Source organism: Podarcis filfolensis, assembly GCF_964270895.1.
Source record: "Podarcis filfolensis genome assembly, chromosome: 13".
NCBI classification, from domain to species: Eukaryota; Metazoa; Chordata; class Lepidosauria; order Squamata; family Lacertidae; genus Podarcis; species Podarcis filfolensis.
Window position 1 is genome coordinate 29,016,689 of NC_139615.1, and position 116,956 is coordinate 29,133,644.

Consider the following 116,956-nt stretch of genomic DNA (forward strand, 5'->3'; position numbering starts at 1 on the left):
CTATCTATTTCTTTTGAGAGACAATTCATATGTTCCAGGTCCTGGAAACACCTTAGTTCACAATCTTCATCAAAATGCTATTATATAGCCCCTCATCTAATCTTAATTAAGTAGTCCACGTGTGTGTGTGTGTGTGTGTGTGTGTGTGTGTGTGTGTATAATGGGATATTCTGTAGAAATGGTAAATCCAAATTAAATGGGAAGATGAGATGGGACGGCATTTTGATAAGGACAACTTTGTGTGGATTCTGCATGAAACATGCATTCATGAACAGCACCAAGGCGACAATGAACTCTGGAAGCATCCCTTGTTCAGCCAACCCAGGACTGACCCAAGACATTTTGCTGTCTGGAACAGGAAATGGTGCTTCCCCAGAGGCAGAAAATCCCACAAGCAACTCCCTTCCTCCCAGCAAATAAAAGAATTACAATAATTATTTCACAATCAGTGTGCTGCCTTTCATGACTCCTAATATTAATGGCCTGAGACAGCCACCTCATCCTATCTCAGAGTGGTCCTGTTAGGCCTTTTATCTGGCCCTCAGAACTCTCTCTAGGCCACCCACCCACCACAGGGTACACCCTTCATTGGCCCTCCTTCAAATCCAAGAGTTTTCGCTTTGCTGAAATGTGTCATTGAACTCTGACAATGCCTCGTGTTTGTCTGGATAGAGGACAGAGGGGTGTTAGAATGTGTGTACTAACTATCCTACTGAACAAAGGTAAAATGTACCTTTGTTGTTCCATCGGCTTTTGCCTCTGGTCCCTTCCATCCCTGAAAAGTGTCACCACTTCTGCCCCTGGAGAACCTAATCTCCTTCTGGAAACTCTTGGTCCTGTGTCATAAACAAACATCTGCTTAGAAAAACATACAGCGGTTGCCACATTTTTTGTATGCCAGAAAACAAACGTTTATTAAGAAGTCACCCGAGGATCTTCCGTGCATCCCGGAAAGCATGAAAGCAGCAGGGAAGGGAGGAACCATGCTACCAGAGCCACCTTGTAGGCAGAACGTGCCTAACTTTTAAAGCAAGGTTCCTAGAGGAGTTTTCTAAGCATAGGATAGGAGTACATAAATTCCCCTTCCCCTCTAGGTTCAGGTCCTCGTCTGTTCCATGTTGCCTTTGGATTTGGTCCCCAGGCACTGAGATTTCACATGCGGCAGATCTTAGTGTTGATCCGTGGGCCTGGTGGTCCTGGTGGGCATGGGCCACAAGGGGGTGGGCACATTGGACCACGTGGGCCACAGGGAGGAGGGCCACAGGGTGGAGGGCCACATGAGACAAACTTTGGCCCACAGGGGTTGACACATGAGGGAGCCAGGTTAGGCTCCACCACGGGCACACATGGCTTGCAGGTTGGTGGGCAGGCGGGGGCACAGACTGGCTCTGGCACACAAACTGGCCGGCAGACAGATGACCGAATGGCGGTCGTGCACTCTGGATCACAGGGGCGATTGGGCAGCCTGGAAAAGAAGAACACATCCATGGTTAGACAAGACGAGTGTTGTTTCCAAATAGCTGCTCTTAGGACCACAGCATAGATAAGTTGTTAAAACCGTGTTTATGGAAGACAATCTTACTCGGCTATGAGTGATCGCCAAAGAAGAAGTTTCAGGTACAAGTTCCAGGCTGTATGGTGCTTGTGGATCCACTCAACTTGTCTATCCTCTGCTGGGAGGGGGGGAATAGCTCAGTAGTGTTTACACTGATTAACAGAAGTCCTCTAGGATTTCTGACTGGGGTCTCTCTGAGGCCCACCTGGAAATGCCAGGTGTTGCAGCTGGGACTGCATTCATTGTTCCATCCACTTTTGTCTCTGGCATGTGGTCCTTGGAAGGTGGACCAGAAGGGAAGGTGGCCTTTGGGGTAAGAAGGCTCTCTCTCTCTCTCTCCCCCACCCCACTATTGGATCACAGCTGAGTTGAGGTTAACATGCCTAAAGCCAAATCAATCCAGAAGAGGCCATTCTGGCATCGACTACTGCCCTCATCTTACGTACTTGCAGTCTTCTCCTTCCAACATGTTGCGGTAGGTGGTGATCTCACAGTCCAGGCGGGCTTTCTCGTCCAGGAGGGTCTTGTACTCGCAGTTCTGGCGCTCAATGTCACAGCGGATTTCGGCCAGCTGGGCCTCCACGTTGCTGATCAGGCACTGGAGCTGGGAGAGCTGGGTGCAGTAGCGGGATTCTGTTTCTTGCAAAGTGCCCTCCAGAGCCCCTTTCTGAGAAACGGAGAAGAAGGCAAGAGAGAGAGAGTGAGAGAAATTCATCAGGGCATGTTCTGCGCACACAGCAAAACGAACTCAATGGTGCCATAATGCAAGGGTAGCCAACCCGATATCCTCCAAATATTGTTGGACTACAACTCCCATCATCCCTGGCCCTTGGCCTTGCTGGCTGGGGTAGATGGGAGTTGGAGTCCAATAACATCTGGAGGGCACTGGCAGGGACTGGCAAAATGCTGATGAGTGTGCACTGGGGGAAGGGAGTCTGGAGTCTGACTCGAGAGAGGGGGGCAGTGATTTGTGGGGACCTCTACCAGCCAGGATGCAAGAGTCAGAGGAAGGGGAAGCTTCAGAGCTGGAGGGTAGAGGAGAGTATGGGTTGGAAGAAGAGAGGGGAAAGGCATGACAGACAGGAGTACGATTCACAAGATAGTGTGAACATGCAAATAGTACTGCTGAACAATGTACCCGACATGGAGCATTCTGGATTCCTACTCACCATGCTCTGCTGAGCCTGTAAGTCAATCTCCAGGGCTTGAACACAACGTCTTGTCTCAATGATTTCTGTCTGGCAGCACTGCAGCTGTTCTCCACTGGAGAGCACTTCCCTGTTGAGCTCTTCCATCTGGTGAATATTTTAAAAAGTCCAGAAATTAGAAGGTCACGGGGGTTCTGTCATGAAAGATGGTCAGTGAGACACCTGATTGGGATGGAATTGGCCACTGAGGAGGAGGACCTACCTGTGTACAGTACCAGTCCTCAACTTCCCGGCGATTCTTTTCAAGATCAGCCTCATACTGGCACCGCATCTCATCCAGGACCTTGTTGAGGTTGCAAGATGGGGCAGCATCCACCTCCACATTGATGCGGTCACCGAGCTGGGAGCGAAGGGCACAGGACTCCTGCAGGAGAGAACAAAGAGGGGAATATATCTGGAGCCATTTATCATCATTTGCATATCACTTATTCAAAGGCACTGCTGAATATAATTTGGTTGGCTCTTTGATGGTAGACTGGTATTGCAAACTGGTTCCCTGTTTGGGACTTGGACCCTGATGGAATTTTGATTTGGGGAGATTCAGTGGAATGGGTGCACAGATGGCCATAGTTTGACTAGATAGAAATTTACTCTAGTGGTTGGTGACCCTTAGGGATTTTGCCCTTTACCCATTGTGTATTGGTTGGTTGCATAAGTTGTCCAAAACTCTGCATGTATTTATCCTGGAATGCCCTTATCTCTGTTGGTGGTCTAGATTGTGAAGACCAATCTCAAGGTGGACTAGGTGGATAGATGTCCCTGGTTTTTGATGTGAACTGGTCTAGACCAGGGGTAGCCAATGTGGTACCTTCTGGATGTTGCTGGACTACAACTCTCATTATCCCTGCCCACTGGCCATGCTTACTGGGTCTGATGGGAGTTGTAGTCCAACAACATCCAGAGGACCTCATGTTGACTACCCATGGACTAGAAGATGATCCCAGTGCACTTCCAGCTCCAAAGATCTATGCTCCTTCACCCGTGGTTCAGCACCTGTTCTGGTTTTGGTAGAAGAGATGTTTGGGACATACCTCCTCGTGGTTTTTCTTCAGGCACATCATCTCCTCAGTCAAGGACTCGAGCTGAGCTTCCAGGTCAGCCCTGCATAGGGTGAGGTCATCCAGCACTCTCCGAAGGCCATTGATGTCAGCCTCATCCCGCTGACGCAGACTTAGCTCATAATCATACCTTCAGGGGGAGGAAAGACAGATTATCACAGCATAGCTGAGAGGGCAGAATGTTAAACCTGGACCAAGGACTGCTGAGTACCAATCCAAGCTCCAGTGGGCAGCAGTTCTCACTCTCTTCTGCTACTCTAAGGTCATCCAGAGCACAGCAAGCCACTGGGATTGTTTCTGCTCAGCAGCGCCTGTGTGGCGACAATCCCCACTGGGAGTGGGACTTGCAGTAAACACCGAAAGCAAGTCCTACTTTCAGCAGGAATCTTTGCAGCCCCAGCTTGGGACCAAGCCCTAGCTTCAATGATTCTTCCTTTCCAGTCCCAACTTAAATTAAAGTCAATCTGTAAAGGAGAAAAAGAAGAATGATGAGCACACAAATGTGCTCTCGATTCCTCCTCTGAAGTTTGACACCTGGTGATTGATGGGTTGGCTGCCCTATCCAGCTGACAAAGGTGGCCCTTGGAGGGTGGGCCAGATCTGGATCCAGTTTCCCATCTCTGCTTTGAGTAGGTGCCATACACCTCAAGGAGACTTACCTCTAAGCAGACATGGATAACTGTCCTACGCTTTTGTATTCTCAGTGGCAGGGTGATCTACAAATGTGTGTCTGTGGGTCCATGCCTTTTCTGGTGCATGTTTATGGGGCTGCTAAAATGTGAGCGATTTTGTATGCGTCTTTTCTGAAATCAAGGAGTGTGATACTATGTGTGCATTCTGTGTGTTTTTGTGGGGGACAGGACAGTTGGACAATTACTCTTAGGGCCTTAAACCTGTTGTAAACCAATAGATGAGTTGGAGCTTACATTGTTGATTTCAGGCTTACGTTGATATGTTCCTGGTACAAAAATGTACAGCCAGTTGTCAGAGGACTTCCAAATGGAATTTTCATCTGAATTCCACTGAATTCCTTTAATGTGGAAGCTTGCCTTCTTAGCGCTGCTGGCTATTCCTTAGCAAAACAGTCCTCATTTTAGAACTGCCTGGGTCTTTGTAGAAGAGACATCAACACTTCCCAATAATAATTTAGCTTGAAAGTGGTGATCTGGCAGCCCTTAGTACTATCAGCAGTCACTGTTTTCAGCCTGGTTTCCCTACAAAACTGCTATCGGTGAGCCTCTGTTTTCTTTCTGGGAATCATAGTAACACAAGCTGGTTTGAATGATACCATGGGGTGGTGGTGGGGTGGGGAGTATGACAACATACAGGGTGAGAGTGGTTGGCTAGCTTTGACCCCCCCACACCAAAAAAAAATCTTACTTGGTGCAATAGTCATCAGAAGCCATTTTGAGATTGTCAATATCCAGGCAGAGTCTTGCATTGTCAGCCTTAGTACAGCAAATCTGGAAAGAAACCCCCCAGAGATATTTCATTTTAATCCAGCCAGATGGATTAGGTGGGAGCAGATGGAGAGCATCACAGAATGATAGCTCCTGCTGGATCAGGCCAAAGGCTCATTGAGCCCAGCATCCTGTAGCTGAAGTGACCAACCAGATATCTATAGAAAGCCCACAAGCAGAACCTGAATGCAACAATGCCCTCTCCACTTGTGGCTCCCAGCCACAGGCATTCAGAGGTCTCCTGCCTCCAACAACAGAGGGAGAACATGTTAGGCACTGAGAGCCTTCTTCTCCATGAATTTGTGCAATCCTGTTTTAAAGACACCCAGGTTGATGGGCATCACTACAGCATGAGAACAAATTCCATATTGCATTGCGTGACTTTCTTTTGCCTTAAGGCAGGTATAGGCAAACTCGGACCTCCAGATGTTTTGAGACTACAATTCCCATCATCCCTGACCACTGGTCCTGCTAGCTAGGGATGATGGGAGTTGTAGTCCCAAAACATCTGGAGGGCCGAGTTTGCCTATGCCTGCCTTAAGGGCATAGGAGCAGACACCTGAAGGGGGCAAGAAATGAGTCTTCATTTCGCTTCATTTCCTTCCTTTCCTTTCCTGGGAAATGATATATAATGAATTGAAAAGGGTGTTCAAAATAACGTTTGTAAAAAAACAACCCAGAAGCTTTTCTTTGGGGAATTATAGGGACAGAACTACCTAAACTGTACAGAAACTTATTTATCTATGCAACTACAGTGGCAAGAATGTTACTTGCCCCAAAATGGAAAGAAGCAGAAGTCCCAGCAAAGGAAGAATGCATAGAAAAACTTACGGAATATGCAGAAATGGCCAAACCTACCAGAAGAATAAGAAATCAAGATAACAAAGTATTTATAAAAGAATGGAAATGGTTTATTGAATTACAGCCAAATTGTAAACAGATAAGAACGTTGGCAGGATTATGGCAATAACCTGCAGTTTTATAAGAGTATATATTTAAAGTAGATGAGTAAATGAGCAAATTAAGTTAATTTGGATATGCAGAAGACATTGGGGGGAAATTAAGGAACTGCAGAAAGAGGCGGGAAGGAAGTCAAGTTTTGAAATGTTAAAATGATTGTAAAATTAGTGAAATGTATAAAACTGAAAATATAAATAAAATGTTAAAAAATGAGTCTTCAGCTACCCCTTTAAAGCTTGCATCAAAGGGCAGATCTGAAGCAAGGACAGAATGACTCTCACTCTTTCCTTGTAATGATGATGATGATGATGATGATGATGATGATAATAATAATAATAATAATAATAATAATAATAATAATAATAGATTTATAGCCCAGCCACTCTGGGCGGCTCCCAACAGAATATTAAAAACACGATAAAACATCAGTCATTAAAAACTTCCCTAAAGCCTTCAGATGTCTTCTAAAAGTCAGATAGCTGTTTATTTCTTTGACATCTGACGGGAGGGCGTTCCACAGGGCGGGCGCCACTACCGAGAAGGCCCTCTGCCTGGTTCCCTGTAGCTTCACTTTTTGCAGTGAGGGAGCTGCCAGAAGGCCCTCAGAGCTGGCTGAATTATGGGGGTGGAGATGCTCTTTCAGTTATACTGGGCTGAGGCCATTTAGGGCTTTAAAGGTCAGCGCCAACACTTTGAATTGCGCTGGGAGCCAATGGAGGTCTTTCAGGACTGATGTTATGTGATCTCGGCGGCCACTCCCAGTCACCAGTCTTATTGCCGCACTCTAAAACCACTCTAAAACCAAATAAATCCAGAAGACTCCATAAATAACCAAAGTTTCCATGGAACTGGACGACCGTGGAAGACACTCCCTCCACACACACACATGAGCCATTCCTTACCTGTTGCTGGAGCTCGTCAATGTTGCAGTAAAAAGGTTTGAAGTCGGTGCACACGTAAGCATTTTCGCACTCGTACCAGTCTCGGATCTTGCACTCCAGGTCAGCGTTCTCTTGTTCCAGGCAGCGCACCCTTTCCAGATAGTTCCCCAGGCGGCTGTTCAGGAACTCCATGGTTTCCTTCTCATTGCAGTTGAGGATCCCTTCGTTGTGGCCGACAGGGTAGCAGTTCAGAGGGCGGGCAGGAGGAGGGATGCAGGGTGGAGGGACACAAGAGGAGCCCATGCTAGGAGGTGGAAGGCGAGTAGATGACATGTGGCCCCCACTTCGGCAGCTGTTGTGGAGAGACGAGGCTGTATGGCCTGGAGGGGGCAGGCAGACGCTGGATCGCCGAGGAGGAAGGCAAGGCCCGGGCCGGCAGTTGACTGAGGCAGCGCTGTTTGGGTGGCAGTTTGCTGTGACCCGGCAAGGGCCTCTGAGAGACCCGCAAGTGCGAGTGGAAGTGGTGGCAGCCATGGTTGAAAGGAGCAGCTAGATGGAGGAAATGAGTGAAGAGACCCACGAAACCCAAGTCTGACAGATGATCTCCTTCCTAGAGCTTTTTTATACCATGAGCACTGGGGTGTTAGCTCCTTTACGAGGCTTTCTCCTCGTTAATATTTGTGGCGATTCCTGCCCGGCTTCTCATTAGCCTGCTCATTACTTGCTTGAAAAGCATTTCTTGGCTTATAAATTTGCCCTTCCGCCTCACACTTCACTTGCAGAGTCAGGACTCTGCTTGATGGCTGAGTCCCTGGAATGACAGTTTTTATGGGATGTCATCAAAGCGGTCTGTCAGCATCAAACACCAACCTTCAGTCCCTGGGCGTTGGTCATTTGAGCAGAATTATGGGCTTGGTGTTTCGCAGTGGGATTGCCCCTTTCCCTCCTTCTGCCCTACTTTGACCAACCGAAAAGCCAAGTCAGGATCTCTGGTAGACAGCAATCATGAACCTGAGACCTTCTGGAAATTCTACTCCAGATATCTCCTGCTCTGCCCTCATAACTGGTGAAAGGACACCCAGGTAGCTTCTTCTGCCAGATGTGCACAGTCTTTACAGCAGAAGAGATTTCTGGATCCTATACTGAGTCCGCTAGCCTTATCTGCTCTCCTAGTCTGCTTCCTGCCTTATTGAACAGGAAGTTCAGCTGTGGAACAGATCTGCCGGGAATGCAGTAATTGCATCCCACACTGCGGATCGTGCATTCAGCAAGGGGTTGACATGGAGGACCTCCAAGGTCTCTTTTGGCTCTCTGTATCTGTGAGTTGAGATGCCTGCTTCTTGGGAGAAAAGCAATAACAAACCTAGACAGCATCTTAAAAAGCAGAGTCATCACCTTGCCAACAAAGGTCCATATGGTTAAAGCTATGGTTTTCCCAGTAGTGATGTATGGAAGTGAGAGCTGGACCATCAAGAAGGCTGATCGCCGAAGAAGTGATGCTTTTGAATTATGGTGCTGGAGGAGACTCTTGAGAGTCCCATGGACTGCAAGAAGATCAAACGCATCCATTCTTAAGGAAATGAGCCCTGAGTGCTCACTGGAAGGACAGATCGTGAAGCTGAGGCTCCAATACTTTGGCCACCTCATGAGAAGAGAAGACTCCCTGGAAAAGACCCTGATGTTGGGAAAGATGGAGGGCACAAGGAGAAGGGGACAACAGAGGACGAGATGGTTGGACAGTGTTCTCGAAGCTACCAGCATGAGTTTTACTAAACTGCGGGAGGCAGTGGAAGACAGAAGTGCCTGGCATGCTCTGGTCCATGGGGTCATGAAGAGTTGGACACGACTAAATGACTAAACGACAACAACAGCACCTGTGATTTGACTTTTCTCTGGGTCAGAATGCATGGTTTGTAGACAACGGCAGGACTAGCTGTTGCGGTGAGAAGACTGCAATTGAAGCCAACATTTTACATGCAACTCTGGCCACTTTCCCCTGAATATTGGAAGTACTTTGCATTCCATTAAGTACATAATGCAAATGAATGAACTAATGAAATAAAAAAAGTCTTTTAAGTGCAGATTGCTATCCCAGTCTGTATATATACTGGGTACTGGATTTGAAAGTTAGGTTTTTAGGTTTTTCTCATATATATATGCATAATAGCATCTTTTGTGGGCTTTTACATATGGCATTGTTTGTTATTCTCGATGTTTTTGCTGTAAAATCACTTGTAGATATTTTATGGGCAGCAATTCATCAATAGAATCAAATGAACACTTAAATAAATATTCTTTTGCTTATTAATTTCTCTCCACTGTTATTCAGGAAGAAGAAAAACAGCAACAGGCTGTGGACCAGGTAGACTGTTTCCTCCAGTTTTGCTTCAGGGGAATTATTCTCTGCTTGTAAAAGTTGAGCTTTGGCCTTTTTTCACCTGCTCTTTCCTACTTTAAGGGGACACTAGTCTTGCTCATGATGTATTTATTGACCCTGCCAACGTCCCCCTCAAAACGTTTTAGTGCAAACTCAGTGAGAGTGCTTCCAGACTGTCACTATTTGGTGGGTGGGATTCAGCAGCCTAGGGGCAAATCCATATTGTGCGATTGAAGTGGTTTGGGCATTCTTATAAAAGAAATCAAACTTTTTACAGTAAGGAAAGTGATGGATTTATGTGGGATAACAATTGCATGTTGCAGCATCATACAACTTCAGAACAAACAAACAATTGATATTGTATAATCTCCCTGCAAACTTTGTGCCAACAAATCAGGGTGAATGCTCAGCATCTGGAAGTGACCCAAGTCTCTAATTAAAGATCTCTAGGTAGTTTGCAAGCAGAAGTGTGGAAAGGGGCAATTACAGTGTGACAGTAAAGTAAAATGTGGGGTGAGAAACATCAAAGTAAAATCTTGCTGAACATATTTTTTTTTTTACTATTGAGTCAAGATTCCAAGAGAGGACAGCAGATCAAGCAAGACGGAGTATCAGCAGAATGGAGACCAAGAGCTCTGTATGACAGTAGCCCTTAGTGCTCCAGTTTGCAGATATAATTCTATCCAACTATAACGAAAGAGAAATTCTGTGCATAAGGTGTGTGTTTTCACTCCCATTTCCTGCTAGAATAGCCAATGTATGACTTAGAACAACAGACGTTCTGCTGGAGAAGAAATTTGGCTGGATCTACACACAGGGAAAAACACACACTATAAATAAGTATATATAGATTTTATTGCATTAGCCGTGTGGCCATAGCACGATATACATAGAAATAACAGCATAACATAAAATGGGGGTGGGGAGGTAAAGGTAGATATCGTCCTGGGCAAATACTTAAAGGGGGGGGGAAGGAGATAACAGAAACAACAGGGGATTTAAAACATCGAATGACCGATAGTTCAAGAATAAAAAGACAAAAAACTGCTGAGGCTGGAGGAGGATCATTAAAGGGGTCCTTCAGCTCCTCAGATTTGTCCTAGCTCCATTGTCCTTGTACTATAAAGCTACTTGGAACTTCATCCGATTGTGCAGAGTATCGACTACAGCTGTGGTGTTGAAAAAGAAGTTAGTGCAGCTTTCCTCTTCATCACACTGAGCAGGAAGTTAGCTGTCATCTCGGTGATCCAACAATCAGAATCTTGCAAAAAGAGGGACACTATCCAGGGCTGGATTGGGAGATGAAGCTTGTTCATGAGAGGAGTTAAAAACCGAGATCTTTCATCTGTCCAGTTGGGACAGAAGAGCATTACATGTTCCATAGTCTCCAGGGCCGAGTCATTACAGTTGCATGTTCTGTTTGCGATGGGGACTCTGGAATAACGACCCGACAGAACTGCTGTAGGAAAACAGTTGAGACGGGCGCAGGTAAAGGCCCTTCGCTTAGCCTCCGAAGAAATTGTGAAGCAGTATAGAGGGATTCCTTCAGGGGGAGGAATAGCTAGGGCTAGGCCTGAACACGGCCCTCTTGCATCGGCAGCTGTGTTAGAGAAGTCAAGTAGCTGTAACTTCTTTTTAATTGAAGGTAGGGCCGCCGGACTGATACACTCTAATTTAAGAACAGTTTTGCAATTCAGATTAAAAAGAGAGCGGAGTTTGAGGTTGATTGTAGTTTTCCAAGGGGAATTATGAATATCTCTTAGGATCAGATTGGAAAAACCACCTCTAATTCGAGCATCCGATGCTAGTAGGTGGGAGCTATAGGAAATGGCTCGACACCATGCTCGTTTTACAATTGAGGGCTGGGCGAACTCAAGTCGTAGGGCTGCACCTGAGACGCATCTCGGGACACTGGAAAGAGATCTCAGAAACATATGAAGTGGGCGATCCAAGTTACCTGATATTGCTGTAGTCCATACTTCACAGCCATATAATAGTTTAGGAACAACTTTGGCATTAAATATTTGAATTGCTGCTGGAAGGTGTTTGCCGCCCTTCTGGTGGTAAAATCGGACAATGGCATTGGAGGTCGTGGTTGCGGCGAAAAAGGCAGATTGTAGATGGGTAGTCCAGGAGAGATTATAAGTGAATATTAAGCCTAGATATTTAAAGGCTTTTACCTTTTCTAAGTAGCCACCTGTGATCTTAAGCGGCTCCAGCTTGAGTTTGCGAGAACGAGTGAAGTGAAGGACTTTCGATTTTTTATAATTAATATTAAGAGCTTCCGCCTTACAATAGGCGATAAATGCATTAACTGCATTTGCCAAGTCCGCAGCTGTTCTGGATAAGATGACAGCATCATCTGCATAGAAAAGGGAAGCAACGGGGTGACCTGCTAAGTGAGGTGGATACTTAGTTGCTAGCTTCAAAGGGGAAATTGCATCATGAAGATAGAGATTAAACAGTAAAGGGGCCAAGAGACAACCTTGTCGGACGCCCTTGGCCGTTGGGAATGGGGTGGTAAGGGAGCCGTTGGGACCACTTCGGACGCAAGCTGTGGTGTTTGAATAAAGGGAAATAATTAGGGAGAGGAGGTGTGGATCAATTCCCAGACGGGCAAGTTTGGACCATAATCTCTGCCTAGGAATGGAATCAAAGGCGGCCTCCAGGTCCATGAAAGCGGCAAATAAGTGGCCTTGCCTTGGTGCAGTGTATTTACTGGCAAGGTGATAAAGAGTTAGACAGTGGTCCATGGTTGATGCTGACTTTCGGAAGCCAATCTGTTCTAGCGGTAGAATGTTCCTCTCCTGGACCCATGAAAGAAGTTCTTCCAGTAAAACAGCGGCAAATATTTTTCCCGGAATAGATAATAAACTAATGGGGCGATAGTTCCTAGGGATGTTTGGCTGGCCGCCTTTGAAGATCGGAACTATTATAGCTTCTCTCCAGGAGTCGGGGATGTCTAGGGCGGAGGAGATAGCGGTGAATACAGGAGTCAGCTGTTCGCTCCACCAAATAGGATCAGTCAGGAAAAGGTCCAACGGGACCATGTCTGGGCCGGGGGCCTTATTCCTTCGCATGGTCATTATGATGTTGAAGATGCGAGTTGAGGTAAAGTTTATTGAAGAAGTGGGACTAAGAGAACTGGAACAGAAGTCCGACGGGGGGTGAAGGAGATCTACGAGATGATTTGGAGAGGCGAAACTGGTTGAATAATAGGCAATCCATTCGTCAGCGGAAATCTGGGTAGCTGAATTGAGTGGTGCCGAAGGTCTAACTAAGCGCCAAAAGGAGCGGGAGTCATGCCTCTCTACAGCCGAACGAAGAGTGGACCAAGCCTCTAGGATGTGCTGCTGTTTCTTGCAATGAATCATGTTTCTGTATGTCCTTTTAATATCTATGAGCTTTACACGGGTTTGGGGGTCGTTGGAAAATTTGATGATTCTGACCATTTTCCTAATTCGCCTTCTGAGGGCTTTACATTCCTTGTCAAACCAAGGTGATTCAGAGAAGAGGCGTTGGTGGATAGGCGAGGTGGTGGTTGTGAAAGTTGTTGAGAAAGCATCAATTAATTTCCGATATTGGTCAGCGGGCAGAATTGGGTCAGAAAGAACAGCAGACATATCAAATGATTTTTGTATGTCCAGGGCTAGAGAGGAACTGAGGCTTGTCCATTTCTTTGTTTTGTATACTGGGTGACTTTGTGCCGTAGAACTATAGTTTGAGGGGGCTGAAAATGGCTCTATTAGGTTTAACAATAGAGTCAATGGGAGGTGGTCACCACCAAAATATTCAGCCACTTCCATTTTTGTAGAAATTGAGAATAGCTCCGGCGACAATAAAATATAGTCGACCACACTGGTTCCCCGGGAAGTGATGCACGTTAACTGCTGCGAGGACAAGGGAGTGATGTTACCATTCGCAATGCAAAGATCATTTTCCATGGCCAATTGGGCCATCAGCCTCCCCGACGCATTTGTCACAGGATCAAGAGAGCATCTGTTTCCCCAGGGGGGCTGCAGGGGATTGTCCAAGAGTGCTGCGGGAGATAATATATCATCGTCGTTAGGACCTATTCTTGCATTAAAGTCACCTAAGAGGATTTGGGGAAGTCCTGGGTTAGTTATTTGGAGGTCATGGAGCCAAGACGAAAGTTCAGACCACCTTTCATTGCGGTCGAAATCATTGATTACTGGGGGCAGATATACTGTAGTTATCAACCATGGGCTTTTGGTCTTTGGAAGATGGATCTTTATAGTGAGAAAGTAAGGGGAAGATTTAATTTCCTCGCAAATAGTGAGGGATAAGTTGGTTGAAATAAGACAGGCGAGGCCAACTTGGGGGCGACCCCTGTTGGTTAGTTTACGAGCACAGGAGCTAAAGGAGCAATAATTAGGGAAAGCGATACTTTGTTGGGACCAGGTCTCTTGAAGGCACACAATATCAAAAGAAGAGATGAAGTTTATTGCCTCAGGATCCATTCGCTTTGTCGCCCAGCCGTTAACATTCCAGGAGACAATTTTGAGGCTCTGGGAAGGATTGGATGCGTCTTTAAAGGAAGGAACTGCTTTTTCTTGATTTGTGGGTGAGGATTGAGTCTGTTTATACCTAATGATGTCGAATTTCCGCGGAGATAGAGAGCCGGCTGGTGTTTGCCTCTGGTCTGATCTTTGTCAATTATTTCCCAAGGTGCTTTTAGGGATTACTCTTATATGAACCGGCCCATTACTCTCCATACATGGCAAACTAGCCAAGTGTTCTATAGTTTCGGCTGTTAAGTGTTGAATACTGACATTAGAGGTCACCGGGCCTTTGAAGTGTGTTATCTCTTTCCGTAAGTATTCTTCCGGTACCTGATTATGGCCTAATTCTGCCTCGTCTAGGTACCTCAGCTTGTCCCAAGAGCCTGGTGAGTTCACCTTGGGGATGGTTCTCCTTGTTGGAGGTGGTGTAGTGTTCTCTTCAGTGTGCTGGGCTTCCTTGATTGGAGGTAGGTTAATCTCAGCCATTGTCTGAAGGTAACGTGGCCGACAGGCCGCTGGGTTTTGTTCTTGTATAGGGTTCAAATTATAGGAAGTCTGGTCCTTATTGTGGGCGTCCACATTAATTTCCTTATTTATATCTCTCCCAGCCAGCTTAACTCTTAGCAAATCTAGTCTTTCTAATATTTCAGTTTGTATTGGAGATGGAAAATGGCAAAATTGCCTAATTAAGGTATTTTCTTCCACGGAGAAAAGGTCCTCATCTTCATTCTCTTGAAATCGCAGATCTTGCAGGTGAGCATCTTTCCTTTTTAGTTTTTGAGGCTCTTGTTTCTGGAGACCAGGCCAGGTTCTGGGAGGTTGTTTCTCCTTACTATGGTTTGCAAGTTTAGTTTCCAGAAGGGGATTCGGTGGAGCCTTGTTTTCAAAAAATCTGAGAATTTTTATCTGGGCCTTTAAGAATATATATCTTGATCTGTAGATAAACCTGGCCAGGTTCTGATCTCTAAATGTAATCATTGCTCTCATTGAGCAACCATCATGATGCAAATAATCTACAGAAGTAATGTCATAAGGCTTTACTGCTCCTGGCAATATATCATTCAGAATGTTCAAGGAGCTCATTCTTCGATCTTTCCCTGAAAGGAAGCCCTTTGATTTTGGGAAGTTTGTAAATACCAATTTTTGGGGATTTAAAGTCAAGTTCCAACATCTAGCCTGGGTAAAGGCTTGCCCATCTTGTATAATGTTGTCATTGCGATTGGGCATTGCATCGTCCCCATTTCTCTGTTTGCTAAGCGGTTTGCTGCCTTCATTGTTAGGGACCACTTCTCTCCCAGATTCTAGCTCACTGAGTGAACTGTTACCAGAGCTGTGGGACGTTGCTTCCATCCTCCCATTTAGTTCTGAACTATGGCTCGGAGATGCCATCTTGGCCATTAGCTGTGGCGATGACTTCTTTTTCCCCTTCCTGCCTTTCTCTTTTTTATCTCGTGCAGCAGATTTGTTTGAGTCCGATGGGAGTAGATTAAATAATTTCTGCCATTGTTTATGTCGGCTTATCTTTACTTTCCTTGTTGCTTTAATATTCTTAGTTTTCTTTTCCCTGGCTTTTGGTCTATTTTTTTGCAATTTCTTGGTTGTTACTGCTTGTCTCATCTTCACAGGTTCATCTGGGTTGTGCACAAGCTCATCTGGTTTATGCACTTGGGGTGCATCAGTTGCTGTTGTCTCTTTTGGTTGGGGAATAAAATTTTCCACAAGGGTCAGCAATAACCCATTTGTTATTGACAAGTAATTTTTTATGTTGAAAAGGTCTATATTTATATCTTGGAGGTGGGCCTGAAAATGGCCATCACTCGGTTCAGTTTGAGTATATTTAGAAGTGGGCGCCTGGTCTTGGTGGCGTGTTGTTAATTCTGCCAGGGGCCGCTGATTACAGGTGACAGAAATATTTTCCTCAAGTTTCTCCGCTAGAGCTAGCTCTTGCGCCAAGCTTCTTGGGGAATTTGTATTTCCAGAGTTTTGTTGAAGCTCTTTGAGGTAATGCGACCGTTCGAGATAAGTAGGGGGGGGAGGAGTGACTTCGTCAATAATTAGTTCAATTTGTTCGCTCAAGCATTCCTCTCTCTTAGGGAAATAGTTTATAATTTTACTTTGTCTCTTTCCGGGTCCCGGGGGGCTAAGTGGCATATCTGGCAAGATACCCAACTCCTTACATATCTTTCTGGTGAGAACCATGTTGGGTAGTTGTCTTCCAATTAGAAAGCCAGTTGTCCCCAAGTGTTTCTACCTAATTTGTAGGACCGATGGATGAATGTGGGAATATCTGCAGCTTTCTCCTGCTTGCCTCATCAGCAAGCACTGATTCTCAATATGTTTCTTTGGTGGAGCAGGAAAAGGGAGGAAGGGAGGAAGGTTTGAGAGGTCTTCCGTCAGCTTCCAGTGTCCTTTTGCTGATAGAAGCTGATAGAAGCTGGGGGTTAATTGATATAAGGTGAAGGATGGTAATTATTTTCCAAGCCGAGCCTCTTTATCAGCCTGCTTTGCTGAAGACGGTCTTACTCGCACAGGCGGGACTCGAAGGGGACTTGCTTCAACCCTTTTTCGGAGTTTCAGATCACCCACCTTGAGTTTTCCTTTCCAGTGACGGGGGATCCCTTCACGGCAGGGGAGTCAGGCCAGACCTCTTCCCTTCCCCACTCATTCGTTTCAGGAGATTACTCAGCTCCACAGCACCAGATGCACAGCGGGGGGTGCGGCAAGGCAGCAAGGCTAAAGCTCGAGTCAGGAGGTAAAACAATAAAGCAATAAAAGCCCAGAGGGGTTTTAAAAACTACTTAAAACTGCTTGAAACCTATTCTAAAACAATAAAACAATAAAAGCCAGAGGGGGTTAAAGAAAAAACTACTTAAAAACTACTTAAAACTACTTAAAACTTAATCTAAAAGCGGACGAAGTTAACTAAGCTACTACCTTCGTCGCCATCTTGGCAATCTCCAATCTGCTATAAATTAAATCATTTTGTGCCCAGAAATTGCAGCACATAATTTTTAAATGCAGGGGGCTGTCAGAGCTTCGTTCTCATCAAAAGCCACATGCACTGAACTGATATTCCCCATGCCTACTCCACACATCTGTACAGGCTAGTTAAATTTATTTAATGGTAAGGAAAAGAAACGCGAGCACATGTTGCGATGCATTCCCCCATTCATTAATGCTTCACATACCACAGATCTGGAAGTAGGGGGTGCAGAAGACAAAAGCCAGAGCGGGGATGATACACGGAAACGTTATAAATAGCAATTGTTCAGTACAGCACGGGTGAAAACAGCAGGGGACTGAGGTTGGTGTGTGCACTGGCTTCCTGTATCGGTTGTCATCTGTGAGTCAGGAAGACGGGCTCTTCTCAAACAGGGATCCTTCCTGGCATCTCTACCACCAGCTGCTGCAGAAAACTGCCTTGGTGTGTTAAGACTTGATCCAGGCTAAGTTAGACCACATTCACACCATACATTCTTTGACAATACCACTTTAAAGAGCCATGGCTTTCCTCAAAGAACTCTGGGAGATGTAGTTTGTTAAGGGCATTCAGAGTTGTTAGGAGGTCCCTGTTCCCCTCACAGAATCCTTACAATTTGCAGAGTTTCCTGGGATGAGGGACTGATTGTTAAACCATTCTTGGAACTGTAGCTCCTCCTAACCACTCTTAGCATCCTTAACAGACTACATATCCCAGAATTCTTTGGGGGAAGCCATGACTGTTCAAAGTGGTATAATGATGTTTTAAAAGTACAGTGTTAATGTGGCCTTAGTTGCATTTATGAATCAACAGGAATGAAGTTGTGACTATCTGGTCCCATTGACTTACAGCGCAAGTCTGTTCAGGTCTACTCAAAAGTAAATCCCATTACGTTTAAATCGAGATAGTACCAATCTGTCAATTTTGGTTTCTCTCAGTTTCCAAGGTTTCACCAGTCTTAAATTTCTACCTCAGTTTGCAATTTAAAAGCAAAACAAAAACTCCACGACACATTTTCTCAGAATGGATACATTTGTACACATTTCTGCAAAGTGATTTCCCTTAAAATAACACATTTTGCATGCCATTTTCAACAATATATGCAGTTTTATGGACACTACCCCAGTATATATACATTTTCTGTATATGCTACCTGACTGAAAAACTGCATTGCAAAATTCAAAGAAGTGCAACTTTGAAGGGTGGCTGTGTTTTTGGTCCTTGTACTGTTTCAGAAAGCGCAAATTAGGTCAGTTGTCTCTAAATGAGAATCAAATTTAATTTCTCCCCTACCTGTACTGTTGATGAGGCTTCCTCCCTGATAAGTTAGGACTGCCGCATTAGTTTGGACACAGCCCATTATGAGTAGGCTGTCTTCTCCACATGTTAAGCTTGGCTCCACCCCCAATTTCTTATTGGACCCTGGGTCAATTATAAGAAGTTCTTTGTCATGCCTTGGTCTACAAAAGAGCAAGAGGCCGCTTGAAACTCACACTAATTTCTCTGTGTTACAGCTCCCCCCAGAGCCTCTCTTTCTTTCTGGTGACTGGGAGCGGCTGCCGAGACCACATAACACCGGTCTTGAAAGACCTACATTGGCTCCCAGTATGTTTCTGAGCACAATTCAAAGTGTTGGTGCTGACCTTTAAAGCCCTAAATGGCCTCAGCCCAGTATACCTGAAGGAGCGTCTCCACCCCCATCGTTCAACCTGGACACTGAGGTCCAACTCTGAGGGTCTTCTGGCAGTTCCCTCACTGCGAAAAGCAAAGTTACAAGGAACCAGGCAGAGGGCCTTCTCAGTAGTGGCACCCGCCCTGTGGAACACCCTCCCATCAGATGTCAAAGAAATAAACAACTATATGACATTTAGAAGACATCTGAAGGCAGCCCTGTTTAGGGAAGTTTTTAATGACTGATGTTTTAATGTATTTTTAATCTTTTGTTGGAAGCTGCCCAGAGTGGCTGGGGAAACCCAGCTAGATGGGAGAGGTATAAATAATAAATTATTATTATGTCTCACTGTCACTGTTTTGCTCAGCCCTTCTCATTCCCGAACCTTGAATTATCTTTTGTGGGCAGATTCTTAGGAAAGGATCTCTGCTCATTTGGTCTCAGATGAACCATTCAGCAGTCTTCTGTACTAGGTGGCTTTCTCAGCAAGGCTTGGTGCACTCAAGCCACCCAAATGCCTGTCCTCGGTCTTGCTACATCTCAATACATCCCACTGCCAGATCTAGACAAGACTGTCTGCAATCAGTTGTGGAGTAACTAGGAATGGCTTTCATAAGGCAGAGCAGGTGTGACCTGGGAGTGTGTCTCTGTCATGGATGAGATCTGTCCCTGGCTTGATTCTCCATAATTTGGACAATTGGTATTAATCAAGAGACGCCCTGGGCATATCCATGGGCTGCAATCAATCAGCTGCTGAAAGGACTCAGATTGGATCTTTGAAGGTATCTGAATGTGGGGGTTTTTGAAACTTGAGAATCCTTACAACAGTTGGGAAAGAGGGGGGAGGCTTTTGATTTATGCTCAACAAGGAATTTAACAAGGTTTTACTACGCCCTCCCCCCTTGACCGAGGCTGAATGGACTTTATTTAAAATTATCCCTGGACTGGACCAGGAGTGCTGTTGGTGCAGTGAAAAAAGAATGAATGGCTGCCGGACAGATCTAGTAAAGAGGCTGAAATTGAGAAAAGATCTTGTTTTTAACTGTGTGCTGAGGAAAAACTCCAGAGCAGAATTTTAATGGCAGAGACTGGATATGCACTCTGTGAGTTGTTTATGGCCGCAGCTCGTACACTAGTTCGTAAACAGCGGAAGGAATGGAATGCAACCTTGTACCATCCAGATAAACACTGCAAATAACTGAACAATGGAAGATAGTAATTAACTCTAACAGCACACCAGGTCTGGAACATCAATGTATATGAAGGACTACACACGTGAAACAGATTACTTATTTTTAAGATGTAACGGAGGTGCTGTTTGTAAGCTGAAAAACGTGGCCAGTTGGAAGAATGTTTAACGGCTAGTGAAGGTTGTCAGCTGAACTCTAAATAAGAAATGATGCGGCAATGTGAGGAAATGAAGATGATCATATGTTCGGAACAGGAGTGGGAAACTTGATTTTGCATTAAATTAAATTAATTTGGTTTGGTTTGTAATGATTTGGAAAATTAATAAAAAATAATTTGGGAAAGGAATGTCTTTCACAGCCTTCCCTTTGGTTTCATCCGTACATTTATAGACTGGGAAATTGCTGGACAGCATTTTGCATATAGACAATGTGTTCTTGCATTAGTACTTAGAATTTCATGGATACAAATGTTAACAGAAGTAGTTCATCGTTTGGGGGCTGCAGAAAACCAGGCAGAGGGCCATCTCGGTAGTGGCCCCTGCCCTGTGGAACGCCCTCCCATCAGATGTCAAAGAAATAAACAACTATCTGACATTTAGAAGACATCTGAAGGCAGCCCTGTTTGGGGAAGTTTTTAATGTCTGACATTTTAATGTATTTTTAATCTTTTGTTGGAAGCCTCCCAGAGTGGCTGGGGAAACCCAGCCAGATGGGCGGGGTATAAATATTATTATTGTTATTTTGTTTGGTGCTTGAATGTCCCTAGTTAGTGGAAGTATATCAGTGAGCATCACATTCCAATGGATGAGAGCAACTCAGGATTGTTAAATTCATTTATTTTAGTGTTGTGGAAGATGTAGGACTGTGCCTGAGCAAGTTTTTCTTTTAGGGGAAGAGCCTGAAGAACTGCTTCAGATGGAGGTGGCAAGAGGTGAAGTACTGGGGCTTCTTGGCAGATTAAAAGTAACAAGTCATCAGGCATCCACCTGAGAATTTCCAGCCATGGTACTATGATAGTCTCAGATAGGCATTTCATTTCTCTTCTAGCCTATACAGTGGTACCTCGGGTTACATACGCTTCAGGTTACAGACTCCGCTAACCCAGGAATAGTACCTCGGGTTAAGAATTTTGCTTCAGGATGAGAACAGAAATCGCGCAGCAGCAGCGCGGCGGCAGCGGGAGACCCCATTAGCTAAAGTGGTACCTCAGGTTAAGAACAGTTTCAGGTTAAGAACGGACCTCCAGAACAAATTAAATTCTTAACCCGAGGTACCACTGTAGCTACAAGGCCAGAAGGATAATGTCATGCCCCTTGCCTCAGGGGCCCAGTATTGGCTTTGGGAAGACTCTGGTTCAGATGATAGATAGGCATGGTCAAGATCACACTATTAAGTTTTTGTCCTTGATGCTATAACTGGCACACATCCTTTTGTCAGATAAAGTAAAATAACCAACACGTGTAGCTTCTAAGCAAGAAATGATAGAGGCTAGCACAAATGAAAGACAATGTAAGCCAACATTTCTCCATGCGATAGGAGGAAGACAAACAAAGGTTTATTGAAAATGCTGATATTTCATCCCAGTGGCTGAATCACTGTTGAAGTGAAGCGACTCTTTGATTTGAAAAGTTAACATAGGCACCAAAGTACTGAGGCACAATCAAGAAAGCAGAATATTAGGCCTGATAATATGTGCAGTGGCATAACAGAATGAAGATTTCTCCCTTCTGCCTGGACGGATTGGCTTTGTTTTTTGATGTATTGTTGTCTTAGAGGGTGAGGTGCTGGACTTGTTCCCGAGATGATATGATCTTCCCATCTTTAATCTCCTCTGTGATGGTGCGAATCTTTTTGGTGATCTGGGGGACCGGAGCACAGACTGGAGGGGGACATTCTGGCACACACGGAGCCCTAGGGAGCCTGAGGTTGCCAAGAGATTAGGGGTGAAAATGGGAAGGTGAAATTTGGCACAACATGCTTAATCCCATCAAGCTGCCCTTTGTCCTCCCACCCCTTAAAATTTTCCCCATCTTTTCCCAAATAGGAGCAACGGTGGTGCCCCTTAATTTCTGAGTCCACACACAGAATAAACAGGAAGACACTGCTTCCTGTTGCTGCTGAGTTAACTAAGGTCACAACTTTATTGAGTAGAGGAGATCTACATGTAGTCTGTCAGACTACAATTTGCATTCCGGGTCTTCTTGGACTACAGCTCCCATGAACCCTGGTCCCTGACCATCTTGCCTGGGTCTTGGAATCCAACCACATTTCTAGGGCTCGCATAATGCTTTAAGTCCCAGGTGTTGATGAAGGCAAAATGGCAGCCAGGATGCCAGCACCATTGCTGTCACCGCCACTTGCAACAATGGCAATAACAACCACAAAAAGTTGCCAAATTTCTCCAGCAGATTCTCCACCTGGTCAGCATTTTTTATCTTCCGCAATGCATTAGCCTTGTGGCATTCTGGGGCATTGGGTGGGTAGGTGTGTGGAAGGTAGCCACCATGAAAATGGTGGACAATAGATGGAGAAAATTCTGGAAAGTGGTCTTCTTTTTCTGAGGTTCTAAGAAAAAAACCAACTCCTCAAGAAGTCCTGAGAAATTAGAATGCCTCAGATCTTTTTCCCAAGTGGGAACCCCACATTCAGTTTGAAATGACACTTTAGTTGACATCTTCAGGTGGCAATTTTGATTGATGATCCAGCGTCGAGGGCCTTCTGGAGGTTCCCTCACTGTGAGGAGCCAAGATACAGGGAACCAGGCAAAGGGTCTTCTCGGTAGTGGCACCCACCCTGTGGAACACCCTCCCACCAGATGTCAAAGAGAACAACAACTACCAGACTTTTAGAAGACATCTGAAGGCAGCCCTGTTTAGGGAAGCTTTTAATATTTGATGCATTACTGTATTTTAATCTTTTGTTGGAAGCCGCCCAGAGTGGCTGGGGAAGCCCAGCCAGATGGGCGTAGTATAAATAAATTATTATTATTATTAGTAGTAGTAGCAGTAGTAGTAGTAGTAGTTTTCTATTTGTGGGAAACTTGTTATTTGTTTGTTGGAACAGTCCATCCTGCCACCTGAAATTGTACAGTCCACACACAGATTTACCACCTCAGAGAGAACTTCATAACTTTTAGACCTCACTTTGTCTAATGCTTGATAATAACTAACTAGCTAACAAACCAATTAACTAGCTAGCTAACTAATTTATTTATTTATACATACATACATCACCCATCTGGCTGAATTGCCCCAGCTGCTCTGGGCGGCTTCCAAGACACATAAAAACATAATAAAACATCAAACATTAATAATAACAATGCAAAAAAGCCACAATAACTTTAAAATAAACTACTTATATCAAAATAAAGTGATACTCAATAATTCATTAGAATCTAATAGTAAACAGTAGAAAGAACAACAAGCCTAAAATGGAGTTGTACAAACGCAATGCCCGTTTGAGTTATACATACTTGCAATCTTCTCCTTCCAGCAGACGTCGGTATGTTGTGATCTCTGCTTCTAGGCGTGTCTTGACATCCAGGAGAATCTTGTACTCGTGGCTTTGGCGCTCCATGTCGCACCGGAGGTCTCCTAGCTGACCTTCTATGTTGCTGATCAGGCACTGGAGCTGGGCCAGCTGGGTGCTATAGCGGGCCTCCGTTTCTTGCAGGGTGCACTCCAGAGCATTTTTCTGAGAGGGGAATAAGAGAGATAATTTTGAATGGAGAGCAGGGGGATTTCTCTTCTTTATGCACAGTCAACTGATCTCATGTTTCTAGGCCTCCCCAGGTAATAAGTTTCAAAGAATCATAGGCCTTGAAGAGGCTACGATCCAGTGATGGAAGAAATAAACAAAATGAATATATCCTCTCTGACCTTCCTCAACATTCCCACAAAATTCATGTCAGGTTATTTTTCAAGAAAACTATTTATGCAGACAAGGTATGGAAAGTTCCTCCTGGAGGTAGCAGATGGTCATCTGGACCACACAAGGCAAGATCCTCTCACAGCCCCCCCCAAAAAAATTATCCTCTTGACACACCATGTTATGTTGGGCATCCAGGTCAATCTCAAGGGCTTGGACAGTGTGCCTCAGCTCAATGATCTCTGACTGGCAGGTCTGCAGCTCTTCACCACTGGAGATCACCTGCTGGTTCAGCTCCTCCATCTAAAACAAGCAGGAAGGTAAAAAGAAGAAGTCAGAGAGGGCAGGCACCTCCATTTTAAGGTCAACCACTGGTCCTACATTACCACTTAGAGACGACTTCTCAGGATACCCACCTTAGAAGTGAACCACGTCTCAACGTCTCTGCGGTTTTTTTCAGCCAAGCTCTCATACTGACTCCGTATCTCATCCAGGATTTTGTTCAGGTCGCATGATGGGGCAGCATCCACCTCCACATTAACTCTGGCCCCGAGCTTTGAGCGCAGTCCATTTGCTTCCTGGAGGATGATAAGGCCCATGTTGCATAATGCACATTTCTGGGTGGTCATTGTTTGATATGGACCTCTATAGCAAAGAGTGAGTGAGGGTCATTGTACCTCCGCAGAGGGTTTGATTTAAAGCAGCACATGAGAGAGGCTGACTCCTCTTTATGCATGCTGTTTTCCTCCTTCTACAGCACCTGCCACACTACTTTTCTCTATCCATTCTAACTAACATGCAGCTGGGAATCCTGATTTGCGTTGGGTGGAAGGAGAAGCTGTAAACACCTGGAAGTGTTCAGTTCCCCCGGCCAACTGCCTCTCCTCCTCCTCCCATTGCCTACTAGAGGAATTGTGATCAGAGTACCCAGACCCATGTTTGCCACAAGTAGGGTGGCCCGGTGAAAAAGAGGATCTCCTGCCCCATTAATGATGGGGTAGAAGAGGGAATTTCAGCAGGTGTAGCTTGTTGGACTCTGGAAAATCAGAAGAGGAAAAACTCAGGGATTCCATAAACATGGAGCAGGTGAGGGCAGCTTAATCTCTCAATGTGCCCTCAGTGCTTCATTTTTGGTCATCTGCTGTTATTATAGAGATATTATCAGTTGATCCTCAGCAACAGGGGTAGCCAGTTTGTTGCCTTCCAGATATTTTGGGTCGTTGCTCCCATGATCCCTGACTATTGGCTAAACGGGATGGGTAATGTAGTACAAGAACACCCAGATAGTGCCATGTTGGCCACCCTTCTCAATACCATGATGGCACGCCTATGAAAGGAGACCCTCTTTTGCATGTGGAATGCGACTGTGTCTACAACAACACAAGGTGGCATTTTGTCACTTTTTCCCCAGCGAAAGTTTGCTACTACCTCCTCATGGTTCTTCCTGAGACAAATGAGTTCCTCCTTAAGGGATTCAAGCTGAGCTTCCAGGTCAGACCGGCATAAAGTCAATTCATCCAGGATTCGGCGCAGCCCATTGATGTCAGCCTCAACACTTTGGCGAAGAGCCAGCTCTGTCTCGTACCTTTGGAACAGTAAATGTCAAAAACAACAAGCACAAGGTTCTTTTCTATTTCAGCATGGAATGAGGAAGCAAGGGGTCACCATTTGTGGGGAAGGTATGAGGGGCCTTTCCCAGGTTTATCATTTATTTATTTTATTTGACTCGAGCATAGACCACATTTTAAAAAATGAAATTACAGGAGAAGATGTGGGCTTTCTATTATTTTCAATCATAAGAGTCTTCTATAGTTCCAATATTTAATATTTATACATTTACCTATTTATATTTTGGTGGAATCGCTGCAAATGAGTTATGATTACTTAGTATGCTTTTACTTTATTGGGATGCTTTTCTCCAGCTTTTAAACATTTATATTAACTTTGTAAATGCATAAGTTATATTCTTATTAGGAAGTAGTATAATAGGGTGATATTTCATTAAACCGTAACATCTACAATACAGTAAGACTGGTATCAAAACACCAGAGGCCCAAGAAAATTTGAAGTCACCTCTCTGCCACAAGTTCTTGCTCTGAATAAGATGAACTTACTTGGTCCTGAAGTCGTCAGCAGCTAGGCGAGCATTGTCAATTTCCAAGACCAGCCTGGCATTGTCCGTCTTGGCGCACAAGATCTGGAGAACAAATTGCGGAGCTGTGAATTGTTTTTAAAGTTGCGAAGAAAGCAGGGGGCTACAAAGTTAGGGAGAGAAAATCAGAGTGTCTTCTCCAAAAGGGCTGGGACTGGAACATTATTAAAACTAGCAATAGACAAGTGGAGTTCTTACAAATGCTGTTTTTTAAAAAAACTACCAACCCCTCCCCACACCCCAGATTTGGCCAACCAAAAGGAACAGGTGGCTGGGGCAGGTTATAATGTTTGAGGCTTTTTAGCTTAGATAAACAGTAAGGTGGGAGCATGACAGAGGTGCATAACATGGCATAAAGGACGTGGATAGGATGATGCTTTTCTCAGCATCTTATAATCCTAGAGCTCCAGGCCATTAAATGGATGGTGTAAGAAATAGAACAGACGAAACAAAGGACCTTTTCCTGCACAGACAGGGCATAGCTGAACCAAGCAACTTGCTACCACAAGATGTAAGAATGGGGGTGCCAATTTGGATGGCTTTAAAAGGGGGATTAGGGACGCAGGTGGCGCTGTGGGTTAGGCCACAGAGCCTGGGACTTGCCGATCAGAAGGTCGGCGGGTCAAATCCCCGCGATGGGGTGAGCTCCCGTTGCTCGGTCCCTGCTCCTCCCACCTAGTAGTTCGAAAGCACGTCAAAGTGCAAGTAGATAATAGGTACCGCTCCGGCAGGAAGGTAAACGGCATTTCCATGTGCTGCTCTGGTTTGTCAGAAGCGGCTTAGTCATGCTGGCCGCATGACCCGGAAGCTGTATGCTGGCTCCCTCAGCCAATAAAGCGAGATGAGCGCCGCAACCCCAGAGTCGGTCATGACTGGACCTAATGCTCAGGGGTCCTTTACCTAAAAGGGGATTAGACAACATTGTGGAGAATAAGGCTGTCCCTAGTTAATACAGGTGGTGCAATGGGTCAGTGCATCTGGCTGCTAACCAAAAGGTTAGTGGTTCGAGCCCACCCAGGGATGGCTGTGGGGAGGATTTCAGCACTGCATGCAAAATATTCACGACGACCGTTACCTGGTGCTGGAGTTCCTCAATGATCTTGTAATAAGATTGAAAGTCGATGCAGACGTAGGGGACTTGGCATTCATACCACTCCCGGATCTTGCATTCCAGGTTGGCGTTTTCCTGCTCCAGGCAGCGCACTCTCTCCAGGTAACTGGCCAGGCGGTCGTTCAAGCACTGCATCAGCTCCTTTTCATTGCAACTCAGGATCCCTTCATCATGCCAGCCGTAGCTTCCAAGAAACCCCGGCCCAGGTGAGCAAATGCTCCCAGCTCCCAGCTTCATGGAAGAGGTGGAGATGCTCCTGCTGCCAAAAGCCAGGCTTGGTGCTCTGCATGAGCCGGTGGAATGGACGGAAGACATCCGAGTGAGACCCCCGCCCTTGACGGACCCAGAAGAGATGGTCTGAGCATAGTACTTGGAAGCCATAGCACCAGCTGGGAAGCCAAAACCAGGGTCACTTGAGCAGATCTGCGCAGCTTAGATAGCCTCAAATTTTCAAGGAAGTGAAGCTGTCCTTCCCCACTAGTGGGCTTTTATACTCCACATCTTGGGTGTTGCCAAGCCAGTTTCTCTTGGGAAAGTTTGTGCCAGCTTTCCTCTCTGCATCTCACAGCCTGTGGTTTAACTGCCCATCAGGAGGCATCTTCCCCATAAAAAACCCCAAACAGCTTAGATAAGTCAGGACTCATCATTAGCAATTCCTCACCATTTACAATGTTCATTTTATAGCATCATCAAAGAGATCTTTCATCACCATTAAGCAGCAGTCGTCGTTAATGGAGCGTGGGGATCCCAGGTAGCAACTGCTGCGAGAGAAGTTACACTTTTGGGTGTCTTTCTGGATTCTTACAACAGCTCAGTTGTAAGCATGTCTACTAAAAATAATAATAAAATGTCCCATTCAACTCAGTGACTTACTTCCTAATGAATGCAGCCTGAAAAATTAGAGACTCTCCCAACAGCTGCTCCCCGCAATAAGACCACAACGGGTACCTTTCCATCAACCCCGCCCTCCCCTGTTCATAGAATGATGAGGACTGGTATTGTGGAGGTATGGCAACATGGAAACACTCATCATTGAGAAGTGATCCACAATGCACCATCACAATGATCCACAATAGATCACAACAGGAACATCTACTTGTGTTGTAAGACATTCAGAGATTCGACAATTAAATGGTGTACAACGTTTAAAAATAAATGAAATAAACTGATAGTCTGAAGACTTGTGGACTTGAACAGTTGCTGCCTTGAAAACCAGGCATAGGCAAACTCAGGCCCTCCAGATGTTTGGGACTACAATTCCCATCATCCCTGACCACTGGTCCTGTTAGCTAGGGATGATGGGAATTGTAGTCCCAAACATCTGGAGGGCCGAAGTTTGTCTATGCTCGTTTAAGACCATAAGAAAACAAGAAGAATCCCGTTGGATCAGCCAAAGGACCATCTTGTCCACATCCTGTTCTTATAATAGTCAACCAGATGCTTATGCAAGACCTAGGTGCAGCAACGCTCTCCCCACCTGTGAATCACATCAACCAGCATTCAGAGGCACACACCCTCCAACAGTGGTGGGAGAACATAGCCGCCATGACTAGTAGCCATTGCTAACTTTGTCCTCCATGAGATGGTCTAATCCAAGTTGGTGGCCATCACTCCATTTTGCAGGAGCAAATCCCACAGTTTAACTGCGCTGGGTGGAGAAGCATTTTCTTTGGGTCTGCCCTGAATCTTCCAACATTCAGCTTCACTGTATGTCTCCAAGTTCTGGGAGAAAAAAGGCTGTCTATCCAATTTCTCCACACTACACACAATCTTATACACTACTCTCCTGCCTTCACTCACTTGGCTTTATCTACACTAAAAAAGCCCTGAATCTTGTAACCTTTCATTCAATTTGTCTCACATTTAAGGGTGAATATGCCTAATCCAGGGGTCAGCAACCTTTTCCAGCCATGGGCCGGTCCACTGTCCCTCAGACCACGTGGTGGGCTGGACTATAATTTGAAGGGGGGCAAATTAATGAATTCCTATGCCCCACAAATAACCCAGAGATAAATTTTAAATAAAAGCACACATTCTACTCATGTAAAAACACGCTGATTCCCGGACCGTCCATGGGCCAGATTGAGAAGGTGATTGGGCTGCACCCGGGCCTTAGGTTGCCTACCCCTGGCCTAATCCATGCCTTCCAGAACAAGATGCAAACCAAAATGCAAGCATCCTTTGATATCTGCACTTCACCGAATTTTGCAATGCCACATACCGGTAATGTGTACAAAAATGCACACACTACTGCACAAGTGTGCACATACGAAGATGCAAAGATACATTATTTTAGGGGAAACTGCTTTGCAACAAGGTGCATGTTGAGGAAAGGTGCATACAAAAATGTGTATATGATGAGAAATTCACACTATAACGTGGATGAATTTTCATTAAGATTCTTTTTATAAAATTTCAAACTGATGCAGAAATGTGGCGAAAAGAGCTTAAGATTGGAAAAATCAGCAATGAAGAGAAACCAAACTGGACATCTTTACCCATCCCTACTTGCAAGTCTAATAAATACACCAAGGGTGTGGGAAAAGGCAGACAATTGATGCTGGCAAAACTGGCCTTTGTAGAAACGTTTTATATGCTTCTCCTGTTAAAGATTTCAGAAGTGTCTTAAATCTTTATAAGCTTCTCTCTTGAACTGCAGAGGTGCACCTGTCTGACAGGTGGGGTGTTTATACACCTTTTAATAGCTTAACAGTATAAGTCTATCACTGTCTACTCGGGAGTAAGTCTCATTGGTTTCCGTGTGGGGCTTACTCCCAGATAAGTGAGCTTAGAATGGTGTCCTAAAGCATAATATATCACTTTATTTTACAACATTACTCATCAAAAATTTACAATAAGAAGATAAAAAGGTTGAATGTTAAAATTAAAGTTTTATTTAATTTTGTTTTGTTTTTGAAAATCAATAAAAAGGTTTTTTTTAAAAAAAAAATTACATTAGCCAAGCAAGCAATCTTTATATAAGAGAATGAAGGGGTGCAGGTCTATATTCACCTAACTTCTATTCAGAGTAAACTAATTGAAATTAGTGACTCTGAGTTAGTAATGATAATTAATTTCAGTGGGTCTTTTCTGAGTAGGGCTAGCATTGGATGCAACCCGCAAATCTCACATTTTAAAAAAGGGGTGTACAAAAATTAATGGAAGAACGGAAATTAATGCTCTAGCAAATGAACATGTTTAGATTCCTGTCTCCCAGCCAGCTGTCAGATTATGTTCTTTACAAACAGATCAGTCTATTTATCAGCCACCATAAATCTTTTCAGTCCCATTTTCACATTAATTTTTTAAAAAAGAAAATGCTTTAAAATTGTACTTAAATTTTGCTTATATACTTATTTGCACCCCCCCCGAAATACATTTATGTGTATTTCATCCAATGATACACAATCTTGTGGAATTTTATGCCTTTTTGAGCTGAAAACAGCACCAGAAAATATGGAGAATTGCAAAAAACCAAATGAAAACTACCTTCCAGTCTGCACATTGGTCCAAGGCCTACAGATCATGTCACTTCGAATCTGAATCCACAAAGAGAGAATTCCTCAAGCAGCTCTTGTTCTTTGTCTCCTTCATGTTCATAGTTCTCACTTTGTCCACTGGCTTTATTCCCTTCTGTGCCTCAAGCTGTAATTGATCTTCTGAACTATATACCTTATTGATGCACTTCGCTTTACAAACCAGGAGAGCTCAACACCATATTCAACATGAGATCTTTTTAATGCACCTTTGTTGCTCAGCAGTTCGGCCGCCTTTTGTGACTGCATCATATTGAGCAGCTTGGAGCATTTTAATCAACATTCAATCCAAATGCAAGCCCAAATTTGTGAAGTTTTTTCTTTCACAAAAAAGGAAAAAAAGATCTGTTCTTAGTGAAGAATCTGGACACATCACCTAGTCCCCAAACTAGGGACCCACTGAGCATTTCTATGGGTTGATTACGAAAAGGTCAAACAGCAGTCTTAAGAAATAGAAACCCATGTTTTCCTCTAATTGCATCCATAGAATGGTTTATCACCAGTTTGGCTGTATTCCAAATATCCACGTCATCTGCATCTGTAAGAACAGCATCATCCAGCAATAATTTTGTTGTTGCCTTGATTATTGCAACCATTCACAACACAACATCTTCGAGTGACAACCCACTAGTTTACTTGAGAAATAGGGTACCACATTTTCATACAAAGAAAGGGAACTATATCCTGGTTCAGGGAAGCAACAGGAATTCACCCATAATTTGCCATCCATTGTGTTTAGGTTCTGCCAGCACACTTTGCTCTTCAACTCCATTGTTGTTGTTCCCCAAAAGAGGTCTCAATTTTCCTCTACCGACATCAGCTCTGTGTTTTCATTGCCAGTCGTCTTCCTCTTAAGACACCTTGAGAGAATATGCTCCTTTCCCCCTCGACTCTCTTGCCCTCGACTTTCATTTGTTGTCCCTCCTGCTATTAAGTGTCATTTGAATTGGTGGCTGTATAATTTAGATCAGTAAAGTGATTTTTTATGACATTCCCTATAAAGGGCGATATGCATTGGGTCGTGTGTGCTGACTCAGGAGTAGCAGCTGAGCTGATGTGGATAATTTTTACAAGTGATAATGATGAGCCTCTGAAAGCCCCTTGTTTTGTCTTACCTGTCTGCTGGAATGCAGACTGGATAACATACTATTATTTTTTATTAGCTTGCCAACACTCATATTTAATACCTTAGAATGCGCCGAGCTTCCATGAACAGGCGCTAACATACCTGAATCATTAAGATTTTGTAATAATGTCCTTATAAAAGATTGGATGCAACCCCTTCTTTCAGTTCATATCTGGAGCTTGTCATTTTCATTTGTTTTATCTGAGCAGTCAGCTGCTGTTAACTCCTTGAATTGGGACTTACCTGGGTTGTGTCTAAAAGTGAAGCATTGCCATCATCGCTCCACACTCAAAACCTAGTTTTGCATATTTGTTATCCTTTGCTTATTTGTTATACGGTTGGTTTCATGGTGACTCTTCCATCAGCAATGATTCCAAGGCAGCATAAATCAGCCAGCGAAACAAATATTATGCATGCCCACATTTGAGAGACAGTGCGCTGTAGTGGTTAGTGTCAGACTAGGACCAGGGTTTGGAATGATGTTGTCCTTCAGCTTCAGCGTCCAACACTGCCACCTAAGGGCTGCTGTAGAATTGCACCAATCGTTTATTATAATAAGGAGCAGGTACAGTGGTACCTTGGAAGCCGAACGGAATGTTCGGAAACCAAGGCGCGGCTTCCGATTGGCTGCAGGAAGCTCCTGCAGCCAATCGGAAGCTGCAGAAGCTGCGGCGGATGTTTGGGTTCCAAAAGAACGTTTGCAAACCGGAACACTCAATTCCAGGTTTGTGGCATTTGGTAGCCGAAACGTTCAAGTGCCAAGGCATTCGGCTTCCAAGGTACGACTGTATTTCGTAGACAGCTTTTATGTTGCTCTGGCTTTTCAACTAGTCTGGATAATAATAATAATAATAATAATAATAATAATAATAATAATAATAATATCATCAGCCATGTGGCACAGCCATTGCTGTGATTCAGAATTACACAGAGGCATGGCAATGAAAAAGCTGCTGACCTGTGCAAAGTTCTCTGACACACCCCATTGTTCAAACTGACTTTCCCATTTTACAGACCTTGTTTTCCTCCAATATTTTTATGCGCTGTTTTCTTTGCTTTTAATAAAACAAATAAGAGCACCCCTCACCTGCTTTACAGGGGGAGTTGTCTTTTATAAACTGGATTCTAGGATCTCAGCCAAGAAGTAGAGTTGGCTTACTTCCACCGCCCCCTCTTTGAGACAGCGGTGGGGAATGTGCACCCCTAAGCCGCATTTCACGCCATGGTACGAGCCCCATAGAGACAGGAGGAGAGTTGGGCAGGGGACCCAACATGGATAGAGCAATTGAAAGGGGTTGAGGCACTTAAAGTTTTAATTTCAGACCATTGGCAATGGTGAAAACATGGAGTGGATAGAGCAATGGATGGGAAGAACCCTCTGGAAATGATCAATTCATGCCTCTGGGGCAAGATGAATCTGTCCCTTCCCCCAGCATCTCATGGGGCAAGGAGGAAATGGCAGAGGGAAGAGAGAAGGGATTGGCAGAAAGAGGGGGAGAAGAGATGGCAGGCCACTCACTTTTGGCTCCACCCATCTCTAGAAATTTTTCCCTGGAGGGAATGTGGCCTTTACAGTATAAAACATCCCCCTGCTTCAATAAACCATCTATTAAATCTGATTTAATCAGGGGGTTATAATCACTATATTAAAAAACCTCAAATGGTTATTACAAGAGATCATAGGTTGATGAAGGGGACATCAAAGTCAGTTCAGCTGTAGGAAATATGCAGTTTGTGTTCCATGAATGCAAGGTGTTGAATTTCTCGGGGTTCAAATTTCAGTATGAAAGGGGGAGTTGGGTGGGACCCAGTGTGCTGTAGTAGCTAGAGTGCTGGACTTGGATCTAGGAGGCTGAGAGTTCAAATCCCCACTGGCCCTTGAAGCTCACTGGGCGATCTTGGGTCAATTTCACTGCCTCTTAGCCTAACCTGCCTCACAGTGTTGTTGTAAGGTTTAATTGAGGGAGAACCATGTACACCACCATGATCTCCTTGGAGGAAAAGGTGGGATATAAATGCAATAAAATAATAAGTAACTTCCCCTCCATCCTTTTTTGGGTGTGTGTTTGTGGACGGTGTCAACAGAGGCGGCTGGCCCAAATTGCAAAACCCAGTTGCTTCATGGAGCTACCAGTAAACAACCCGACACGTGATTATTTGCAAAAAGAGCTTGAGGCGACCTCTTTATTGAGAGCGTTACAAAAACGTGCATCTGTCGTGATGATGACGAGGAAGGCAAAGCTGGTGAGGGGATGCCGTTAAGAAAGTGGCCAAGCCGAGGCACACTTGAGTAAAGCAAGGAGGGGTGCATGCATTTCTCGCAGTGAGCTGTGGGCGTCTTGCGGGCAGGTTTCTCCCCATAGGTGAGCACAGCTTTCGGAACCGGAGCGTCGTTCCTCAGGAGATTCAGAAGTTGCTGGTGGAGTGCTTTTTGCTGGTTGTGATGGTGGTGCTGCTGCCATAGCCGCCGCTGCCACCACCGCTGCCGCTGCCGCCACCGCTGCTGCTACTGTGGTAGCTGATGCTGGTGCTACCTCCACCGTGGGATCCTGAGAGAAAGAGTGGAAGAACGTATTAATGAAGGACATCGTGAGACCCCTGTGTTTCATACAACCTCAAATCCTCACTGGTTTCTAATTCCATAAACAGCGTGCCATGGTGACCATTTTAAGTCAGACAGTAATCTTCCTTCTCTGGTTGTCTACCCTATGCATGTCTACTTGGAAGTAAAGCCCACTACGTTCAATAGAACTAACTCCCAGGTAAGTATGTACAGGATTGCAGGTTTTTCTTATATCCCCCACAACCCCAAAATCTTCAAACCAAGAGGAAATGTCTGGATCCCTGTGAGGAGGGACTGGCTGTGAAACTACTCTGCAAATGGGGAATAGGGCGTCTCCTAACCACTCTCAGGACAAACTACAGCTCCCAGAATTCTTGGGATCGGGAGCCATGATGCGTTAAAGTGGTGTCATAGTGCTTTAAATGTATAGTGTGAATGTGGTTTAGATGACCTCCTAGATCTTCTTCAGTTTTTTGCTTCCAAGATTGTGTATACCAGCATTCCTCAACCTTGTGCCTTCTAGATGCTGTTGGACTCCAACTCCCACCAGTCCAAGCCAGCATGACCAATGATTGGGAATGATGGGAGTTGGAGTCTAGTGATGCCCAGAGGGCCACAGATTCCCCATCCCTGTTAGAATAACTCGAATGACTCTGACAGTGTAGTTAGGGGCCGAGAGAATGGGTGGGTGAAGGAGTACGGACTGCTGGTTTTTTGCTTGTGTAACCTAGAACTCTCAGTCTCAAGAAATGAGAGTTTTACCCAGTTGCAAGTGCCTAACAAAGTTTTAAGGGGAAATGATGTGCATCTGTGTGCTTGAAAGGTCTCTAGGTACTGTATAGAGAAGCTTTTTGGAGAAACAAGCCTTACAACTTTGAGACAAACTGCATAGCATGCCAATGCAAGATTTCCTTCTAAGGCAAAATGCAGCTTGGGTGGAAGGCAATTTTTGCTGTGACTGCAGAACTGGGGTGGAAAATTCATTCCCCATTCCTCTGTCAGTGTCCTGACATACATATTTGATAGCAGCGCCCATGCTTAACATGTTGTGCAGTTTTGCTCCAGGACTGGGGTGGGGAAATTGTGGCTCTCCAAAGGTTGTTGGACTTCAGCACACATCAGCCTCAACCAGGAGGGTCAATGGCAAAGGATGATGGGAGTTGTAGTCCAGCAACATCTGGCGGGTCACTGGTTCCTCATCTCTGCCTTAGACCAAACCAATGCTGCACACATGGACTGATAATAAATCCTCCACTATCTCAGCCAGAGATATTTCCCATCCCAAACCTTGAGATCCTTTCACTCAAGGGTAGACACCCTTCAGATGTTGCTGGACCACAACTCCTACCATCCTTGACCATAGGCTGGGACTGATGGGAGTTGTAGTCCAACAACATCTTGAGGGCACTATTTTGGCTGCTCCTGCTTTAACTGAAGGCTGAACATTTGAACCTGTGATCTTCTATATACAATGCATATATCTGACTATGGTTCTGCAGCTCCCTCTTGGGGCGTGTAGTAGCATTAGCCTTCCAGAAACATTTGCCAGCATTGCAAGTCATCTTTTGCAGCAAAAGAACCCACCCGGGCTCACTTCACAAATATATTTTATATGGCAGTGGGAATCCTTACCTTCCTTTGACCATCCTGTCATCCTGTAAAGAAGGAGGAAAAGAAAGGGCAATTAGTAGATGATTACGAGCAACAGTAGTTGCTCTGGGGAATCTCTGTCCCCAGATGTGTCAGAAACAGCAGGACAAAAGATGCTTTGAGATATAGTAGGGCACCTTCTGATATGGCTGACCATTGGGATTGCTGACCCCATGGAATAATGGATTTATTATAATGTGGGTAGTTAACAGAGAATGCAAAATGAATTGTAATGCACAATATTGCCCTTTCCCCAAATTATGAAACTATTCCCTGGGAAAGAAGACATCAGCAAGGTCACAGCAGAGACATCAGGACAGGAAGAGCTGAAAATACCCAATCTCAGTGTTGAGATATCACAGGACATCACATCCCCAAAGTAAATCTAAAGTCAGACAAAGCTGAAAACTTTTTATGGTCATTGTTTTCAGTGAGGTAAAATAAGGTTTATCCTTAACCCTCCCACTGGACAGAGAAGTGATGGAGCAATAGACAAATTCGCAGAGGAGTGGGCTATTGACAGCTGCTATCCATGGTCTGCCTCCATGGTTGGAGACTGTCATGCTTCTGAGCACCACTTGCTGGAAGCCACAGGAGAGAAGAGGGTTCTTATGCTTGGCTCTTGCTCGCAGGGTTCCCACAGGCATCTGATTGGCCACAGTGCAAACAAGTTGCTGGATTAGATGGGCCATTTGCCTGCTCCACCAGGGCTTGAGTTCTTATGATGCAATGGGTGTCACTTCTAGTATCGCTATTGATAGAAATAGGCAACCTACACCTTTAGAATAACAGACATGGGGCAGGCCCCACTGTCCACGGAGTAAGCAGCAGAAACAGAAAACAGGTCAGAAAAGCAGGCGCGCCATTTTTCAATGTCTTAGGGATGACCTAGAATTTGCACACCTCTTCCCATTCTAAAAATGAAATTGACATCAATCTCAGCACTGGTGTTTCTAAGAGGCGGGCCAATAAAATCAGGGCCATTTTTATGCATCGCCTGGCCTTTGGCTTGGAGCCAATTTGATTCCCTCCCCCTCTTTCTTTCTTTTTTCTTTTCCTTTCTCCTCCTGCAATGAGGCTACATTTTAATATTTTAATGTTTCAATATTTTAATGTTGTATTTTAATTTTGTTTTTAAGTTGTATTCATTCAACTTGTTTTTATTATTGCTTGTTAGCCGCCCTGAGCCCGGCCTTGGCTGGGGAGGGCAGGGTCTAAATAAAAATTATCATTATTATTATTATTAAAAAGAAATCTGATTTGTCACTAACTGGATACTCCAAAAGTTGCCACTGGCTCTCTAAGAGAACATCTATAAGATACACTTGATTTCAAGCATTTCTTTCTCATAATCATGCTTTACATTTGTACGGGGGAGGGACACCTTAAACACTGTTTTAGATGCACACCTAAAAACATCACATATGATGAAGCCTTTGGGAGATCTCTCCCCTTTAGTGGCTTATTCTGATTGCCCAGTTACGTACTTGGAGTCCTGGCCCTCCAACAGGTTGCGGTAGGTGGCGATCTCCTGTTCCAACCGTGTCTTGATGTCCATGAGCATCTTGTATTCTTGGTTCTGGCGCTCCATGTCGTTCCTCAACTCGGCCAAATGCTCTTCCACACCAGAGATCTGGTTCTGGATTTGGGCCAGCTGAGCGCAATACCGTCCTTCTGTCTCTGCCAAGCTGGTTTCCAAGCCAGCTTTCTAATGAGGGAGAAAAAGCAGAAGATCCAGAAATCTACAAACACTGCAAACCGCAAACCTCTGTCAGAATGCTGATGACCAACGCTCTATCTGTCGGTGTTTCTAGATCTCGTGAAAGTTTGAGTATCGCCGATTACCGATACTTGCAGGAAATAATGGTGAAGGTAGCTCTCACTACCTACTTCCGTTGGGAATGTCTGTGCCATTAAGATGTCTGGTTAGCCATGTTGGATAGACAAAATATGCCAACTAGCTATGCCATTGGAGTGACCCCAGCGTGGCAGTTCGTAGGCCCTTTATCTGTCAATCAACTTCATTCAAGGAAGTTGCCACATACCATGCTAAGCTGTGACTGCAACTCAATCTCCAGGCTCTGTATTGTGCGCCTCAGTTCCGAAACCTCGCTCTTGCCGCTCTGTATCTGCTCTGTATGGGTGGCGACTTCGCGGTTCAGTTCGTCAGTCTGAAAGAAGGAGGGTGAAAAAGTTTCATGCTGGAAATCTTCACAATGAAATGAAAAGAAATCATGCTATAAGTAATACAGACGCCACTCAGAGCATACCCACACTGCAGACGGACAGTGCAAACCTATGAATGTCACACTGTTGAATGGGACTTCATCCCAGTTAAGGAGGTATAGTAGGGATGAGGAACCAGTGGCCCTCTAAATGTTGATGGAATCCAACTCCCATCACCCCCAGCCAACATGGCCAATGGTCAGAGATGATGGGAGTGGTAGTTCAGCAACATCTGGGTCTGCAGACTGGAACTGTGTTAATACACATTCTCCTTTTTTTAGAGGGGGCCCTGGAAAGCAACTCTCAGAAGGATTTTTAGCAGGGTCCTCATTAAACTACAATTCCTAAGATTCTTTGGAGGGGCTCAAGACCCTTAAAGTGATATGTTGAACTAGGCAATATGCTTTCAGTAAAGCGACCCCCAGTCCCTAGGAGAGAAGACCCTACCTTGGAGAAGAACCAGGCTTCCGCATCTCTGCGATTCTTGTCCGCCAGTTGTTCGTACTGCTCTCTCATCTCGGCCAAAGCTTTGGTGAGGTCGATTCCGGGCGCGGCGTCCATCTCGACGTTGACGGTTCCCGTCAGTTGAGTGTTGTACTCTTTCATTAGCTTGGTAGGGCAAGAAGGGAGAGGACATAGGTGAGGATTCCCCCAGTAGGCAACGTGTTGCACCTTTCAGCATTCTGCAATAAGTTGTGATGTGTGGAATGGGCTTCATGCGATCAAAGGCAAATGGCAACATGGCAACATGCAACAGGGCTGCGCACATTTCTGCTAAGCTTGGTACCCAACCCTTGTTTCTATTGGTCAAGAAGGCCTTGCTTTCTTGCTTCCTGAACGGGTAAAGTAATTGTAGCCCTTTGTATTTGATGCTCAGGGAAGGAGTAACCTGCCATGTGTGCAAGAGAGAAGGTGGGTGAGGTATTGTAAGCTTGCTGCAATCCCTCCCTCTGATCCACGACATTGATACTGCACCCCATGAGGCATTCTGGCACCATTTTGAAAGAGGCACTCTGTGCTCTCTTGCCAGTAGCTTTGTCAGGAATGGTCAGCTCATATGGTAAGTTTCATAATTTTTTTGGGGGGGTGCCATTGGTGAGCCCCTGCTTTGTCACTTGTGGTCTCCTCTTTATGAACTTCTGTAGGGATTATTGTCTTATGGAATTCATCCAACTTTTGTGTACAGTGCTCACATTGAAAGGCAGACCCAACACCTCTTAATGGATGCCCCCAAACTGAATTGTAAAGTTGGCTGAAGTTTCCCTGCCCCTTTCTTTTTCCTTCACTCACCTCCTCATGGTTCTTGTTGAGGTAAGCCAGATCTTCCTTCAACCCTTCGATCTGCATCTCCAGATCAGATTTGGACAGAGTCAGCTCATCCAGGACTCTGCGCAGACCATTGATGTCAGCCTCAACGCTCTGGCGGAGGTGCAGCTCATTCTCATATCTGCCGGTTTCAAAAAAGAAAAAGGAAAAAGTCAGCAATGGGTGATAAACATTCTCCAACAAAGTCTGCCACCTGTATTGCTTGAGATGTATTTCTTGAGGTCTTCCTCCGTCCCTCCCCTTCTGGTTTTCTTTCAGCTGATATTTTAAATACATCCTCCACCAAACTTTCTGTCCCTCACTTCCTTTCCTTTTTCCTTCATTCCTCTCTCACTTCCATTCCCCCACTGAGAGACCTCGAATAGCAGAAAAACAGAATAGAGAAGAAACTTACTTCAGCCTGAAGTCATCAGCAGCCAGCCTGGCATTGTCAATCTCCAAGACAATCCTTGAATTGTCAACTGTGGCATGATGGATCTATACCAAAGGGACAGAGAAGAGAGGAGGGCCCATGAATGCCAGCAAACATTTTTCATTATCTGAGGATGCAATGGTTGTTCAAGTGGAGAATTGTCAGGGACTTAATTTGTGGGCGATCTGTAGAGGTCATGACATCAACATTAGTGATTGTGAATATGCATCTAGAGGGCAGTAGATATTCTAGACTGACATTAGTCAACATGGTGCCCTTCAGATGTTGTTGGACTCCAACTTCCATCAGCCCCGGTCAGCTTGGCCAATGGTCAAGCATGATGGGAGTTGTAATCCACCCACATCTGGAGATCACCAGCTTGGGGAAGGCTGTTCTAGATTAATTAATTTGAAATTAATTCATACAAACTTCTTCAGCAGCCTAGGATTTTTCTGAGGAGAAACTAGTTAACCTAATTTCTTTCCTGGCTTGTCTTAGCATCCTCCCATCTGGCATGGTGTGATCTGTTCCTTCTTTTTTTCTACATTATGTTTTTTCCCCTCAGAGAATTATAGTCTGGGACCCAACTGAGGCTCTGTTCCAACCTTTGCAATAAAGGATGTTCTACCCAAACAGTTGTCTTCCATCTTTTTCTTGGCAAACATCCAAGGGCAGTTTTATGTATTTAAGTAGAAAATGAGCCATCCAAATTAAAGTAGCAGACCCATTCCTGTACAGGTGAGCCCTTGACTGAATAAGTTTAGGTGCAGTTAATCTATAATGCAGTATAATTGACTGGCAGACTTCTTAATTTTTCATTAAAAATAAAATTATTATGACTTCCAGTCATATATCTAAGAGTATGGAGAATGTGCAGCCCTTAGAATAGGATTCTAGCTTCTGGCATGGGGGGTAATGACTCCCCAAGGACTCTTTGAAATAGTCTAGGATGACATGGAATTCTACATTAAATGATGCAAGAGCAGCGTTTAGAAGCTGTTCCTCCTGAAATGTAGTCGTATGAAATGCAAACTTTTTTCAAAAAATGGACTTATATATTGCTATAAAAGGTACACTGCCACATCTTTCATAAATGCAAAGTTAATTATGGCTGTGATCCAGTGGATCTGGTCCATTGGATCTGGACCTGGAAGAACTGAGTTCAGACTCTGCTCAAGCCAGTCTGGACTTCAAGATCTAACAAAAGTATCCCGTGCCCCTTGAAATCAATAGGGACTCCAGATGTTGTAGATTATAACTTTCACCACCCATGACCATTGGCCATGGTGGCTGTAGCTGATAGAAGCAGACCACAACATCTGGAGGGCACCACATTAGCTGTTCCCAGGCTGGGCATTTAATGTGCAATTAAGTTCCACTGACTTCAGTGGGACAATGTCTGTTTTGCTGGATTTGATGCCCTCGGTATATTAATCTTAGCTCATCTAAAGGGAAACAAAACGATCTGCTCCACGGGATTGTTGGTGAGGATGAATGAGGTAGGAATAAGAAATGAGTGCACAGTGAAGCCCTATAGGCAAGGTGCCCTGCCCTCTTCTAATATTGGAGAGGGTTGTTTTGGTCCTAATGGAGTTTCATAGGAAAATGATGGAGGACAGCAGAGACACCATTTCTCAGCGATAAGAAGTGGCGGGTGACACAGTCAAGAGCATCAGTATTTGATATATGCGTGGGAAGGTTTCCAGTGTGGGGCATGTGTGAATAGATACCATAAAAGCAAATATCAGTGGTCTTAGTTGGGGGTGAGGATTCTGTGGTCCCTCAGTTGCTGTTTCCATTGGGCCATGCTGGCTGGGAGTGATGGAGAATGGAGTCCCACAACATTTGTACAAAAGTGAATGACAGAAGGGAGACCTTCCTTCCAATGACATCCTAAAGCAGGAATAGCTCACCTAAAACAGGGATAGCTCAGCTCCTGCTCTTGAATTACAGCTTCCACCATCCCTGACCATGCTGACTGGGGTTGATGGAAGCTGGAGCCCAGCAACATCTCAACCGCCACAAGTTCCCCATCCCAGGACTAAATAGAGCCCCCTGGTTTTCCAATCATGGGCCATTCCTTTAGTTTATTACTAATAAAGACCTAGTGAAGTGAATAATTCAAGCAAGTTATTAGTTTATTAGCTGCAAGGAGCAATGGTGGGCACAGACTAGAAATTTAGGGTCAGTTGCTCGCTTGTGCATGCTCATCCACTGATGACTGCAACATCCCATGTTTACTTGCATGTGTGAGTGAGGCATCACAGAGCAAATGTGTCAGAGTCTTCATTTCCCCTTAAATGCAATGTTTCTCAGTGGGAGCCATTCATCAAGTGATTGGTTTGTCACTTAGCAATAAGGCACCAAGCTGCACTCAAACAAGTGCCAAACAGCCATACATTTCTATAACCCAGTCCCTCGGATTTTGTGGGGCAGTAGCTGAGTGCCTTGGGACCTGTACACAGTTCCTTTCCTTCATTGCTATGTAACCACAACCACCCTCTGCACTATTCAGAATCAAAGATAAAAGACTTGCAGGTCTGAGGGCTTAAGCCAACCCAAGGCATGGCATGAAACACACCCAGAGCCTAGGATGCAGATAGGGTGATGGGTAAATCCCAGGTTACAACAGTAAATTCATGGAATAGATTGGCCAGTGCCATAACAGTCTCTACTCCTGCACTTTTAACATTAGTCTCATAGTCAGAAATTAAGGTGGTGAAGCTTTTCCTAACATAGAAGTCGAGTTTTCTCCATGACTTATCTTCTGGTTCAATACCAAAGTTAGAAACTTCAGTAGTTTATTGCAGCAAAGCTATGCACATCAGAGTGAATGACTAGTCGCTGTTTGCTTTTCTGTCTCACAAAAAGCCTAATTGAATTAGTCTGGGCTTGGTCCTAAACACTTTTAATCATGTCTTGCTATTTTTGTGATGTCCCTTAACTTCATTTTTTTCAAAAGAGTTACATTTATCAGTTATTATTATTGATTTAGCATAATAAAAACAATTACTTCCACAATCCAAATCAGGAATTGTGCCATAGATTCCTGCCAAATGATGGGTTGTAAGCATCACAGGAATGATGATGATATCTGATACATCGTGATTAAATTTGCCATTTTCCACAGCAACAAAGTATTAGAAGATGGAAGCTTCAGAAAGCCATCTCTCATCCCTGGCATATCCTCCTCGTGAGGCTGTGGACTCTCCTTCCTTGGAGGTTTTTAAGCAGAGGTTGGGCGGGGCTCTGTCATGGATGCTTTAGCTGAGATTCCTGCACTGCACGGGGTTAAACTAGAGGACCCTCAGTGTCCCTTCCAACTCTACAATTCTATGAATGATCTTACCTTGTCACGGAGGTCCTCAATGATCTTGAAATAGTGGCTGTAGTCCCTGGATGGGCTGGTGGGAGCCTGCTTCATGTGCCATTCTCGGATCTTCACCTCCAGCTCTGTGTTGGCTTCCTCCAGAGCACGCACCTTGTCCAGGTAGTTGGCCAGGCGGTCGTTCAGGTTCTGCATGGTAATCTTCTCATTCCCACTCAGAAGGCCTCCATCGCCGCCGCCGCCGCCACCCCCGGCCAAAAAGTCCCCAAAGCCATAGCCACCTCCACCTCCAGCACCAAAGCAACTTCCATAGCCTCCTCCAGCACCAAAGCCACCGCCGTAGCCAAGACCACCACCAGAAACCAAGGCACTGCCATAGCCTCCTCCTAAACCTCCTCCTACCCCACATCCATAACCACCTCCTACTCCGGAAGAGACAAGCCTAACGGAGGAGGAAGACACACGGCCGCCGCCTCCACCATGGATGCTGGACGAGCCAAAGCGTCCGGAGGAGATGCGGCTGGAGCCCCCGCCAGCACCCAGGCCACCACCATAGGAGGAAGAGGAGCTCTGATAGAAAGACATCGTGGCAGCAATGAATGGAAGTTCAGCTGTGAGACTGTTACTCGGCTTGGCTGAGCATGGAAAAAGCTGGCCTTGGCAGTGTCAGCTGGCTCCCTTTTATACTCCTCACGGGGCGTGTTCTGTCCCACAGCAGAATACACCCTGCTGAAACCACACCCTCAAAGGTGAGGCTCCATGAAGATGATGTGCTGTCTTTGAAATGCAGCCACTTGTCCCTTGGTGGGCTGCCCCCCCCTCTGTGTGTGTGTGTGTGTGTGTGTGTGTGTGTGTGTGTGTGGCGGCTTCTTAAAAACCCAGTTAAACAAAAGAGATTTCATTCAGGGTGCATCACTGTTATTTTTAGCCAGTGCCAAGTGTGCAGATCACATTTCCCTTCTTCTTTTTTTATACATTTAACCGGGGGGAGGGGGGGCAGCACTATCTGCAGCCAAGCCTGGCCTCATCTCATATCGGGATTAATTTATTATAATCAAGCATAATAGCCACAGATGCACTCAGCTTCTTCTTCCAGGTATGCCTTTCACTTAACCCCCTTTTCCCTCCCCAGAATGCTTAACAAGCAATTCACGATTCATTTACTTTGCTTCCTTCCCGTCTTAATTGCTGTCAGGATTGTGGAATCATAGAGTTGGAAGGGACCCCAAGGGACCCCAACCCCCTGCAATGCAGGAATCTCAGCTGAAGCATCCATGACAGATGATCATCCATGCTCTGCTTAAAAACCTCCAAGGAAGGAGAGTCCTCCCAAAGGAGACCTTTCCACTGTCAAACAGCTCCTACCACCAGAAAGTTCTTCCTGATGTTCAGTCGGAATCTCCTTTCTTGCAACTTGAAGCCATTGGTTCATATCCTACCCTCCAGAGCAGGAGAAGACAAGCTTGTTCCCTCTTCCACGTGACAGCCCTTGAGATATTTGAAGATGGCCCTCACATCTCCTCTCAGTCTCCTTTTTTCAAGGCTAAATTTCAACCTTTCCCCATAAGCCTTGGTTTCCAGACCCTTCGTTATCTTGGTTGCCCTCCTCTGCACACATTCCAGCTTGTCAACCTCCTTCTTAAACTGTGATGCTGAGATCTGGACACAGGACTTTGGAGATAACACCCTCTGCTCTGGAAATGCAAAACATAGTCTTCCAGGAATGCCCCATGGTAATGACTGGAGGTGGTGCAACAGCCCATCATTTCTCTTCTAGGTAATCTTGTGTCTGAGAAGCTCCAAGAAGATAGTTTGCCCTGAATTAGTTTGCTTGCCTCTTCCTTCTTCAGGGTTTGACAAACAAATTCAAATGTTTTGCCTGAGACAGATGAAAATTGCAAATGGGAAATGACAGAGGGCACATTTTTAAAGGCACTGAATAAATTATTATTATTATTAATATTATTATTACTTGAAGGGACAGAGGATTTTTTAAGAGAGAGAGAAAGAGAAGAGCCACAAAGGAGGTCACTTTTGTTTATGAAAAGCTTGTGATGTGGTTGTTTGGCTGTTTATTGAAAAATCATTCTGCTTTCATCGCAGGGAGGTTATTCCACATTGCATCATGCCATTGTCACACTTTACACTGTATTTTCCCATCACTTTCCTTATTGCAAAGTCTGCTCTTTTGGGTTGCTCAAGAGCACCAAATCAACTTTAATTGTGGAACTTGAATTTTCTGGAATGTGATTAGATCCCACCCAAAAACAGCAACTGGCTGGAATCACCCCAGTGTTCCTTACCCTTTTACAAAAATGCACTTACAAGATAAATTGTGCTTAAAAATGCATATATTTGTGAAAATAACATACGGATGTGCATTTTATTAGGGTAAACTGCTTTGAACCAGACAAAATTGCGTACAAAAAATGTGCACAGTAGAAGAAATAAACACTAAAATGCTGGTGGATTTTCATGGGGCTTTGAATTCCTGCCCCCTGCAAACTGATGTGGGAATGTGGTGAAATAAAGACTGAAAAAAATAAGAAACTGCAAGAAGTTGAAATTAACTGTTTAGCCCATCCCTATCCTTGAGTAAACATGCATGTGATAGAGCTGAAACATTACCTTGCAAAGTGCAATTAAAAAGCAACTTAAAGCATGTGCAGAGTATTCTCGCTTCATATCCGAATGATTTATTTGTCCATTTATTTTACAACATTTGTATCCCACCATTCCTCCAAGGCTCTCGAGGCAAGCATATATCATCTCTCCCAACCCCACAATTTCACCTCACGGGAACCCTGTAAGGCTGAGAGTGACCCAAGGTCTGACTGACCCAAGGTCACCCAGTGGACTCCATGGCCAGGGGAGGATTGGAACCCAGGCCTTTTCAGTCTAACCACTACATTACTCTGGTTCTCACAACCAGTTGCCCACTTTTAGGATTCTTCAAATTTGGGTGTGCAGATGTGCCTTGAGCCTTGGTGTTTGTTTGTTTTTTTTAAAAAAATCAAGTGTTCTCTTGTTGCAAAAGGATTGTATCCTGAGTAATAGCAATTAAAAAAAATACTATTGTATTTGAGAGAGTGGGTGACAAAAATGAGGGATTTTTCATATTAGTCAAAGGTTGTTCTTGCTGACGGGGCGAAATCTCTTGCCACAAACGGTCGCTTAGGCTGAACCCTTTCATGGGCAGCTGCAGTCCCAGCCCAATAAGAAAAGATGGAATGTCTGTTTGTATCCTGGGAGTCGAAACTTCTGCCGAGACGCTCCTGTTGACCCACACCTTAAGAATCTGCACAGGCTGGCACTGCTTTCTCGGTGCAGAAGAAAAAGCGGCTCCAAATGTCTCTGGAACAAGATGCTGAACCTCCAGGTTTGGAAAACATGTCTCAGAAGGCACTTGGCTTCCTGCCATGATTTATCAGCAGACATGCCAGGGAAATGATTGATAGTCGCTAGCATCTTGCCAGATCTATATATCACGAAAGATTCGGTATTTTAACAAGCAAGTTTCGACAAACCCTTGCTAATCGTGGAAAAATTTTTTTTCCAGCAAGCTCACGTAATGTGACTGGGATTAAAAACTCAACTCAAGCTGATTGTTATCCATTGTATGGAAAATGATGGTCGGGTGTTTTTTTGCCAGCCCACCTTGAAATGAGACACACACAGAGCAACGGGAGGGAGGGGTTGTAGGTGGTGGGCAAATTGATTGGGTGGTGGGCAAATGTCTGAAAACACTCTGCTTCCAGAGGCTCAGATTTCATAGAATTGTAGAACTGTAGAGTTGGAAGGGACCACAAGAGTAATCTAGTCCACCCCCCTGCAATGCAGGAATCTTTTTGGCAAGCATGAGATTAAGTGCCCCGTGCTCTAGATTTAGGGAAGGGTTATAGATCAGTGAGAGTGAGAGCTGGACCATAAAGAAGGCTGATCGCCAAAGAATTGATGCTTTTGAATTATGGTGCTGGAGGAGACTCTTGAGAGTCCCATGGACTGCAAGAAGATCAAACCTATCCATTCTTAAGGAAATCAGCCCTGAGTGCTCACTGGAAGGACAGATCGTGAAGCTGAGGCTCCAATACTTTGGCCACCTCATGAGAAGAGAAGACTCCCTGGAAAAGACGCTGACGTTGGGAAAGATGGAGGGCACAAGGAGAAGGGGACGACAGAGGACGAGATGGTTGGACAGTGTTCTCGAAGCTACCAGCATGAGTCTGACCAAACTGCGGGAGGCAGTGGAAGACAGGAGTGCCTGGCGTGCTCTGGTCCATGGGGTAACGAAGAGTTGGACACAACTAAACGACTAAACAACAACAACACCTGGTCACCTGGTTTGCTTGCAACCCCTCCTCCCCAAGTTCAATCCCTAATGTCTCCGAGTAAGGCTGGGAAGGACTCCAACTTGAAGTCCTGTAAAGCAGTTGTCAGTCAGAGTCAGCAACACTGAGGTAGATGGAGCAGTTGTCTAATTTGGTATAAGGCTGTTTCCTGTGCTCCTGTAGATCATCATCGTCATCGTCATCGTCATCGTCATCATCATAATTTATACCACACCCATCTGGCTGCATTTCCCCAGCCACTTTGGGAGGCTCCCAGTCGAATATTAAAAACGCAATACAGCATTAAACATAAAAAACTTCCCTAAACAGGGCTGCCTTCAGATGTCTTTTAAAAGTAGGATAGATGCTTATTTCCTTGACATCTGATGGGAGGACATTCCAGAGGGCAGTCGCCACTACCGAGAAGGCCCTCTGCCCAACTCCTTGTAACCTCACATCTCGCAGTGAGGGAACCGCCAGAAGGCCCTCGGCGCTGGATCTCAATGTCCGGGCTGAACAATGGGGGTGGAGATAGGTATGTCTTTGATGGAGCACCAAGAAAGCTTCATCAGTGTAGTTATTTAGAGCCAAACTAAAAATGAAGCTAGGTGCAATTTTTGCATTTACTATATGGGAATTTTTTTTAAAATGCAAAAAGCATGGCTGGTAGGGAGCTGATCATGATTGGGATTGCAGTAGGTTAGTGGGTGGGTTTAGGCCTTTCCTTGCTTGCTGTGATCTCGAATAAAATCTTTCCTCTGAAACTGCTGCTTGCTTTGTGGGAAATTCCCCCACTGATGTCAGTGGGGGATTTCCTTCCAACGCTAAAACTAGTTTCAGGGGAAAGCTTTTTCTCAGAGCCCCAGCACAAGAAGAAACCGTCAGAACCCCCATCGGTGCCTGCTCTTACCACATTAATGATTGGTTCCCCTTCCCTAGCTGGTGCATTTGCACTTTGAAAAGATCTGAGCATTCATTGCAAAGATGCGCTCGACATCTTGATTAGCTAAGTCCTTGCGACGGCATCTTAGGCAATAACATGATGCAGAATATCCTTGCAAAAAACCGCCAGTGGAGGGGAGGGGGCCTGGAAAACCTACAGACAAGCCTGCCTAGTGGGCATATCCCTGAGATGTCTTCAAGAGGCATTCCCGGAAAGCATCAGCAAAGTTGGCAACCTTCATGATCCCTAAGCAGTTTAACCATCCCTCTCCTGTGATGGTTTTCTGAGTGTCTTCAGGTCATGCTCCATTTAGCCCTGAACGCTGTACAATCACATCTTTGTTCAAATCACAGAGGACCGGGATGTGTCTCAGGTCGATGCTTTCCGGCTTGTCATTCATTTGGCAGACAGGGTGTGCCGCAGCATGTTCCCATAGATTTGCTCTGGAAACAGTGCCATTGTCATGGTTTCCTCAAAAGGACGGCACCGACTAAGCTGATCTCGACGTCTCTCACGAAGCCATAAAGTATCGTTCATGATTTTGTTCAGGGTACTTTAAGCTGTTGCCCACCCAGCCTTCTCTTCAGCAGAGCTGTATTGAAACCGCAGCTGTGACGGGCAGAGTTTCGCAAAGGCCGAAGCGGGTGAGGCTCAGGAGGGATTGGCTAGTGCCACAGTCGAGCCCTGGAATTGGTGGTGCTCTCGGGACAGGACTTTGGGGGCAGGCATCCGTGTCTAGTTTCACCCTCACAACCAGAAGTGCCTTCAACACAATGAGCAGGAGGGACTTCAAATGTAGCAAAACAGGCTTACCTCATTTTGAAGGAAGTGAAGTATATATATATATATAATATATATGTGTGTGTGTGTGTGTGCCTGGGATCTTTTTTCACTGCCAGGGTTCAGGTGAAAGAGAAAGGAAAGGAAAGCTTCTACCCAATTGCCTCCATAATGGATTTGGACATTTTGATCTCTCTCAGAGAAAACTCTTCTCCTTTCACACCTCCAGTTCTTTCCTGGTTCGTTTAATTAATCTATTACATTTATATCCTGCTTTTCCTGCAAAGAGCTCAAGGTGGGGCTCAAGGTTCCCACCCCTCCTCCATTTTACCTTCATGACAACCCTGTGAAGTAGATCAGCTCATTGCTATTTTTCTAGAAAAAGAGGTGCCGGAATTCACCGCGAATGCTTCCCTTGTTCTCTTACAATGGCTATGGTGCCCACCTGAGAGGTGCCGGAACTGAGTTCCGGTGAGTTCCAGCTGAAAAAGAAAAAGCCCTGGATCAGCCTGGCAGCAGGTTGCTGGGCCCAAGGTCACCCATCATGCTTTTCAGTGGAAATTCGAACCCAGCTCTCCCAGTGGCATTAGTCCAACACTCTAACCACCCTATGCCCAGACTATCCAAGTCCAGGATCTCATCATGCTAAGCCTGAGAAGAGCTGTGGGTGGGAAATGAGACTCAGATGGAATAAGGAGCATCAAAAACTTGGCCAGATGTGTATTGCAAACTAGGGAATTGCAACAAAATGTTGCAGGGTGCAGCGCTCCTTGTTCAGGATTGCAACCACCCACTCCATTCTCCCTCCAGGGTTTCTGTCGCCTTCTACCCTCAGCCCTCTGTAGCACCAATGTTAGATAGCCAGTGTGGTGCAGTGGTCAGAGTGCTGCTCTGGCACCTGGGAGACCAGGGTTCAAATCTTTACTCGGCCACGAAGCACTCCGTGGGTGACCTTGGGCTAGCCACTGCCTCTCAGCCTAATCTAACTTACAAGGTTGTTGTGGGGAGTAAAATGGAGATGGGGAGAAGTGTGAGCTCCTTGGAGAGAAATGCAGGGTAAAAAGGTAAAGGGACCCCTGACCATTAGGTCCAGTCATGACCGACTCTGGGGTTGCAGCGCTCATCTCGCTTTACTGGCCGAGGGAGCCGGCGTACAGCTTCTGGGTCATGTGGCCAGCATGACTAAGCCGCTTCTGGCGAGCCAGAGCAGCGCACGGAAACACCATTTACCTTCCCGCCGGAGCGGTACCTATTTATCTACTTGCACTTTGGCGTGCTTTCGAACTGCTAGGTGGGCAGGAGCAGGGACCGAGCAACGGGAGCTCACCCCGTCGCGGGGATTCGAACCGCCGACCTTCTGATTGGCAAGTCCTAGGCTCTGTGGTTTAACCCACAGCACCACCCATGTCCTGTAATAATAGCAATATACAGGAGAGGGTATGTTTGTGTTGCATTAAAAGACAGACCATTCTAGAAGCCCCAAAAGTTCAACAACATTGCTGTTTATTTTTACCACCACCCCAAAAAAAATCCTGGGTCTCATTTCTTCTTTTTGGGGTGTGGGGGTGCCATCTCAATCAGTAAGTTTTCCAGAGAAGTTTATCTGTTGGTATTTCGGTACTCATGGGGACATGGGCCATTCGACAAATATGTTTTTATGTTCTCAGGGAATGCATGTTCCTCTGTCTCCATTTCGCCTCAAGCCTTCCTATTTTGCTGATGCCCACCCCAGTGACAGATACAAAGTTGTGCGGGCAGTAATTTATTTTTTAAAAAAGAAAGAAATGCAGAACTTCAGACCTCGTACCCAGTTCTCTCTCCCACTACCACCATGCCATCCACAAGACTTGTGAGAATCCCCTTTGGATTCTATACTGACAGGGGGGGAAACACACATTCCTCTGGCATCCTTCTGGAACAGACGCAAGTGGCAAGACCTCTGCTAGGTGTGCTGCTTCCATTTATTTTAATCTCCCTGAAAGGAATGTTCAGATAAATACTCGGCTCAATGAGGAGCTGGATCAAGTTGATAACTGCCTGTTGGAAAGAAAATCAGAAACTTTTAATAAGTGAAAAAACCTCTTTGAGCTTGATACTCTCTCTCTGTGTGTGTATATATATATACGTGTCCCTGGCAACACAGCCAACCCCAAACAAAGGAGCATTGTTCAAGAGAAAAGCTTGCTCTTTCCTTCTGCATTCCTCATCGGCAATACACCCATCCCTCTTGATCCTGAGTGCTCCTCGGCTGTGTCTGGGCAACGCGTTCAAATATCCTTCTAGGCTTAGGTTGCAATCCCCGGCTCAGACACCACCTCCCGTTTGGAATTCCACCGCGGAAACCCCAACTGCTTTCACGAACGTATCCAAGCTTTTGTTGAATCATGTTCAGTCATTGCATTTTTCAATAATCCCTTAAACAATGGGCTGAACCTCAGGACCATTTTTTACATGTTGGGAAAGTCATTACAAATGTGATTGATTCAGGTGTGTATACCCCCCTCCCTTCGCCCCATTAAATGAATTTGTGCACCGAGGAAACTGTTCCTGTGAATAATAGTTCTGCCTATGACTAGCTTGTGATTCACCGGGTCCTGGGAGAAAGAAAGAAAAACACTCAAACTGTTCTTTGCGATCTAGACATTCTCTTTTTTTCTATCTGGACATGGAACCATTATTCACGGGACAATGCTTAACATGCGTAGATTTTTAAAGCAGATGTAGGCAGGCTGAACTGGTCTTACAAATGGTTCAAAATTTCTTCAGACTGTGGATTAATTTGCCCTGTGGAAAAGAAACTTCTTCCAAGGAAATGAGGAACCGAGATCTAGCCCCATGTTGAATTCTTAGGCTAAGGCTCCATTTGCACTATACATTCAAAGCAGGATCATACCACTTTATGCAGTCATTGCTTCCCCCCAAAGAATTCTGGGAGCTGTAGTTTGTTAAGGGTGCTGAGAGACCCCTATTCCTCTCTCAGATACAATTCCCAGAGTTCCATGGGAAGAGGGATTGACTGTTGAATCACGCTGGGAGATCTCCATGCCTACCTCCAGTGAATTAAGCTATTATGGGGTTGGAAATACTTAGACATTGGCTCATTTTATAGCACGGATGCCACAATTAGTGAAAAACAAGGAGCAACGGTTCACCATTAATAGATGCACAGGTAAGTTCACAGCCTTAGTTACTGTTTGTGTGTCTGTCTGTGGAGCAAAGTCGCCAGGAAGTCGGTGCCTAATCTTTTGATCCTAGCAAATATTGGGATTTGTGATAATTTATATTGAGTTCTCAGACTGTGAGAACCAGACACCTGATTGCTTCATACGCACACAGATTTCAGTTCCTCACAGCAAGGTTCCCCCACAAATATCAAGATATGGAACAGTGAACCATTATTTCTTTGCCTTCCAAAGCATCTAGCTGCCTCCCTTGAGGATTCCCCACTTGGTACGAGGGAGGATTAAAACTCACAGAATAGGCTTTGTGAATTCAACCAGCAGTTCTATGGCCAGGCCCCCATGGGAATTGTCTGTGCTTGCTAAACTTTCTGACACACTCTATTATCATAGCTGCATTACAACATATACAGCTAGTGCTTGTGTATTACACCGAATTTTGCATTGGGATTTGAAGAGGCTTGTTTTCAATTAAGAGAAAAGAACTTAGCTAGGGATTGTCGGGGCAGTGATATGATTCAGTTCACATTTGAAGGTGAATCTGCCTAATTCAGCAAGTAAACCAAAAGGCAGTCATTCTCTCACATTTGCACTTCTATGAATTCTGCAATGCGCTTCTCCAGCCAAGTAGTGTCTACAAAAATGTATATACCGTGTGCACAAAATGCATGGATTAAATTACGTTTTACTCAGAACAGACCTGTTCAAATTATTGGACCCAACTTAGTCAAGTTCATTCATTTCAGTGGGTCTGTTCTGAATAAAACTGCATTGAACAAACTCCATACATTTTTGAAAGTAACATACAAGACGCATTATATTAGGGGAAATGGCTTGCAAAAATGTATGAATTAAGTAAAATTGCATTCAAAGCCATGCCTATTAGGAGAAATTTGCACTGAAATGCAGACACTTTTTCAAGAAAACTATAAACAAAATCGCAAAGTGACATGGAAATTCGGAGAACTGAACTTGGTTAGAAAAAGTAGAAACGTAGAGAAACCAAAATGGACTGATTTGCTCATCCCTAAACTCAGCTGCGGAGTTCAAGGACGGCCAATAGGAAACCTCACGGCTGCATGTGAATCATGGCTATCCTGAAGGTCCTTAGTCTCTAAGTGTGCTGAAGTCAGGGGAGGCTGGTGATGCTCACATCCCAATGGAAGATCCTATTCCTGTCTGTGGAGACAGGATTTAATATTTTGGCTGAATCTTGTTCAAGTGTGAGAGGGAAAGTCTTGGAAAATATAGCACGCACCTGGCATATTCGTTGTTTCATCCTAAAGCCTTCATGTAAGATCACGTCCCGATCTCCCACACACCCTGTGCTCCAACCCTGAGTTCCCCGATGTCGCTGGACTACAGTCCCCATGATCCCCAGTCAGTTCAGCCAGTGGTCAAGGATCAAGGGCGTTGTAGTCCAACAACATCTGGGGACCCACGTTTGAAGAAGGCAGCTTCCCAGCGCTGCGGCTGCAAAGGGGCTGCAGTCTGCACGCTGCGCATGTCAGGGATGCTCCCTAAACAAAGCCCAGCCCAAATCACATGGACCGTTGGGTTCCAGCAGTTAATAAGTGTTAACATTCCTTTGCCTGTAGGGTGTATCAGAAGAACGCTTCAGTCCAACTGCCGGAACAGCAAGTCACTTCCAACAGTCCCAACCCAGCGGTAATTAATTGCTCAGGAAAGCAGATATGACCATTCGAGAGGAGAACAAGAAATGCCAGGCTTGGGCACAGGCCCATAGTCGCATAACCCTCCTTTTTGTGTTCACAGTACTCAGCTATGGATAAGGAAACAACAGAGGCGCCAGCTTGTGAGGCCGATTGAAGGTGTGTGACGTTGCATGAAACGCTGCATGCACAAGACGTCCCAACTCTTTTGAAACCATCCAAGTTGTTGGAATGTAGACTCTTGAATGCAGGACCAGTCGGTAAAGAGGGAGAAGCTGCTTTACTATTTCGCAACCAGTTCTTTACATTTTTTAAAAAGTCCCCACAGGGGCCGGGCTAGTGTCCCAGGGGGGAGGGCTAGCATCCCGGGGGGCGTGGTGAGCGTCCCAGGGGGTGTGCCGCCCGCTGTGAGCATCCCGGGGGTGGGGTGGCAATGTCACCCCCCTCAGGGATAATACCCAGGGCGGCCCACACCCACCACACGCATCTTGCTCCACCTCTGGCCCCCACACTGTTTTTCTTCCTGCAGTGTAAATCTGTATCTCACACTCACATATACAAGTGGTGACCATTTTGCATGTGGTCAACTGATGTGTGACCACCAACATGTGGGTTCTTTTGGACCTGGAAGAGAGCAGAATGGTGGCAGAACAAGGCATTATGGGATGTAATGGTGGTGGAGTGCAACGGGGAGGGGTAATGGGGCAGGCTTATGGGCATTCTGCCATAGCTGTCAACGTTCCCTTTTTTTGCGGGAAATTCCCTTATTCCAGCACCATTTCCCACTGCTTCCCGCATTGTTAGATATCCCGTAGACTGTCCCCGGGACAGGTGAGACTGCTGATCCCTTATTTTCGAGGCTGCTGGTCCCTTATTTTCAAATCTGAAAGTTGACAGCTACACATTCTGCCGACATGTTCAGGAGCTAGGAACAGAAGCCCCGCACAAAATGGTCACCACCTGTACAGACACGAGCTAGAAAGGAAGTGGGCCAGTTTGAGGGACAAACGGCAGGAAGGAAAAGTCAAGCTAGTCCTTCACAGGACATTCTACATTCCTGTAGCTTCCTTTTCTTGAAGCAGGAAGGGGTGGGGAGAATCCCAGTTGTGGAAGAAGAATCACACAGATACATATAACATGTAGTTTGGGTGGAAACACAACATGCATGTAACCACTTGGGAAGCCAGGCATGTTTATTGTCATGTCACTTGATGAAGATGATTCTACCGCAGCTCTGACTCCCCAGATTTCAGAATGGATGGATTATGGACATCTAGTAAAAGTTGCCTCTACAAATGAGACCAGTCATCTTCCAAGCAGTTACATATACACCATGGTTACCAGCTGGTTATTCATAATCTGCATTCCTCCTATGATTCTACAGTCAAGGTGGTTGAAGAGAGTGCAAGGCCAGTGCAAGTAATTTTGTTGCCTGAGGCAAAGAACCAGAGCATGTACATGTTCTTTGCCTGAGGCAAAGAACCCATTCCATGTACAGAATCCAAATGGAAGTGTACTCAATTTTGACAACATTGGCAAGGGGACAACATCCTCCCATGCCTGCCTAAAGTCTAGCAGGCTAGCTTAGATTGTGCAACGTCAGGGTAGTTTGGGGGATTGAGGGAAATAGTTGAAGAGGAAAACTGCTGCCATCCACTGGCACCTGCCACCTGAGGCAGCTGTCTCACTCCGTCTAATGGTTGGGCCGACCATGAAAGTGTTAAAAAGTCTTTCCAGTGTGTGTTTATGTACTACATGGGGATTCTAATGTATTTGATGATTGTGATAATGGAATTGGAGTGGTGGAGGATTATTCCAGATCAGTTAATTGTGATATCTTTTTTTGTGGCATCAATTTTTTCCATATGGCAGGAAAAGGGGTTAGATTTTGGTGAGGGAAATTACCTCCTCACCGGCTTTGATAAAATATATTCAACTATTCATCTAAATTCTTGCACTAGCACTATAGGATTTCCCCCCACTCTCATTCCCTGTACCACCCCCAAATCTGCTCTGAAGGGTTGGGAGAAACCCAGAATAAACTTGGCAGGGCACAGAGGGATGAGAAAGAATGTTTAGTTGTAAATGGAGAAATTGTTATACTGACAGAACGTTCACCTTAATGCTATATTCAGTACAACCCTTTGTCATATGCTCATCAGAGCATGCAGTGATTAACAGGCAGTCAATTTCTCTCTTAGCAATGAGTCTCAGTTTCAGTTTGCAGAAGCCCAAAAGGAACTTTATTAGGCAGAAGAAACACCATACAGAAAGGTTAAAAACAGGAAGAGCTAATGCAGAGAATCTAGCCATTGTGTGGCCCTCAGCCCAGTGGCGTAGCGTGGGTTGTCAGCACCCGGGGCAAGGCAAGTAATTTGCGCCCCCTAACCCGTGGATTTGCGCCCCCTAACCCGTGGATTTGCGCCCCCAACCCATGGATTTGCCCTAACCCCAGATGTTGCGCCCGGTGCGGCCCGCCCCCCCTGCACCCCCCACGCTACGCCACTGCCTCAGCCATCCAGAATAGGCGCTCATGAAGTTTGCTGCTAAGTGATTTTGAAACGATGATTTTCATCTGCCACAAATGGCAGCTGCCCATCCTGTTTCTGGAAAGGAGAGTGCTCTTCACTTCTTATCATCTGCTTTGCCTGTAGCAAGACAAGGTGGGGGAAAGAGTTAATGGACCCAAGTTACACATTTTGAAACCAGCTGTAGCACTCCAAGTCTACACCAACCATGGAAGGGAGGCTCAGTCACAGCTTCTGCTCTGACTCCAGCCTTGGCCCTGCAAGATTATCATCAGAAATGGAATTTCATTTGCCTCCTTAAAGAGGACCCTGAACTGTCTTAGCCTTGGCCTCCCACTTGCAGCCAACATGATCTCACAAGAGTTTGCTAACTTCTTGTGAGACTTCAGGGGCCTCCTGTAGAAGGGGTTGCCATGGCAATGGAACTGGAACTGACTCCATCACACCACTTGTGGCTCTGAGGGATGGCACTGTGCCTTAATAGGGCTACTCCATGTTTTCCTGCTACTTCCTGTGAACAATGGCAGGTGGATGGGATAAGGAAGCAGCCAGGCCATGATCCCAAACACCAGGCCAACTGGAATATCACTTCCTTATCTCCTTGGTCTTCTTGGTCTTATCCCAACGGAGTATTTAATATTTCAGTGCATATCGGCAACACAGCCTCTGTTCAAAGCAGCGTTCTCTAACCTACTGAACTACAATACCCATAATCCCTGACTACTGGCTAAGATATCTGGGGATGATGGGAGTTGCAGTCCAAAACCATCTGGGCACACGAGGTTGAGAATCGTCGTTTGAAGGACTTACTAAGTGAATTTATTATCTGAATTACAGCAGAGGAAGGGAAACTGTTTCAGACCAAAGGAGAAAAGCAAGGGCCATTCTGGGCCTCCATGCCTGCATTGCAGAGAAGCCAGGCAATGAAGAAGAAGTCAGGGGTTGCTTGGTGAGGGGTGAGGCTGAGGGAGGAGTGAGGAGACAGTGGAGCTATAGGCAGAATGGAAACAAGAATAATTTGGGTGAAACTGTGGTAAAGGCCATTCTCGTTTGGATTTAGCAGCCAAACCAAGCAAAAGCCCACATAATCTAAGGACTGATGCAAAACTTGTAGCTAAAAAGATTGAAGTAAGGAACAATAAAGGATTAGCAAAAATTTGAATTATAAAGGAGATGCAAGGGGATTCATTAAAACACAAGGATCTAGAAAAGGGGAGAGGGAAGTCAAAGGGATATGTGCTTTGCTTTGCTTTGTTTTCTCTTATTTGAAACTTGTAAAATTTGAAAAAATAGAAAAAAATAAAAATATATTTTAAAAAGCCGACATAATCTAGATTTCTGCATGGCACATGTAGAGAAGAAAAGGGGCACTATGCCAGAGATGTCAGTGGGCCAATTCATAGCCCACCTTTCTGTCACCATGAAATTCAACATGGTTTATGTGGGCTTGCTTGGACCTGTTTAGCTTCAGCAAAGTGGCCGCATTATCCTATGGCTTGTACTAAACACTCCCTCAACCCGCCATGAAGAAGGAAGCCTCACCATTAGTCCCTGAAACACTTCCGGAGAAACTGTGGAGGAAAAGAAGAAGGGGAAGCATTAACAATCAATGTCAGACTAAATGTACTTTGTGAAACAGTCCACCTTCCAACCTGGGGTTGTTATTCTAAGTTAAGAAGAATTTGCCACTTTAGCTAGTGGCTGCGTGGTTGCCTATCTCTTTCCCTCTGATCACCTCCTCTGAGCTGCTCACCTCCTCTTTGACAGGTGGAGGGGGACAATACTGTCATCTCTTGTTTTTTGCTTTACTTTTGGTATTGCAGTTGAACAGTATCTTAGAGGGCAGAATTTTGCAATGTAAAAAATACAGCCAGCAAAGTGGCTCCTCCTGCCATCCCCAGGGCTGTATGAACTTTTGGTCCAGACCATAACTTCCTGCAGTTGCTCTGAGTAGAAGAACCAGAGTAACAAAGCTTTGTGGGAAACATTTGCGTGATTCAGCATTCTTCCTACTTTGACCCGAAGAACAGGTATGCAGCTGCTGGAAAACTGCATACCAAAGAACAAATGGTAGGGGCAATGTGAAGCAATGGGTGGAATGGACCATTAGGTTGGACGTGGGGTATACAAGATTAATTCCTTACTTATGCATCAAGTATACTATGGGTCAGGGAAACCATGACAGTTAAAGTTGGTATGATACTAAATGCATAGTGCAGATGGAACCAGTGCCACCAGATTCCACCCCGTATGGATTAATCTCCATGTCTAGAGCTTTGTTTGACACAAAACCAGTTTTTCGGTTTTACAACATGGGAAGCCAGCCTCGAGCTTGAAAGGTTTATAGGAACAGAAGCGTGAGATTAGCTCCGCAGCCTACATAGCTCCATCATTCTTCCTCCCAATAATGGCCACCCAGGTGTCACAGGGAAAATGTGAAGAAATATTTATCTCCCGTTTAATGCAATTTTGTATTTAATGCATGAGCCTGGTCACCATAGGTGACCAAGAATTCCATGCAGGTGAGTGATTAAACCAGATTCTATCCTTCCCCTGTGCTCAGCATGGAAACCATGTGGGATCCCCAGCACAAGGGAGTGGAGCTCTTTCCCAGTCAATACCAACCCCCAGTAGCCTAGTATTTATTGGCTGATTGAGTGGCAGGCTAGTAACTGTTGTGGGTTATTAAAGGCTGGGTTAATACCCAGAATCTGGCAACCAGAGACATCTGCTCTCTTTGAGCACTAGGTCATAAGAGACCTGTCAAGTGACCTACTGGAGATCTTGGCCATCCAAGAGCTGGCGGTAGGTCGCAATCTCTTGCTCCAGCCGGGACTTGATGTCCATCAGGGTCTTATAGTCACTGTTCTGACGCTCCATGTCCGATCGGACCTCAACCAGTTGCGCTTCGATGTTGCCGATCACCCCCTGGATCTGGCACAGCTGAGCCCCATAGCGAGCCTCCGTATCGGCCAAGGTGCCTTCCAGGGCAGCTTTCTGAGAAGAGAAGTGATGTCGGTGAGAAAGTGTGTGTGGGTGTGCCAGAGACTGTCACCAAGATATGGGTGTGAATTTTAAAGAAGTGTTGTAAGCACAATGGGAAACTGGGCTGCAGTTCAGAGAACAGGCGTCTGCAGCAAAATGGAAATATTTGTTTGGAAGTCAATACTGAAACCCTGGGATTTGCCAATGCCCTTGTCAGAACACCTTTCAGAAGCACTGCACAGTATTTACACAGCTATGCTGGCATTAGTTGGCCAGAACTCACCTGGTGTCGTGTTTTAATATATGCTAAGTATTTATTGCTGCATTTCAACCAACTGCTGACTGCCATGAGGACTTCAAAATATGGCAGGCTACAAATGTAAATTAACACTATCATTTGCACTGTGCAACAGTTCTGAGATTAGCAGCAGCTTGCAGTTTCAGGGGGGGAAAGAAGCCCGTATTTGTAGAGAGACAATTAGGAATTGGGTAAGTAATTTTATCCCAGTGTTTTCAACTTTTCCCTTCTCAGATAATAGGGGGAATGTGTGCTTGTGTGCAAGTGAGCATGCACATTCATTGTGTTCCAGAGCAGGGTTTCCCAAACTTGAGTTTCCAGCTGTTTTTGGACTACAACTCCCGCCATCCCTAGCTAGCAAGACCAGTGGTCAGGGAAGATGGGAATTGTAGTCCGAGAACAGCTTGGAGACACTGTTCTAGAGTTTCCATGTCCTTAAAGCATAAGAAGAGCCTTCTGGACCAGGTCAATGGCCCACCTAGTCCAGCATCCTGTCATCGCAGTAGACAACCTGATGCCTGTGGGATTCCTGCAAGGAGGACATGAGCACAACTGCCCACCTGTGATTCCCATCAACTGGTATTCAGAGGCCTACTGCCTACTGTGGTGGAGGTTGACTCTTTCACACACACCCTACAAAAGGCAACCTGTGACTACTTATTTCAGTACCCAAGCAGTAGAAATAACCCATCACCACTCCATTTACCATGCTGAGCTGAGACTGGAGCTCAATTTCCAGGCCTTGGAGGGTCCTCCTCAAGTCTGTGATCTCAGTCTTGCTGCTCTGAAGTTGCTCAGTGTTGACTGCAACTTCTCGATTCAGTTCTTCAGTCTGTTTGTTTGTTTAAGGAGAGAAATAGAGAAGACTATGTCAATATTCACATTGAATTTATTTACACCGCATTCGTTTTATTACAGGCCCTTCTGATATCCTTTCTATTGTCCATTCATGGTGATTTGTGCTTACAGTGGTAAGGGGACCATTCTACATCAGCCCACTTTTAATACTCTTTGCACCTGCAAACGTTTTGGGGTGAATGTCCCCATTGCTTCCTGCTGAAATCCTGCAACTTTTCATAACACAAATGTCCTGCAGTGGAGGGAGTGTCTCCTGGTTTTGTAACACTATAACTGAAGAGCGCCCCTCCAGACGGCAATAATGCGGTAGCATTGGGGAAGCATTGCAGAACAACCAGTAAGGCGGAAAGATGGTCCAGTATACATCCAACATTAATGCACTATGGCATGTTGCAGAATACACCTGCGAAAATATTTCACCAATCTAGAGGAGCTCTACATTTACATTTTATTGCACTGTATTCAGCAGTACAATTTTATGGGCAAGGTGAGTTCACAGCAGCCCAGTTTTCTTCCACGAAATTGTTTCTTTTGGTTTGTTTTTTAAAGACCTTCCCTTTCTTTCCTTCTCTCCCAGGCTTTTCCATCTCACCTTGGTGGTGAACCAAGCCTCAGCGTCCCTCCTGTTCTTCTCAGCCAGCTTCTCGTACTGGTCTCTCATATCAGTCAGAGCCTTGGTGAGGTCAATGCCAGGAGCAGAGTCAACTTCAACGCTCACTTGGCCTCCCACTTGCCCAGACATAGAACTCATTTCCTGTAAAAAGAGACCAAGACATAGGCATTAATTGCAGGTGTGTCAGCAGAGCAACAATGCCTAACAGCTATCCTTTTATCTAGGGTTAGGCACGCTATCCCACATTCCCTTTGGGCTAACACAGGGATTATCTGAGGTTGTCTGGAAAAACAGAGAGAGTGTGTCATAAAATCATAGAACTGTACAGCTGGAAGTGGCCCCGAGGGTCAACTACTCCAGCCCCATGCAGTGCAGGAATCACAGCTAAATAATCCCTGACCAATAGCCACCCAACCTCTGTTTAAGCATCTCCCATGAAGGAGAGTCCACAACCTTCTGAGTTAGTCTCAGCTTGTTGGGCGGACTGTCAAAGGGGTATCAGGAAAAACTATGGGTGGTGTTCAAATAAGTCCAACTCAGAGTAGACCCATTTAAGTTAATGACCCCAAGTTAGTGCCTTCACTGGGTCTACTCTGAGTAGGACTAGTGTTGAAGACTACCCTTTATCCACTGTCCTTCCCTGAAACCAAAAGTTGCATCTTCCTGCTCCTCAGTCACACTTCTCTTTCCCTTGAAGACGTTGAAGTGGGAGCAGCACCGCAGGCATGCTTTAAGATGAGAGGTTTCCTATGCCCACCCACCCCTCATTCCCCAGCAGGCTGTCCTGCAGTGTGTCAAGGGCCAGGTCAACAGAGAGAGAAGGAGAGACCATGCCTACGTCTTCTTGTCTCGCCATGCAGTTCCGCTGCTGTCCCCTCCACCACCATGGAAGGGTGTGTGTGTGCTTTGGCATCTGGTGGAGGCTGGTTTTGGGGGGTGGCAGAGGGTGACAGAGGTTGGTAGAAAGCCAAGAATTCTTCTCCGCCTTATATGTGGTCCTCTGTGCATGATGTCTCACCATACATTAAATCTGAGACCTCAGTAATGAGGAATAGACTGTGGTACTGTGAGCCCGCTGCATCTGGAAGACTACAACCTCCCCATCCCTCTCTATTTCAGAGTCATCCTTCTTATCCTCCTAACATCTGGCAATCTGAAACGGCTTCTGCAGCAGGTCCTTCTCAGTTATGGCTCCCTGATTTTGGAACTCCCTCCATTGCAGATATGTCTGCCCGCTAGCGCCTTTTCATCACCTAATGAAGATGGATCTGTTCCACTTGGCCTTTGATGATTAATGAGATGGGTTTGCCCATCGCTGGATGTTGATGTTCTGTGCTGCTGTGGGTTATATATGGTGACTATGGCAATGGTGGCTTTATTGTTTCAGTGGTGGTCTTCTAATACTCTACTTTATTGGAAACTCTTACTGCCCTGGGAACTTTTAGAAGTGTGGTATATACTTATTATTAGCAACAGAAACAGAAACAATAAACTAATAATAAAAAACAAATTGTCATTTTGTTACATTATTATTATGCTACCATGCTTCAAAATGCTGAATGCTGCCTTTCTTTACCTCCTCGTGGTTCTTCTTAAGGTAAGCCAGTTCCTCCTTCAGATTTTCAATCTGCATCTCCAGATCAGTTCTAGCCAAGGTCAGCTCATCCAGGACTCTGCGCAGCCCATTGATGTCAGCCTCAACACTCATGCGCAGGGCTTGCTCAGACTCAAACCTTTTAAAACAAATCAATGCCAGCAAATGACGATCAATTGCTAAAATTGTCTGAGCTGGCTTAATCTAATCACTGTGAAATGTAGAGTGCCAAGAAAACTAGTCTTCCCCCACATAAAGGTAAAGGTAAAGGGACCCCTGAAAGTTAAGTCCAGTCGCGAACGACTCTGGGGTTGCGGTGCTCATCTTGCTTTACAGGCCAAGGGAGCCGGCGTTTGTCCACAGACAGTTTTTCTGGGTCATGTGGCCAACATGACTAAGCTGCTTCTGGTGCAACAGAACACTGATACCAGAGCAGTGCACGGAAACACCGTTTACCTTCCCGCTGCAGCAGTACCTATTTATCTACTTGCACTGGTGTGCTTTCAAACTGCTGGGTTGGCAGGAGCTGGGACCGAGCAACAGCAGGTCACCCCACTGCGGGGATTTGAACTGCCGACCTTTTGATCGGCAAGCCCAGAGGCTCAGTGGTTTAGACTACAGCGTCCCCCGCATACTCTGGCATAATTGCTCAATATTTCACCATAGCTCTGAGCAGCATGGCTATGCCCTAATACTAAGGTCATTGATCTGCAGTTAACCCATTTCTATTTCTCTGCCTATGAAAAGTTGTCTCACTTGGTTTTGAAGTCATCAGCCGCCAGCCTGGCATTATCAATCTGCAGGATAACCTTGTTGTTGTCAATTGTGGCTTCAAGGATCTGCAAGAGAAGAGGAAACCCGTATTGGGTTATTTGCTTTCATATGTATTGTAAGTTTTCTCTTTTTTTAAAAAAAATATGTTTGGTGGCCATTGACACACATTGATTGATTTGCTTGCAATGATGTGTGAAAGGTGTGGCTCAGCCAGTGTGGTGTAGCGGTTAAGAGCGGTAGTCTCGTAATCTGGGGAACCGGGTTCGTGTCTCCGCTCCTCCACATGAAGCTGCTGGGTGACCTTGGGCCAGTCACACTTCTTTGAAGTCTCTCAGCCCCACTCACCTCACAGAGTGTTTGTTGTGGGGGAGGAAGGGAAAGGAGAATGTTAGCCGCTTTGAGACTCCTTCGGGTAGTGATAAAGCGGGATATCAAATCCAAACTCTTCTTGTTCTTCTTCAGCACATTGTGGAGGGTAAATGGTCTTCTGAATGTGCATCATCATTGCTTGTTTTATTTTTATTTTTATTAAATTTCTATACCGCTTTATATTTTTAATAAAAATCTCAAAGCGGTTTACAGCATATTAAAATCAATAATCAATAAAACATTAGCCGGGCGATGTTCCTCCAGCCTCATGAGGAGCCTCTTCAGTAGGGCTGGTGAGTCTGTTATTACATCCTGAAAAAAGCTGGAACATTCAGGGCTGGCCCTACCATGAGACAAAGTGATGCAGCTATGTCAGAGGCCGAATGATGAGGAACAGGGAATGAACTGAGCTTTATGTGCCTCCAATGGTGGCTGGCACCCATTGGGGCTTGTATTGCAGAAGGCTGGGAGATCAACAGTAGGTGCAGCCAGAGCCAATGACAGACAGAGCCACTCCCTGATTGTTGTAAGAAGGCAGGCAAGTGGGAGCTAGTTGAGGGCAGACTGAGGTTGGAGGGGCAGCTCCCCATTTGCCTGTATGAACCAGCTTCCACTATGGGGCACATTGTCTGGCCTTCTCCCCTGAAGACAGCCTGTTGCCTCCTGGGGCAGTGCAAGAGGCTGTCCTGTTGCCAGCATCCAAGCACGATACAAAACCACCAGTCTGGTTGTCTTTAGCAAGTGGAATGTGGCAGGTACCATCTTCCCTTTTGCACCAGGCAAAAAAATGTCTTAGGTCAGCCCTGGATTCACTTGTTCACCCAGGTCCATAGCATCACGTTATACTGATTTTTCCATAACATAATGACATGACTCAGCCTACGTGACCACTTGGAACAGGCATGTGACTCCTGTGGCCTTCCAGATGGGGTCAGACCCATCCATCCCAGCCAGAATGGCCTGTGGTCAGGGATGCTGGGAGCTGTCATCAACAACATCTGGAGGACCATAGGTTCCTCATCCCTCTTGTAGAATAATACCAGCTCCACCAGATCTGTGACTGGCCCAGCATTGTTTTCTATCCTTTGATTATGTTGTGACAGATCCCCAGCTCATAGGCTGAATAATTCACAGTGACATCTGTAAACTGTCAATGGACAGATATCCTTACTCATCCCTCACCCACATTCCACCAGAATCTATCCTAAGCTCTGCCCATAGCCTGCTGGCTTTGACCCAGCTGTATAGCTGACGTGCTAAGTTCCTTGCTGGCTCTAGTTTATTTCAGGCCCTGCTCAGGGACCTGAAGGGTAAAAATGAAAAGTGACAAGCCTCCTTGGGAGGCGATGGTCATGAACTCTCAAGGCTGGTGCAGATTTCCTTACAATAACTGTTTGCTTTTGTGCTTCTCTGTGTGTGCCTTGAGGGCGTGTGTGCTTCATTCATAAACAAACTCCCATTGTGTGCTGATGACTCTGCTAGAGCAAAATAAACCTTGTCTTGTACATAAAGAGAGAAGATTACGGTGCACATAGCTTAGCCAACATCCACAGTTTTCTTGTCTGTTTTTCCCCCTTTTCGAAATAACAGTAGGTTCAACCACAGGTTCTCGAACAAAGCCACAGCAGTCCTGCGGTAACAAGGTTGACTTCAGAACCAAGAGGCCTCTGCTGAGGAACCAGTTCAGGTCTGTGTGAAACCTCTTGGTAAGTCAGGATGGTGATGCATGAAGGGATGAGTGAAAGAATCAGAAGCAGGAGTGGGGAGGAAACTCTTTCACCCCATCCGCCAGGGAGAGCACAGGATTTAAACTTCACGGAGACAAAGGCTTCACTATTAGGAAGAACTTTCCAGTTGCAAGAGAGGTTCAGAACTAGAAAAGTATTTATCTCTCATAGGCCATGTGCGAGACGGATGTGGTAAAAAAGCATTTACTCAATCTTCCTCAAACTCGGCCCTCCAGAAGTTTTCAGACTACAGTTCCCATCATCCCTGACCACTGGTTCTGCTAGCTAGGGATCATGGGAATTGTAGGCCAAAAACATCTGGAGGGCCGAGTTTGAGGAAGCCTGCATTTACTGCTAGGATGAAGAACCTGACACCCTCCTGATATTGTTGGACTACAACTCCCATCATTCCAAGCCAGCATGGCTGATGGTCACAGGTGACCAAAACACGTGGAGGACCATGAATTTTCCACCCACCACGACTGCTAGAAAAGCAATGCTGTACCACAAGAATTGTAGCTGATGGTATGTATCCATAACTGGTTCTGGCTCACCCAACACATTATCATTCCACGTGAGAGAGACTCAGGATGTGGTGAAAATACCTCTCAGTCTCCATTCCTGACCTTATGACATGGGAAGGGATAATGCCCAACCTCATATGGGAATGAAGGAGAGACAGAGTCTTAGGAGCATAAATCTAGGCAATTGCCACACTTCCAAATGTACATTCGGACTAAGCAACTAACAGGGCAAGTCTACGCATGTTTCTTCAGATGTAAATCCCATTCAGTAAGGCTTGCTCTCTAGTAAGTGTGTACAGGGTTGCAGTCTAAATCTTGCTTTACTACATGCATCACATATAGTGTCCCTGGTCCACTCTTGCAAACCCTGAAAATAAATTCCCATTCAGTTCAAAGATTGATTGTGAGCATTGGCTTCTAGAATTTGATATATGGTGGTTGCTCAGCCAAGTTCCATTAAGAGCTATCGAGGATCAGAATACTGCTGAACTGAGGGCAGTGCCAGCAACAGTTTCACGTAGCTGCAGTCCTAGAAAAGGTAGCCCAGCGTGACCAAACTCTGATAATGCCAGAGGGCATTAATAACTGAAGCCAGACATTGTTTGCTGCAGTCTTGGAGCCAGGAAACAAAACAGATAAGGAAACTGGCTGTATTCAAACAGTTTCCATTGCAATCAGACAGATAAAGAGATGGATTGCATTGCATTCTGGTGCTATGAATACACCAGAATGGGTAAAATGACTGAATTCGCAGCAATGCACAGAACAAAGCTGTTTGCAAATGCAACATCTTGCAGCCACATCTATCCAATAAGGGCTTTGTGGCAAAAAGAAAAGACCTTTGCAGGGCTAACCACTGCAGGGACAACCAGCACATGTATTCTCCGCAGAGGAAAGGGGGCTAAATGGAAATTATTGCTAATGAACAGCATGTGGAATTAATCCACTGTATCACTTCCTGGTTGAGACAGGTGCAGCTGCAGTATTTAAAGCCTGGCTTTGATTCTTGTCTCCTTCACCCAGTTGTGAAGATACTGCACCAGCCAGTCCTGTGCTGTTCACCTGGTAAGGGAGGCTACTGTGGTGCCCATCCTCAGTAGGGCAAAACTGAAGTGCAAGCATCTGAATGCAGCCTTTTCATTGTGCAAGCTCTTACCAAACATGCACAGTCATCCAAGCTCGGTTGCTATTGCACCCACTTTACAGATGGAAGTGCCAAGAGGTCGGGACTTCCTACTCAGACCTACCCAACTCAGCTATTTGCGTGGGTGGGTAGTGTTCTCCACCTCTGCCGTTTTCACAGCTAGGCCCTTGGTGCACTCCACGTCCCCTCCCACCGTGCGGCTTACAAATGTGAAGTCCTACCTTGTCTCTGAGGTCTTCGATGGTCTTATAGTAGTGGCTGTAGTCCCTGGATGGGCTGGTGGGAGACTGCTTCTGGTGCCACTCTCGGATCTTCACCTCCAGCTCTGTGTTGGCTTCCTCCAGAGCACGCACCTTGTCCAGGTAGTTGGCCAGGCGGTCGTTCAGGTTCTGCATAGTGACCTTCTCGTTTCCAGAAAGGAGGCCGTCGTTGCTGCCACCAAAGCCACCTCCAACACCTCCCCCAAAGCCCCCGCCAAAGCCCCCACCGTAGCCCCCACCAAGGCCCCCACCATAGCAAGCCCCAGCTCCTCCGCCATAGCCAAGCCCTAGGCCTCCTCCAGCCCCAGAGGAGACGAACCTAGCGGAAGACATGGAAATGCCCTGGCCGCCAGATCCACCATGGATGCTTGGAGCTCTGAAGGAAGACCCGCCATAGCCCCCGCCAGAGACGGATTGCCTGAAGCTGTAACTGGCCATTGAGAGGGGATTTCTGAAAGCTGCTCTTGGCAAGCGAGTTAACACAGTGTGTGATCTGGAGGCAGAAATGTGAGCGACGCTTCTCTACCTGCCTCCTTTTATGTCAGCCTCTGGGTTGGGGTGGGGGGGGAGAGGGTTGTCCACCCAACAAAGCTGATATGTGAGTCCTCTGGAACGGACCAGCCCTAAACACTCATTGGTCAGTCAGCACAAAGTGGGCTGTGTTTCTTTCCCAAGTGTTTGCAAAGAAACTGCATTTTCCTCCTCTCCCCTCCCCTTTTCCCCTTTGTCTTACCTTTCTGTGTCCCCCCCCCCATGCCAACAAAAGGTGTGATTCACGGTAGGTGGCTTTCGCTCAGGGGAAAGGCATTGGTAAAACCTAGATGATAGTTTACTTAAGCCGCAGCTAAACCCTTGAGCACACACACCTGTCCGCACACACACACACACACACCTGTACATAAACACACACACACACTCCTTTGTAGGAGCAGTTTGGGTGGGGGGTGGGTGGGGAGAACTTGTAGCTGCCAGTCACCCGGCAAAGTTGCTGGAGGTGAAATTGAGAGTGATGTGGTTGCTGAAAGGCTCTTGCATAGATGTAGCTCAGATAACAATCAGGTCCCTGTGAAAGGTGATCTGAGTATCTTCAAAGTGTCCCAGATTCAAGGCCTGCTGCAACAAGGGGTCCCCTGTGAAAGGAAAACAGAAGCCTGCCTCAAACGACTGTCCCTCTCAGTTTCTTCTGTCGTTTTAGCCAGGCGGTAAAAAGCCTTCTGACAAGAAAGGCCCTCTTTTCTTATTCGAATGAAGTGGATATTTCTGGAACGTTTTTGCATAAGTACAAAGCCACGGGCCTTTTTTTGTGTGTGGAATCATAGTTGGAAGGGACCCCGAGGGTCATCTAGTCCAACCCCCTGCAATGCTGGAATCTCAGTTAAAGCATCCATGACAGATGGCCATTTGGTCTCTGCTTAAAAACCTCCAAGGAAGGAGAGTCCACCACCTCCCAAGGGAGTCTGATTTACTGATAGACATCAGGGGTGAGGAGCCTTTGAAGTGTTATCAGAATCCATTTCCCAGCAGCCCCAGTCAGCGTGGCCAATGGTCAGGGATGTGGAAGGTGGAGCTATCTGGAAGAAACCAGGTCATGGAAGGCTGGACTAGATAAATGATTTATTTATTTTATTGACTTTTGTGTTATGAGCAGCAATAAAACAATAGATGCTAACATTTGAGGAGAGAGATGGTTCAGGATTGATCCAGTAGTACAGCTCAAGTTATAGCCTATCAGCCTAAAGTCTCTTTCCGGAGATAGTTGTGAGCCAAAGGATAAACTGTTGACCCAACTCTGTATAATAACTCAGTGGTGGAGTCCATGTTCTGCATGTAGAGGATCCCAGTTTCTTAATCCGTGCTTGAAGTTTCTCAAGTAGTGTACTAAGTCAGAATAGGCACCTCTTGAATAAATGAGCTAACGGCCCGATATATGTAGATTTTTTTATTTAAAAAACCTATTAAATTTTAAAGCACATAAAAAGAAAAGTAAATATTACAGCTATCAAAACAATATCATGCACTTCAAAGAAACAAACTAAGATTGGCAGCCAATAAAATACTACAAAAGGAAGATAAAAAGAGAAACAAGTACCTAAATAAAACAAAAAGTAGGTAATTATTTAAAACTAAGCAAAAACCAATGAATCAAGAGCTCTGCAGTGTATACCATATCCAAATGACATCCACTGGGCAGGTGAGTTTGTTATTCATGTCTCTCAGAATGGATGAGTTCAAAATAAATTACAAAGTTTAATCAAACAGTTTTTGCTGGTTTTAGAGGTAGCATATGAGACCCTACGTCAACCAAACCTTGTTGTATACAAGTAACGGGGAATGTCCATGCTATTCAACCTTAGTAAATATTATAAAACCAGACCACACTACAGTAATGTTATCTCCCTTAGTCTGGCCTTGTACAATCCTCAGCTTATTTGTTATTTTTTCTAGTAATGCCATGTAAAGGTAAAGGTAAAAGTACCCCTGCCCGTACGGGCCAGTCTTGAGAGACTCTAGGGTTGTGCGCTCATCTCACTCTAGAGGCCGGGAGCCAGTGCTGTCCGCAGACACTTCCGGGTCACGTGGCCAGCGTGATGAAGCTGCTCTGGCGAACCGGCACCAGAGCAGCACACGGAAACGCCGTTTACCTTCCCGCTATAAAGCGGTACCTATTTATCTACTTGCATTTAAGGGTGCTTTCGAACTGCTAGGTGGGCAGGAGCTGGGACCGAACGACAGGAGCTCACCCCGCTGTGGGGATTCGAACCGCCAACCATGCGATCGGCAAGTCCTAGGCGCTGAGGTTTTACCCACAGCGCCACCCGCGTCCCTAATGCCATGTATCCCATACCAATTTGACAGCGTTGCTCCGGAGAGATCTTCCCAATGCCTAAAAGCTCTTTCAGATTGTAAGCTCTTTCCTGTGTAGATCTGAGCTGTCTACTGTAAAATATCCAATAAAGCCAACTGTAATGTGTTATCTCAATCTGTTGCTTTGTTATTTTTATTCTCGCATGTAGATATTGAGCTCCACGTAAGCGTACCTATGCTATGCCAATCACAGCAATTGCACTTGCATTCATATAAACATAAAAATGGGAGCTAAAAACACATTTTAAAAAAGAACCCAGGAAACTCTAGCTTATCCCTCAGAGAGCTACAGTCCCCAGAATCCTTGACAAATAACCATCCCCAGATTTCTTTGTGGGAAGCCATGTGCTTTTAATGTGCTTTTAATGGTATGGTGTGGATGCGAGCGATATCAACATTCATGTGAATGAAGTATCAGAGCAGAGCTTCCCTCCATTCCTTCTCCCCTAGACCACAGTGTAGGAGAACTGAACTAAGAGTTACACAAAGAAGGAAGGAGATCCTGTGATCTTCAACTAGATCAACATGAATCAGATCTCACTTGGGAGTAGCGTGTTTTCCACTTTTCCACAATTCCAAAAGTGGCCAGACTTCTCTTTTGGCCTTTGGGGCTCTCCCTAGGACACCCCATCCCCCCTATGCCCTGTTTTGAACCCTCCTTGAATATTTTTGCCTGGCTGGAATATGCCCTTCAACTTCCATAATGCTTCTTGCTTGCCTGAATGGAAGATAGAGTTGTGTTGGCACACACAGAATCTGCCCAATTTTTTGCCTCTGGCCCATAGCTGTTTCCCTTTTTTTAAGGGAAATTCCTTTATTCCGAATAGGATTCCTCACAAGAAGAGGGAAAAGTTGACAGCTATGCTCTGGCCCTGCCCACCCTGGCATGTGGCCCCTGGAAGTTTGCTCAGAAGGCAATGTGCCCCCGACAGGCTGAAAATGGATCCCCACTCCTGTTCTAGTACAACTCATGGAAGATTCATGAATTATCCTTGAAAGCACAGGCAGTGTTTTCGCACGTAGCAGTCGCTATTTGGCAATGGCTGATGTCCCGTATGTGGGTTCTCAGGGGTTTGGCCAGCCCTAGAGCAGGTTGAGGTAAGCTTGCTTTTCTTGCTCGTTGACATATAGCACAGTGTGTGTATATCCACCTCTTACCAGTTTGTGGGCTAAAACCGCACACACGATGGTGTTGCTTGTCAGATAGGGAGGTTTCTCCCCCATATCACCACATCCTGTCTGTAACCGAGTCAAGAAAAACCTGTCCAGCAAGTCACCCTTCTTTGTTTCTTTTCTTTTCATAAGTTACTCTTCTGATGTTTCTCAATAAGGTGAAAAGTTAACGTTGGGATGTTTGAACAATGGTGACAGGCCTCAGGACAGAAAGCTAGCCATTGTGATCAGCACGACACCCCAATCTCTGATTCCAGGGGTTCTGGGCACTCACCCACGGTTCGTGTTTCCTTTTGGTACGGAGGCACAACAGAGACTGCAGTATCTTTAGGATATATATTTTATTTACACATATATACAACCTGAGCATACGATGGAGGGGTTCACAGCATTAACACCCCAAAAGGGTCTTGTTTCTCCCCTAGCCGCAGCCTTGGATTCAGGCAGACATTAAACATTGCATAGGTGCCAACTCCCTGAGGCCCTGGGAGCCCAAGCGCCTCATGAAGGGGCCTTGCACCCAGAAATTTTGGCACCCATTGCCCCAGGCACCCACAGTTGTGGGGCCAAGCTGGCATTCCTGAAACATTTTATTCTCTGGTTTTTCAACCAGCTTCTAGCTCACCTAAATCCCTTCCTAACCTCTCTAAACTTGGCTTTATCTGCTGAGGGAGGAGGAGCCCATCCATTTGCCATCTGTCAGGGGCTGGACTGAGGAGGAATGGTGGGGGCCACCCACTTCTCCTGAACCTTCCCGAGAACAGGAGGACAGTATAGATTTAGAACAGTGGTTCGCAGAAGGGCATAGTTCAGAGGCTGCAGAGGGGAAAAGCTGGGAAATATTGGGAGAGGAACAACAGGAAGAAGAAGCATCAGGGGAGAGACAGCTGACAGACTCAGTGTTCTTGGAAAGCATTCCTGACCCCCCCCCCCAGGACCAGGCAAGCTTTGAGAGTAGTAGAACAGAAAGCTCAGAGGCAGAAAGCTCAGATCAGATAATGCAGTGGTGACGTAGAATAGAAGAGACGGAGGGGGTGGGACCTTACATTATCTTAGAGAGACTGCATTCCTTCGCCTCTCTCTGTGCATAGTGAATAAATTACTTGGTAAGAAATCTTCTTGTTTCTCTGCTTCTGGGCTGCCACCGTGGGAAGGATCGTATTCCCTTAAGCCTGACACCATCTCACACCGAATGCCCTTGTTCCTTTCTTTTCTTAATGGCCTATGGAAACAAGCCTGGCTTAATTAGCGTTTAACACTTGCTGGGTCCAGGGATTAGAAGTCTGGTACTCAGCTTAGCACCCGAAGCCTTGATTACATTCTAACACTTACCGGGTCCATGGATTAGAGAGGTCTGTCACCCACAAACTCGTAACAGTACAGAAGCTTATCGGACAGGAAACTGAATCTTACTTCTATGCTAGCAGTGAGATAGTGCCAGGGGCAGCTCATTATATTTTTCTCATTATAAGCGAAACACTCCACCACTGCCCCTCTCACAGCTGCCTGGCTGCCACCCTGCAGCTCCTGGCCCCTTCCCTGCCCCCACCATTGCACCCATGCTGTCATGAGCCCTGCTGCCACAACTGTACCCTCAAACAGGCTCTGGTGTTTATTGATACAATACTTTTATTTTAGCTCTACTTGTTTTGGAGCAAAATACTCCTTCTTGAGGAGCCTGAAGACCTTGCAAGTACTTTGCTCTGAAAATATTCCTTTAAGCTTTCCGCCCAGGTTGGTGCAGTGTGACACATGTATTCCTTGAACTTGGTTGTCAACCTGAACCCGTCATCAAAGGCCATGAATCAGGATGCTGGCTGTCCACCACCAAGTATTGAGCAGTACAAAAATCTAGAGTGAGGTTTGCTACAACTGAGGACCACATTCACAGTAAAAATAAAATCTCCCTGCTGCTCCTGTATATCAGGAGTGGGAGAACTTCAGGACTTGTCTCATCTACTCTGAAGTTGTTTTACTAGAGCTCCAGGAGGTGCCCACCAGAACCAGGGGCAAAAAGCAGTTAGGATGAAAAAACAGGGTGCCTCTGAACATTCGGAGCCCAGGAATTTGTTTCAGTACCAGGATGGAATAAGGCTGGTGCTCCTTTCAAGCACAAAAATCTGTTCCTGGATAGCTTTCTTCATTTCTTCAATGTAGGTTGATCTGCAATGTTCTGTTGATCTACTGCAGTCACTCAGAGTAGATCCTGATCTAACTTCTGCCTTCCTGTGTTCTTTATGTCTCTTGCGGCCATCAGACTCCAGCACTTAGTGAAAACAAGATATCTCTGGTGATACGTCATGTTTCTGCCTGATTCTCATCTCATCTGTGGTTCCGTTAATGTTGTTTATCACTATCAGCGTCATATACAAAAACAATCATTTCAAAGCTCTTTGGGTGTCTTCAATTTATCATCTGCAGAGTTCTCCTGAAATGAAAACATTAATTACATGGTCAGTGTCAACAGTAGGAAGCCATCATTTCATGTGTATTCCAAACAGAGAGGTTCTTTCCCAAGCTGCAAGGTTTAACTCTTGCCAGGCCTTCATTTCTAAAAGGAGAAGAACTGAAAATCACGCTAGCCTGAAACCCAAGTGCTCTGACACACAAGCCCACTTCCTGAATTTTGCACATGCTTAGTTGCACTCTTTATCAAGTCAAATGTCTGAGGGCCCATCCCCAGGAGACAACAGGATCAGCAAGCAGAAAGCAAAAGAACAGACAGGGTACATTTGGACAGACACTAGGGAGGTCATGTGCCGTACTTTAAAGAGGACAGTTCTCTATTTGAAGGAGTCCCTTTTTGAAGGGCTGTCTGGTTGTCAGGAGCGAACCGGCAGTAAATCACACTGTGCAAGCTGGAGTTAACTCTGTATTAGCAAGAACACAATCTGCACAGACTTGTCAGAGTGTCAGGCCTGACGAGCACAGCAGCTCATCTCCGGCGCATGAAAGATCTCATGAGATTTCAGTGAGATTCCTGAGATCTCACCAGCAATTGGCAGTGGCATGATGGGAATTGTGGCAGCAGAGCTAGCGGCAGAGGCAACAGGACAGGCAGCATGGTAGTGTCAGGTGGCACTTTTCATTTCTCTTCAAATGCCAAAATAGGATGCACCACCTTTGATGTGAGCTAAGCAACAAGCACATTGCTCTGAGGTGCTGAGGGCCAGCAGTGAATCCTCCTTGTGTCTTGGCTCCCTTTTCTTACACTGCATCTTTCCAGAGGCAACGGCGACCCTTGTTTTGCAGGCATCTTGAGGCAGAGCCCCAGGTTCTCCTTGCATCCTTGCAGCTGCTCCTCTCAAATCTGCAATGACTGATTGATTGATTGATTGATTGATTGATTGATTGAATCTTTATTCGCGTCAGCCATAGCAATAAAACAACAATACGATATACAGAGAATAGAAATAAAAAGTCAGTTATATAAAATACATTTTAGGGTTTTGAATCAATAGTCAAAGGGTGGATCTTATTCTGATTGCCCCAGCTAAAAACCTTGCAGCCTTTGCTGTCATCTGCTCATCTTGATCTGACAAGAGAAAGGACACTGTGGCAGTGGTTGGGCAATAAAAGAGGGGTGGTAACCTCATTCCTCAAGCCTTTATAAAGAGTGCAAGCCAGAAGGGCATGCGCCACCAATTCAGTACTGCCATCTCCACAGGGACATAAGAGTTCTTCATGTGGAATCTGTTGGAATCGTCCCTCCAGTACAGCCGAGGGCAATACATTCAATCTTGCGAGTGTAAAAGCATCTGCAGTGATTGCTTGTTTGCATTTATTTTCACTCCTCAGCCTCCACACCCACTCATTAGGAGGAAATGAGTTGTTAAGAAAAGAATCGAAGTGATCAAAGGTACAAGTGGGCCAGGCTTTCTCCCAGATTTTCTCAAGTAGCAACCAGCATACCGGCTTCCAAAACGAAAAGCAAGGGATTGCAGTTCAGAAGGCGCACATCTGCTTTGTTTGCAAAAGGTTCAATCCCTTGCATTGCTAGTTTAAGAAAAGGGGCAGATAGCAGGGTGTGGAGAAAGATCCTTCCCTGCCTGAGAATTTGCAGAACAACTGCTTCTGAATGCCAGCTTCTGGAAACCACTGGAGAGCAGACGGCTCTTGTACTCAGGTTCTGCTGGTGGGCTTTCTATGGTTCGCCACTGTGAGAACAGGATGCTGGACTAGATAGCATAAAGGCTCTTCTTATGTTCTATGTTGTTGTTTAGTCGTTTAGTCGTGTCCGACTCTTCGTGACCCCATGGACCAGAGCACGCCAGGCACTCCTGTCTTCCACTGCCTCCCGCAGTTTAGTCAAACTCATGCTGGTAGCTTCGAGAACACTGTCCAACCATCTCGTCCTCTGTCGTCCCCTTCTCATTGTGCCCTCCATCTTTCCCAACATCAGGGTCTTTTCCAGAGGGTCTTCTCTTCTCATGAGGTGGCCAAAGTATTGGAGTCTCAGCTTCAGGATCTGTCCTTCCAGTGAGCACTCAGGGCTGATTTCCTTAAGAATGGAGAGGTTTGATCTTCTTGCGGTCCATGGGACTACTAGGAAGACAATGAACAGGACACGAGCACCACAGAACTCTCCCAGCTTAACTCAATGGCAGCTGGTACTCAGAGGCATAATGATAGCCTCTTCCTCTATTATTTTGTCTAATCTTCTTTTCAAGTCATCCAAGTGGGTGGCCGTCACCACCTATAGTACGAGCGACTTCCATAGTTTTCTGGAAGAAGCGCTTCCAGACCGAAGGTTTTATTTCATCCAGGCTCCCGTTTCCCACAGCAACCAACCAGATACCTCAAAGAAGTCCACAGCAAGGCATGAAGGCTATAGCTATTCCTTCACAGCAACTGGAGTTTGGAGGCATGCTGATCCTCTGATCCTGGGCATGCCATGTAGCCACCATGGTCAGCAGACTTTTTCTTTTCTTTTTCTTCTTTTGCTTTTCACAAATGCTTTATTGAAATTAAAAGACCAACAAAAATTCATCCAGAAATAACAATAAAAAATCTTACATCAAATCACATTAACTTCTTCTTACATCTGTAACGACATCCCATCACCCCATCATGCATCTACCACCTATTTATTCAAGCACACTTTCCATTTTCATTTATTAATTTTCATTAATGACTTATTCTTCTATGCATTTCTACTGTACCACAGAGGTCATTCAAGGGCTGCCATTGACATTATATTATTACGATGTTCATTAAGATATTTTTTGTACATGTCCCATCCTTTAATAAATGCTTGTTCAGTGTGTCCTCTCAATTTCCCTATCATTTTTGCCAGCTCAGCGTATTCTAACAGTTTACTTTGCCACTCCAGTTTCGGGACTGTGTCCCCTTTCCAGTATGTAGCGATTAATATTCTTGCAGCTACCGTGGTGTACAAGAATATTTTCCTTGCATTTTTAGGGATGTCTGAACCTAGCATACCCAAAAGGAAAACTTCCGGCTTTTTAAATAAAATAGATCTTAAACATCTTTTTGACCTCATTATAAATTACCTCCCAGAAATCCTTTACTTTCTTACAGTTCCACCACATATGTAGCATTGTGCCTTCCGCTTCCCCACATCTCAAATGTTTACTTGAGGTATTTTTGTACATTTTAGATAGTTTTAATGGTGTTAAATGATCAGCAGACATTTATCATCTTTATCCACTATGAAACGTTCTCTTGCGGATCTGCAAGGAACTGATTCTGTTTGCTTTGTGGTGGGCTTGTCTGGACTAGAGAATCGGGCTCTTACAGCATAAATCAGCTAGAAGGAGTGAGGAGAATATTATTACTTAGCCAAAAATGCCCACAGAGTCTTTGCTCCCCGTGCCTCTTCCTCTTGCATCACTACCTGTGATAATAGCTTTGCTGGAGCACTCTAACGATGGCTGCAGATTACCAGGTGGAAAATAGTAGGTTCCTTTCTGCAAAACCAGCACTCTGTCTGCTGCTAGGCTGACTGGCATGCGGAAGTGGGAAGAGGTGCTCCAACAATGTGCTAGTCAAGGCAACTCAGTGTTTGGCAAACACCTTTTGGGTGATAACTATCCTTGGGGGTTCTTCTGATGCCTATCGCAGCATATCCCATCATTAATCATACACCTGCAAATCTCTGCGGTGTTAGCTTGCGCCGGATACATGCTGGAGGTGCCAACAGATCAGCAAAGGCAAGAAGGCGCGGGCGTCTTAAAGGACAGGTCCCAACACACCAGCTCCTCGCAGCCTGGGAAAGACAGGCCTTGTGCAAAGTTGCATGAGCTGTTCATCAAGAAGGGATGGTGGGGTGGAGGTGGGGCAACCCTCAATTGGATTAGGCCGCTAATCCCCAGTCTTTTCAGAGGCAGGGCCCACCTGTAACCACAGCCTGCAACATGGAACCTGCATTTTAAAACATTTCCTTATTGTTCTTGAAGAGAGAGAGAGAGAAATATAACCCTTTCCTTGAAGTGATGTGAATCACCTTGGCTCAGATAGGGTTGCCATATTCCCAGCAGTGAAAATCCAGACGTATGGCAGCTACCCTAGCTCAGAGCATTATTCAGTTGTGGGCCGTGACAACCCACCAGTTGTAAGGCAGTAATTTAGAATCATAGAATTGTAGAGTTGGAAGGGGCCCAGAGTATCCTCCAGTCCAACTCCCTGCAAAGGAGGAATATGCAGCTGTCCCATACAGGGACCGAACTTGCAACTTTGGCATTGTCAGCACCACACTCTAACCAACTGAGCTATCCAGTCACACCTTAGGGGCCAGATGCAAATGGTGGGCTAATCTCAGACCCTCCAAGTGTCCCTATTTTTCCAGGGGCAGTCGTGGATTTACAGAAGCCACCCCAGTTTCTGATTTGATCCCAGAATGTCCCACTTTTCCTTGGGACGTTCCTATTTTCTTTGGAGAAATGTTGGAGGGTATGGAGTTATGCGACCCCCTCAAACCAAAGAGATAAGTGACTATACAACCTTTAGAAGACATCTGAAGGCAGCCCTGTACAGTGGTACCTCTGGTTACATACGCTTCAGGTTACAGACTCCGCTAACCCAGAAATAGTACCTCAGGTTAAGAACTTTGCTTCAGGATGAAAACAGAAATTGTGCTCTGGCGGCGCGGCGGCAGCAGGAGGCCCCATTAGCTAAAGTGGTGCTTCAGATTAAGAACAGTTTCAGGTTAAGAACGGACCTCCAGAACGAATTAAGTACTTAACCTGAGGTACCACTGTACAGGGAAGTTTTTAAATGTTTTATTATGTTTTTATATATGTTGGAAGCTGGTATAAATGTAGTTGTTGTTGTTGTTATCATGGAATAGGACATCCCTATTTTCATCAGAGAAATGTTGGAGGGTATGGCCACTCTACTTTTAGTTCAGGGGTGGGGAACCCCAGGCCTCCAGGCCCTCTGAACTCTCCCAGGCCACAACCCATCTCTCTCAAGCCCTACCCCTCACTGAGCTTGCTTGCTTCTTTGAGCATTTCTTGCCCTTGAAATACAATCATGTCTCTTGCTTGACTGGATGGAGGATGGGGAAAGGTGTAGACACCAGTCTCCTGTGCAAAAGTAAAACCCTGCCCACATTTGCCTGTGACTCTGTCCATCACTGGCATGTGGCCCTGGGAAAGCTGCCCAGGAAGGAATGTGGTCCTCGGACTGTAACGGGTTCCCCACGCCTGTTCTAGGTCTTGCTCTTATGCCCCATGCTGCTGAGACAATAAATTTACTTCCATGTAGGGAGTTCCTGTGTAGCAGCAGGAGCAGAGACATGCTTCCAGCCTCAGTCCCGAAATTGCACCCTGTTCCCTAGGGGCTGCCACTCTTGCTAGCTGTGCTCACCAACCCCACCTCTCCCTTTGCCCTTCCCCCACGTCTGACAAAAAAACTCCCTTTACAATTTGTCCCAAGCCCCTCCCCTCTCTTGTTAAGCCCCGCCTCCTTTTAAACTTCACCCCTGAACTCATGCGCACATCAGTTTGCTAAATTTAATTTTACCCTCACAATAACCAGGTGACTGGTCCTAAGTCACCCAGCAAGCATAATCATGAAGCGTTTCTGGTGACACAGCACATAAGTCGTTGACATGACGTGCATCTTTGTTCCCTGGCATGCTCGCTTTCCTCTTCATCACCAGCTAAGCTGTGGCTGTAATATAGGATGGGTATGTTGGTATGTATCTGTGCACCACACAGGCCACACCCAGGTGTGTAGTCAATGCAGTATAAAACCATCTAGTCTGCCCTTGCCCTCTGGGCAAAAGATATAGATGTAACCCAAGGAAGGGGGAGCACCCATGGAGGTATGGCAGCAACTGCAGAGCACAGTGGTCAGTTGGGTATGGAGGGCATAAGGAGGTGATCTTGTAGGTATTCTGATTCCAAGCTGTATAGGGCTTTATACACCAATACTTTGTGCCTCCTGAACCTGGCTGTTACATGGGACACAGGTGGCGCTGTGGTCTAAACCACTGAGCCTCTTGGGCTTGCCGATCAGAAGGTCGGTGGTTTGAATCCCGACGACGGGGTGAGCTCCTGTTGCTCTGTCCCAGCTCCTGCCAACCTAGCAGTTTCAAAGCACAACAATGCAAGTAAATAAATAGGTACTGCTGCGACAGGAAGGTTAACAGCATTTCCATGCGCTCTGGTTTCTGTCATGGTGTGACAGACCAGAAGCAGTTTAGTCATGCTGGCCACATGACCTAGAAAGCTTTCAGTGGACAAACACCGTCTCCCTTGGCCTGAAAGTGAGATGAGCGCCGCAACCCCATAGTCGCCTTTGACTGGACTTAACCGTCCAGAGGTCCTTTACCTTTATTACTTGACTAAAAATGGAAAATAGATTAAGCATGCAAAGTGTGGTGAGGCAGAAGGACAAAAGCTAGCATGCTTCGTAACCCAGCCGGATGGATGGGGTATAAATAATAAACTTACTATTCTGATTATTAGAGCTGGTGGGGGACAGGAGGACAGCCTGATTCCTGCAGCACCTGCATAGCTCCAGATCAGATATGTGCCCTGTAAAATCCCAAAAGGGATATGTTGAGACTAGCGATCATAATTAGGTGCCAAATTTTGAAAACAAGGGAACTATTCTGTCCCACACAGTCATGTTTGAACAAGCTCCTTGCAGAGGGGCACCGGTTGCCAAAGAAGTTTTTTCCCTGCCTGTCTCACGCTACAGGGAATCCAGTAACACCTTTGCATATTGCTGGGGACAGATATAGATCAGCTCTGAATCAATTAGCAGCCAAAGCTAGAAGTCAGGGAACTTGGGAAACAGCCTGTGGGGCATTTTCCTCTCTGGCTCTCTGTTATCAGCCCAAGGAGGCACCATGATAATTGCATCCTTGCAACATTTGTCTTTTTGTAACCACAGCTACACCGAGTCTACATCTGTAGGGTTCAAGCCCTCAAGGCCCCAAGAACCTATGGCCTAACTCAGGAAGCAGTTGAGCCCATCTGCCACCGCCAACTACTGGCAAAAGGAAGGAACTGCACCCACCAGAACATGCTCAGCCACAGTTCAAAGCAGGCGGGGGCTGGTGCAAAACCCTGCAAACTTTTGCCAAAGTTTGGCACCAGTTTGGAGTGAATCGGACAAGGTTGGGTTTTTGGTTACCCTTTGACCTCCTGGTTTGAGTGGCTATTGCTCCATTTGTGGGGTGCTGCAAAATGCAGTGTTTTTGCTGCAAAACACTGCAAAACCATTGCCAAAAATATTGCATTTGGGGGCATTAACTATGAACCCAGGTTTGCTTTATCAATTACTCCATTTGTGGAGTGCTGCAAAATGACTGCAAAGCTTTGGCACCAGTTTTGAGGGGGGTCCCAGATTTTGGAGTTCATCGTTAATGAAGCCCATCTTTTGCACACATTCCTTGTTTGGAGAACTGCATTGCAAAATTCAAAGAATCCAAATTTTGAAGGATGGCTGTGTTTTAGACTGGGCATTGTTTCTGGAAGTGCAAATCAGGTCCACCTTGAACAGTGAACGGAACTGAATTTCTCCCACATCCCATGTCTCACACTCTTGGAAAGTGAACAATTCGTAGAATGCAATCCCGCAATACTGTCAGAACCACCTATACAAAGTCAAGGATGGGGGGGGGAGCCCAAGGAGTGAGAAATGGGGAATCCGAGACCTTAACCCCACTTACCTTTAGGAAGCCAGTGGCAGTTAGAGGCAAGTGAAACACACAACAGTTGTTTAAAAAAACCACAGTCAGAAACCCCCAAACTATAAAAAAATGTAAAACATTAGACTTTAAAAATTTCCCGATACAGGGTTGCCTTCAGACATTTTCTGAAAGTCAGGTAGTTGATTATTTCCTTGACATCTGATGGGAGGGCATTCTACAGGGCGGGCACCACCACTGAGAAGGCCCTCTGCCTCGTTCCCTGTAACCTCACTTCTCACGGCGAGGGAAGCACCACAAGGCCCTCGGAGCTGGACCTCAGTGTCCGGGCTGAAGGATGCTTGTGCACCTTCCAGATGAATGAAAATAGCAAGAATCCATTCCAGAACATTCACAAAAGTCAGGGTTTTTTATTTTTTGTTTTTAGCAGAAGAAAAAGCTGGGATTTTGTGGTACATTATTCCTTAATGCTAGCCAAATAACAAAGGCATGCGAAGAATTCCACGGAAAACCCCAGGAACTATGCCATGATAAACAGTGCCATAAATAGCCACTTGTGGATCTTCTTAACATGGCAATATTATTCTTGTTTAACTGTTTCACAGCCCACTCGAGTGCATCTTTCCTTGGAACTAAGCCCCAGTGTTCCTGGGGCTTGCAACCTGAATTGATCATTGTTCTTCTCCTTAAAGCCTTTTCGAGGAAAGACAGGGTAACATTTCAAATAAATAAACAGGACTTCTGTCTTGGAAGCTTGCTCTCAAATCTGCTCTCTTTCCAATGGTATTTATGGCTTCATTTCGGCAATCCTCTCTCTCCCCGCCCCTCCCCCAGCCTCCTCCTGTGCCACTGAAATAAAAGGAGGTTTCGATGGGAATCTTTTGAGCGTGCAGATTGATGCGACTTGAGGAGGCTTGGAAAGCACTGCTTTCTGACGACAGCTGGTGCTATGCTTCACACCACTTGCAGTACATTCCAGGCAAAAGGTGTTCCCCGCAGCCAGCCAGCCTTACGTGCCCCTGAGCACTGGTTCCTGAATTATGAGCTTTTAGAAATAATTGCAGAGCAGTCAACACCTTAGCAGCGTCAGGCCAGAATAATTAAACACAGAGACATCCCTGCAGTTTATAGCCCAGGGATGAGGAAACTGAGGCCTGGGAGATGAATGTGGCCCTCCATCCTTTTCTATCCGGCCCTCAGAACTCTCCCCAGGCCACCCCCTCGCTGGTCCTGCTTTGCATCTCAAGTGGTGGGGTGGTTTTTTTGCCAGGCTGGAATGTGTTCTTGAACTCAGAGAATGCCTCCAGTTTGTCACAATGGTGGGCAGAGAGGAGCATGTGAGTGTGGGGAGAAACTAGCCTACTGCACAAAATGTACATATGTCGTCCCATCCACTTTTGGCTCTGTCCCCTCACACCACTGACACGTCGACTTCAGAAGGTTATCAAGAAGGAAATGTGCCCCAGGGACACGGGTGGCGCTGTGGGTTAAACCACAGAGTCTAGGGCTTGCCGATTAGAAGGTCGGTGGTTCGAATCCCCGCGACGGGGTGAGCTCCTGTTGCTTTGTCCCTGCTCCTGCCAACCTAGCAGTTCTAAAGCACGTCAAAGTGCAAGTAGATAAATAGGTACCACTCCAGCAGGAAGGTAAACGGTGTTTCCGTGCACTGCTCTGGTTCACCAGAAGTGGCTTAGTCATGCTGGCCACATGACCTGGCAGCTGTATGCCGGCTCCCTCAGCCAATAAAGCGAGATGAGCGCCGCAACCCCAGAGTCGGCCACGACTGGACCTAACGGTCAGGGGTCCCTTTACCCTTTACCTTTACCCTCGCAGTACCCCAATATCTGTCCTGTTCACTTCTTACCATTCAAGGAAAGTGTGACACAGCCCATCCACTGTAGTATGAAGAAATTCAGCCTAACTGCGTTCTTGCCAAAGACTGTTTTTCACATTATTATTTTCAGAAATAATCTGTCACGGAAAGAAGACAAAGCAAAGCCAAAGTTGTCTTGGACTTTTGTCTTCTCTTCCAGGGTTCTTCGGTTGCTATTTACTACCTTGTCATGCACCTGGTCGTACATTTTAACCCTTGAAAGCATTCGTACGGCACTCTTGTTCACATGTTGCCGTGTGGCACAGCTTTGAGGAAGCCATTGGTAGCATATTGCTTGGAGTGACTCTGGTATTGTTTTTTAAAGAAAACTATGTGAGAAGCAGGGACGCGGGTGGCACTATGGGTTAAACCACAGAGCCTAGGACTTGCCGATCAGAAGGTCGGGGGTTCGAATCCCCGTGATGGGGTGAGCTCCCGTTGCTCGGTCCCTGCTCCTGCCAACCTAGCAGTTCGAAAGCATGTCAAAGTGCAAGTAGATAAATAGGTACCGCTCTGGCGGGAAGGTAAACGGCATTTCCGTGCGCTGCTCTGGTTCACCACTTAGTCATGCTGGCCACATCACCTGGAAGCTGTACGCCGGTTCCCTTGGGCAATAAAGCGAGATGAGCGCAGTAACCCCAGAGTCGGTCACGACTGGACCTAATGGTCAGGGGTCCCTTTACCGTTATGTGAGAAGCAGCCTCTAGAAGTGAACTTTAGTTGTCAGCATAGCATTGTGTTTAATTCCAGCAGAATAGTAAAACAACTGGAAAGGGGAATCCTTAGTCTATTTGGGGAACATTTATTACAAAGGAATTCGTACCAACCTCCAAAGCCACGCCCAATGAGGAGTCATTTGTCTCCCAAAGCTTATGTGTTAACTACAAATTTCCTTGCACTGACTCGCCAAAGGGCCGCCTGCAGCTGGAAGTTCTGGGCTTCTCTGCCTTGCCTTTCTGATAAAATGTTGCATTGATGCCTGTGCCAAACCACCCCATTGCTAAATTTACCCAATTTCCCTCCTTCTGGCGCCGCCATCTGCAAAACTATTTCACTAATCCTAGAAGTCTCTGGCACCAAATACACTGCACACATATTAACAATCTTGGTCTATTGCCTAGATTTCAAACAACATTATATTTGCCATTTGTTTTGTTTAATCCTCCAGTCTTTTAAATATCTATTGAGCTGGATGGGGAAGGGGTTTTTATCGGACAAAAGAGCAGGTGTTACAAGCAGGAGCTGCAACAAAATGTTGCAGTGCCAGGTGCTCCTAGTGTTCCATTCCGTTAGACTAGACCTCCTTCATGACACTCCATTCAATTTCCCTTCACACCCACTTTACCACCCTGCCCTCTCTTCCATGGCCACGAAACACACTCAGGCGACATCCGCCCCATACATTTAAAGCAGTACGCATGACTTCATGCAGTTATGGCTTCCCCCAAAGAATTCTGGGAGCTGTAGTTCACTAAATGTGCTGAGAGCTGTTAGGAGACCCCTGTTCCCCTCACAGAGCAACAATTCCCAGAGTTCCCTGGGAAGAGGGATTGAGTGTTCAAACACTCAGGGAATTGTAGCTCAGGGAGAGGAATAAAGGATCCCCTAACAACAGCCACCCTGTGAAATTCACAGGTCTCTAAATCTTGCAGCGCAGTTCTCCAGCCAAGGAACATGTGCAAAATTGCATATACTAGGGCAAAGTGTGCATAAAATGGCGTATTTTTTTGAAAAAAAAATAGCATACACAGCAAATGTGCATTAAAACTGCTCTGCGATATGTGTGTATTGGAGAAAACAGCAAACAAGCATGGGTATCTTAGAAGAATTTGACCTCAGATGCTGATGAATTTTCTTGAGGACATTTTTAAATATCTCAAACTGATGTGGAAATGTGGAGATCGGAAAAACGAGACACTGAGTGAAACCAAAAAATTGACAGGTTCACCCACTCTCCCCTGTAAACCACCTAAAGTACAATCATGGTGGCAGACAAATGCAAAGTGGTCTTTCCATCCGTCTCCCCAACCCACTAGTCCAGCAGTTCTCAACCTGTGGGTCCCCAGATGTTGTTGGACTACAACTCCCATCATCCCTAGCTAGCAAGCAGGTTGTAGTCCAACAACATCTGGGGACCCAGGATGAGAACCACTGTGCTAGTCCCTCTTAATGGGTGGATGATCTAACCATCTCTAATTGGTTGCTGGGTCAGCAAGAGGCTGGCCATCACATGCTCTAGCCCAGGGTTTGTTTGGTTTTCTTTGGTTATGGTATTGTACTTCCACTGGCCATGCCATGGGACCCAACCATTGGAAGCTACCCATTGGCCCATCTAGATCAATATTGCCTACACTGACCAGAAGTGCCTGTCCAGGGTTTCAAGCAGGGAATACTTCCAGCCCTAACTGGGAGATGCCAGGGATTGAACCTGGGACCTTTCATCTGCAAGGCAGAAGCTCTACAACTGAGCCACCACCCCTCCCTGTAACAGTACTGCTCTTATTAGTGGGAGTGGTTTCAGCCCTGCAGAACAGGTTAGCAGAACTCTTTCCCCTATTTTCTCCTGCCCATTCCCCATCTTTGACCTTTACATCTCTAGGAAGAAAAAAAAATAGCTTCTATTTTACTATTAGTGACCAAACAGTCATATTAATTTTATTTTACCTTCTTCCTGCTTCTCAGTGCCCAACAGAACCCCCACACCTCTCCAGTGTATTAAGAAAATCCTTATTCAAACGTCTGAATAGTTCTGGACTCACCTGTCAGAGGGACAGGGAAATCAGGGGTGGGGATGGAGAGAGGAAGTGTGGTGGGTGCAAGGGAGAGCAAAGAAACTTTGGGAAATGTAAATGTCAGGGAACTCAATGCCCAGAAGAAGGGGGACTTCTTTAAACTTCTAATGTTTGATCTTGGGTGTTTGGTTGCATTGTAGCATTGGGTGTGATTTATGATATTCAGAGTACAAAAGAGAATCTAACAAAATTCTGCAGCTTGCTTTTTTTATTTTAGGAAAGCAATAATTTGTGACTGCGGGACGCGGGTGGCGCTGTGGGTTAAACCACAGAGCCTAGGACTTGCCGATCAGAAGGTCGGCGGTTCAAATATCCCCAGACGGGGTGAGCTCCTGTTGCTCGGTCCCTGCTCCTGCCGACCTAGCAGTTCAAAAGCACATGAAAAAGTGCAAGTAGATAAATAGGTACCGCTCCGGCGGGAAGGTAAACGGCGTTTCCGTGCACTGCTCTGGTTCGCCAGAAGCGGCTTAGTCATGCTGGCCACATGACCCAGAAGCTGTACACCGGCTCCCTCGGCCAATAAAGCGAGATGAGCGCCGCAACCCCAGAGTCAGTCATGACTGGACCTAATAGTCAGGGGTCCCTTTACCTTTACCTAATTTGTGACTGCATAATGCTCTGTATGAGATGCTGAGATGGTTCTTTGCCTAAACAGCAGGGAAAATCATGCTGACGAGTTTTCTGGTAGACTGCTAGGTGGAGATTTCTCCAGATCAGACATTTGTGGGTAAAATTCATGGCCCTTACAGCTAGGGATGGGAGAGAAAACAGATTAGGCAACCTCAGCTAATTCACCTTTTGTGAAAGAATGCATGAACCAAACCTCAGCCATTCTTTGAAATTTGCACTTTTCCGAATTTTGCAACACAGTTCTCCAGCCCTGGGATGTGAGCAAAGAGAGGCATATACTAGGTAAAGTGTGTGTAACGATGTATACATTATTGCAAATAACAGGAAAAAATGCATTCTATCAAGGAAAATTGCTTTGCAAAAAAAATGTGTAAACTGGGGGCAGGGATTGAGCCAAAATGCAAACAAAGTTTCATGAGCGCTTTTAAACTTGCAAACTGGTGTGGAAATGTGGAGAAATGAAGTTAAGGATTTAAAATGAGAGAGAGATAAATGGAGGGAGGTGGGGGTTGACAGATCTGCCCATCCCTGCTGGAAACCAATTCCTGGGGTTAAGTTCTCTCATTCCTGAAACTATTTCCTTCGATAGCAGTTTGCCAGCAGAACTTCATTAAATTCCGTGCTGCGAAGGAGGAGCAGCCTAGCCTTGGACTGAACTCTGTTTGAACCTCAGGATGGGCTCTTTGCTAGAGCTCATTGTGTTCCCAGCCTGCCCAGTACTCACCAGTAGGTGATGGGTGATCGCATTCCACATGAGTGGCTTCATCAACTTCTCTGCATACCTCCCTGGCACAAGCTTAAGTTATTAATTCCCTGATTTAAGAGAAAACAAACATGCCTCTGGACTTAAGCTGCAGGCTGTTGCTCTTAGAGATGGAATCAATCACACGACGGCAGAGCAAAAGTTTCTCCCTCCCCACCCGGAGAAGAATCACAACCCCATCTGTGCACAGCCCTTATGACTCACAGTCCTTTAGGTCAGTGCCAACCCAAGTCGTTTTGCAACTTAAGGAGAAGGGCAAGGTGGCCACTAAATCTGCTCTGTATATTTAAAGCACTACCACTTTAAATATTCATGGCCTCCCCTGAAGAATCTTGGGAACTGTAGTTTTAAAAGGGTACTGGGAGTTGTAAGGAAACCTCTATCATCCTTACAGAGCTACAGAGTTCCCCACGAAGAGGGATTGAATATTAAACCATTCTGTGAAAGGAATGTTGTTGTTTAGTCGTTTAGTCGTGCCCAACTCTTCGTGACCCCGTGGACCAGAGCACACCAGGCACTCCTGTCTTCCACTGCCTCCCACAGTTTGGTCAAACTCATGCTGGTAACTTCGAGAACACCATCCAACCATCTCGTCCTCTGTCGTCCCCTTCTCCTTGTGCCCTCCATCTTTCCCAACATCAGGGTCTTTTCCATGGAGTCTTCTCTTCTCATGAGGTGGCCAAAGGATTGGAGCCACAGCTTCAGGGTCTGTCCTTCCAGTGAGCACTCAGGGCTGATTTCCTTGAGAATGGATAGGTTTGATCTTCTTGCAGTCCATGGGACTCTCAAGAGTGAAAGGAATAGGGTTCTCCTAACTACTCTCCGCATCCATAGCAAGCTACGGCTCCCAGAACCCTTTTTCTAAAAGTTTTTATTTATACTTTTCAAGTTTATACATCTCATTAGTTTTACCATCGATTTAACATTTCAAAGCCTGACTTCCTTCCCCCTCTTTCTGCGGTTCCTTAAATTTATTTTTTAATATCTTCTGCATATCCAGATTCATTTAATTTGCTCATTTCATTATCTACTTTCAGTATATACTCTTATGAAACTGCAGGTTATTTCAGCAATCTTGCTAATGTTTTTATCCGTTTGCAATTTATCTGTAAATATTCAGTAAACTATTTCCATTCTTCTGTTAAAAAGTTTGTTATCTTGGTTTCTTATTCTTCCGGTAAGTTTCGCCATTTCTGCCTATTCCATAAGTTTTTGTATCCATTCTTCCTTTGCTGGCACTTCTGCTTCTTTCCACTTTGCTGCTGTGCTAGCATACATAAATAAATTTCTATACAATTTAGGTAGTTCTGTCCCTTTAATTCCTCCCAGAATTCTTTGGGGGAAAGCCATGACTATTTAAAATGGCATCATAGTGTTTTAAAATGTAAGGTGTGGATGTGGCCCTGGATGAAAACCATTCCCCCAAACAATGGGCCATAAGAGGCCAAACCCTTTTGAGGCTAGGACTCTCATCTCACTCCATGCTACAGATGCCAAGCCCAGGCAGTTTGAGGGTAGCACGACTGGTTTGGCCATGCTGGGCACCGCACTGCAGCGGTCGCTGAAATAATGCTGCAGAATGAACTACAAGCGGCAGGGGGCATCCAATGTTAGCGTTGCACAGAGCAGTGTTGAAATTTGATAGCCCAAAGTCTGCCACTGCCAGGCCTTACTCTTCTTCCCATAAGGCCCCTCATTCATTTGCCACCATTTGCCTAACTTGGAGACAACAGAGAGATGAAAGGTCATCATCACGGTGCTCATCTTTGGAAGCAGAGGAGGAGAGAATAATAATAATAATAATTTATAATAATTTGTTATTTCTACCTTGCCCATCTGGCTGGGTTTCCCCAGCCACTATGGGCAGCTTTCAACAGAACATTAAAAACAGAATACAGTGGTACCTCGGGTTAAGTACTTAATTCGTTCCGGAGGTCCGTTCTTAACCTGAAACTGTTCTTAACCTGAAGCACCACTTTAGCTAATGGGGCCTCCTGCTGCCACCATGCCACCGGAGCACGATTTCTGTTCTCATCCTGAAGCAAAGTTCTTAACCTGAAGCACTATTTCTGGGTTAGCGGAGTTTGTAACCTGAAGCGTATGTAACCTGAGGTACCACTGTAAAGCTTCAAACATTAAAAACTTCCCTAAACAGGGCTGCCTTCAGATGTCTTCTAAAAGTGGGATAGTTGTTTATTTCCTTGACATCTGATGGGAGGGTGTTCCACAGGGCGGGCGCCACTACTGAGAAGGCCTTCTGCCTGGCTCCCTGTAACCTCACTTCTTGCAGTGAGGGAACCACCAGAAGGCCCTCGGAGCTGGATCTCAGTGTCCAGGCTGAACGATGGGGGTGGAGATGCTCTTTCAGGTATACTGGGCCGAGGCCGTTTAGGGCTTTAAAGGTCAGCGCCAACACTTTGAATTGTGCTCAGAAATGTACTGGGAGCCAATGTAGGTCTTTCAAGACCGGTGATATATGGTCTCGGCAGCCACTCCCAGTCACCAGTCTAGCTGCCGCATTCTGGATTAGTTGCTGTTTCCGGGTCACCTTCAAAGGTAGCCCCACGTAGAGCACATTGCAATAGTCCAGACAGGAGATAACGAGATCATTCACCACTCTGGTGAGACAGTCTGCACACAGGTATGTTCTCAGCCTGTGTACCAGATGGAGCTGATGGACAGTTGCCCTGGACACAGAATTGACCTGTGCCTCCATAGATAGCTGTGGGTCCAAAATAACTCCTAGGCTGCACCCTGCTACTTCAGGGGCACAGTTGCCCCATTCAGGACCAGGGAGTCCCCACACCCGCCTGCCCCCTATCCCCCAAAAACAGTACTTCTGCCTTGTCAGGATTCAGCCTCAACCTGTTAGCCGCCATCCATCCTCCAACTGCCTCCAGGCACTCACGCAGAACCTTCACAACATTCACTGGTTCTGATTATAAAGAGAGGTAGAGCTGGGTATCATATGCATACTGATGAACAACCAGCCCAACCCCCCTGATGATCTCTCCCAGTGGCTGCATGTAGATGTTGAAAAGCATTGGGGAGAGGACGGAACCCTGAGGCACAGCACAAGTGAGAGCCCAGGGGTCTGAACACTCATCCTCCAACACTACTTTCTAGACACAGGCCAAGAGAGAAGAGGAAGTTGGAGAGATGGTCCTGGATCCAGAGTCAGATTCACACCGGTGTTGGCTCCAGGTTTTGGGGGAGTGGACCCCCTTTTCTTCCAACCCCCCTATTCCTCTCCAAGGCATTGCTGCCCTAGTCTTCTCCCTCTGTGCCTAGTCTGCCCAGGTGTTGCCAAGTCTCTTCACTCTTGCCACTCCATACAGGAGAAGAAGCAGGACTGGGCTTCTGTGAGTAAAGGGATGGGGGGCCTCAAATGTGGGCCAGTTTGGTCCTCCAAGCATCTCTATCCAACCCTCAAAACTCTCCCAGTGGCTGCACCCCGTCATTATTCTGACTCCACACATCCATTAAGAGCTTTTGCCTGACTGAGAAGTATTCTTGAACTGTGATAACTTGAATTTTGCTCACCTGGATGGAGGGATATACGTACATGGTGTGTACATGTGTATAAGGAAAAAAACTTCTGCCTTTTGCATGGCTGGAATGTTCCCTATTAGTTGTTGCATATGTTGCCCTGCCCACTATTTGCCTCTGGTCCCGCCCACCCGAGTTGCATACATTGCCCCTCCCATTATTTGCCTCTGGCCCTGCCCACCCGAGTTGCATGCATTGCCCCGCCCATTAATTCCCTCTAGCCCCGCCCAACTGTGGCATACAGCCCTTGGGAAGGTAGCCCATGAGATAATGCAGCCCTCAGAATTAAAACAGTTCCATACCTCTGCTCAAAAGGACAAGTGGTCCCTCTGTAGGTCTATGGATCTTGGTAGAAGCCCAGCAATGGCTGCGCTTGCACAACTGTTTGTTCCATGTTCATGCTGTTTCCCTGGCTGTTAATTTCCACATTATATTTGAACCTTCACAAAATGTAAATGCCACTTCTAGAAATATAGCGGAATACAGCGCATGTTTTGCACATATTTCCATATTATTTGCAAACGGGCTTTGTATGGAAGCAAACAACACAGAAATGAGTGCTAAAATTGCACCGTATTCCCCCTATATTTCTGAAAGCAGCTTTCACATCGTGTGAAAGCTCAAATATAATGCAGGAATTAACAGTTAGGGAAACGTTGGGGAAACAGAATAAACTGCCTCGTGAATGTAGTAAATTGAGTGCCTTCCTTTGTGGGCGCCCTTTGCGGGGCCGCGCTCAGCACCTAGGCCCACTCGGGACCCACCAGCTGGTTGGGCTGGCCCGCCTCCTTGTGCTAGTCATTGGAGGTTCCTGCCAAACCTCAGTTAGCCAATCAGCCCTGCAGGGAGGTGGGGCCAGACTGCTTAAATAGGAGGCGCTGTTCAGCAGGCGCTGCTACGGTCCTTTGATGGTTGCTGTTCAAGAGTCGGGAAGGAATTTCCCTGCATTGGCAGGTTTTGCCTTCCCCGTAGCAATTCGTCACAACTTTGGTGGTTTTAAGCCTCGGGCTAAAGGTTTTAAGCCTTTAGTCTATCTTCCCTAAATGGGGGCGTGGGGTGTGAAGTGGTGACTCACACACACACACACATACACACACACCCATGGTGGTGATTCCAGGGTCCCCTCTTAAAGGGGTTTGTATATGGGAGTCACTGGCCATACACTGAAAGGTTGTGGGGATATAGGGTGGGCTGCCAGTGCACACAAGTGTCTTGCTGTGCACCCTCCTATATCCCATTCACCCTGAGGAGCCCCAGTTCCCCCCAGCTTTGGGGCTGGGAGGGATACACACCCAATGCCTAAGCCAAGGTCTTCCTGCATCTGAAAGGTTTAATAAAGTTGTCGCCAATTTTAAATTCCATAACATGTAGGCACAAGCCCTTATTCCTTCTGGTGGGTTTCTCGGGGCTGGGCTTTCCCCCCCGGTTCCAGCCCTATCACATGCCGATGATATTTTGAACTCATTGACAAGCTGCCGCCACTTTGTTTCCAAAGCATTGAGAGATTATTGCTGCTTTCATTAGTATATGAAGTGATAAACTCAGGGTTGTAGCCAGCTTGATCATACTCAGAGGAGACACACTGAAATACAGTGGTACCTCGGGTTAAGTACTTAATTTGTTTCGGACGTCTGTTCTTAACCTGAAACTGTTCTTAACCTGAAGCACCACTTTAGCTAATGGGGCCTCCCGCTGCCGCTGTGTCACCACCACACGATTTCTGTTCTCATCCTGAAGCAAAGTTCTTAACCTGAGGTAATATTTCTGGGTTAGCAGAGTCTGTAACCTGAAGTGTATTTAACCTGAAGTGTATGTAACCCGAGGTACTACTGTACATGGGCTCAAGTTAGACATGGCTAACTGAAGTCCACTGACTTCCATGGGTCTGCTGTAAAGATGACTTAGTAGGGATGAGACCCACAGTGTACATGCTTATGTGAAACGAGCCAACCAGAAGCAGTGTGTTTGAATGCAGACGGGAATAAACAGAACATTCAAGCAAGACCAGCAGTGACAAAATGTTGCACACCAGTCCAGATTTTAGCCACTCCCATTGACCCGCCCCTCCTGTTTTCCATCGTGTCCAGGAACCAATCATCATTCTGTAGCCACTGTGTGTGTGTGTGTACACAAATGGCACGATGCAAGAGTGCATGCCATGCCACCTGGTGGAGAACTGCTTCATGCGCAGCTCTAAATCGTCACTGGGCACTTGTACATATGGAAGAGAAGTTTCGTGCCCGCCTCGTCCGCCTGACAACCAGCAGAAAGAAACTTCCTTCGCTACATGCCACGGGGTTTATGAAAGAGGCTTTACCTGCTAAGTCCTGAAGGTGTCACTCTTTATGTGTTTTTTGTATTATCTACCATAGGCTGCGGCTCCAGCTGAGCTGGATGAACTGTCCCACTATTATTTCTTCACTTACAGTATTTATATCCCACCTCAAGTACAGGGTTTGCATGCGCCTCATTTAATCCCCACAACAACCCTGTTAAGTAGGTCAAGTTGAGGGGTGGTGACTGGCCCAGGGTCACTCAATGAGCTTCATGGCTGAGTGGGGATTTGAACCCTGGTCTCCCAGGCCCTAGTCCAACACTCTTGCCTACCTTTCCTTTACATATCAGATACGTACCATCTTTATTGTCTTTTTGGTACCTGTTGACAACCAACCTCTCCCAGCAAGCCTTCCGAGCGGAGATTTTTATCCCACCCTTTATCTGTACAGTGGAACCTCGGGTTAAGAACTTAATTCATTCTGGAGGTCCATTCTTAACCCGAAACTGTTCTTAACCTGAAGCACCACTTTAGCTAATGGGGCCTCCTGCTGCCACCACACCATCGGAGCACATTTTCTGTTCTCATCCTGAAGCAAAGTTCTTAACCCGAGGTAATATTTCTGGGTTAGCGGAGTCTGTAACCTGAAGCATATGTAACCTGAAGCGTATGCAACCCGAGGTACCACTGTATAAGAAATGGACTATTTCAAATGTCACCATGTAAGCCTGGTATAATCGACCATTAGCTAAGATTGTGAGGTACATTTGGAGGCACACATCAAATGCTTGCTTGGCGCAATTAACAAGGAGACACAAAGTTGTTGTTTTTTCTGATTGCATCAAGCAGCAATGGAGCTTTATTAGACAACCCTCATCAATGACACAAGTCACGTATTGGCCACTAACAAGCTAAAGCAAGACACATCCTGCAAGGAAGACCTCTGAAGAACGGAACAAGCAAGCAGAAAGGGGCACAGGGGCAGGTGTGCGCTTCCTATAACAGCGGGACCAGTTGGTGGGTTTGAAGTTGGAGCGACGACAAAGGACAAATGGTTAGTCATAGGATTTCCTGCCGTGTACTGTTGGGAGAGAAAAGGGAAAAGGTGAGTCTTTAGGGGCACAGGAATGCATAAATGACAAAGACTGAGGTGTAAGTTACGTTCAACACCGGCATGTGAAACTTGCTTTCTTACTTCCTAAATGCAGCGTGGCACAGATTTGGCCTTTTGTTCTAATAGAATGAAAATGCCTGCGGTCACATCCACACCATCCATTTAAAGCACCCTTATGCCAAGCTTAACAGCCATTGCTTCCCCCAAAGAATCATGGGAACTGTAGTTTTTTAAGTGTGTCCTAACAACTTATAATAGATCAAAGTTCCTGGGATTGTTTGGGAGAAGCCTTGATCATTAAAAAGTGGTATAATCATGCTTGAGATGGATGATGTGGAAGTGACCTGTGAGACGAATATAGGGAATTATTTTGCCGCCCCTTCCCCCGATGTCTTCTGGACAAGATTATTCCCTCTAATCCAGTTTGGAGCATACTGAGAAATGGAGCATGCAAGGTCTAATTGTAGGGTAATTGAAGGTTCCCTCATGAGAACAGGCTACACAGCTCTAGATTAAATCCCAGTGTGGTTGCATCATCTCCCACAGCCTACCCTAACACAAGGATAAGGCACATTGCCTAGAAAGATGGTGGGCAAATTGCCCACAGATTCTGATGCATGATCATTGCCTCTGCCTCTCATTTGCTACACGTCTGGCGGGCAAGGGCTGCTTTGTGACCGCTTAATGCCTGCATGTGCAACACTCCCCAAGGTTGGCACATTTTTTCCTTATAAAGCTAAATGGACCTTATGGCATTTGGAGCAGCCCTTACTGGTTAAATATTCCAACTGCCTGATGCAACGAGGAAGGAAAGGGAAGGCATAGAGTATCAAAATCCCCCTTGTGAGGGTTTTTACCTGGTTTGCAGGGCTGTACAGGCATGGGGTAGCTCTGACCACCTCCTCCCATTTGTCCACCGCCACCGCCGCTTCCTCCGCCGATACAGGAACCGCCGCCACCACCGATACTTCCGCCGCCAATACTTCCGCCGCCAATACTTCCTCCACCGATACAGGTACCGCCGCCGCTTCCGCCGCCCATGCCTCCGCCGCCCATTCCTCCTCCACCGATGCTTCCTCCTCCAATACCGGAACTGCCGCCGCCGCCGCCAATGCTTCCGCCGCCAATGCCTCCTCCGCCAATTCTGCCGATGCTTCCCCTTCTACCACCTCCGTAGCCACCTCCGTATCCTCCTCCTCCTCCTCCTCCTCCTGATGAGCTACTGGGAAACAGAAACATAACCATAAAGAACACTGCAAACCACTTCACAAAGAAAAAATATATATAACGTGGACTATGCCTTGTAGACGGAATGTCGATGCTCATGCCAAATACCTTCATTTAGTCTAGGAGAAGTCTCTGTCTGAGTCCTTGGAGGCTATGCAGTCGGGATAGATAGGATTGGGCTTGATAAGGGATGGGGCCCTCCAAGTGTTCTTTGGCTCCCATTATGCCCAGCCCGCATGGCCAATGGTCAAAGATGGATGGGAGCAGGCAGTTCAATGACATCTGCGAGGCCACAGATGGGCTAGTGGTCCAATTTTCCATAAGGCAGTTTTATACTTTTAACTCGTCACACCTATCCACCCCTGATTTCCCTCCTTGGTACAGAATGTTCTAGGATAGTGTTTCTCATCCTGTGGGTCCCCAGCTGTTTTTGGACTACAAGTCCCATCATTCCTAGCCAGCATGATCAGTGGTCAGGGATGATGGGAGTTGTAGTCCAACAACATCTGGGGACCCATGGGGTTGAGAACCGCTGTTCTAGGATATTCTAAGAAGTCAGTGGCCCCTGGATGCTTTAGAACAGAGTTTCCCAAACTTGGGTCTCCAGCGCTTTTTGGACTGCAACTCCCATCATCCCTAGCTAGCAGGGCTAGTGGTCAGGGATGATGGGAATCGTAGTCCCAAAACAGCTGGGGACCCAAATTTGGGGAACACTGCTCTAGAAGGCCTCCGAGTCCCTTCTTGGCAATATTTTGCTGCAAGTGGGTTCACAGAGATACACGGTTCTTTTATTTATAGTACTGGGATGTTTGCAATGAAGAAGTGATTCAGTGATTCTGGAGTGCTCTAGAGTCTGGAAGCATCCTTTGTAGATGGTCCCTCTTTCCCTCCCTTATTTGTTCCTGGCATGTAGGGCCTTCCCTCTTTGGGTCTCTATTGTTTGTGGGCAAGTTTTCGCAGCAGTGGACTAATATCCCCAATATAGCTTATAGTCAACATACATTTCTTGCTGTCCTTCCTCAAGTAGCCGGCGGTACTGGCAGATCTCCTGTTCCAGGCGAGTCTTGATGCCAAGGAGCAGCTGGTACTCCTGGCTCTGGCTCTCGATCTCGCATCGGATGCTGCCGAGCTCTGATTCGATTGGTTCAATCATGACCTGAATCTGTTGCAGCTGCATGTTGTACCGACGTTCTGTGTCGGCCAAGTTGCTTTGCAGAGACTGGATCTGATAAGAGGGAAAGAAAACAGTGAGATGACCTTCAGGAATGGTGCTCCATCTTACCCATTTTTCAGGTTCTGGCGATTCCCACCCTCGCCCCACTTTAGCAGTCATGAAGAACAAGTGATGGTGCAAATAGAGATGGAAGAGAAATTCAATCCAGGTCTCATTTAGAAACAAATCTATCAAATCTGCACTTTCTGAAACAAGATGTATCCTTCAAAATTCACACTCTTCCACATATTGCAATGCAGTACTCAATTAGTGTTTTTTTTTTAAAAAAAATGCATGTATTAGGGGCAAGTGTGCATAAAAATGAAGATATTCATCAAACTAACATACAAAAAAAACATTATATTTGGGGTAAATGCAAAAATGTGTATATACAAAAGTGTGCTCATTGGGGGAAAATTGCAATTGAAATGCTGGTGAATTTTCATGACGATATTTTTAAAGCACAGATTGCTGCACAAAATTACTGAAAAGCAGAGAAATAGGGAGAACCAATGCTGACAGGTCCTTCCACCCCTAGGTGCAAACCAAGAAATTGTCTGACCAAGCCATCCCAGCTCATTGGCAAGGAGAGCCTTCCTTGGAGTTGGGAAACCTCAACGTAACTTGGGGAGTATCTAGCCATAGTAGCATGGGGCAGCCAGGTGTCTTCTCAGGGCACCCTGTCGATGAACAGGCAAGGGCAAGCACAGATCAGCCAGCTGATTCACCTGTCGCTTGGAGCCAGGGTGTAATTGTCTGATCTGGCTATGTCGACTGTGGGAGAATTATTTCCCTAGCTTGCAGGGAACCGCACGGCTGTTAACTTATATAGCTAATATGTTTGCTCTTTTTGCATATCTCATTATGTAAGAAACAACTATACCTTGATGCAATACCATGTTTTTAGCAGATGTTAAGAAAGAAAACACCCAGATGTATCACTTTTGCCCATGTTACCACATACCATGCTGAGTTGGGACTGCAGCTCGATCTCCAGGGTCTGATATTCTCGTCTCAGTTCTGAGACTTGCTGGTTGCCGGTATTTATCTCCTGCCCACTTGAATTGACCTGCTGGCGAACCTCCTCCATCTAGTAGACAAAAAGGAAGATATTCTGACTGGCTGGACCATTTGCTTCTTACTGGGAGGCACACAGCAAACTTGGGAATGTCAATAAGATGAGAGGACAAGCCAAGGATTGTACTACACAGGTCTGCACATAATATTGGGCAATGTTGTCAACTATACTTTCCACCCCTGTGTCTAGAACATGGCTGATTCTCATGTCTCTGTGTCCTATCAACACCCCAAGTGCACTATCACCAGTAGGAATTGTGTGTCAGGCTTTTTCCATGACCCCTCTTGAGTAATTTATCTTCCTTCTCTTTTGGGTCATCTCCACCCCACCTCTTAGAAAACACCAAGCATTGGGCATCCTTCATGACAGCTATATGAGGCAGTATGCCATGGAAAGCCAGTTTCTGGTAGCAACAAACTTTCCCATTGGCCTTCGTCTCTTACTTAAAGGCTTCCCAGAGGTTGCTGGCTGTGGGAAATGGGATGTGAGGAACATCTAAACCTGCAGGACTCTCATTACCTTTTAAACCTGCTCCCCTTATTTCAGCTCACATTTTTCATACACTCTTCAGATCGCTTCCATTGGCCCTAGAGTGGTCTTCTTAACTATGACAAGAGCTGTGGACAGTTGGGGAGCAATCTACTAAACACACCCCAGCTACTAGCATCAACCCCCTTCCCCCCCTTAGATTAAGCCTGTCACCCAGGTTCCTCTCAGTATGGTGGATATAGTTCATCTGCTGTCATCTATCTTCTAATCACTGGAAAGAACACTTGCCTTGGATTCGTACCACTGTTCCACCTCTCTGCGGTTGTCTGCGATGATTCTTTCATATTCAGCCCTGAGCTGATCAAGACGTTGTTTCAGGTCCGCACCAGGGGCAGAGTCCACCTCAACGTTCACATCGCCACCACGCTGGTTTCTCAGGCCTCTCAGGGTCTGCAAGGGGAGGGGAAAGGAAAACACATCATGAAATGAAATCTGCATCTTCCCCCCCAAAATCCCCCACAATTCTTTTTTAAAATAATAATAATAATCATGAAATTCTGCTAATGTGTCTTGAGAATGGCTCTATGAAACATCAGATAGAGGAAGGGTGGGGAAAGAATTGGGCCACCTTCAGCCAAGGCATCAGCAAGTCCCTGAAGCTAGGACTTGAGGGGTGTCAGTAAGGGATTCAACCCAGTTACTGTTATTGTTTATTAAATCTGTATCCCTTCATCCCTAGATCTCAGGGCAGTTCACAACATTCAGTTGCTAACACTCAGCACTGGCCAACGAAAGGAACTGCAGGAAACCTTCCTGCATGGGGATCCTTAAATCAAGCTAAGCCAGGGTTGGTCAGTTGAATCTCCCTGCGAGCTGAAAAGTGGGCGTGGGGGACCACTGGCCTTCCAGAAATATTTCTGGACTACAATTCCCATCATCTCTGAGCGTTGGCTGTGGTGGGTGGGGCTGATGAGAGTTGGAGTCCAACAATATCTGTAGGGACACAGATATCAAGTATTTCTGGTACCATACAATGAATTCATCACATTTTGCACCCCAAACTAAATTGTTGGTTGCTACCTTTTACCCCCTGAAAAACCCTCATAGGAAGCTCAGAAGGTTGACTTTTTGTTCGTTGTTTGTTTGATCTCTGTATTACCTCCTCATGGTTCTTCTTGAGGCAGATCAGCTCCTCTCTCAGAGACTCAAACTGCATCTCCAGGTCAGACTTGGCAAGAGTCAGCTGATCCAAGAGGGGGCGCAGCCCATTGATATCAGCCTCCACGTTCTGATGGAGACCTAATTCAGTCTGGTACCTAATGCACAGGAAAGGGTGTAGGGTGGAGAACAGTGACTGGCAGGCTTCACAAACGTTACTTTTCTTATCACATGTCTCATAATTACATGCCTGGGTTAATTGCATGTCTATGGATTAAACATGATTTTTTTATTCCCATGCAGAAGGTCATGCAGAAGAAGATCTCAAGTCCAATGCCTGAGATGCTGGACAGCTGCTGCCAGTCGAAACAGGTTGCATTGTAAAAGATGGCCAAAGGTAAACAGCAGCTTCCAATGTTGCTACCTGGGTCTGAACTCCACCTGTTTGGTTAGATTTATGTTTTGATGATTTTGTAGGATGGATTGAAATCTGCTCTGGGCACATGGAAATCCAGGTTAATACATCCACTGAGGTACTGTCAAGCTTTTTTCAAAAAGAAAGCCCTCTGGGGTGGGACAGATAACGCTCATTGGCCATGGAATGCTGTTCAAATATTGGAGAAGGGAATGGAAAACCTGGGGTCTTGGAATAGAAGAAAAGGCGTTCTGTGACCTGTAATCATTTTGTCACAGGTTCCATTTCCCATTTGCACTATCATTAGCCACTTTAAGTTTCTTTGAAGAAAAAAGGGATATAGATTTCAGCTATGTCTGAGGAAAGTAGGTGAGAAGAGTTATACTCACTTCATTTTAAAATCTTCAGCAGTCATCCTGGTGTTATCAATATTCAGAAGGATTTTGTTGTAATCATCTGTTTCACCAATAAGCTGGAAAAAGAGGGGAATGTACATGTTTATGCTTAATTCCTTCAGTCTGTCGGAGATGACAATGTAATAAAACACCATGCTGATTGTGTTGTGTTGTGTTTTGTTTTGTTGTATCATTAGCATACTGCTCTTCATAAGAAAGCACAGACTGGTTTGCAAGTCAAGTCGCAAAATTCACAACAGCAATAATTAATAAAGGCGATATTAATTATAATCTCAAAGCCCATTTTATAAACTCCATGCAACAGCGAGACACCACAACATGTTCTATAGATTAGAGGTCTCAAAGGTCTCTGGAAGGCAATATCTCAAGGCCCAGCGTCCTGTCTACCTAGAACTGACTTAGATTGGCTTGTCTACTAGAACTGGGCCCAGTCTGCACTCTGCATTCAAAGCAATATTATACCTCTTCAAACTGTAGTACGTAAAGGGATTTGGAAATTGTTAGGAGACTCTTATTCCCCTCACAAGGCTCAATTTCCCAGAGTTCCTTGGGATGAAATATTGGCTGTTAAACCACTCAGGGAACTGTAGTTCTTTGAGGAGAATGGCGGGCCCCTTAACAGCCCTCAACGCCCTTGCAAACTTCAGTTCTTCATGGGGAGCCATGGCTGTTGAAGTGGTATGATACTGCTTTGAAGGTCTACTGCAGGTGGGGATGTAGTTTCTGGGCAGATCTTGATATGTTTGCTGTGCATTCATTTGAAATGATGAGAGGGGCAGTGGGTATAGACTGGGTATGCATTGTTGCTGAGAGTAATCGGTGAATACTCAAGCTTGCTTGAATTAGCAAAGGTTATAGTATAGGGTGGCCAGCATGGTGCCTTCCAGGTATGGTAGAACTCCAACTCCCTTCATCCCCAGCCACCACGGCCAATAGCCAGGGATGATTGGATGCATATTGAGAACACCATGTTGGCTGCCCATGATGCACATGGCTTTTTAGAACAGCAGGTGCCTCATCCCAGGCAGTAAGCGTGACCATGTCATTTACAAGGGTTTTAAGTTATACCTAGTCAGTAACTCTCATTTTGGTGACAGGATGAAGCATCTTTTAGAAAGAAATCCAAGGCCTTGTAGGTAAAAAAGTAAAGGACCCCTGGACGGTTACATCAATGAGGGTTGTGACGCTCATCTTGCTTTCAGGCCAAGAGAGCCGGCATTTGTCCACGGACAGTTTTCTGGGTCATGTGGCCAGCATGACTAGACTGCTTCTGGCACAACAGAACACCATAATGGAAACCAGAGCGCACGGAAATAACATTTACCTTCCCGCAACAGCGGTACCTGTTTATCTACTTGCACTGGAGTGCTTTCAAACTGCTAGGTTGGCAAGAGTTTAGACAAAGCAACAGGAACTCACTCCATTGCAGGGAGTCGAACCACCAACCTTCCAGCAATCCCAAGAGGCTCAGTGGTTTAGACCACAGCGCCACCCGCATCCCTAAAGCCTTGTAGTACTTGTTCAAAACAAAATAGCATACCTCATTGTAGAGCTGGTCAATTTGCTGGTAATATTGGCTGTAGTCCCTTGGTCCAGCTACGGTTCCATGCTTCTGGTACCACTCTCTGATCAAGACCTCAAGCTGATCATTTTCATCTTCCAGGCGTTTCACCTGATCTATGTAATTAGCCAGGCGGTCATTAAGGTGTTGCATGGTGGACTTTTCGTTGGTGTTGAAGAGGCCTCCCTCACCACCGCCAATACCAAAGCTGCCACTGCTGAATGGGTAGCTGCCTCCGCCATAGCCTCCACCGCCATAGCCCATGCCGCCATAGCTTCCACCACCATAGCTTCCACCGCCATAGCTTCCACCACCATAACTTCCACCACCATAACTTCCACCACCATAACTTCCGCCACCATAGCTTCCGCCGCCATAACCACCACCATAGCCACCACCATAGCTGCTGCCGGCATAGCTTATTCTCCCTCTGCTTATCCTTCCGCAGCTGCCACTGCTGAAACCTCCTCCTCCATAGCCACTTCTAGATCCTCCTCCGCCATAACTACCACCAGAAAACCCTCTGGAGGACCTGGAGGATGAGCTTGTGATTTTGATACTTCTACCGCCACCGCCGCTGCTGCCGCCGCTACCTCCACCACCAATGATTTTGCAGCTTCCGCCACCGCTGCCTCCACCGCCACCACCCTTAACACCGCAACTCATAGTGAAAGATATGGAGAATCTAAGCCCTACAAAAGCCCCAGTTCAGCTGCACAGCCTGCTTTGAGATTGAGACTGCAAATGATTCTTCCCAGCGGATCACTACTTATACTTCCCATTTGGGTGTTGCCACAATGGGTGTTCCTTGCCCCTCCCAGGGCATTTGCCAATCTCATTGTTTATGCCAAAAAAATTATCTGCCAAAGGGAGGAGTTTTTTAAGGCTATCTATGGCAATCAAGTGCATGCCTGGGGTTTTGTCACTCTCTGGCGATGTGTTGCTAGGATGGAGATGGAGATGCATCATCATCAGATTTTCCTTTCATCCTGCGCCTTGAAGCTGCAGTCTGCTCTGTTTCCAAACCATCAACCATTATAAACACATCAGTTGTGAAGAACATGCAGCCACAAGGTTTCTGTGTTGATCTGAAAAGAAAAAAAGTCTTGTTCTTCCTTAGCACTCAGAAGTAGGGATGCTCAAAGATTTCAGCCAGTCCGTTTTTGTTTGGGTTTTTGTGTGTGTGTGTGTGTTTAGCAAACTGAATTCAGTCTGCACTTCCTGGATCAATGCATGTATCAGAACACACTTACCCTTTGGTTTGCTCATTTCTCCAGATTTTGCATTCATGGTTCTCAGCTCCAAAGTGATGCAGGTTGTAAGTTAAAATACATTCCACAAAATTCAGATTTTTAAAGTAAAATGCAAACAAAAAAATGTGCATTGCGGGGGAGGGAAATGCAAAATAATATAATAATATTGATGCTGTTTTGAAGGAAAACCCACAGATTGAGAGAGAAGGATGACAGAACAGATTTACGAAAGAGCACAAGAGAAACTGACATGAACTGGAAACAGATTAATTGATCCCTCACTACTCAGCAGGGAACACAATGAAGAAATGCCAAATGGAAAGCTAATGGGAATTTAAAATTAGCCTTCTGCATTTTAAACTTTGAGAAGTATATACAGTGATACCTTGGTTTAAAGAACAGCTCTGTTTACGAACTATTTGGTTTATGAACTCCGCAAAACCGGAAGTAGTGTCCCGGTTTGTGAACTTTACCTCGGTCTAAGAACGGAATCCAAACTGTGGACGGGCACTGGTGGTGGGAGGCCTCATTAGGGAAAGCACACCTCGGTTTAAGAATGGTTTCGTTTTAAGTATGGACTTCCGGAATGGATTAAGTTCATAAACTGAGGTACCACTGTATGCATGTTTTGCCTCACCACCCTGCTCTTCAGAGTAGAATTAAATGTTGTGCCAAGACAATTGTTCCATCATTGCAAGCACAGGAACCAACTTGTGGGGGCTCAGGTCCCTTCTGCCCCCACAAAAAAATATTTGAGGGGACTGCCCCCCACCACCCAAGTTGATGGACATTGCTGCCTCCCCCACCCCATGCTTGGACAACAAGCCCTTTTCCCTATCCACACACGCACACTTTTTCTAAGCCTGCAAAACAGCATCCTTTTTCCTCCAAGTTTTTTCTGTTGGCATTTAATTTTCTTTCAAAGGCGAGAACTCAATCCTGAAAATACAGTTACCATTGCCCAGTTAATTACGTACCCACAATGTTGCATACCCACAAATGGTGGTTGGTTCAGACCAACCTCCCAAAGCCAACATGCCAATATTCAAAAATATACCAGTAAGCTTTTTCCCTCTCTAAATGTGGACCTACAAACAGTTGTGATTGAAGCAACTATCAGACAGGCTTACTGGGAGTTAACTTATTTGTGGGGGGGGAGGTGCAAGGGGAACAGTGTCGTGCCTCTTTTGTTCTTTGGGTTGTGCCGCTGTTTGTCAGATTTAAACAACTGATGAAAGGAGACTCATTTTCACCCTATGTGCCAACCACAGGGAGCACACCCAGAGTTTCCTCATCAATTAGCTCTTTACTAAGACAACCCATTTGGTAACTGAGCAGATTTCTAAACAACCCAGTGTATGATCTGCAAATACCATCTTCATAGATTTAACCAATACAGTTACTCTAAGCTGCATGGCCAAGCTTATTCTTAAACATAGTTTCCCTGCCTGTCTTTTTTTCATTTGTTTTGGCTAGCTAGCCAGTATGAAGGCAAACACTTCCTGTGCCTAAACCTCTTTGGTTCCAGCTCAGGAGGTGCCTAATCAAATATGGATCTCCTTGGGTGCTGGTGATGCAAGCACACTTTGAAGATGTTCCCTCTCTGCGATGATTATCTTGTCACTTGCTATGCTTAATCACTTTGGAAATACTTCCAACTCCTTGATGATCTGGTGAGCACTCATCTCCATTCCACAGTCCGGTGGTTTGGGTAGATATTATCACTAAATGCAAGGTGAATGTAGGGCAGACTAGATCCCAAACTGAAGTCCCACTTTAATAGTATACAGATACACACACATAAATTTGCTCTGCTTCTCAATTTGTCTCCTAAGGGCTGCTTCACATGTTACGTTGAGTGCATATAGCCTCAGTAGCGGGGCTGATCTTCTGGGAACTGTGCTACATCATAGCCCATGGAGAGCAACCTGGCTTTTCCTGTTTAGAACTTCTGGAGATACCCTCCAACAAGACAAGAACAATGGTGGCCTTAAACCACACCCTCACCCCTTGCCTTTCAGGAAAAGAGAATCCCAGCTGAGTTATGCTGTTCACCCCTTGTGTTGTTATCTCTGATACAGTTCATTTTGCCAAGCAGCTGGTGGGGGGTGGGCAGAAAACATTAACTTTGAGAAGTAATGTGTAGCCTGGCCTTGCATATGGAATGTTCAATAGTTTATGCTCTGCACCGTGAAGGAGTACTTTCTCAGGGAGGATAAAATTATTATTATTATTATTATTATTATTATTATTATTATTATTATTATTATTATTATTTATACTCTGCTCTCTCCAGCCAAGACTGGGCTCAGGGCGGCTAACACCAAATATAAAAACAGTTGATTAGAATACAGCTTAAAAAACAAGATTGAAATACAACATTAAAATGCAGCCTCATTTCAGTGGAACTCAATCAAAAACTTTTGGGGGGATAAAAAGTCAAGTCGTCACCAAGGCTAACTATCCAGACTACATGGGCCAGAAAAAAGCCAGGGAAGTCCCCAAATAGGAGTTCCAAAACAGAAGGAGAAAGGAAAAAAGAAAGAGATGGAGGTATTCAAATTGATTCCAAGCCAAAGGCCAAGTGGAACAACGCTATCTTACAGGCCCTGAGGAAAGAAATCAGATCCTGCAGGGCCCTGGTCTCATGAGACAGAGCATTCCAAGAGCGTTCCACAAAAGAAATGCTTCTTCATGGAGTGCATAGTTAAAATATGGAACTCACTTCCACAAGAGGCACTGATGGCCCCCAAATTAGATGGCTTTAAAAGAGGATTGGACATTTTCCAAACCCATGCGCAGATCTTTCTCATGCTCTAGTGGCAGCCTCAACAAGAGTACCTGACAGGCATCCAGAAAATTGATGGTGTCATATCCTATAGGGGTCCTCATTTTTGTTTTCATTCTCCTAATGTTGTGGCAGGCACTATACATGTGCAAGTAATGTCAGAAGTGATGGAGCAGAGGATTATACGGCAGGATTCAGCAATTCTTAAGGATGGTGGCGTTAATCATTTAACTGTCCAAGTGGAAAAAGAAGCCTATTTTCAGCCTATGTATGGCCTCAGTACAGAAATTTCAAGATGTCCTTGCGATGACAAAACAAATGGAATCCATGAAACGCTACAAAGATGGCGCTTACATCATGTTACCGGAAGCTGAATCTGTAGGGTTCACTGTCTGTATTTCATCAGGTGAATTTGCACATAAATGTACAGAAACAAATGCCATATATATTTGGATTTTTAGAAAATGTTACAGACCTTTAAAATAAGATCAAGAGATTTCAGAAGTGGTGGGACAAGTAGAACATATGCTGTATATGTGGAAATACTGGCAATGTAAAAAAATACTGTTATTTGGTGTCTATTAAAGAATTTTTGCTATAAAAAAAGAGAGGATTGGACAAATCCATGGAGGAAAAAGACTATCAATGGCTACTGAATACCAGTTGCTGGAGACCCTTTTTCTAATACCCAACAGTTATGTTTTCCTGTCTGTTCCAGCTCTTCCTAGGAAATGTTCTGTAGCCTTTGACAAATTACTTATTCTTTAAAAGCACTGCAATTAATTATAAGCTACCTTGGGCAAATTGAAATTTGATTGTAAAAAAATTAATTCATTCTCTTAGCCGGTCTTATAAATGAGCCTTCCCCCTTTGAGTTGCAGGATGTGTAGCAGCAACTGGGCGAGGTTCCCGTTTTGCCCAGGGACATTCCAGCCACCTTGTACCAACCTGCGCATTCGTGAGCAACCCGGAAAATTAATGGAAACCTGCGATAGAATCTGAGGGGTTGCAACATGTGATGCTCATTAAAGAATGGAGGAAAAAGCTGATGGAGCACATTAGAGCAGTGCATGGCAACAGGACACGGCGTGCAATGACGAGGAGTGGAGCATTGGCTTTCCCACAGCAGGGTCTGTTGATATTGAGATGGAGCTGACCTCTAGCAGCATTGTGGTCCTGGCATTCTTGTTGAAATACAGTGGTACCTCGGGTTACAGACGCTTCAGGTTACAGACTCCACTAACCAAGAAATAGCACCTCGGGTTAAGAACTTTGCTTCAGGATGAGAACAGAAATCGCACAGCGACTGCGGGAGGCCCCATTAGCTAAAGTGGTACCTCAGGTTAAGAACAGTTTCGGGTTAAGAATGGACCTCCAGAACAAATTAAGTTCTTAACCCGTGGTACAACTGTATGGAAATACTGGCTCAGTTTGCTTGCAAATAGCTTCAACAAGCCTCACTGTGCCAGACCAATGACTTCTTGAGCCCAATATCCAAGCTTTAGCTAGGACAGTATCACCTACCATGTGGTTTCTGACTGGCACTTGACACTCCAATGTATGTCGCAACTTCCAAGGTATTTGAGCTGCTTAAATATGGGGTAGAGGCACTATCGAAATCAATGAGCTCGGTGGCTTTCAAAGCGTTCTAGACATACTTAGGGCTCCTTGGAAGCTCATTAGGTAGACCTTGTTCCATAATGGGAGATGAACATCCTGAAAATATGCATTGACTCCTGGCAGCTATTCTACCCAGCCAAAAGGAAGTCTTGGGATGACTTCTAGAAGGCACACTTGGTTTATGAAGGACCCAATAGGTTCTGTCTGAACTGACTATGCTTCATTGAACACTGTTCTCTAATGCTGGGTCTCCAGATGGGGCTGGACTTCAGCTCCCAACATCTTCAGCCAGTGCTCAAGGCTGGTGGAAGCTGTGGTCCAAACAAGATCAGAGTAGCTCAGTTGGTTAAATCATGGTGATGATAATGCTAAGGTCGCAGGTTTGCTTCTCATATGGGACAGCTGCATATTCCTACATTGCAGGGACTAGATGATTCTCAGGGTTCCTTCCAACTCTACAGTTCTGTGATTCTAATTATGAAACATCTGGGGATGCAAAGGTGGGGGCCACTATCCAAGAACATGCTCCCCAAACATCTGCAACACATACAGATTTTTCAGTAAAGAAGCTGGTGTGGAAATGGTTCCCTGAAGACAGAAGCTCTGAAAAACAGAAAGAAAGGGCATGGGGGGTTTTGGGGACAGTACACTCACTTTTTTCTTAAGGCTGTTTTGGTTCAAGTATATTACCTTAACAGAGAATGGAAAGGAAAATATGGCAATGGCCATTCCTTTTAACAACAGCAGGCTATTGGGTGCATGGGTATAGCTATATACAACACATACCTACTAACATGCAATATGGCAATCATAAACTAGGACCTGCAGCCCTCCAGATGTGTGGACTGCCACTCCCACCATCCCTAATCATTGGCTATGCTGGCTGGGCTGAAGTCCAGCAACATCTGGAGGACCGACAAGTCCCCATTTGCGGTATGAATAAATAAAAACTTTAGAACTATAAAGAAGACCCAGTAGGCGCATCTCCTTCTTTTAAAGAAGAAAAGGGGGAGCACTTTCTACCTTCATCCTTCTCTCACCCACCCAACAAGCCTTCCAAAAATTATTAACCGCACTACACTTTGGGCTAGATCCAATCTAATTTAGTTTAATATGAATCCCACTGAAATCAATGGGTTGTGTAAGTCATGATGTAGATCTCATTTATTTAGATGAGAGCAAAGTGCAACACAGACTGGATTACAACCCATTGACTTGCCTATTGTGGCTTTCATGGTTAGTTCAACTACACAACCTAATTTTCATGAAACTTATTAAAGGTTATTGTTAGGTAATTCTCAGGGTGATGTTGTCCTGAAGACGTCTGCTGGGCTGTCTTAATTATGGCTGGCTCTTAACTGGTGAGTCAGCTGCCTTTTAAAATGGCAATTTATCCCACATTGCATTTAATATCTCAAGAGGTTTTCAGTAACGAAATGATATTATGCAAATTACTTCAGATGTATTGCTCAATCTGGTGTGTGTTTGTTTGTGTATAGTTGGACAGCCTTAGCAAAAGACAATTTAGGAAGTATAGTGAAAACAAATGTCAGTGTGCCTAATGTATATTTTGGCATTAAGCAGCATATAAATTACTATAAATAGATGGACGGGTGCCCTGAATATAAATAGATGAATGAATGCATGAGCAACCACCTTTTTAATATCTGTGCCCCATTGTGAGGCTGACATTTCTGGTATAGCCCTTGAACCTAATCCCAAAATTTTTGGTATCTGTTCAGGCTCCGTATCCCCCTCCCCCCGGTCTTAAGATTTTTATTAGCTTTTCATAACTTTAACCAATTATTTTCTGGTTTGTTTCACATTTCTCCTATGATTTGACTTCCCATCTTTCTTTCCATGCTGTTTTTATACCCATCCCTTTTACATACTGCATAATATCACTCTTCTTCTTCTTCTTCTTCTTCTTCTTCTTCTTCTTCTTCTTCTTCTTCTTCTTCTTCTTCAGATTTCACCATAAAAGCTCAACAACTTTGGACAAAACTTAAAAAGAAAAAAGAAAAGCTCAACAACTTTTGCGTCCGGTTTTTCACTTTTTGAAATATGGCCACCCTATCTAATACATATCACATATTTCATCTGATACATCTTCCTCTAGTTCATAGCCTATCCTTTTCTTTTTGCTGCTCAAATTTCAAATCCTGCCTGCGATTTCATTTGATTATGATATTTTTTCAAATAATCAGAAAAAGGCTTCCACTTTTCTGTAAACTGACTATCGTATTGATCTCTTATTTTCACCGTTAACTTTGCTCATTTCGAATACAGTCATACCTCAACTCCCAAACGCCTTGGGAGTCAAACATTTCAGCTCCGATCGAAAACCAGAAGGGAGATTGAAAACCTGCAGCCAATCAGAAGCCATGCTTTGGAAGTCAGACGTTTTGGAAGTTGGATGGACTCCCAGAACAGATTCTTTTCGACTTCTGAGGTACGACTGTAGTCCATATATTTTTGGATGAAATGGAGAGAGAGAGACAGTCATTTAAACTTGATCTCATTTTATTCCCTGCACTATGGAGATGAAAGAGTTTGCTGGAAAGAGGGGCTGGTTATGAATCTCCTCTGAAAATTGTCGCTCCGTGGTTTGAAAAGGGATCTATATAGTTCTCAGGATTTTTTTAAGGGGAAGCAACGACTCTTAAAATGGCAGTTATGGGTAGGTAGCCGTGTTGGTCTGCCGTAGTCGAAACAAAATAAAAAAATTCCTTCCAGTAGCATCTTAGACTTAGAGACCAACTAAGTTTGTTATAGGGACGCGGGTGGCGCTGTGGGTAAAACCTCAGCGCCTAGGACTTGCCGATCGCATGGTCGGCAGTTCGAATCCCCGTGGTGGGGTGAGCTCCCGTCGTTCGGTCCCAGCTCCTGCCCACCTAGCAGCTTGAAAGCACCCTTAAAGTGCAAGTAGATAAATAGGTACCGCTTTATAGCGGGAAGGTAAACTGTGTTTCCGTGTGCTGTACTGGTGCTGGCTCGCCAGAGCAGCTTCGTCACGCTGGCCACATGACCCAGAAGTGTCTGCGGACAGCACTGGCTCCCGGCCTCTAGAGTGAGATGAGCACACAACCCTAGAGTCTGTCAAGACTGGCCCGTACGGGCAGGGGTACCTTTACCTTTACCTTTACCTTTAAGTTTGTTATTGGTATGAGCTTTCGTGTGCATGCACACTTCTTCAGATGGGCATGCACATGAAAGCTCATACCAATAACAAACTTAGTTGGTCTCTAAGGTGCTACTGGAAGGAATTTTTTATTTTGATTCTTAAAGTGGTGTAAGGGTGCTTCAAACATATGGTGCTGATGTGGTCACAGTTGGAGCTGCAAGCAGAGAACAACACTTTGTTTACGATTTTATCTTGATCTGCTGATTGATTTAGGTGAGTATGGGCGTGGAACAGAGCACCTTGAGAAAGCTGTGTGACTCTCACAGCGCAGGTAACCTTGCCTGCGAAGATGCCTACTCAGCTCCCCGAGAGGGATTTTCAGGGTTCCTCCCAGGTGGGGTCATGTTCAGGCTCAAAGCAGAGGGTGCTCTTGAGCAATTGAGCCAAGTGAGTCATAGCAAGCTTATATTCCAAGATGGAATTGAGGGGTATGTGAGAGACCACAGACAATTATGCCTTCCTTCAAAACAAAGCAGATAGCTAAGTTCCTTCCTCTCCATTCAGCCTTGATCAACACTCCAGGGACTAAGGAACTCACCTGCTCCCCCAGCCGAACCAATCCATGCAGATCAGCTTTCCTCGGGCTTGCACTAGACGAAATAAATTTAAACCCTTCCGCCTACTTTGAGGCTGTGTCTTCTTTAATTTTTCTGCCTTTTGCCACTGTGCCCGAAATTAGTGGGGCAGAAGAATGTGCATAGGGGTCTGGGATCAGGTCCCCCACCTGGGCAGGGGGTTAGCCAATTCTAAACCAAAGGCATTCTCTGCCCCACACACAAAGGGCTACCTCTAGCAGAAGTATTTGGAGCAAAATGAAATTAAGATGAACCAACCACACTTGTTTCCCTGATCAGGCTAGGCGCCTTCTTCTTCCAGGTGTCTTCTGGGACAAATGTTTTATAGTTGTGCCCAACACAATAGCTGGTGTTACTAGGCTCCACATTTTATTGAGGCATAACATCTGTACAATACAAAAATTAAAACAGTTATTATAAATACAGCTCATAATAATAAGCAACACATAGCAATAAACAGTACAGGATGGTACACAGTTCATAATAAGCCTAATGAATGTGTACTAAATTGCAGTATCAAATTATGCACAATCTCATCCCAGCAATAAACGCTGCCACCTCAGGAAAATACAGAGTCTCTTAACCTCAGTCTTGTTGCGTACTTTACTTGAATTCTCCATCCATGCCTGGCCTGGCATGACCTGCCGTAATATTCTGTAGCAGTCCAACTCTTGTAAAGTAATAGCAGTAATAATAAGTTATAAAGTTAACCTGTGTTATAAATGATAGCAGTAAAAAAAATAAAATTATGTCCAGAAGACAGAAAATGAAGCCCTACAGGTACAACTGTTTGCGTTCAGAGTATTCATTTGCAAGTATGAAGCTCTGCATCCTCAAATGAAATAAGGTCATTACTCTTTTGTGAAAAAAGAAAATCAAGTTTCTAATCCTTCATGTAACAGCTTGAAAAGACGTGAGCAGCCTAAGGTTGCCATGTGTCCTCTTTTTCCGGACACATCCTCTTTTTCGGGGGTAAAATTTCTGTCCGAGTGGATTTTTTAAATTTGCCAAAATGTCTGAGACATAGACGTAACTGGTGGTTGAAGACTTGCTTTCCTCTTCTCTTCTCCTGCCCCCTCAGCAATATATCACAGCTTCTATAGCCTACATATAATAACAGTATTTAAAATGAGAGTCGTCATAGCGTTCTCTTTTTTGATCTTCAGAATATGGCAACCCTAGTAGTACCTGACATCTCAGGTGCTGAGAAATGGCTGGTCAGAGGGTGGGAATTCAATATCCCACCTTCCCTTGGATTATTTTCTTTACTCTGCACCAAGGTCCAGTTTCCCCTCCTTCCATTCCCCAGTCCAGCCTTCCAAATATTTTAGATTACATCTCCCATCAGCCGCAACCAACATGGCCAATAGTCAGCGATGATGGGAGCTATAGTCCCAAAACATTTCGAGGGCACCAGGTTGGGGAGGTCCTGGCTGAGTTCTTGCCAATGCTTTTAAAACCTTTAATTTTGGAGAGAGGGCGTTGACATTTACGCACATCCCTTAATACGCATTTGCTTATAGGATCGTTGTTTTGCACAGCTCTGTAAATCTTGCTTCCTTTGGTTACTCTGCCATGCCAAAGGACAAGAACATAAGAACAGCCCCGCTGGATCAAACTGTTGGTTCGTCTAGTTTTGGGGGGGGGCAGTGTGGCCCTCAAAGACTCACTGTGTGGCCCTTGGGACTCTCTTCAGGCCGTATCTCCTCTCTCGTCACACCCACTGCCCCAATTTCACACCCCTCACCAGCCCTGCTTTGCACCTTTCTCGAATGTGCCAATGACATCTAAAAATGCCTCCAGCTTGCCTGTATGGAGAGCAGAAAGAGGTGTGGATGCGTAGAATATAATATAAATATAAATTATCGAGGCGCGGAGGAAGGGTAAAAAATTGTGCTCAGGCACTACACCCTACGTGAAAGGATCAAAGGAGCGCTTTGCTAACTGCAGTTATAGTATAATAGATAATATTATGGGTGGCATGTAATCCTTTGAATATTCATGACAAATATCTGCAGTGCAGGTGGAAAATTGCTGTGTATGTGTGTATCAGTGTGTGTGTGTGAGAGAGAGAGAGAGAGAGAGAGAGGCCACAGATGTTGCAGATTCTTGCTCCAAAATTTCGCAGCATGTGGTGGAGGCTGTGTGTTCTCCCATCCTTTCAGAATATCTCCAGTGGCAGGACGGCAAGGGTCTTTTGCAAGCAACTTTGTCATCAGCTGGAAGCTTTATGCAAAGTAGGGGTGGTTTTAGTTCCCGATGTTTTTAACAAGTGTTGAAGACCTGAAGCAGGGAGACTGAAAGGATTAGCAACGTTTCATTTCAAAAGCATCATCCTCCTGGATGGAGCCAGGAAGTGGGTGGGGAGGGGCAGGGACATCCCAATGAATCAGGTAGAAGCTAAGATTTGGTGGGTCCTGTGCAAGCCAGGAAGAATCTCTAGGGTTCAAGGTGGAGATGGAAAGAATCTGAAGTTTGCTGGCTTTTCATATTCTAGCACTGGTTATCTAATTAAATGTGGTTTTATCAGTAATTGGTTGGCAACCTTTCTTTAGACTAGGGGAAGTCAACGTAATGCTCTCCAGATGTTGTTGAGTTGCTACTTCCATAAACCCCAACTAGCAAGATCTAGGGTCAGGGTTAGTAGGAGTCCAACATCTGGAGAGCATCAGCATATCCTCCAACATTTCTATATAGAAATATAGGGACGTCCTATTCCATTATTATTATTATTATTATTATTATTATTATTATTATTATTATTTCTGCTGCTGTTGTTGTTAATACCCCTACCACCAGACTTGGTAGCCCCGGCCACTCTGGGTGGCTTCCAACATATATGTATATAGATATACATTAAAAAAAACCTCTATACAGGGCTGCCTTCAGATGTCTTCTACAGGTTGTATAGTTACTTATCTCCTTGACTCAGGGGCTGCATAACTCTATACCCTCCAACATTTATCCAATAAAAATAGGAATATCCTATCCTACCATCCAACATTTCTCTGATGAAAATAGGGGTGTCCTAAGGAAAGGGATGTGGGTGGCGCTGTGGTCTAAACCACAGAGCCTAAGGCTTGCCGATCAGAAGGTTGGCGGTTCGAATCCCCGCGACAGGGTGAGCTCCCGTTGCTTGGTCCCTGCTCCTGCCAACCTAGCAGTTCGAAAGCACATCAAAGTGCAAGTAGATAAATAGGTACCGCTCCGGCAGGAAGGTAAACGGTGTTTCTGTGTGCTGCTCTGGTTCGCTAGAAGCAGCTTAGTCATGCTGGCCACATGACCCGGAAGCTGTATGCCAGCTCCCTCGGCCAATAAAGCGAGATGAGCACCACAACCCCAGAGTTGTCCGTGACTGGACCTAATGGTCAGGGGTCCCTTTACCTTTTTAAGGAGAAGCAGGGCATTTGGGATCAAATCAGAAACCAGGAAGGCTTCTGTAAATCCAGATCTGCCCCTGGAAAATAGGGACACTTGGAGGGTCTGCATCAGGTTTGCAACCTTTGTTCTAGATTGAAGGAGCTGGTGTAGATCTTGCCTTGAAGCGGTGGGAGGTGGGATTTGAACAAACAGAAGCAGATTTTCCCCCCCCCCCCATCCTAAGCATTGGCTCAGCAAAGAAACCTGTTCAGCCTCACAAGCACACTAGCTCAGCCTAGTTAGGTCAAAATCAGGCCTGTGATGGCCATAGGCAGGAGCTCTGGAATGTTGGAACCAGTCAGTCAGTTCACGTATGTGTTGTTTGCAACATAGCTTAGCCAGCTAATGTGGAATCCACACACACTGGCCAGGCATGTAGGTCTTCCCACTCCTTGCCCCGACTCAAGGCAGGGGCATGATCCGTGGTGCTGCTCAGTGACAGGAGTGTTGCAGAACTTGTTGCATTGAAGTTAAATGAAGTTTTTGGCCATGGTTAACCTTGTCATTGCAGGAGTAGAGAGAAATCACTAGAGAAGGACATACCTGGGCAAAAAAACCACACACCATCAAACCATGAAGCAAATGGCATCCTGAGTCGGCAGAGCAAAGCAGAGGCCGATGTTGATCGTGAAGGCAGATAAAGGTGGAGTCAAAGGGATGGGCAAGGGAAGGATTCAGCAGACAGGGTGTGTGTCATTAGTGTTAATAAGATAAACTTAATTGCAAAATGATGCGTCCTCATTCTCACTCTTTGTTCCTTTATTTCTGCATTCTGGAGCATCCTCCAGAGTTTCTGCTGTGGCTTCGTCTCAGCCTGACCATTCTCCAGTCATAGAGGTGTGTTTGGAGGAAAGAACTGGAGGTGTTCTCTGACACCGCCTTATAAAAGATCCTGACTGTTGGCTTTCAAGCCCACAACTGGAGGGAGAGAAGCAGGAAGGCAGCTGGAAAATGTGGCTTGAACACTGGGTTTAAATTCGAATTAATGTGTGGCGAGGAAAGGAGAGAGTGTATGAGCTCAAGACTCACAGTCACAACACACCTGGACGTAGGGTTGCAAGGTCAGGAACATCCCAGACCCTGAAATTTCAGGGCCCAAACTTGAGACCTAGGGGCAGTTCCTGAAGGTGTCATGGAGGTGGGCCCTGGAGATGGGGGTTAATTGGGAGAGGGGAGGGGAGGAAGCCAGCTCCCAACAGAGTGTCTGTGCTACAATTTGGAGCTAGCTAAGCTGAATCTTGCAAGTTGTATGCACAATCTTCTTAATTATTTTTAATTATTCTTAAAGGCACTCTCACCCACCTGGAGCGGGACAGGCAAACCTGGAGACTTCAGGTCAGAGCTGGAGGTTTGGCAACACTACCTAGAGTCTGTGGCAACTGGCCCTAAGAGGCATTTTCCTAGGGAGATTCTGGGATTTCCTTCTGATGAAACAGAGATGCTTTCAGTATAAAATGTCTGTGTTAGGCTCTGGGGGGAGGCTGTGGCTCAGTAGCAGAGCACATGCTTTGCATGCAGAAGGCATCGGGTTCAAACCCAGGTGTCTCCAGATGGGGCTGGGGAAGACGTTTGCCCGAATCCCTGGGGTGCTGCTGCCTGTCAGCATCAAGAGTGCCAAGCTAGATGGAGCAGTGACTTGACTTGGTATAAGACAGTTCCTT

The 116,956-nt window shown here is 45.6% G+C and overlaps 4 protein-coding genes across 5 annotated transcripts; all 4 read right to left on the reverse strand.

Annotated features, from left to right (window-relative positions):
- Positions 1-903: 903 nt before the first annotated feature.
- Positions 904-32,155, reverse strand: LOC310748664 (uncharacterized protein). The gene is made up of 15 exons (XM_083584512.1): positions 30,484-32,155; positions 26,959-27,752; positions 25,846-25,928; positions 25,160-25,316; positions 24,148-24,309; positions 23,909-24,034; positions 23,337-23,557; positions 21,637-21,784; positions 7,144-7,671; positions 5,202-5,284; positions 3,795-3,951; positions 2,966-3,127; positions 2,725-2,850; positions 2,002-2,222; positions 904-1,465 (listed from the first exon to the last, which is right to left on the reverse strand). Exons 2-15 carry the CDS (start codon positions 27,373-27,375, stop codon positions 1,153-1,155), a joined length of 2,904 nt encoding a protein of 967 aa, XP_083440638.1. The 5' UTR covers positions 27,376-27,752; positions 30,484-32,155; the 3' UTR covers positions 904-1,152.
- A 1,654-nt stretch (positions 32,156-33,809) lies between these two features.
- On the reverse strand, positions 33,810-43,974 carry LOC310747860 (keratin, type I cytoskeletal 19-like). Its single transcript, XM_083583177.1, has 8 exons — positions 43,183-43,974; positions 39,816-39,898; positions 39,386-39,542; positions 38,543-38,704; positions 37,915-38,040; positions 37,357-37,577; positions 35,852-35,874; positions 33,810-34,205 (listed from the first exon to the last, which is right to left on the reverse strand). The coding sequence occupies exons 1-8, from the start codon at positions 43,744-43,746 to the stop codon at positions 34,063-34,065; spliced, it is 1,479 nt and encodes a 492-aa protein (XP_083439303.1). The 5' UTR covers positions 43,747-43,974; the 3' UTR covers positions 33,810-34,062.
- A 12,304-nt stretch (positions 43,975-56,278) lies between these two features.
- Positions 56,279-68,321, reverse strand: LOC310747903 (keratin, type I cytoskeletal 19-like). Its single transcript, XM_083583300.1, has 9 exons — positions 67,700-68,321; positions 63,697-63,779; positions 62,923-63,079; positions 61,326-61,487; positions 60,582-60,707; positions 59,369-59,589; positions 58,135-58,163; positions 56,571-56,712; positions 56,279-56,386 (listed from the first exon to the last, which is right to left on the reverse strand). The coding sequence occupies exons 1-8, from the start codon at positions 68,174-68,176 to the stop codon at positions 56,690-56,692; spliced, it is 1,278 nt and encodes a 425-aa protein (XP_083439426.1). The 5' UTR covers positions 68,177-68,321; the 3' UTR covers positions 56,279-56,386; positions 56,571-56,689.
- Positions 68,322-94,604: 26,283 nt separating this feature from the next.
- On the reverse strand, positions 94,605-103,200 carry LOC310747804 (keratin, type I cytoskeletal 19-like). Of its 2 annotated transcripts, none has more exons than XM_083583023.1 (8): positions 102,435-103,200; positions 100,868-100,950; positions 100,065-100,221; positions 99,194-99,355; positions 98,303-98,428; positions 97,127-97,350; positions 95,756-96,117; positions 94,605-94,865 (listed from the first exon to the last, which is right to left on the reverse strand). In XM_083583023.1, the coding sequence occupies exons 1-8, from the start codon at positions 103,119-103,121 to the stop codon at positions 94,840-94,842; spliced, it is 1,827 nt and encodes a 608-aa protein (XP_083439149.1). In that variant the 5' UTR covers positions 103,122-103,200; the 3' UTR covers positions 94,605-94,839. The 2 variants fall into 2 exon arrangements, with proteins under 2 accessions (XP_083439149.1, XP_083439148.1); XM_083583022.1 differs by having other exon boundaries at positions 95,756-96,120.
- Positions 103,201-116,956: the final 13,756 nt, after the last annotated feature.

Bases quoted from the DNA above. Each gene is read 5' to 3' on its own strand.
- LOC310748664 (XM_083584512.1), bottom strand. From the start codon at position 27,375: ATGGCTTCCAAGTACTATGCTCAGACCATCTCTTCTGGGTCCGTCAAG. The intron at 24,310-25,159 runs GTAGTAGCAAAC...ATCATCCTCCAG, and splicing joins TCAGGAAGAACCATGAGGAG to GAAGCAAATGGACTGCGCTC. The intron at 3,952-5,201 runs GTAAGATTTTTT...CTCCCCCTGAAG, and splicing joins TCTGATGACTATTGCACCAA to GTATGATTATGAGCTAAGTC.
- LOC310747860 (XM_083583177.1), bottom strand. From the start codon at position 43,746: ATGTCTTTCTATCAGAGCTCCTCTTCCTCCTATGGTGGTGGCCTGGGT. The intron at 39,543-39,815 runs GTAAGTTTCTTC...TGAAACCGGCAG, and splicing joins GCTGATGACTTCAGGCTGAA to ATATGAGAATGAGCTGCACC. The intron at 38,705-39,385 runs GTGAGTGAAGGA...TGCCCTACCAAG, and splicing joins TCAACAAGAACCATGAGGAG to CTAATGAAAGAGTACAACAC.
- LOC310747903 (XM_083583300.1), bottom strand. From the start codon at position 68,176: ATGGCCAGTTACAGCTTCAGGCAATCCGTCTCTGGCGGGGGCTATGGC. The intron at 60,708-61,325 runs GTGAGATGGAAA...ACAAACAAACAG, and splicing joins AGGCTTGGTTCACCACCAAG to ACTGAAGAACTGAATCGAGA. The intron at 59,590-60,581 runs GTAAATGGAGTG...TTCTCTTCTCAG, and splicing joins TCCAGTCTCAGCTCAGCATG to AAAGCTGCCCTGGAAGGCAC.
- LOC310747804 (XM_083583022.1), bottom strand. From the start codon at position 103,121: ATGAGTTGCGGTGTTAAGGGTGGTGGCGGTGGAGGCAGCGGTGGCGGA. The intron at 100,951-102,434 runs GTATGCTATTTT...CTCTTTTTCCAG, and splicing joins TTGACCAGCTCTACAATGAG to CTTATTGGTGAAACAGATGA. The intron at 96,121-97,126 runs GTATGTTGACTA...TCTGTTTCCCAG, and splicing joins GAGGAAGGACAGCAAGAAAT to TAGCTCATCAGGAGGAGGAG.